This window comes from Hyaena hyaena, unplaced genomic scaffold (assembly GCF_003009895.1).
Source record: "Hyaena hyaena isolate Hyena2069 unplaced genomic scaffold, ASM300989v1 scaffold_96, whole genome shotgun sequence".
NCBI lineage: Eukaryota > Metazoa > Chordata > Mammalia > Carnivora > Hyaenidae > Hyaena > Hyaena hyaena.
In genome coordinates, this window is record NW_024080729.1 from 1,885,841 (window position 1) to 2,025,303 (window position 139,463).

Genomic DNA, 139,463 nt, shown 5'->3' on the forward strand with positions numbered 1-139,463 from the left:
CCCAAGGTCACAAGCCCACGGGACCTCAGATCTTTGTGGCACCTAACCCAGTGGGTCCCCCAACCCCCAGGGTGGCCGGGTGGGGGATGGAAGAATTGAAGCACATTCTCTCCCATGGCTATCTTTCTCCTTCTCCCTGGAGGGTTGGGGCACCCTAGCAGGCCCCAGCCCCCCTCAGATCACCTGCTGATCCCAGAGAAAGGGCAGGACAGCTTTTTCAGAGATAAGTGGAAAATTCTTCTCCCTGGAAGATAACTAAACCCACTCACCTCTGAGGAGGTTTCCGGACCACCAGCCATGCCGGTTGGAAATTTAACAGTTCCAAATCCCTGTGTAATTTTGTTATTCATTTTTTCGGTCCTAGGAGGACTGTCTCCCAGGCTGGGAGCTCCCTGAAGACCAGGGGCTCTGCCTGGTCTGGAAGCTCAATCCCTTCTTGCCAGAGCTAAGATCCTGAGGGGACGTGTACAGCAGCGTGAGTGCGCCGGGCACTGCTGGGCAGGTTGAGCCTGGAGAAGACCGGGCTGCCCTGGACAAGATGGCTGCCTTGGAATCCCGGAAGGGCTGTCCTGTGAAGCCTGTAGAATTCGCCCCTTCTATGTGCTGCCGCCAAGAAGAAGGCTAGATCTAAGGAGAGATAATACAGGGGTCTGGACTTCGGTTACAGCAAAGGATGAACTTTCTAAGAGCATGGATGGGCAAAAGGTAGTGAGCCTCCCACTCTGAAAGGTGGAGCTTCTGAGGAGGGGTCTGGAAGTACCAGGCGGTAGCTGGACTGAGTGCCTTTAAGATCCTTTCCAAACCCAAGGGTCAGTGTTGGTAGATGTTCTAGTCTCATCCACCCTCACACCTAGAACTGCTCCTTCTGATTACCCCAGGGATGGGCCAGAGGCAAACGGCAGGAAGACACAGGGCCCCAGCCCCAGCCAATGAGGCCACTGAACAAATGAGTCAGGCAAACAGCTCCAACAGAGAAGCATGAACACACTGTGGCGGCTGCAGGCCTGGAAGATGGCCCCACTCTCTGTAGCCCAACAGAACAAATAAATAGGAAAATAAATCTTCCTCGCTGACCCGGATCCTGTTCCATCCTCACCATTGCAGGAGAGCGGGCCCTCTGCTCTCCTAGCACACTGCAGGGGACCCAATCGCTCTTCGCAAGGGAACCTGGGCCAGAGCCAGGGAGTGACGTGCCCACAGTCACACTGTGGCTAGCGGCCAGCCAGGGGCAGGGCCAGGGCAGAGCCCTGGAGCTCCTCACTTGCAAGCCGGTGCTTTCTCCCCCTCTTGGCTGCCCCCACAGTGCCATCTGCTCCTGCAGCAGCTGGGATTCCTCTTTAAAAATACGTTCATCTCGGGCAAGTCCCAAAGTGGATGGAGAGATGATATATGTGTTCTTTGCTGACCCAGGAAGAGCAGGCGGAATGAGCTCCTGACATTTCTGGGATATCAAGGAGTGTGTTACGCTCAGTCTCCGTATCTCCTACCCAAGCCCTGTGCTCTCCCGAGCAACTGGGAAGCGTGGACATTTGTCATCCTTCACCTTCCCGCGCCTTTTGATTCCTTCCAGGAGCCCCTCCACACCTGGTTCCTCCAGCTGCCTGATGGGCTGAGAAACTCCTCCACTGGAAGATAGTAGACATTCAAAGTACTGCTCCTCCTAGGAGAATTTACTTACTAAGTAAGGCTCTGCTAAGAGGGGAAGGCTTAATACAGAGTCCCAGAACCTGAATTTCAGGACTTTCAGGATGATGGGGAGAGATGTGGGGGGTCAGAGATGTCTTCCCAGGCCTCCTCAGCTGCTCCCTGATGGGGAAGGAAGGCTCAGGTGGAGGTCGGGCACTATCTAGGAGGGGAGGGAGGGGCCTGGGGACACCAGGAGGGCTGCGGGCAGCCCTCTCTACCAGGCACCGATAGCAAGGCTGTCCCCAGCCAGGCGTGTCCTGCAGAGATCAATTACCTCTCTCCCCATTTGTTAGTAAATCCTGGAGAGCAACTAGCATGTTCCACACGAATTCCCATCTGAACCAACCAACCACCATGACCCACTGCAGATCATCCTCTTCACCCACCAAAACAGACAACCCAGTCTCACTGACTGGGGTGGGCCCACTCTTGGAGCTCATTTATCACATGCTGTCTGCAAGCCTGAGACTGGATGCAGTGATCTCTGGGAGTCCCCCGCTGGAGCTAGACCATCAATCCCAGGGCACTGGAAAAAAAAAAAAAAAAGAAAGAAAGGAAAAAGAGCAAATTCTATGTCCGGGGACTCCTAGGGATACTAGCCAAAGGGTGCTTGTTCACAGGCTCCAGAGCAGGGCCCAAGCAGGGCCTGTGGCTCCTGATCCCTCCCTCACCCCGCCTCCCCGACCCAGGGCAATTTCCCCAGAAGTGTGCTCATGCTGCGCCCTTCGAGCCTCAGCGCCAATTGACTGGATTTCAATCAGAAATCCATCTCCCTTAAGGACCGCTTTGGATAAAAGCAGAAGTAACCTGCAATCTAGATGCTGATGCCAAGTCATAATGGGGGAGCCGGAGAGAGGCCAGCTGCCCAGCTCCGGTCCCCAGTCCCCAGCGAGAATGGAACCAGGCTTCGGCTCTCAGCTTCCACGGACCAGCGGAGGCGGGTAGTCAGATCTCCCTCCATCCCTGCTACCCGCTGCGGGCGGAGCCACCGAGCCTGGCCGAGGGGTTAACGGGCTGCTAGCCCTCGGCCAGGGTCCGGAGGCCAGCCGTGCGCCGTAGGCGCGCCCTCCTGGCGGTCCCCAAGGCACGTGTGGCAGAGGCTCCAGGTGGCTGGCTAAAGGGGACTCGACGTGCCCTTAAGAACAAGAGGAGCCGGGATCTCAGCACGTCTCCCCAGCCACACACCCCAGCCTCATCGCAAGCTGCCACTTCTGTCACTCGTTCCTCTCCTGACTTATCCTGGAGTCAGGAAGGGGTCACTTCAAGAGAGGGTGGCTGCTCCAGTCCCCTCCCCGCCAAGACCCCCCACGCTGCGAGCGGGGCGGGGGCTGCAGGGACAGGCGGGACCCCGCGGAGCGCTGGCCGTTCTGGTGCGCGGCGCGGGCAGCCTCCCTGGTAAATAATGCACGCCTCCCAGTCCCGGCTGCAGCAGGTAGTGTATCAAAGTAATATCGCGCCGCCAATTGCAGTGTAATCGCCGTAATTTAGGGCCCCATGGGTGAGCCCGTTTCGGAAAGGCTGCGCGCCCGGGCGGGCGAGGTGACTGGAGCGTCTGCGCTGGCTTTGACCTCTGGATTTCCTCCAAGCTAAGTGAGGCCATAAAAAATTCAGAAGCCCAGCCTGTCTCCAAGCAAATGGGGTGTGGGCAGAGAAATTGTATTATCTATCTAGACCCAGCGAGACGAATGCAGGGCCGGGAATGAAGCGCTGTCGCTGTGCGCGCACAGCCAGACGCGTTGGTCGCCCGCGCGCTGCACCCATCCTCTCCCAGGTGGCGGAGAGAGGCCCGGACGCTGTGTCCAGGGCGCCCCGCCAGGAGCGAGGCGATGTTTTCGTTAGGACTCGGGCGGCCCCTGCAGCCAGCCGGCGGATCCGTTCCTCCCACGGGCTGCTCAGCAACCAGCTTCCAGACCCTCCCAGGACCGCGTACGGCCGCCGCCGCTCCTCCTCCCGGAGCCGGGAAGTCGTAGGGCATTAATATTCCTGCCCAAGTCCTCCTGAGGGGCAGGCTGCTCGCGTCCCTTCCCCCAACCCCACCAGGGAACGTCACCGCGGGGTGGAAAGACGATAATAGGAAATGTATTTGCAGGCCTCCTTCTAACTTCTTGATGGGAGCCCGCTGGAAGCGCACGGAGCCGCGCTGTCCCTCTGCGCTCCGCCTCTGGTGACCTAGAAGGTGATAATCATGAGCTTCTCTCAGGAAAGACAAAGAAATGGAAAAACTTATCAGGCCCTGCAGCCCTGTCACATTGCATTAGCAGAGCCTGTGTATTTGGCCCTGCTTTCGCTTAGGTGCCAGAGGGGCTGTTTCCTGTATCTTCAAAAGCCCTCCCACCCCCACCCCAGGCCTAATTGTCTGGACTCAGGAGTTCTTTTCCCTCCTCACCCCTCTCCAAATCATTTTCATCTCTCAGGGAAGAGAGGTGACATACACCAAGCTTTCCTGGACTGACAATCCGCTGATGTTCCCCACCCCCATTCCACCCCCTGGTTTCCTCTCTATTGCCTGGACAGTGAGCCTGGGAGCTAGTAGGGTCCTTACAAACCAGCAGTTCGGGGTAAACAGGCTGTGATGCCCCCTTACATCGGAGCTTTCTGCAGCGGGCAAGAAGCAATACACTGTACGCCTGAAACTAATCTAATGCTGTTTATTTATTACACTTCAATTAAAATTTTAAAAAAAACAAGAAAGAGATTTCTGTGTGTGTGTGTGTGTGTGTGTGTGTGTGTAAAGATGTCCAGGCTATATTGTTAAACAGAAAAAGCAAGCTGCAGAATAGCATGTAGAGAACGATCTCATTTGTGTTACATTTTAAATAAAGGCTATATATACTCACATGCTTGCATATGCATAGAAAATGTCTGAGAAGATAAAAAAGACTGTTAATAGTGGTTGTCCCACAGGATGAGGAGAAAGGGACTTTAACCTCTTACTCTTAAATTTTTGTACTGTTCAATTTTTTCAACAAACAATTGCATTGCTTTCATAATTTAAACATAAATCTTTCTCAAAAGAAAAGAAAGAAAGAGAGAAAGGAAGAAAAAGAAATCTTCCAGCCTATCCCCTTCATTTGAAACTGGGCCCAGAGAGGGAAAGGGACTCTCCCAGGTTGCACAGTACCCACAGTGTAGCCCAGTCCCTGTCCTACACTGCTCCCACACCAGGCCCCTTCCCAGGCACACAGCCCTGCCAGTCAGGCTCAATGGGCCCACAAGGGCATCATGGACCCCTTTCCCAGAGCAAGAAAGGTCTTGGAGAGGAGCGTGACCTGATTCCAGGAAACAGCCAGAGAGGGGGAGGAGGGACCAAAAACAAGAGTTAGAGCCAGATTTGGACATGTAGCCAGGGTGGCCTTTACTTGCCCATGGCCCTGCTTTCATCCAGCCCCCACAGACCCAGTCTTCTCATGGAGCTGGCTTCTCTCGGTCCAGCCTTAGCAAGGGTGGGAACTGAAAGATCATGCCTCAGGAGCCTAACCATCTTGACTTGTCCAGAACTGAGAGGGTTCTCAGAATGTAGGATTTTCCAGTGCTAAAATTGAGACTGTCCTAGGCAAACCAGGACATGGACACCCTTGTGCTAGCCATGTCTGCAGCAACCCCCTGAGCGTCTGGCAAGGACACCCCTTGACAACTCAAAGAAGATTCTAAGTTATCTCCGGGCAAGGACAGCCAGCACCTGTTCTGGCTTTCCTCAGGAGTATGAAGCTGTAAGAGTTAATTTATGTCTTGTCAGTTGTGATTTCCCCTCAGTTCAAGTACATGCACGCATGTGCACGCACACACACACACACACACACAAACACACACACACACACCACCTCCTTACCTCCCTCAGTCTGTCCAGAGGCATGTCAGCCTGGGCCCAGTAATACCACCCAGAGCCCCCATGTGTCTTTGAGCAACATAATCCTCAAGAAATTCTAGAGCCTTTAATTACACACGGGGTGCATCGCAATTTCTCATCTCTCCCTCCCCACCTCAGGAGACAAAAAGGAAATTTCACACCCTAGTGAGCCCAGCTCGTCTTTTCCTTTTTGATGCCAGCCTGGGGTTAAAAAGCAGGGACAGGCAACACAAACCTCCTCTGGGTCCTGATTCCTTTTCTGATTTTGAGATTCAAGGCACGCATCTTAAAGATCATAATCTGATTTTGCCATGCTCGCCTTCCCAGCCGATTAATGGCACCCTGGCTTCTGTATTGCGGCACCCAGAGTTCTGCAGAATGCCACCTTCCCCATACCCTCTACCTTCCTCTGGCTCTGCTTGAGACTGATAACCCAGAGGAGAAAAGGCTAAGGTTAAGCAAGGGGACCACAGAGAAGCAACGGGAGATCCCAGATCAAGTGCCAGTTCTGTTACTAGCTGACTGTGTGACACTGGACAAATTGCTTCCCCTCTCTGGTCTCCAGTTTCCTCATTCATAAAAGAAAGGGGTTTACCTAGGTGGTCTCTAAAGTCCCTATAGGCCTAATAAACCAAACTTCATCAGCTTCCATCCTGGCTTCCCCTTCTAGGAGGGTGACCTTGGGCAAGTTACTTAACCTTTCTGTGCCTCGGTATCTTCATGTAGCTCATTGGGTTGTGGTAAGGTTTAAATATGTTAATATTTGTAAAATTATTAAAACAGCACCAAACACATACTAAAGCACTAGTGATAGAGATATTGGTGCCTCTACCGTATGCCCTCTGCACTCACGAGTCCCACGTGTGGCACTTGGACTTGTCGCTGTTCCAAGGATCTGAGTTTCTCTGCCTGACAGCTTTCTTTGATTCCCCCACCTACCTCACCCCTAAGCACCTGGCAGGCTGGAAATTTAAGCAGTTCAAGTACCCACTCAAGGTAGGGAGTTTCCATATAAACACCCCAGCAACCTCGTCCCTCATTGAGGGTTGTTCCAAGCAGCTTCCCAGAAGCCCAGCAGGACTGAACCCAGGATCCAGGACGCTAAGTACTCCTCAACACACCCTTTATTGGCTTTCCTCCTTTCCCTGCCTCCCTCCCAGCCCTTCCCAAGATCACCCTCCAAATAAACCCCTTGCACACAAATCCTTCCCTCAGTTAGTACTCTATACCAAGGCACTTTACAGGCGTGACTTTCACTCGTTGCAACACCTCTGTGAAGTGTGTGTGATTGTTCTGTGTCACAGGTATGGAAACTGAGGCCCACAAAAGCTAAATGCCCTGCCCAAGATCATATAAGTAAGCAAGTGGCCCAGCTGGGATTTGAACCCAAGTGTGTCTGTCTCTGTAGACTCTGTGTTTCCATCCGCCTGCCCTGAATCTTGCTCCAGGGACAGACAGCTCGTTCCTTCAGAACTACAGCGGCAGCTCCTTTGCTCCAGGCAGGGAAAAGGGGCACAGGGCCAGGGCCATCTGTGAAATTTCCTCTCTGGCAGCCACTGAGAGGCCACCCAAGGACTCTTTTTCCAATCACACAGACACCCACAGAGCCCTTGGGTGGTGTAGTCCTGGGCAGAGCAATCAGGCTCCTGGTAAAACAGCCCCAGTTTTAATATAAACATGTGGGGTCCCTTGGGGGAAAGAGGCCTCCCAGGGTGCTGGAGATGGACCAAGAGGCAGCCTGCCCTGAGGGGGCGCCATGTTTCCCGGCCCCCAGCAGAGCCTCCCTCGTGGCCCCTGAAGTGTGTGTGGAATGCAAGAGCAATGGGCCATATGCCTGAAACCAAGCCTCACAGCCATCCCCCAGGAGAAGACCTCGCTTCAGATTTGGGCTCATTACAGTCCCTGATGTTTTAAGTCAGATTCTATACTTATCAATAGCTTTTAGATGCACATGGTTCCAAATTCACAAAAGACTTCCTCCCTTCTTTGCACTCCGCTTTCCCTCCCTGAAGACAACAGCTGCTGTTGCTGATTTACTGTGAATCCTCTCAGAGATAGTCTACGGATAGACAAGCACACAAATGTAGGCATTATAGCACATCATTCTTTTTTCTCCAGAACAATGTGTCTTGGAGATCTTTCTATATGAGTACATAAAGAACTTCCTCGTTCCCTTTTACAGCTGTTAGTATCCCAGTGTATTTATGTCCCATAATTGATTTAACCAATCCCCTATGGATGGATATGGCCATCCATTTCCCGTCCTTTGCTAATACAAGCCTTGTACATATGTTATTTTGCACACTTGGGAGTATATAGAAAAACTAGCTAGAGATGGTGTTGCTGGGACAAGGTATTCGTGCATTTGTAATTTTGAAATATGCTACCAAACTGACCTCCGAAGATGGCGAGTCATTTACGCATCCACCAGCCATGTGCCCTGCAGAGGGCTAACTGTGCCTAGCTTATATGTGCGTGCTGACTTTGATCTCACAAAGTGAGAGGGTGGCATTATTATCCTTCTTTGATGAGAAAATTGATAGAGATTCAACTTTGCCTAGGATGACCCAATAAACCTTTTTATTGAGCATTTAATGGCATGCCAGGCTCTGTGCTAAGCATTTTACATTCATTATCGTGTTTAACACTCCCAATACCACTCTGAGGCAGTTACTCTTACTATCATCGTTCATTTTACAGATGAACCAAGTGTTGGAGCTCAGAGAGGTTCAGCTTTCCCAGCATCACACAGCTGGTAGGAAGTGGAAGAACCAGACTTGGAATTTCTCAGTTTCCAGAGCCTGGTCTGCAGCCACTCCCGAGAGGTGCTCACTGACTCCCTATTTGCTGCCTTATCATGGGCCTTGAACTTGGCTAGGCACCATGGGGGTCCCCTCAAGGCATTACACATATAATTGAGGAACCAGAGATGACTAGAGGTCAGAGCTAGAAAGGACCATGAAAATGCTTTTCAATAGGGGGTGTCTGCCCTGGGGCAGGCATGGAGGGGTTGGAAATGTGGCAGTAATGAAGGGAGGTTTCTGGCTGCTTTGATGCCTGGGGCACTACTGGGACCTTAACTGTCATGCCCTACATGCGAGGGTCTCAGAGAATTGTTCCCCCCAAAATGCTCAAAGCCCACCTATTAAGAAACTCTGGGACCTTTCATTCAGCAGATGAGGAAATATAGGGAGGATTCATTTGGGGCAGGGACAGGAGTGTGGCTGGTCTACTTGGAGGCAAAGCCAAGACTAGAAATTGTTCTGCTGACATCTGGACCAGAGCTCGGTGCTCTGAATGCTGCACAGTACTGCCTCCTGCACACACTTGAGCAAAGAGAACCCGACTAAGCAGGCTAATGTGTATGGAGGCAGGCTTATTTGTTAAGCACCTGCTGCATACACATAATCATCTAAGTTCCACAATAACCGTATCATTCCCAGCTGAAGGGGAGCATGAAGAATTCAAGAGCATAGGGGTAAGTAAATGGAGGCAGATTTCGGGAGAAGCCTGAAACCCAAGCAGAAGACATGTCACCTACAACATGGACAACAGTAAGCGAACAGGGCTGATTGTAGGTTCTTGAACCAGGACTTGACTTTGTTGTTCCCCCCGCTCAGAATGCCTTTTCTCCTTTGTATAGCTTATACACATGGAGAATTATAGCTGAAGTTCTCTGTGAAGCATTCCTGGACCCCTGGGAGTTTGACTAGGTGCATCCACACCCCTTGATAGATGGGGGACCCCCAAAAGCAGTGGCTGGGTCTTACCCTTGTTTCCCCAGGCTCTTGGTCCAGTGTCAGGTACAGAGTGGGAGCTCCATAAATGGTTATGGAATGAATGAATGAATGAATGAAGGCCTGACAGAGATAGAGGCAGCAGGAAAAGAAAGGAAATAGGAAGCCAAGTTGAAGGAAGATAGATAGGGCCTCTTGACTGGTGAGGTATAATAATAACAGCTTACATGGATATAGCACTTACTGTATACCAGACCCCATAAGGGAGGTGCTATTAATATCCCCACTTGACAGATGAGGACACTAAGGGTTGGAGAAATTACCCAGCCAGTCAGTGCCTGAGGTAACACAACTAGTAAGTAGTGGAATAAGCTTTGAACCCAAGTGAGTAAAGTCAAAACTCTCTGTCCTGGGAAACTGGCACCATGATGCCCAGAGTCCCTAGGTCTTCTGACCTCTGCTCTGTTGCACTAGCCCTGCCTCCCCTGCTCCCTCTCATGTATCACCTCGAACACTTATAGGACCCAAGCTGTAGCCCCTATAAAATGTACAGCCTGCACACAAGGGGCAGAGTTCCTTCCTTTTCGAGGCCCTGTGGACAGAAACGGGGAGGGGGGGGGCATGTAGAAGTGTGGGCAGGACTCAGAGCCCCGCCCCGGTGGCTTCTGGCCTGCCCCAGTGGGCTCTGGGCGGCCAGCCAGTTGCAGGCTGCAGTGCCATCTCTCAGCTGCACCTCCTCCTTCACCCAAGTCACACTCCACACGCTCAGGTTCCTTTGCGGTGGGTGTTTTGATTAATTTTATTCTAATTAATTCAGTAATCTCAAGCTGTTTGCAAAATCTGCACCGAGCACTGCTCTGTGATGGATCTGCAGAAGGGGCTGCAGACAAACACACGATTCATTTCTCTGTTGGCGCTATATATATATATATCTTACTGCTGGGAGAGGGTGGGCTGGGGAAAGGCGCCGGAACATGGCCTGCTTGCTGGCTTCCAGAGTCACTTCCCAAATGCCCTCTGTTTGCTCGGGGCTGGGGCTTTTATGGACGGTAGTGGGAGGACAAACACCCCAAAGGCTTTCCTTTAGGCACGCTTGGTGGCACTTCTGCCTCTTCTTTTTTGTAGTTCCTTGGGCAGTCTGCTTAACCTCTCCAACTTTCGCACCCTCACCTAGAAAATATAGGTGAAACACCTGCCCTGGCTACTTCATGGGTGCTCAGAACCGTCTAGAGTTGGGGGACAGGCTTGGGAAGCTGTACAGGAACAAAGTGCTGCTGGCATCATTATTAGAGAGGCAGTGGAGCCTGATAGTTAAGACTGCCCCGACCTCTTACTATCTGGAGAGGTTACTTCACCTCTCTGTACCTCAGTTTCCACACCTGTAAAATGGGGATGAAAAGAGCACCCTCCTTATAAGGATTCTTGTAAGGATTAAATGAATATGAGTTTTTAGAACAGTGCTTGGCGTGGAATCAAGCACTAAACAAAATCACTATTATTATGGTATCTTAGTCATCTTCATCCCTTTAAAATCTTTGCAGTGCAACAAAGTGCCCAGTAAGGCAGGAAGCCTTCTCTGATTAACCATAATGAAACTTCCACCCCAGTCCCAGAGCACCCATCTGTCCCCCATTTCTCTGAATGTATTGAAGTCTTCAGCCATAATCTCTATGTCCTCCTTGAGTGGCCCATTTTTCTTCCTGCTCAATGGAACAGCCCAGATAACAGGACCCATCTTGCCCTAAGTCTGTAACTCCCACCATGCTGGGATTAAAGGGGTTCCGTCCATGGCTGTTCCAGAAGTTCCATCCAAAGGGACTTAGAGGCAGCAAGATGATGAGAAGAGAACTCAACTCGAAGCTGAATTTGCTAAGTATACACGACGATTTTACTTAAAATCCAAATAAATGTAGGACAGTTTCCTTTTAATTAAGGCAATATCAGTTGTATATATAAATAATGATTTTCCTTTGTATGGGAAGTCAGGGAAGGCCTCTTGGGGAAGGTGTCATGTGAGCCAACCCCTGAGAAATGAGAGGAAGCCGTTCGTGCTACCATATGGGCTATCATCAGTTCATGGGGCACCTGGGTGGCTCAGTCAGGTAAGAATCTGACTTTGGGGGGCGCCTGGGTGGCTCAGTCGGTTAAGCGTCCAAATTCGGCTCAGGTCATGATCTCGCGGTTCGTGGGTTTGAGCCCCGCGTCAGGCTCTGTGCTGACAGCCAGATCAGAGCCTGGAGACTGCTTCAGATTTTGTGTCTCCCTCTCTCTCTGACCCTCCCCTGCTCACACTGTCTCTCTCTCTCTCAGAAATAAATAAAACATTAAAAAAAAAAAAAGAATCTGACTTTGGCTCAGTCATGATCACTATCAGTGTGGAGCCTGCTTGGGATTCTCTCTTTCCCCGTCCCTGCGTCCCTTCCTCCCCACCCCCATCCTGTGCACATATGTGAGCACTTTAAAAAATTAAATAAAAATAACTTTCACCATCTGGGCCATGAGCACTCCAGACAGAGGGCACAGTCATGCAAAGGCCTTGAGAGAGAATGACTTGGGGTGTTTGGAAGACTGACAGCAGTGGCTGAGGAGGACGGAAGGATAAATCAGAGTCACAAGGCCACGGGCTCAGACTAAGGCCCAGATCTCATACGCCATGGTATGGAGCTAGATTTCATTCTAAATGCACTGGGAGCCCTGGGAAGGTTTTAAGTAAGACAGTGACCCAATCTCGTTTGTTTTTAAAGGTCACCTTAGCTACGTCTCTAGTATTTATCCACTCATCATTCCATCCATTCATTAACAAGATTTACTATGCACCTACTGTGTGCAAGTCTCTGCCAGGAACTGGCAGTTTAGAGTTGAGTAGGACATTACCCTCCCCTTATAAAGCTCAGCAATGATGAAGAAATGGACATAGAGATGCCTTAAAGGCAGGGTGGCAAGTGGCAAGGTAGAGCTGCGTACAGGGGTGCCAGGGGCCTGGGATTGGGAACAGAAAAAGCCATTGTAAGGGTGGTTGTTCTCCAAATTGAGTGGCTTCAGAATACCCTGGATGAATTGCTAAAAATAGATTGCTGTTGAACACACTCTCCCCCGACAGATTCTGATTCATTGAATCTGGAGTGGGGTCTGAGAACTTGAATTTCTAGCTAGTTTCCAGATGATGCTGCTGGTCCAGGGAGTACACTCTGAGAACCACTGAGTCAGTGGCTCTCAGCTTCTGTGGACCAAAAAGGTCTACTTCCTAAAATCTGTTTCAGCACTTGGGATTCTGGACAGTTCCTGACATCTCCCTTTATATTTTTCTTCCCACCCATCCCCCCCACCCCCAAAGGCCTGAGACAGGAGAGCCTGCTGAGCAGGTGAGATTGGCGATTTCCCCACCATCTCCCTCTATCAGCTTCCCCTTGAATTCCACTCAATTCCTCCTTTCCCCTCTCCCTCCCTGGGAGGCACATCTTCAAACTCTGTCCTGCAAGTGAAGGAGCAATTTCACTCTCAGTCGCTTTCATTGATTCCTTTCAGGATGCAGAAGACCTCAGTCACCACTGAACACAGTTCCCATTCAGCCAGCCGACAGCCTTCATCTCCCTCCTTCTCAAAACTGTGCCTTAGGCTGGGGGTTTCCAAGTCCCCCAGCCTTCATCTGCATGTCATAGACTTTATTCATTTCACACCCTAGTGGTCAGACATCTCCCCACCCCCTTCTTCTCTTCCTGCCCCCTGCCTTTCTGTGCACCCTGAGTGTCCCCTTCTCTCCCTGCCATTCCCCCCCCGCCCCCTCCCTCCTCACCCATTTGCCTATGCCCTTTGTGATAAATTTGGCCAGCTCTCCCATGAAAACCTAAATTACCAGGGTTCCTGGTTTCCTTGGCCCTAAGTCCCTCAAGGAGACAGGACTGAGGTTTCCAACATCAATCAGAGCCTGAATTTCAAAATTTATAATTCTCTAATTTGGGGTTTTCCCAACTATCCTCCAAGACCATAGATATCCTTGGATTTTTAGGGGGCAGTTAATTCCACTCCCCTCTCCTCTACCAGATTATGAAGTCTCTGAGAACAAGGAGCTCTGCTACTCAATTCTGAGATATGCTCAGCACACTGCCTAGCACCTAGTACATGCTCAGTAAATGGCCCCTTTACTATCACCAGTATCACGATTGCATTGTTATGGTTATCCTTCCCTCCTTTGCTTGTGCCTTACCCAATACCTAGCACATAGGGTCTCCAAGCCTTCCAGGTAAACACATAACAGAACGTAGAGTTGTTCTCACTTCGCTGGTCTCGCCTCCTACTGCCTCATTCGCCTGTTACAGCTTCTCCCTCATTTGCCTTTTTTTTTTCTTTTTTTTTTTTCCTTAACTGCTGCTATGTTCCAAGCCGGAGCATTTGAACGATTTTTGTGCAATAACTCCCCACCCCCAATGCCCAGATCTTAGAGGCCTGGGAGATTAGTGTCAGGAGATTTGGTGGGTAATGGGTTCTGGGCAGTTGCAAACGGCCCCCTTTACAGAGATACAATTATGCAGGTTACACTTCCCTGGCTTCAGACACAGCCACGGACCTCAGGGAAACTGGTGTCAACACGTATGGTGCATGGCGCCACATTATATAGAATATTCTCCACTTGCTGTAAAGCTGTTGACAAATATATAAGAAACAAGATGGTTTTCTTTTTCTTCTTTTTTTCCTTCTGTTAGCCAAATACTGCAGGCCCTCGTGAGTCACAAAAGTTTTGAGATATTACTCAGGAATGTAGGAGGAAAACTCCATATTTCCCCCTGTCAAAGATTTGGTTTTCTTATTTATTTACTAGCGTGCCACTGGGTAAATTGAACCCTGAACAACATTAAAAGGAAATAAACATATCTCTCAGCTGCTCACGGACCTGGCGCTCACCAGGGAGCTGGGTTATCAACAAGCCTCCCCAGCCAGGGATGAAGTTGCAGCCTGGAGGTGCAGTTGGGGGGAGGGGGGTCCAGAGGCCTGCAGAGCAAGCGACCGTCAGCTCCCCACTCTAGGTATATTGGAGGTCCCTTCCCATCCAGCAGCCTCCGGGACACACGACAGACAAGCACCTGCACTTGGTGTCCACAGAAGCTCCAGGCAGGCAGAGTGGCTCCCCTTTTTCCCCACCTTTGTCATTCTTGTGCTTCTTATCAACCCCTACACACACACACACACACACACACACACACACACACACACAGAGTAATGACAAACAAACCAGAACCACAGAAGAAATGTCATCTCAGAGTCATATCTGTATGTTGAAATCTAAGGGTAAGATGCATGAGAGCATCTTATGGCCTGTTTACAGTCACTGAGAATCAATACTTATTTTGGGGGAAGAAATACACACACACACACACACACACACACACACACATAGCTATGGTGGATGGATGGATGGATCCCTCTCACCCTGAAAACCATGACAGATGAGTTTTGTTCGCACCTCTATGCATTTTAAAGGTGCGTTTAAACTAAATCTGGGTCGGTGGTGGCACCCACCCAGCCCTGGCCTGGCCTCCTCTCTCCCTCAGCAGCAGGGCAGCCAACCAGGGCTTCGTCCAGAATTCAATCTCGCCTGAGTGGTGTGACTGTTTCTCTCTCTCTGCTCAGTTTCCATAATGAGAAAAGCTGGGCCCTCTTGCCCAGGGGGCAAGCCTGGACCGGGTGGGTTTATAGGGGTGAAGGCAGAGTCCCCACTCTCCTGTCATCTTCAGAGGCCTTGACGCCACCATAGCTGTGACTCAAGGCTGGCCTGGCTCAGTCCACACAGTCTCTAAGAATGCAAAACCCATTTCGACACTTCTTCTCTTGCTCAAGAACCTGCTGCAGCTCCCAGTGACCGCAGCTAAGCTTCTCCATCACAAGCCACAGGCAGGGGCTGCCTGGAACCTTGGGTAGAACAGGACTGCAAGGCCCAGCGTGGCTCAGCAGGGAGAGCGTCGTGATTGATTGGCAGGGCCTGCCATGGGTGATGGTGGGAGATTGGAAGCACCTTTGCCGAAAAGCAGTCTTCCCCGGATTCTAGAATTAAGACCGAATACCTCTGCTGTTCTTTCAAATCCCTCCACTGTCTGGCCCCTCTCCAGTATTGTCACCCGCTACTCTCCAACGAGGCCATCCCGTCACACTGTACCTGGCACAGACCACCTCAGTCCAGCCTCTCTGCCCTTACTCCAGCTGGAATCCCCACCCTCCTGCCACCTCTCAGCCCTTTGTCTATGAGTTTGATTCCTGATACTTCTCACGGTCGAGCTTAAATCCCCCTCTCCCATTAAGCTTTCTCGACTGCTTCAGTCTGGCTCTCAAGGCACCCAAGGCCCCTCCCACATATTGAAATATCTGTATGTTAGGCATGTTTCCTATTTCCAAGTGCTCATCTCCCCAATGTGATTGGAAAGCCCTCACCCCCACCATCGCCTCCAAATAAGAATCACATCTTAATTTCTTTTTGCACCCCCCACGGCACGTCACACAGTTCTTGCCAACACCCAGCCTGACCACAAGTACTTGCTGATTACCAGGCCTTCTACAGGTTTAAACAAGTGCTCTGAGATCTCTGGGGTCTAAGAAACCAAACCTGTGAGGCCAAAGATGGAGTCAGATGGGCCTGCCCTCGCTGTGCAACCTGTGGCCTGGGCACAGCTTAACTAGATTTTCTGGGCCTTGATGTGCCCATCTGCAAAATAATCAGCCACTTTTGTGCCCCCTCTTTCCCTGCCCTCCAGGCAAGGGACAGAGTTTCAATTTCTACCCTGCTACCAACAAGCCAGAAACCCAGGGCCAGGGACCAGGCCTCCTTGAGTCCTGGGGTCCACCTCTGGAACATTCTCAAAGGAGAATAGGTATTCAGAAAGGGTTTGCTGTCTTCCCTTTGGTCCTATTCCCTGACGCACAGCAGAGGATGACTGGGGAGTAGGTGAGGAAGGGGGAGGCGGGAAAGATGTGGGGCCCAGCATCTTACCTTTGGTACCACTTGCCTTACTCCAGACCTCTCTTATTCTGTCCACCTCTCCTTGGGCTAGGGAAGGGTTTGGGAAGACAACTGTGCTTTACAGAGTCCACAGGGCAGAAGAGGCCTTAGGCCTCCACGCACTGAAGGAGGAAGGCAACTCTGAGGCTGGCAAGTCAGTCATAGGACAAGTCAAGGGAGGTGGGGAAGACTGAAGGCCCAGCAGCTTCCTTGAGGAGCAGGGTCAAGTGGAGAAGGGCTGAGAAGACAGACCCCAGTTGGAGAGTCAAAGAAGGGTAGAGGGCAAAGGTCCCCCAAGCCGGCAGGGCCCTGGTCCCCCCCATCCCTGACCCCTCCCAATCAGATACACACAGATCCTTCTTGACCCTGAACAAGGACCACACACCCCTTCTTTCCCCCATTGGCATAGACCACAGCTGTTCTGCTCGGCCTTCCCCCCGGGGGGTGGGGGGGCCACAAATGGTGACTGCACGAATTATGGGGAAATGTCTGTGGCACAGTTAAGTGGAGAAAGCAGGACACAGCACAGTGTGCACAGTCAGGAGTACCACAGGGTAAGAAATGTTGAGAGGTGAGATTCAGCAGATGAGGCTCTAGAGCCAGACCACCTGGGCTTAAGTCCCAGCTGTGTCTCCTCCACGCTGTGTGACCTTGGCAGGGTACTTGACCTTTCTGTGCTTCAGTCTCCTCATCTATAAAATAGAGAGGACTAATATGGGCACCCCTCTGGAATGAGTTAATCCCCGGAAAGCACTTGGCACGGTGCATCATAGCCCCGTAGAAACCACTGGGAAGGAAGCTCAAAAGGGTCCAGACTTTTGTGTCTTTGACTGACTGCTTTATCCCTGCACCTAGAATGCCACCTAGCACATTGGAGGCATCAACAAATGTGTATAAATGAATGAATCAATCAGAGGCTGCCACATCCCGACTCTGGGGGAAGCAAACGCACACTCCATGACTATCTATACGAGTCTGTCTTTCCGCAAACACTGAGCATTCACTCTCTGCCCAGCAATGCGCTATGGGGTGGCCGCGGTACAACACGGGGTAAAGGGAAGCCAAAGACTGCTAGTTATCGCCATACCTTTCTGCTCCGCTTCCCTAGCCCTGGAACTGCTGCCAGATCATATGGCCAAACAGAATGACAACTACGTTTCCTGGCCTCCCTTGTGGCTAGACATACTCACGTGACTAAGTTCTGAGCACTAATGTTTAAAGTGTCAAGCGATAGCTTCTGGAAGTCTCCTTAATAGATAGGTGGCACTCACTCTTCCCCTGGAGGACTGGAAAGTGAATGTAATGACTGGAATTGGAGCAGTCATGTTAGTCTGTGAGGGGACATTGGTCATGAAAGCCATCTGTCACAGAGCAACAAGATGATAAGACCCTAGATCTTGGAGGACAAAATGGAGCAGAGCCACCATGTCAGCCCTGGATGCCAGACTTTCAAGAGAGAAAGAAATAAAACCTCTAAGTTGTAGAAACCAATATTTGGGGGTTTACTGTTACCTGCGGCCCATCTCCATCCTGACTGATACCTATTGCTTCCTCACTGGAAGTTCACGGTCAACTAGGGGAGGCGCAGGAAAATGGACCAATCCTGCCCAGTGACGTGGTAAGGGAAATGCCCAGGGCACTTACTGTAGGAAGAAGCACAGAGGAAGGCGGGGGGGGGGGGGGGGGGGACCACAGCCCAACTGGGAGGAGGATGTGGGGGAAGGGGACTTCAAAGGATGGGAAGGAGTTTTCAAGATGGATGGGGGAAGAGGGGAGAACTGGGGGGGGGGGCAGAATTTTGTCCCCAAAGACCAAGGAAGGTTTTCCGGAGTGAGTGGAGCCAGACTCTTGATAACTTTGTCAGGCCAAGGCTGGGAAGAAGGGCATTCCTGGATGAGGAATAGCGCGTAGGGGACTGAGGGACAGAGACAGTCTGGTGTGGTTTGAGCACAGTGTGCACAGGGGTGGGGTAGGAATCATGGAAGATGAGTCACGAGTGTTTTATTTATTTATTTATTTATTTTGTTTTATTTATTTCTGAGAGAGAGAGAGACAGCATGAGCAGGGGAGGGGCAGAGAGAGAGGGAGACACAGAATCTGAAGCAGGCTCCAGGCTCTGAGCTGTCAGCACAGAGCCCGACGTGGGGCTTGAACCCACCAACTGTGAGATCATGACCTGAGCTGAAGTTGGACACCTAACTGACTGAGCCACCCAGGCGCCCCAAGTCACGAGTGTTTTAAACCCAGTCTGGAGGAAGACTTGAAAGCTGTGTAGCAGGTGCCGAGTGTTTTAAGTGTTTTAAGGAGTATAAACTCCCTCAACTCACTACAACCAAGGAGGCAAGCACTCTCCTAATCTCCTCAGCAGATGCAGAAACCAGGCACCGGGAGATGAAACCCCCTGCTCCCGATTGCACAGCAGTGAATGATGGGGTTCAGACTGGAGTCTGGGCAGCAGGACTCCTCAGCCTGCGTGCTCCCCCTGAGACCCTATGCACTTTCTCGGAGCTGTGGACTTCACTCTCAGCTCTTTCCCTCATCTGCCCTGACAACCCCTGGCCCTGCCCACACCTGGCATCCTCTGCGGACTCACATCAGCGCCAGGCCATTGTGGCAATGCCAGGAGATTTGGGTCTTGGTACTGAAGAGAAAGGGAGAGAAGGGGCTCCAGGAGGCCCAGGAGAGTCCAGAACAGCCAAAGAGAAAGGCACATCAGAAAAGGGAGGCCTTTTGTGTGAAGGGTGAGATTTCCCAAAGGAAACATCTCATGTATATGATAGGGAGGTAATGGCCATCTACACGTTAGTGCTTTTCTTACGTGTTCTCATTTACACCCACACATCAACACTAGGCAGTTGACACTCTCACCTTCATTTTACGGACAAGATGAGGCACAGAGATGGTAAGTAACTTGCCTGAGGTTGTCCAGCTCATAAATGTTGGAGCAGATCTGTATGACCCCCAAGCCCACCCTCAGGGGCCTCGCTCTTACAAGATCTCTGTCCCAGATCTTTATATCCATAACAGAATTCTGTTCAGATGCCGCTGCCTCTTCCCTCACCACGGCCCCCTCCCCCTCCCATCCTGCTACCACAATCTGTAGTCAACATATGCCTCGAAAAGGCGACAAAGCCACAGACGTCCTCAGACGCTTAAAAAAAAAAGGTAGTATTATTATGCAAGAGCTGAGAGAATCATTGCTAGAAACACCCCTGGCCTTACACAGTCCTGGCACGTTTGGAAAACCCGTCCTAAGACAGGGATCTGAGTGCCTTCGGGCACCGAAGACCTTGGACTGGTCCTCCTCCATCCCTGCTTCAGGGAAGGAGGCTTCTTAAATACCAGCTGAGCTGGGGAAGGACCCCTCTGGAGCTGGAGACTCATGTTTCCCCGGCTCAGGCCATGGGTTTGTAATAACCTCTCCAAGGGAAAGGCCCAAAGCAGCGGTGCGAGGCCAGGGGCCGGGGGGTGGGGGTGGGGCACGGGCCCTGCAGGCTCAGAGCTCAGCGTGCCTTGGTCCCTGGAGCTGCTGCCTCGGGCCCACCCCCTCACCAACTGGCCTGAGCCCCTCAGCGCCCCACTGCCCAGCTGTCAGTTCTTCCAGGGCTTTGCACCAGCCTATCGGCCAGCCTGCTCCAGACCTTGTAGCATTTTAAGCCCCAACTTGAGGCTGACTGATGGCTGGATGCTGGGCGGCCCACACGTCTGGAGTTCTTCCCGGGAGAAGCCCCAAGTAGAGCCCAGTAAATCAATAAACAAATTAATAAGCAAATACTGCTGTCTGCCGAGCCGAACTGGGACTCCCGGGCGAACAGATTTCAAATCAACAGCAGACGGCCACAGGGCATGCCGGGAACCAGAGTATCATTTCTGGGTGGAATTTTCAAAGCCCCCTCCTGCTCCCAGGACTAGGAACAAGGTTGGGGGCAGGAGCCAGCGGGAAGCAGAGGAGGACGGAGTCTGTTAGGGAGGAAAGCGTCTTTGGGTCCCGAGTTCATCCCTCATTCTCACTTGTGCAGGTCTGCCGGTTCCGGTTCCTGCTGAGAGCGGGGCTCGGTGCACTGCTGGCAGGTGCTTTGATCTGGGTACCATGGATGATGATGTGGGTGACAAAGGAGCCCTGAATCACACACGGCACCAATTAAGGGAGTTGGCCCTTTATTGCTGACTCGCAGCTACACGCACAGGGGCTTCTGTTCACTTCCCAGAGGGGCCTGCACAGAGAGGAGGAGGAAGGCCCGGCAGCCAGGTGGGTGCAGATGCCTGTGGCAGAGGACTGACCCCGCTGGGCGCCACCGGCATCGGCCCAGTTTTTGCAAAAGGGTGCATATAGGGGGCCTGGGCCTGGGGAAGACGGTAACTCCAGCTCTGGGCAGCCCACACCAGACCCTCCAGGCTAGGAAGCCCTGGTAGAAATCTCTGTGCCTCCCCCCGCCCCCAGGCAGCAGAGCTCCCCACCCCCCTGCTCCCGCAGTGCCCAGGGGCCAGGGTCAAGATGCAAACAGAAATGTCCCAACAGCTGAAAATAGACTCAACCGGACCTCCAGAGAATCTCCAGCCAGGAGGCCTGCGGCGCCCTTTTCTGAAAGGGACTCCAGAATGCTCATGTCTTCTCTTTTGTGCTCACAAATGCCACCCAATCGCAGCGAGGCCACTGAAGCTGAATAATAAGGCAGAAAGAGTGTCTGCCTGGGGCGCTGGCCGCTGGGCCGTCTGCCAGGGCTGTCAGGCTGCCCAGACTTCAATACCAACAGAGCGAAGGGACAAGGAAACAGCTCCGGTAAAGGCTTGGAAGCTGGAGGGGAGGGGGGATGACCTGTCTTGTGAAGTGACAGAGTTCAGTCTGCTGGAGGCCTTCTGACGTGAGGCTGTCACCAGGACGCCCAGGTGGGCAGGCTCTCCCCCAGCGGGCGGGCACTAACGGTGCCCACAGTCAGCACAGTGGATCTTGTAAGCGCTGCCATGCCTACTTGCCTATGGCTCGTGCTGCTAATGAGCCTGGGCCTACCATTTCTCTTGCAGTCAATGGGGAGGGGTCTTGTCAAGCAAACAATCTTCAGAAAGGAGGAAAGGGGCCAGCCCCAAACACCCCAGGACCCTGGGACAATTCTGATCATGCAGTGCAGGTGCCAAAAGACTCCTGATGATGCTCCCCACGCTCACAGAACAACGTCTAGACTTATAGATATGTTGCCCAGCTGATTCAGTCATAGGGTACCTGCTCTACCCCAAGCACCTTTGAGGAAGGTGTCCAGGTGGTGACAGTGAGGCAGACAGACATGGTTCCTACCCTGCCTGGGCTTGCGGTAAGAAGGAAGCACAGCTTGCAGATTCAGAAGGTGAGCTGGGGTAGGCAGGACACTCTCCAGAGGGAAGGGGGTGGATTTCAACAGGGCCTAGAGGCAGACTGGGATGGACTGGGGGCAGAATGCAGCAGCAGCAGCAGCATCGCAGCCTCGCAGATGGTGGGGAGGAAGCTGGCCAAGGGCAGAGGCCAGAATCAGCCAGTCGGGGAGAAGAGGAGGCCAGCCTGCCCAGAGGGAGAGGGTGTGGGGCAAACATAAACCTCTCCCTCTTCCAGGTCAGGTGGAAGCACAGAGAGCCCAGTCCGGGGCCTGCCTGCTGCCTCCCAGGCCACTTGCCCTGAGGTGCCCAGCTAGCCCAGGCCTGGACTGATCCCATACCAATCACCGCGTGACAGGAAGAGAATGTAGGGGGAAGGGGTAGAGGAGCTGAGAAAGGAAAAAGAGATCAGGCCCAAGACCACTTCCTCGCCTGTCCCAAGGGAAGCCAACAGGAGCTACACAGACCTGGGGGCCGAATCCTAGCTCTGCCTCTTATTAGCTGTGTGGCCTTGGGTGAGTCACTTTCCTTCTCTGTGCCTTGGTTTCTTCATTTGTAAGATGAAGGCATAAATAGTGCCAATGTCCATAGGTTGTCATGGGGATTAGATGAGTTGCTGTATATGAAGTGCCCCTAGAAGAGCTTCTAGCACATTGCAAGAGCCCTGTAAGTTTGGCTCATTATGCTCAGGAACAAGGCAGCTGGGCCTCCTCCCGAAGAAGGTATGCTGGGCCCAGACACTTTGGCAGTGTGGACAAAGGGCAAAAAGAAAGAGAAGAAAGGGGGAGAAGCAGCCCTGGATGACAGGCTGTTCCACCCTTTTAGATGAGCCAAGTAGGAACCCACTGAGCTCTGACGTGTGTGTGTGTGTGTGTGTGTGTGTGTGTGAGTGATTTAGGTACAGTCGAATGCACTAATCTTAAGTGCACAGCTGGGTCAGTTTTTACACATGTGTACACTTGCATAATCATGACGCAGGTCAAGATAATATTTCCATCACCCCAGAATGTTCCTACAGGGACATTGGTCTTTACAAAGCAGTCTTCATCAAAGCAGGGAGACCACCCCCCAAGGAGACATGAAATAATCTATTGGGGTGCCACTCCTATTTTATCCTTTTCAACTTGGTTTTTTGTGTGTACTTTATAATACATATAATATATTCACAGAGTTGTGCGTGTTTAGAATTTATTAATAAACATATATTTGCTGGGGAAATGAACTAACTATCTCTTCCCTTGGCCCTCCTCCACCCTGCCCTGGGGCACCTGCCCTGAGGCTTCCTGCCCTGAGGCTCCCTGCCCTGAGGTTTCAGGTAAGATTTGGCTAAGTGAAGGGTTGGATGGAGGGCCGTCCAGGGAGGGAATTTATTCTTATTTTTTCCCCCCCCCCCCCCCCCCCCCCGCCCTGGCAGGGCTGTGTGTGTGTCCCTTACTACAAAAGCTCCTCACAGGTTGACTCTCTCCCTCCAAATTTCGATAATCGTTCCCTCCTCTTCCCTGTGAACAGAGGGGTGGTCTTTGCTCTGCTTAACACACAGTCTCTCCTGGTTCCTCTACACCCACATCTCTTTTTTTAGTTAATTTATCTAGAGAGAGAGTGGGGGAGGGAGGGAGGGACAGAGAGAGAGGGAGAGAGAATCTCAAGTAGTGTCTGTGTCAGCACAGAGCCCCACTCGGGGCTTGAACTCATGAACCGTAAGATCTTGACCTGAGTCCAAGTCGAGAGTCAGATGCTCAACCGACTGAGCCACCCAGGCGCCCCTACACGCACATCTTTATAAAGAATCCTTTGCATATAAACTCTCTTGGATTACCCTAATTTAAATATGGTCTCTATTTCCTGCTGGGACGCTGGCAGATACACAGGCACATCCTCAAAACTGTTTTGCCCACAGGAGTATGTGATCCAAACATTTGGAGAACCCTGTTCACTCCGTAGTCTGTTGGCCAGAAATTGGGACCCATCAGGGCAGCCTTCCTCTTGCAGGAGGGAGAGGTGAGGCCACCAGACTCCAGTTTGCTTTCCCCTCCAGACCTGGAAGCCGCAGGTGCTTGGTCTGCTGGAGACATGGGGTTGACTGAACTCCCCGGGTGCTCCCAGCCAGGGGGCAGCGGGGGCGGGGCAGCGGGGGCGGGGTGGCCACACCTCCTGCTCACCGGGCTGCCTTTCAGTCCCCATTTGCGGCAGGTGAGGGATGTTTAATAGTTTGCTCGCAGAGGCGCAAGCAGGGTTTAGGGAAGCCCGCAAGGGGAACCCCCAGCACCTTAGGGCTGGGGAAAGGCGGGAGCCCCTGAGAGAGTAGCAGTGTGGAGGGGGCTGCCCGGCAGTGAGTTAACTGTGGGTAGAGGGGGCACAGCCAGCCCGTGGTGACCTCGCCAGGAGGGACCTGGGTAATAGTCTCCGTCTTCACTCCCCCTCCCTTCCTCCAAACCCAGCAGGAAGCCAGAGATCAGGGGAGCTCTTGAAGGCGGCCAGGCAGCAGAGCGTGGGAAGGTGGGGTGCGCATCTGGAGGGACAAGGAGGTTTCCTGTCCAGCGTCAGAAACGACCTGTGCTCCCGAAAGCCCTTGCGGCTCCGCTGCCCCCAGGGCCCCCGGTTCCCCAGGCGCTCAGCGTGACCACAGCCCAGCTCCACGGGGCCCTCCAGGTACCAGCAGGAGGACTCTCACCCCAAGCAGAGGCTGGAGGAGTGAGGGGGAGGATCCAGGCACGCGGAAGGTTGAAGAAAAGAAGTCTGAGCCTTCAGGCAGGCAGGTGGAGGCCCGTAAGCAGGGCTCTGGCTAACTCCAGGCCCGAGCCAGCACCCAGCAAGGACGGAATCTCTGATTCCTCACCGCCTCAAAGAGAGGAGGTGAGGGAGAGGGGAGGCCATGGACAAAAACGCTCGTGCCTCCAGCAAGCCATTTAGGAACAGCTCCTGAGCCTTTGTTCACTGCAAATACACGGAACCTGTGGAACCTGTTCTCGCTTCCCCTGGAGCAGGGTTTGTGGTGTTTATTGCTGGGAAGGAGGGGGGAGAGGAGGAGGGGGAGAAGGGGAGAGGCGGCTGGCAGAGAAGGGGGAAGGGCATTCTCTCTCCTTCATCCCTGGTAAAACTCGGACCCCCTCGGACCTGGCTTGCAACTTTCTAACTGTGTAGCTCTGGGCAGGCTCCTGCATTTCTCTGGGCCGCAGTGTCCTCATCTGGAAAGTGGCAATCATAGCACCCTCTTCCTGGGGTTCTTGGAGGAGTAAATGCGACAACACGTGTGGAAGCATATGTTCCTCACCAGAAGAAACGGGGGATGGTGGGCAAGTGCCATTTTATGGAATACCCAAAAGGAATACTCGTCTCTAAATGTGTCTTGTTGAAATAACAGGACCTTTCCCCCGCCCCCTAAGGGTTTACTGAATGTCTTTGTGCTCCGCCCCCCGCCCCTCCCCTGCAGGCTGCCTTGGAGCAGAGCAGAGGATGGGGGCTGGCAGCCGGGCTGGAGGTCAAACAAACACATCAAATGTGAGAACTCTGGGGGCAGGGGACACAAGTTTGCGTGCATTTGGTAATTCTGGGAAGGGGGAAATTGGGCCAGAGGGGGTGGGCAGTGTGACTAAGCAGTGCTAGAGTCAGAATTCCCAGGGAATGGCACCCAGGTGGCTCAGTCAGTTGAGTGACAGACTCTTGATTTTGGCTCAGGTCATGATCCCAGGGTTGTGGGATGGAACTCCACTCAGTGCAGAGCCTGTTTAAGGTTCTCTCTCCTTCTCCCTCCACCCCTCCCCTGCACTCTTGCTCAATCTCCTCTCTCCTTCTCTCTCAAATAAAAATAAAAAAGAATTCCAGGTGAGGGAGCCACGCAGGAGCCTGGAGAAGGAACATCGCCCAGGAGCGAGGCAGGACAGGAGGCTCTGTGCTGGAGAGAACTCGTAGGAAGGGCCACCCACGTCAGGTCCTGGGAATGTCCATGCTCTCAAACACCGCACGATGTGTCTTGATAACCACAGAGGTAGAGACCCTAGCCCACAGAAGCCCCTCCAAACCTTTGTCCGTCTTGCTGTCGTTCTGCTACTCCCTCTGAGCAAAGCCCCATCCCTGAATCAGCCCAGCCCAGGCTTTATTCCCCAGATTGCTGAGGTCTGCAAGAGAAAATGATTCCTTCTTGGTAGTCCTGGAGCCCCTACAGATTCATTCATTCATTCGTTCCCACATTTATTCATTCAACAAATATTTCTTGAACATCTACTACTTATGTTCACTATTCTGGGCCCTGGGGGATACATCAGTGAATGAAAAGGAGCCATGTCCTCAGGTAGAGCGACAATAAACCAAATAAATAAGCAAAATATGGAGGAGGTGCTATGGAGGAAAAGGAAAGAGAATAAGGGGACTTGGGAGGAGGGTCAATTTAAACAAAGTAGCCAGAGAGTATCTCATCCAGAAGGTGGCTTCTGAGTAAAGACCTGAAGAGAGTGAGAGAGGAAACCATGTAGGCATCTGGAGGGAGAGAATGCCAAGCAGCGTGAATAGCAGGTACAAGACACTGGGAGTGTGGAGGTGGGCGTGTGCCTGGCATATCTGAGCAACAGCAAAAGGCCAGTGTGGTTGAGGTAGAGTGAGCAAGTGAGAGTAATAGGAGGTGACATCAGAGTTAGTGGGCGGGAAATCCAGTTGTGGAGGGTTGTAGAGGCTATTGTAAGAACCCCACCCCCCCAACTAGACCTTAACACTGCATTTGGTTTCCTTCTTTCAAGCCACACTCAGTTATTTCAAAAATCCAAATCCCCTGTACCAATTAGGGTATGTTTGGCAATTAGGAAGCATTTGAAAAACCAACAGTGGCTCAAATCGTAAGGATATATATTATGTACTCGACAAGTGTCTGAAGGTAGTGGGTCCCAGCACTAGGTTAGCAATTCACAGATGTCATCAGGGCCTCAGACTCTTTCTGTTTTTTTCATTCTGCCACCCTTAATGTGTCTCCTTATAGTAACAAGATGGCTGCTGTAGTTCTGAGCCTCACACCCCCTCCCAACAGCTGTTCAATTAGAAATGAAAGGGTCAGGGAGAGAAAAATGTATGTGTACAGTGAGAAGACAGGAAGACTTTCTTCTCACATATTGTCTCTCATCATGGAGGAAACAGTTTCCTAGAAAACCCAGCAGACCTTTGGTGTCATTGACCAGAATGGGGTCACATGTCTACTCCTAAGCCAATCACTGGCAGAGGGGACTTGATGGTCATAACTGATTTGTACCTATCATGATTCATCTTGGGCCTGGACACACTGACTGGTGGAGAAGATTGGGACTCTCTTAGTAAGGAAGAAGGAATCTTGTAGAGTAGGTGATGGGTGGTGTCTGCCATGCCCATCCCAGTCCCCACTGCTCCCCTTCTGGAGCACAAAGAAAACAAAGACCTTCAGGCTCCCTCAACCACCCACCTGCCCTCCCACCCCATCTATGACCCTTCCAGCTGTACCCTGGAGCCCAGCCCTCAGGGTTACCATTCCCCTGAACTCATCACTATTCTTCCTATATCAGCCACTTTGCCTGACTTTCCTGTCCCAGCAAAAGGCAATACCATCCACTGGTCCAAGACAGAATTGCCTGCTTGTAATATGTCAACCAGTGTACCGGTGACACATCAGATTGGCATTCTATGACGTATCACATTACTAGAGAATGTGATATGCAAAAAGAGGTTTGAAAAGTACTTGCATGGTTTCACTTGGCCTCTTGCAGTCTTGCCATTGGCTGTGTGAAGAGCAGATTCCCAGCAAACTGCTGTCTCCTCTGCCTGAGTCCCCAAATGAGAGATACATGGAGCAGATGTGAATAGGAGCAGAATCACCCCCAGATAACCTGAAATCCTGTGAGCAAGAAGTAAATGTTTGTCGTTATAAGTCACGGAGATGTTTTTTAGGATTATTTGTTACATAGCATTATTTGCCGTGGTAGCTGACTAATATAATGGACATTTAAGTTCTTTTCAGTTCTTTGCTATTGCAACAAGATACAGGCTTGTAATATGTCAGCTGGTGCACCAGTATATCTTCAACTTTTCTGGTTAATGCTGATTTGTTTTCCAAAATTTTATACTAATTTACATTCTACCAGCAGTGTATCAGAGTTTCCATGGCTCCACATTCTTGTCAACCCTTGGTTCCGTCAGATGTCTGCTGATCTGACGGGTGTGAAATTGCATTGGCTGTCTAACTCTTACTCACCTTTCCCTTCCTCTGAGCCTCCTTCCCTAGCTCCCCAGTCTGTTTTTTTTAATATTTATTTTTGGGGAGAGCGCAAGCAGGGGAAGGGCAGAGAGAAGGGGGATGGAGGATCTGAAGTGGGATATGTGCTGACAGGCTGACAGCAGTGAGCCTGATGTGGGGCTCGAATTCACAAACCGTGAGATCATGACCTGAGCTGAAGCTGGACACTCAACTGATTGAGCCACCCAGGTGCCCCCACCAAGTCCCCAGTCTGAACCAGGTCCACATTCTCAGCGCATCCCTAGCTCCTTATGCTTGCCTCTTTTACAGTGCTGGGAACATGGCATTGTATTTATCTTTCAACCTGTCTGCTAGCCCCAGTATAAAGGTCAGCACTTAGTAGGCACTTAGTAAATAATTATTTAAATGAATGTTTGATGAGAAACTTTAACCAAGCTGGCCAGCTCCTGAGTGTACAAGTTGAGACAACTGACTCATCGCAGGTACAATATACACATCAAGGTGTGAAAAATGTCAGAGACTGATTGCTTTTCATGTGGGTATCTGATTTGGGCTTTGAATGCCGCTGGGTTTTGTTCTGAAAATGTGATCAGACCAAGGTGGATCTCAGGAGACTAGCAGCAGCTACAGAAGTGAGTGAAAGCTAAACCCTAAAGGCCTGGGAATGTTTTGTGGGGAAATGCGATCTAAAAAGAGCAGGTAATAGTAAACAGCTAGCATTTACTATTGTTGCACACTGTTCTAAAGCGCTTTCTACATATATGGAGGCTTACAGGAACCCTGCGGGAGTAAATATCAGAGGAGGAAGCTGAGAAAAGCAACTTGCCCGAGGTACACAGCTGGTGTGGAGGACCTTGATGGGTTTGAACTCAGGCAGTCAGGCTTCGGAGCCTGAACTTTTAATCTCCATTCTCTGCTGCTGTTGGAAAACATCACACGCACCTCTGAGGCAATTGCTTTAGAGATCATGGAATTTGCCCCCCCCCGCCCAGAGATCCCTTCCCTGAAGTGCTGAGAACCCCTTTGGATGGCATGGTTTTGTTTGATATCTCTAAGGTCATATTCAAAAGCCAGAGTTCTGAGGGATCCTTGAAAATGCATCTCTGCTGCCAGTCAGTGTGATAGAAAGAACACAGATCTGGGAGCCAGGAGACTTGGGTTTAATCCACTCTTGGCCACAGGCTTCGTTTAGGGTTATTTTTGTTGCAAGAAGAAAAAAAAAATAACTTCAACGTTCCCAAAACAAAGAGGAAAGCTGTATTATAAAGGATGGGTGGGGCTGGTGGCATACCCAAGCGTTGAACCAAGAATTGGTGCATTGACGTATAGGAGGATTAGGAGGAACTTGACGGAGGAACAAGGGGGAGAAGAAGGGCGGAAATGGTGGGGGAAAGGGAGAGAGGCAAACCATGAGAGACTCTTGAATGCTGACAAAAACTGAGGACTGATGGATGAGGGGGGGGAGGGGCATGGAGGAGGGCACTTTGGGGATGAGCACTGAGTGTTATGTGGAAACTAATTTGACAATAAACTATTTGTTAAAAAAAAAAAAAAAGAATTGGTGCATTGATAGGACCATGCGTTCTTTCTGTGCCTTTCTCACTGGGCGTCGTAAGCCCATTGTCTCATTCTAAGGTCAGATCCCTAGGTGATGAAATCTGATTGGTCCAACGTCAGTCAGGTGTTCTCCTCAGGTCCAAACAGCTGTGATGAGGAAGGCACGATCCCACAAACCTCAGGAATGGGGGGATCATTGTGAGCTAGGCAGATATCTCTAGAAGGTGGCTAATAAAGTTGCAAATTCATTGTAGACCTTAGGGCAGCCATCTTCCTTTCTGGGAGTCAGTTTTCTCATCTGTGAAATGAGAGCTTGGATCTGTGTCTGTTTACCATTATGTTTGCCATGCCTGGCATATGGTAGATGTTTAACCACTGTTTGTTGAATGAATGAATAGAATCAAGCAATCTCTATATTACTTTCTGATTCTGATACTCTGTCTTCTAGAATGCTTATTTTCGATCTGTAGGGGTTATGGGAACTGACAGTGAGGAAGAAGAGGGAGAGCCAGGTAGACAGGCACCGGCTGGAGGTGCCCAGGGAAGCCAATTTAAGCAGCCCTTTCTCTGGGTGTCTTTCCAGTGTCAATCCTCTACCCTCACCAAGCACAGCCTCCTGGACAGAATTTGGCTTCTTTAATGGACTCTGCCCCTGGAGGGATAGTGCCCTTTGTAAGTTAAATTGGCTTCCTGACAATAGACAGCACAGTGTCATTTGATAAACATGGTCTAAAGGAGATGACCCTGGTTTTGTTTTGTGTTTTGTTTTGTGTTTTGTTTTGTTTTGTTTTGCCCTGAATTTGACTCTAGTGTCTAGAATCCAGACTCTTCCAGTTATTATATGACCTGGGTGGGTCACTTAACCACTCGAATGTTAAAATCTTCATCAGCCACACATTTGTAGAATATTTGTTCTGCCTCATTCATAGGTGCGCTTAAAATATTGCATGTAAATTAGCCAAAAGAATTGAACTACATTTAGGGTGTGCTAATTAGGTGCTAGGCGTAGCACTATATGCTAAAATGGATGATTTCGTATAATCCTTACAAGAATTTTATGAGGTACTACTGTTATCATCCTCATTTTTTGTTTTTATAGATGAGGAAACTGAGGCTCAGAGGTTAAGTAACTTGCCAAAGTTCACACAGTTGATGAGCAACAGAGCCAGGTTCAGAGCCATGCTGAACCACTAAGCTCTCTGGCCTTTGTCCATGGCCCAGCTATATCGACAGATGCATGACGAGGTGGTGGTAATTACTATTATTACTGCCCAGGGCCTAAGCCCCCTTGGTTAAGCTAAGCAGTGAGGTTCCTGACATGAGATTTAGGAAACCAAAATTTGGACTCCAGAGAAACAGAACTTCAGAGTATATTCCCTCAGAAAAGGGAAAAAAAAAAGTCTAAATATTATATGAATTAAGAAATCTCTAGGCCGTAAGTGAAAGAAACTCAGCTCAAAGTAGCTTACTCAAAAAAGATTTATTGGCCTCCATCCTGGGAGGGGCAAGGTGCCTGTAACCTGAGCTCCAACCATCTGCTGGGCACTCTCTCTCACTGTCTGTCATGGCTGCTTCTTTGTGCGTGCTGCCTGCTTGTCTCATACTTCCCATGAGCTGCTTCTCCTCAAGAGAGTATAGCTACCAGGCATTCCAGGATCACATCCCAGCAACTCTACAACCAGAGCTCAGATGGAATTTCATTTCCTAACTGGAGATGAAAAATCTCAGCGAAGAACTCCATTGGCCTGCTCAGGTCATGTGTCCTCTCCTCTGAACCAATCACTGTGGTCAGGGGCATGTAGTTCTATGACTGGCTGCCCAACTTGAGTCCCATGCCCAATGTGAGCACCACTGTGAGTCACCCATGTGAGCAGTGGGAATGGGTCTACTATCAGAAAGGAGGGGCAGTGGAGATGGCCACACAGATATGGACTCAGGAGGGAGGAGATCTCTGAAGCCAGTGGTCACCCCAGTTTGTGTCCTCCCCAACTGGTGACTCCAACCTTGGTTGGAGTCCTTCTCCTTCTCAATCCACATGTTCTAATAGAACAAACTAATAGAAAGCTACTTAATGAGCTGTTAGTTTCATATTCCTGTCTTTAAAGGTGTTCAGGTGGTCTAGATATATGGAGGGTGGGTCTGTCCTTTTCTGCAAGCTACGTCATTCATGGATGCACCTCAACTTCCTTGCCTGCAAAATGGGGGTGATTGAGTGTCCACCCAACTTTCCTTACAGGGGCGTGTGAAGACCTACAGAGCTAATGGATGTGAAAATTGCTTTAGAAAGAACAAAGTGCCATATTTACAAATACAGGATGTATATTTATTGATTTATTTATATTCCTTTGTGTTCCAAAAAAGGATTTGAGGTAGTTTACCAAGATGCACACAATACAGTAAGATAAAAATAGAATGATAGAGCAAAGGGAAAACAAGTGTAGAAAAATAAAATAAATCCAGAGAAAACACTAGAACATGGAAACCTATGCTCAAAATCCCTGAACAAGTTCAGATCTGAGCTTCCTCATGAACCAAAATGTGGGAAGCATGATCAGTTACAAAAGAGACAGCAGTCATTAAGGTAAAAACCTAGCAGCATGCCAGGAAAGGTCACACAGCTTATCTTGGCACTAGAATCTGATCAAGAGTGGGGCGCCTGGGTGGCTTAGTCGGTTAAGCATCCGACTTTCGCTTAGGTCATGATCTCGCGGTTCGTGGGTTCAAGCCCCGCGTCGGGCTCTGTGCTGACTGCCAGCTCAGAGCCTGGAGCCTGTTTCAGTCTGTGACTCCCTCTCTCTCTGACCCTCCCCTGCTCACGCTGTCTCTCTCTCTCTCTCTCCTAGAAATAAATAAAACATTAAAAAAATAAAAAAAAGAGTATATTATGGATATCAAGATATTAAGGATATGTATACTCAACAATATTTAGATCCCCATCCTTTTGGTTTTGCGATGTCACGTGACCTCTACTTCAGGGTCTTATGTAGAGTCATCATTTGTGATTTGATCCAATTTAGCTAAAAACCAGATGCCAATTAAACAGCAAGCAAAAACAGCCCTTTCATCTCTTTTGCTTTCTACTTATGGTGAAATGAGATTGGGTGCAAGGAGTGCAACATGGGTTCCCCAGCGAAGTACAGGACCAAAAAGTTCCAGCATCTTGGCTTAGCCAAAACGTATAACAATCACCAAGACATAAAACTGATCCAAGTAGGCCATAAAGACACTGCTGCCTTTGCCTCAGAACTTGGGCTATAATCTGCTGTCCTGGAACAAAATTCAAACATAAATCAGTCTCCACTGTATTTTTAACCACCTACGAAATTCTTCATTTCCTGCCTGAACTGCTTCTGACAGTGAACGATTCCACTCTCTTCCACTCCTGCTCTGAGAAGGTGCCCTCAAGGCAATGGGGGGCGGAGAAGGAGGTTGGGGTCCAGGTTCCGGGCCCCACGGGTCAGGCAAGCCCAGGATGGATCAAGGGATAAAAGAATCGACCCGAGGGTCTCCGTGACAAATAAGCCAGGGCTGTGGCTAGCCTACACAGTGCTTTTGTGCAGAGTTGCAAGGGTGAACTTATAGGCATAGGAAGCCCCTTGGGGTCCCACCTGTGGTATCCTCTTCCCCATCTTCACCTAACCTAATCTTGTCCATCCTGGGACCCATAGCCTAAACAAAGGCTACAGCATTCTCTTTTTTTCTGAGCTCTAATGCATCAACAGTATGTACCAGACAGCTGGCATTTAATTATATGATGTCTGGCATTCACTATTTCATGTTGTCAGTCTGTCTCTCTAACTAGATTGAAGATATCTTGAGGGTAATGATTGGTTTTTATTTTATATGTCTCCTTTACAGCCAAGGAGGCCACCTAATGTCTAGGCGCTTTGCATATAACAAGGCCACTGAAACAGAATCTTAAGGTGTCTAGGCTGCCTAGTCACCCCCCGGCCATCTCCATGCCCATTTCACAGATGAGGACATTAAAAACCAAAGAGGAGGCTTTACCTGCCCAAGGCCATGCAGTGAGAACCTGGCCTTGCCAGAAATGAACCAGTTCTCCTGTCTGCCAGTGCAGTGCTCTATTTCCCTTAAACACTTAGCTCTAAAACTCACAGACAGTTAAGAACCGCAGTCCACTGGAGAATAAAGACAGACAGACAACCGGTCCACAGTAATCCATCTGTGTGTGGGCAGAATTTCCAGCACAAAGCCTGGCCAGGCTGCAATAGACTCGCAGACAGCTCCTGTGGGAATCAAAGTCGTTCTTTATATGTACCAGGGGGACGAAAAGACGTTGGTGGGTTACCTGGGGCTTTTCAGCCTCCCCGGCACCTCGGGGATCACACCGACTATATATCTAGACACATGAAACCGATGACTGATGGTCTCAGCAGGAAGGACAAATAGAGAGATGAAGAGAGCATCACAGAGAGACCCTTGTATATGTTGGGGGCTGCCTTTTGCAGTGAACCACTCATCCTTGAGAGCAGGAAACAACCCAAGTATTTGCCCCAAACTCCTAACAACAGAGACTTTGCAATAGTGTCAAAGCTGACTGCAACCAATCCCCAAACAATAACAAAAAATACAAAGGGCAACGGTTAGTAAGCGAAACCCTATACTGGAAGGCTGGCCCCAGAGACATCAGTCCTGCTGCCTCTCCTGGACATTCACAAAGCACAGCACCGACCACTTCAGAATGCTCACAATGACCCTACAAGCCCCGCCTCCCGAACTCAGTTTTGCAGTCATGGGAAACACCGCTCAAGGGAACTTAAGTGTCTCGTCCCAAATCACACCACTGCTAAGTGGCAGAGCTGGGATTAGAGTTCATGACAGTCTCCCTCACTTCCCTTACCAACCCATGTACGCTCTGATTCCAGTCCCGTTTCAAGTGTTTGTCCCATCATCAAATCCACGGGGCAAGGAGACAGATGATAGCTTGTCCAGCATTTCACATGGGAACGGGGGAGAGAGATAAGGGACCAAGGCCCACTTAGATCTCCGTGGCTTTATCTCGGTGCCAAACGTGCATAAGGAGCCACTTCTAAAAGAACATAGTGTTTCCCCCACTCTTCTCACCTCCCCTGGGCCTGCGCCTGTGATAATTGGGAAGTACAAAGTCTGGTTTTTCTGGGATTGGAACCGATGCTGTGAAGAGTGTTCTGACAGAAAATGCTGCTGACTGACAGTTGATGGACAGTGTTCTTGAGTAAGTTTTTCCTGTGCTGGGTGTTGAGAACTGCTCCAAACAACTGCTCAATAGCCTGCTTCCTGTTCAGACAGAATTTACTGTACTTTCCCTCTGTGGGCCTCAGTCAGGCAGCCAGGCGAGATGATATCTCAGGGCCCTTCCAGCTCCATCACTCAATGACTCTATCAAGAAGAGAACACAGATCAGAAAACATTTTTCCTTTTCCCCCCAGACGTTCAGCTGGGGTTATCATTCACACACACAAACACAGGCTCCAGTGAAGAGATAACTGGTCAGAAAATAAGGAGCTTTGATTCTGGTATCATTCTCTTTGACCCAAAAATTCCACTTGTGTGAATTTGTCATAAAAAGCTATGCACACAAAGATGTTTGCTTTGGCATTATTTGGAAACAATGTCCAATAGAATAATGTCTGATACACAAATGGTATGTACTTATCTGGCAGTATATATAGCTACCACAAATGATGATTTGAAAGATATGGGAACATGTCTATGACTATTTTTCAAATTGCAGTTCAATCTCCATTAATGGGTCATGAAAGAAACTTAAAGGGTCTCCTACCACCAACTCTTTTTTATTTTGTTTGTTTATTTACTTATTTATTTTTAAGTAGACTTCATGCCCAACATGGAGCCCAATGTGGGGCTTGAACTCCCAACTCTGAGATCAAGACCTGAGCTGAGATCAAGTGTCGGAAGCTTAACCAACCGAGCCATCCAGCCACCCTTCACCAGTTCTTTTTAAAAATGAAATTATGAGGGCGCCTGGGTGGCTTAGCGGGTTAAGTGTCCAACTTCAGCTCAGGTCATGAACACACGCTTCATGGGTTCCAGCCCGGCATCAGGCTCTGCACTGAACGTTTGCTCAGAGCCTGGAGCCTGCTTCTGATTCTGTGTCTCCTCTCTTCCCCTCACGCTCTGTCTCACTCTGTCTCTCAAAAAAATAAAATAAATGTAAAAAAAAATTTTTTTTTAATGAAATTACAGGTGCCTGGGTGGTCAGTCAGTTGAGCATTCAACTCTTCTTCAGCTCAGGTCATGATCCTAGGGTCGTGGGATCAAGCCCCGTGTTCGATTCTGTGCTTGATGTGGAACTTGGTGTGGAACCTGCTCGGGATTCTCTCTCTCTCTCTCTCTCTCTCTTTCTCTCTCTCTCTCCTCCCCTCCCCCCAATACATAATAAAATAAAATGAAACAGAATAGAGAGCGGTGAAAAAAGATGCGAAATGGTTTGAACTAGGAAGGAAAGGAGCAACTCCATCTATAGAAGGTGGGCCATTGTTCCTCACGGGCCAATCCAGCCATCCTCTCCACTCCCCTAGCCTGAGACCTGAAACTAGAGGTTGCCCCTCATAAACATGGCCGCGCCAGGCTGGCCACGCCCCTCGATAAGACGGTGACCTCCAGTAGCCCCACCCCCGCCGCCGCACGGCCAATGAGGGAGAAGCACGAGTTTTGCTCATGCGTGGTGCCGCCAGTGGGTGCGTCCAATAATGACTGGGGGATCCCTGCGAGTAACATGACCAAAAAGAAGCGGGAGAATCTGGGCGTCGCTCTAGAGGTGAGGGGAGAGTTGGGGGGTGGGCCGAGTCCTTCGTTGTCTTCTCCCCGCGGCGGAGTAGTGGGTCCGCCTGGCTGCAGGTTGGAGGAGGGGCTGAGGGGAGAAAGTGAGGGCTACGCGGGTTTGGGAGAGGGACGCCCGCGGCGTGAGGGGGTCCGGTGGGGTACCCGGAAGTGAGGGGCGGGATGCGGGAAAAGGATGTTGGAGAGTCCGGCGGGGGCACCAGAGGTGAGGGGACTTCCAGAGGGGAAGAGACGTGGAGGTGAAGGGAAAGCCCCAAAGAGGGCGGGACACGGGAATAAGGAGGCCTTAGTGAAGACGTGTTACTGAAGAGAACGTAAAAGGGGCGGGCACTCGGAGGTGAGGGGGACCCCAGAAGGATGCCTGTGGATGAGAGACACCCCCCCAGAAGTGAGGGAGCCCATACCGTTTAGTACATTACTGAATGGCTTAAATATCTCCTGAGATGGGAAATTTTCCCTCTGGAGTGCTGAAGCTTGTAGCTTGAAAATTACTTTGGGAATCTGTGAGATTCTGTAGAGAATTGTGGAATGGTGAAGTTCCCAAAGTGCTTAAAAATAATTGACTGCATATGGAAGGGAAAGAAAATTGAGGCATATGGAGCAACTGCTACATGGAACTTCATTTGCGTTCTCAGCCCTTGCTCAGTGCCTGTGAGGTTTTTTACAGGTGTGGAAACTGAGGTTTCAGGTTGAAGCAGTGGTGGAGCTGAGGATCAGCACAGGTGATTTGCCCTCCAACGCGTCTTGTTTCTTCTCTGTTACAGCGCCCTAGATTTCTGTCCCAGGACAAAGAGATAGATGCAGGGTAATTGTCTTCCTGCGCTTATTCCTTACCAGTTCAGTCGTCCTCAGACCGTAAAATGTATTGAGAATAATTTGTCAAGCTTGTTAAAAATGGAGAGTTGAATTGTCTTCTTCCCCAAGTAATTCAGTAGGACTTGGGTGTGTATTTTCAACAGGAATCTGCATTTTTTTAAAAAGTAGGCCCCAAGCCCAATGGGGGCTTGAACTCATGAACCTGAGATTGAAAGCCAGATGCTTCTACCAGCTGAGCCAGCCAGGCACCCCCAGGAAGCTCCATTTTTAACCGGCTACACCATGCTGATGCAGAAGGTTTTTTTTTTTTTTTTTTTAATGTTTTGTTTTTTTCTGAGAGAGAGAGAGAGAGAGACAGCGTGAACAGGGGAGGGTCAGAGAGAGAGGGAAACACAATCAGAAGCAGGCTCCAGGCTCTGAGCTGTCAGCACAGAGCCCGACACGGGGCTCGAACCCACGAGCCGTGAGATCATGACCTGAGCCCAAGTTGGACGCTCAACCGACTGAGCCACCCAGGCGCCCCTGATGCAGAAGGTTTTATACCAGCTCTTGAGAAATATTAGCCTACATGGTACCAAAAAAAAAGGTTGATGGAAATGTGAACCTCCCTCTAGAAGAGGAGTGGAAAAATGAGGTGGCACTGTGAGGTGGGGTGAGCATAGACTTTAATAAAACCTGCATTAGGACATAGTAAGCTGCTGTGACAGAGAAACTCAAAAATTCGGTAGCTTTGACAAGTTTATTTTTTTTCTAATAGGGCAGAGCAGGGATTGGCAGATGTGGTCTAGAAGTGGCCAGATAGTACATTTCCAGGCTTTGTGGGCCATATGGTTTCTGTTGCAACTACAGTTGATCCTGATTATTCACCGATTCTGTATTTGTGAATTTGCCCTCTTGCTAAAATGTATTTGTAACCCCCACATCAGTACTTAGGATGCTTCTGCAGTAATTCACACACAAAGCAATGAAAAATTTGAGTTCCCTGAGGCCCAGCTAAGGTCGAACAAAGCAATGCTCCGCCTTGGTATTTCAGCTGATGCTGTAAACATGTGTCCTTATTGTGGCCTAGGTACTGCCATGTTTTTTGTGTCTCTGTGCTTTGTGTTGGTGATTCTGTTGTTTAAAATGGCCCTCAGGTGTAGTGCCAAAGTGCTGTCTAGTTTTCCTGAAGCGCAAGAAAGCTGTATTTGCCTTCCAGAGAAAATATACGTCAGATAAGCTTTGTTCAGAGATGAGTTATAGTGCTGTTGGCTGTGAGTTCAATGTTAATGAATCAATAATATATATTAAATAAGGTCTCTAAACAGAAACACAAAAAAGCAAGGTTTTGTATTGATCAGTTGATAAAACTGTTGTGACCAAAGGCTCACAGGAAACTAACCTGGTCCAGTATTTGCTAATTCATTGTTGGCAGCAACTTTAATAGAACATAACTACCATGAATAAGGAGCATCAACCATGCTTCGACAGGCTGTCGTAGCACAGAAGCAGCCATAGACAATATGTGACTTAATGGGCGTGGCTGTGTTCCAATAAAACTTTATTTATGAAAAAAGGCAATGGACTGTATTTGGCCCCTAGGCCGTAGTTTGCCAATCCCTGGTCTAGGGGTCCAGGGCAGGAGTGGTTCTGCCATCTTCCTCTCATCGTGTGACTCTGCCCTTTCTCAGTGCCTTAACTTCACCTCGTGAATGAAATGAAGTCACCTCCAGTTGATCTGTCCACCGGCAGGTAAAGGGAGCAGGGAAAGCAAAGCATCACTGTCTTAAGAGTCGTGAGCCCAGAGTGCCCACTTTCCGTTGGCAAAGATGCGAGCTAAGACTCGAGAGCCCACCTAACTGTAAGGGGGCGCTGGGAAATGCATTCATTGGCCAGGAGGCCACATGCCCAGCTACAGCCCCATCAGTGTGGAAGAAGGGCTTGCATGTTTCGTGGACAGCCTGCAGTCTCTACTGCAGATTTTGCAGTTTACCTCACATGTGGTTTTGAGGCTCACATGAGACCGTATGTGTGAAATGCCTGGCTCACGCCTGGCTCAGGGTGGATAATCAACAGAGTGCTCTAATTAGTAGCCTTTATAGTTTTTTGCAGCCTTCCATCATGGCTAAGTCAGCCCCCATGTTTGGACTTTAGTTTCCTTTTCTGTGACATAAAGACCTTAAACTTCACCCAGGGATTATAAGTTCAGTGACCTGATCCAGATATGGATGGATCACAGATGTTTTTGTTTGGCTGACACAGGTTTCTAAAATGTTTTGAATTTGATGGGCATATGCTCTCCTTATGTCTTTACCGGTCACATTCGCCCATTTTTTTTTGTTTTTAATCTTGGCAGTACCGATGTAGATATTTACATTTGTGGTCTTGTTCTCAAACGTTACTTTTTGCTTAGATATTCTACGATTCGAGATCTGTAACTGTGCACCTTAGGAAAAGCTTGGCATCTGGCTGTCTCCCCACCTGTTCCTCTGTTGCCCCCAGCGGATCTGAATATTGAATGTGCACTGATGTTCATTTGCAGTGGGTATTGTCCTCTTATTAAAAGTCATGTGCTCAGGAGTACCTGGGTGGCTCAGTTGGTTGGGTGTCCAACTTCGGCTCATGTCATGATCTCACTGTTTGTGAGTTCGGGCCCCACATCAGGCTCTGTGCTGATGGCCTGGAGCCTGCTTCAGATTCTGTGTCTCCCTCTTTCTGCCTGTTCCCCACTCATGCTCTTATCTCTCTCTCACTCAAGAATAAGTAAATATTTTAAATAAATAAATAGATAGAAGTCATGTGCTCAGAGCCAATGAAGTGGTGATTTAATCAAAATGTTTGTTAATCTGACGAGTGCAATAAAACCCCCACAAGTGAGTGATCTCAGCACCTGCAAACAGTCTCCACTTGTTGTAATGAAGCAATTACCACCGCCTGCTTCTTAGTCCTCACCCTGAGGGCTGGCTCGGGCCAGCTGTACTGGGCTGTACCGGGCAGTCACCTCCCAGGACAACCAAGGCACCTCCTAGCTGCCTCTGTTTGTGTCTTCTCTCAAGGTCTTTTTGTCCAATTCATTTGCCACCTTCTAAGCTAAGATCTCAGATTGGAAAAGACTGGCTATGAGTTTTAGCTTCTGAGAGTTAATTCTGAATAATGAGGGAGCATTCAGATGAGAAATTGCCAGCTTTGCTACTGATGTTAATGTGTGGAAGGAGGGAAAGGTTGCATTTCAGTCTAATGGCTGGTGTAAAACCTGCCTCTGTGTTTTTGGGGTTTTTTTTTAACCTCTGATAGTAATGAGCTGTTAGTTGATCACTGTAGTTTTCTTTTGTAGCTACACCATCCATTCAGTTTGGTGTCTTTAGATGTTTCAACAGCCAGTGGGTCTTAACAGATGTGTGGTGTCTTAGCTGACATCTTAAGGAGGCTAACTGGCTTAGACCTGGTCCCCAGTACAAAAATCTGTCAGTTTGGAAACTTTTGGCTACAGGGTACAGGAAACTGACCTATATGACCTAAGTAAATAGGAATATACTTTTTTCTCCATAACAAATTTGGAGGTAAGTGGCTGCCGGCATTTATTGGTTCAAAAGCTCAGCTAAGTCAAGGCTGCTGTTTCTGCATTCTCTTAGCTATTTCCTCTTAGTCACAAAGTAGCTGCCACACCTCCAGTCCTAATATCTAACTTTTAAGTCAGGAAGAAGGATAAGGGAACAATGACACTATCCCTTTTATCAGCAACGCATAAGCTGTCCCAGGAGTCTTCCAGCTGACTTCTGGAACATTTCATTGGCTGGAATTTGGATCATGACCACCCCAAGCTGCAGTGAGTCTAGGAAAGCACCCATTGAGTTTTTCTAACCTCTGCAGTGGAGATGGGCAGAAGAAGGGTTGGGAATCAGTGTTGGGTTGGCCAACTAATAGTATCTGCTATAGGGAATAAAAATTAATGGGAGTCATTAGAATTCACTGGAATCCTTACCAGAAGAAGAGGCCAGGATCACCGAGGAGTAAGACGAGGTGGTAAATTGAAGGGAGAAAATGGCCTGGGCAGGATGAGCACTAGGAGGAAAGAACCTTGACATTGTAATTATTTGTTCAAGGTTCACTGTTGTAAGCTCTCAGTAGGCATAGAGGGGCAGAAGCACCAAGTTGTTGGTTTGCAAAGGGCCCCCTGATCTGGAGTGCAGAGAGAGACCCAAGAAAGAGGCAGGTTGCTCCAGACTAGTAGGTGGCAGGTTTAATAAGCAAGGGAAGAGTGGCTCAGTCATTGAGTGTCCAACTTCAGCTCAGGTCATGATCTCGCGGTCCATAAGTTTGAGCCCCACATCAGGCTCTGTGCTGACAGCCTAGAGCCTGTTTCAAATTCTGTGTCCCACCCTCCCCCCCCAACACTCCTCCCCTGCTCACACTGTCTCTCTCTCTCAAAAATAAATAAAAACATTTTAAAAATTTAATAAGCAAGGGAATTTACATAAGAGGCTTGTCTTAGGGGGTGAATAGACTTCCACACCTGCCCACCAAATCTTAAAAGTTTGTATAGAGGCCTTAACTGGGTTCAGTCACGTACACTGTCCAGATGGCCTCCACAACACACTGGTCTCTCAAGGCTATGTCCTTGGAACAGCTCCCACTGTGGGAACAGTGGGCAGAATGTACATTCCAAGGTCAGGGGAGGGGTGAGGAGCCTCCAGTTGCCCTAGCCCTGTGCTCAGGTCAGCCTGCCCGCGGTCACACACCCTTTCATTACCTCCTTGGACACAGAGATGAAGACAGTCACAGTCTGGGACAGGCTGTGCACAAGGCTGAGGAGAACCCACCGGTTTTCTGAGACAAGGGCAAGGAGCAGCTTAGTGGATCATCAATAAATATTTACTGAATTGGCTTGAGCGGCTGGAGGAAGCACTTGAACCCGCGCCCCTGGCGTCTGGGCCCCATCGAGTGGTTCACTAGTCAGAGGTGAGGAGGCCACAGCGGGGCAGGCGGTTGGACGCTGCCTGTCCAGGGCCCGGGAGTGAGGCCCATGGCGTGCAGAGACTGTTCAGGGGCCGCTGACCATTAAATGAGCCTCACCTGCTGCCAGGCGCAAGCGACAGGTTGCCGTTGGGCAGGTGATTTCTCTCGGCAGCCCGTGTCTGGCTCCGTTCCACTTGACGGGGGTCAGGAGACTAAAACCTCATTACCTAACACGGCTGGATGTCAGCATGTGTGGAGTGGCTGTTTGCCAGCATCTTAATTAATGAATTCATAAGGCATGGGGTGGATGCCAGTTCTCGAGCAGTGCTTGGAGCCTTTCAGCGATGTAGAAGCTTTTGCTAATTTATCAAAAAATATATATTGGGGGAAAGAAGCAAAAACAAACCCCAAACAGTGTTCTGGCCCGGGGACAGCCGCAGGCTTCAGGCCAGGACTGACGTGGCTCTCCTCGCAGAGCTGCTCAGCAGCCTGAAGGTCTTGCCGGGTCTCAGAGCTGCCGTGCGCATCGGCAGGGCCCCTCGTGTCCCTGACCCGGGGCGGGGGGGGGGGGGGGGGGGTGAGTCTCCGGAGAAATGACAAGCCCTTTGGCTTTTTCCTGCAAGTTGTTTGTTGATTAAACACTGGGAGCGCGTACTGTCTTCATCTGCTCAGGCTGGGAGAGAAACTTCTGATGATTTGGGGAGCCTTGGGTGAGGTTTTTGTTTTCTGTCTCCACAGAGCCCTGAGCCGCCTCCACAGGAAAACACCCCTTAAGCAGTGTCAGGGTAACCAGCCCTTTGGGGTTTGAGGCTAGTCACCCAGAAAATCGAGGCCCATGACCCCCACGGGACTTGGCGCTGTAGTCTGATGGCCTCAGGTGGAAAGCCCCAGCGCTCTTGCCAGAGACCATCTGGGCAGGTGTTCTGGCCTCTTTACCCATTATAATAAATGTCCTGGGGCCTTCCTGACATGTGGAAATGAGTGGATTTCCAGAAATCCAGTTCCCAGGCCGCTGGGGCTGGAGATGAAGCAGCTGACACTGCTCTCAGGGCTGTGAGTTGGCAAGTGAAAGGCCTTGCTCCCCACTGGGGAAAGAAGGGCTTACAGGGCTAACTAGCTCACCCTTTCCTTCTCAAAACTAGGTCTGTTTTGTGTGAATTTTGGAGGGTGCTGTGGCAGTTTAGGCAATCTGGGGGTGGGAGGGAAACCGGAAGGAGGGGGTGGTAATTGCCTTCCAACACGAGGACAGGCGCTCTGCTACCGTCTTCCTGTCTCCAAGCAGACTTCAGTCAGGTTCTTCCCTCAGGGTCTTCCCTCACCGAGAGTATCTGTTCCGTGGACAGAGAGCAAGCAAAGCCCTTGTACAAGATTTTTCAGAGTAGAGAATCTGTTGAAGCCAGATCAACAAGCTTAGATTGGCTTCGACGGGGACGTGAACATTTTCATGAGGGATTCTGGAGAAAGAGCTTGCAGTATCGGGAGGAGCATAAGCTCTGAAGCAGAAAAACTCAGATTCAGAGCCCCGATTCTGCCGCTTCCCAATTACATGACCTTGCTTAAATTGTCCCCTCCGGGAGTTTGATCTCCTCTACAACAGGGACAGTCCATCCCTTCCTTGCAGAGCTGATGCGACATCAGTAGCATAGGCGAAGCCATGTCAGACTGCCTAGCCTGGGGTACAAGGGGTACACCCAGGAGCTAAGAGTGGCTTCGGGCCGGTAGCTCTCTGCTTCCTTCATGTGGGGGAGCAGCTAACAGCACAGACTCTCACTGGCCAGCTCCCCTGTGGGTGGCTCTGGACAAACGACTTCATTTCCATGGCCTTCGTTTCCTCATCTGCAAAAGGTGAATACAGGAGATCCTCCTTCCCCGTGGTTTCAGTTACCCGCCATCAGCTCGGTCTGGAAGCAGGTGATCCTCCTCCTGACACGTTGTCAAAAGGTGGATGGCAGCCCAATGCCCCATCACGAAGCCTGCGTCATTCACCTCCTGTCATTCTCATCACGTAGGCATTTTGTCATCTCACATCAGCACAAGAAAGGTGAATACGGTACGTACAGGAAGCTATTTTGAGGAAGAGACTCCATTCACATAACTTTTATTATAGCATTTTGTTATAGTTTTACTGTTATTGTTGTTAATCTTGTACTGTACCTAGTTTATAAGTTAAACTTTATCATAGGTCTGTGTGGATAGGAAAAAACATCGTATGTATATATATACACAAACACACACACACAGTTCAGTACTATCCATGGTTTCAGGCATCCCTTGGGGGGTCTTGGAGCGTGTTCCCAGCAGACGGGGGAGGGACCACTGAAGGGGGGGGGCACCTCATCAGGTGAGTGAAGTGCTCAGAACAACCTGACATATAGCGCATGCTGTAGAAGTGTTGGCTGCTACTGGAAGTGTGTCTAGTTTTGCATGGACTTTTGGCTTCCAGAAACTGCTTTGACTCGAGCTGTGCCATCTAATACCCTGATACCATGCTCTCTATTAGCGAGTACCTGGCCAGGCAGGTGTGGGATATGCCCCGTGACCACTGCCTGATTTCTCAGGTTAACCTATTCTGGCAACTTCTGTCAGTCACTGGCCAGAAGCTTTTGAGAGCAAGACTGGGAAAACCAGAAATTAACTTCCTAAACCACAAAGCAGAGTGACCTGCTTTCTGACCCAGAGCTAAGCCTTGAGGGTACTTTCTGGCCTTTCCCAGAAGAAAGCCTGGCCCTAGACAGTGGCATGGGGTGGGCAGGGAGTCCCCTCCCAGGCCATCAGGGTGTTCATGGGAGCACTGTTCCATCACCTTCCGTAGGAACACCTGCAACAGGGGAGCGGCAGCCCATGGCTCGTGCTTGTCAGCAGAATGTGAGCTGTGACGAGGCCCGGCAGCAGCCAGACCTGGGGCTGTCCCCCACCCCCGTGGGGCCTGACCCGACCAGCGTGCTGGCCAGTTACCCGTGCGTGAGCTGGCACTCGGGTTCACTGTCCCCAAAGATTCTTCATTCGGGGTTTTGATTCCAGGAGCCTCCACACTCCTGAAAAAACGCCTCAAGGGATTTCAGACGAATTTTACAGTTTCTCTTAATACAGTGGTTTTATGGCATTATAGGACCCCAGGGAGACTTCCCGAAGTCTCTGGAATAAGGTGTTATTCCCCAAGTCAGGTGGCAGAGGGGCTTTTGCTTAGCTGGCTCAGGGCTTCTGAACTGCCGGGGCGGCACACGGAGCACATGGCACTCAGTCGCCTCTGAAGGGCACTTGAGGAAGGGGCTGCAGGAGCTCTGCCCCCAGAGGACCGGAAATGGAGAAGCCCCTTGTTACTGCTGACAGGATCAGTGGTCCCACTTGGCCTCTGCTGACCTTGACTGCTGGGCTGACCAGATCTTCACATTCTTGTGCAGGAAACATCCCCTGCTCCTTGGTCCTAAACCTCTCACTGAGCCTGCTCCTCTGCCTGCTCTCGAAGCCGCCCCCCAGGCTCTGGGCTCTGATGTCCCAGTGCATGTTTGGGTCAGAAAGACAGCGGTTCTTATCCCGATGGCAATGGAATCACTTGTGAGCCTTCCTGTTCAAGTACACACTTCCTGGACCCCGGTTCCAGGGCCGCCTCTGGGACCTTCAACTCCTTCCTGTATCCTTCCGCCTCTCTGCCTTACATACTTCTTTTTCCCTCCTGCTCTGCATCTTCCTGGCTGGGCTCAGACCCATGGTCCCCATGGTCTCAGGGGCAAGAACAGACTTTCCTACCAGGACACCCTGCACGCTGCCCACCTACTTCTCCGTCCACTGAGCTGCTGCACACGGGTTTTCACACCTACCAGCTCCTCTACTCTGTGTGAAGTGCTAGAGGGCAGTTTGCTAACTCACAGCTCACCCCGCCGCCTGACTTCCGGTGTCCCTTTGCACCTGTGCTTCACCTGCTGACCATCCTCTCAAAGATTTACACACAATGTTCTTTTATCCTGTGTGAAAATGGATGGACACTTGGTCTTCTGAATAGAAACATAATGCATGGATACGTTTTTTAAATGTTTATTTTGAGAGAGAGAGAGAACGAGGACACATACGAGGAGAGGGGCAGAGAGAATTTCAAGCAGGCTCCTCGCCCAGCATGGAGCCCCATGCAGGATTCAATCTCATGAACTGTGAGGTCATAAACGATCTGAGCTGAAATTGGGAGTCAGACACGTAACCACCTGAGCCACCCAGGCGACCCTGGATATTTTTAAATGTAATTTTACATTGTCAGTATCCACTCTGTGCCCCCACACTGTGCCTAAATGGGTACCTTGTCTCAGTCCACCGTGGCTGTTAACCATTTTGCCTGTAACAGTCACAGCCAGCAGTACTGTCCCCTGTAGCTCCAGAAAAGCCCCAGTATGCGAGCTTGTCTTGGCCATGCTCTTCTTGTCAGTTGAGCCTGTACTGCCTGTTGGGCAGGAGTCCTGGGAGCCACTATGGCCTCCAGAGTATAACCTTCTCTTCCTACTGGAATCAGTCCAGTCTTTTTGACGGGGCCCCTTTCTGCCTTTAGTCCTGGGGCCTCATATTTCTGCTCTGGGCTTAACTGGGTGCCAGGCCCTGTAGAGCCATGGTGTGGGTAAACATGGTCTCCAAATGCCAGGCTCCACCTGCCATTTCATGTCTCCTCAGATGCACATCTGTGCCCGGACCACACCTGAGTCTGTCCTGCCCTTGGGCACTGCTCTGGCCTCATCCTTGGGTGCCAGCAGCCCCAGCCTCAGCAGGTCGGTGCTAGCTCCAGAGCCCCACACAAGCCTCATCCCTAGGCAGGAACGTGAGGTTCCCAGCGGGCTGTGCCCTGAGCCAGCTGGATGGGCTGTGCTGTTCTGATGGTCCACACTGCAGGGCCCCCTCCCCCACGCCACCGCCGACACCCCTCCCCCCCCCAGACTCAGAGGATGGCCGTACCAAGCTAGAGGGCCTCCCCTTCCTGCTGCCAGCCTGCGATGAGTGGAGATTCCTCTCCATCACACGCCCACCCACTTCTGTCTCCTCTTACTCTCACCTCACATTAACGTACTTTTTTGTTCCCCAGAGGTCCAATGAAAACCATTCTCTGTTAATAGTGATAGCACACACTTACTTAACTCTTACTGGGTGTGTTAGGCACGATTCTAAGCACCTTACATGTACTGCCTCTTCTGACAACAGCAGTTTTTGAAATATGAAACATTAACTTTGTTCTGCACAAGAATTAAGTCCTTTAGAGGCAAGTGAGCAGAGAGCTGAGGCCGGATCACAGCCCATACTCTGTACTGCCACACTTTTCAGGAAGCACAATTTCAGGTTTCTGAGCACTTGGGCTCCCAACTGCTTGTCCAGCTCGGACCTTGTGTTTCTAGAGTCTTCTTAACATTGATCTCTTTATTCTGATCCTAACCCTGTGTCCTCTCTCTTGTCCTGGCTGTATCGTCCTCTGTTGCCATCAGCCTGGCAGCAGAAAGCTAACCAAGGATTATAGGTTTGCACTGGGGAATCTGCAAAAGTGAAGGATCCACATGCATGTCATTGAGAGTTGACCGAAGACCCAATGAGGGACTTCCTTTAAGGCCACTTTCCGAGTCCTCTCCCCCATTTCTGGGCCCACCTTGAGTCAGCCCCACTCTGTAGCCACCACTCCTGGCCCCAGTCATAACTAAAAGCTGCATCTGGACCCTCCCTCCCTGCCTTCCTGCAGCCAGGTCACCCTGGATCTTTGCACCCACTCTTACAGCTGCTTCAGAGCTGCCTTCTGCTTCAGCAACTGCTGCAGGGTGTTTGCCAGCAGTCACCTTCTGAGGATGGTTTTGTGGCCTACTGACAAGCTTCCTGACAGTCTCGGCCTCCACTCACTCAGCCCACATCAAGCAGCTGGGTTATATAAAAAAAAAAAAAAAAAAAGAGAGAACTTGGCTATTTAGAAGGGAATCAGAGAGAGCTGTCAGCAGGACATAAATATTCATAGAGGGAGGTTAGAACTTGAGTCCCTAAAACCTTGATTTGTGTTCGTCCGTTTAAGCCTCATTAAAAAGTGGTAAATGAAAGTGGGGATATTCAGTGGAACTGCAGATAAATTGGGCTTGTTCAGATAAAGGCCTCCTACCGCCGGCTCCACACGCCCTGCCCAGAGCACGACAGCAGATTGGCTTGGCCACTTGTGGTTTGCCAACCTCAATTTAAAGATTTTGCTTAGCGTGAGTTCCCGGCCGTGTTCTGGGCCAATTACCACTTGTTTGGGCACCAGGTAGCTTTCCAGAGATGTTTAGGAGTGGAAATCTCCAGGCTGCTTCCTCCTCAGAATGACATGCAAACTAGGACTTGGCACAAGGAGTGGCAGGAAAACATTTGACCCAAGACTAAAGACTTGCGTTGGGTTATGCGCAAAATACGTAATCTACGTGCATGCATGGTTGCTTCTCCTTCCAGCTTCTTTGAGCTCCTGTGGGCTCTAGGGGAAGGTTTCAGGCTCTAGTTTCTACATGAAGTCTAGATCTGTCTGCGGCCCCTGGGCCCCATTCACGCTCAACTGTAGTCATTCCTCCATGGCTACAAGACTGCAGCAGGCCAGGCTTTGTGGAGATCACAAAGGGGAGACTGATGGCTACCGTTCTAGGATAGGAGCTACAAAGTCAGGCATCCTTAGGAGCCAGGCAGTCACATATACAAGTGGAATGGGCCGATCTGGGCTAGACTAGCTCCCTGGGCTGCAGGTTTACAACACCTGCCCTAGGGGTTCCCAGAGTCTAGGAAGGACATAGTGTGCAGTTAGCCTTAGGAGAACCAAGGGAAGGAAGTGATACTTCTCTGGTCAAGAGCAGCAGAGAAGGCCTGTGGAGGAGGTAGCACTTCAGGAATTAAGCTTTGGGACCTAGTGTGGAATTTGGTGCCTGATTGTGATTTGTACACCATGGGATGGAAACAGAGTCTCAGGGCCCCAGGAGCTGGGCTGTGTGTTGAGGGTGTTGTTGTGGAGGCGGGGCTGCATGGTGGCCTAAACCACCTGCTGTTCTCATTTAGCTCCGCTGACAATCATGCCAGCCTCTTGTTCCAAGCCTGACTGCCCAGTGCTTATTTCCCTGTAGTGCAGGTTCCACAACAGCCTTCGTTCGGCTTCCCACAGCACAGCCCCAGCTCGTGGCTAGGGCTGTTCCTCAGGACAGTCCTTCCTTTGGTGCCCATTAGCAATGAAATGACACAATTAACCAGGCAGTCGATTCAGGGCTCTTCAGTTGCTCCCTCCCACAGGGCCTTGCCTCTGGAGCTGCAGTTGGCAGAGGCTGTAGGGAAGGGAAGAGATGGTGCGTCTAGGGCTAGGCGTTGGGATGAGGCAAGGTGGTGGACTCAGAAGTGGCTGGGATGGGTGCTGGCCAGGGAGAGGGGCAGAAGGCTTTGAGTGCATCCCTCCTGACACAGGCCTCAGTACACCAGCCTGGGACTCTGGGATCCACACTTAATAATCATTGATTCCTGTCTCTGCAGGAGCCTTTCTGGAAGGGACTGGATAGAGAACTGGCTGAGACCAGTAAGGAGAGGGGTGCTCCAGTCTGACTCCTCAAAAAAAGTCCTTCCCCTCATTCTTATATAGCCTCCAATATAGAGGTTATATTTGCTCTCACTCCCTGGGGATAAGATGGAAAATTGAGCATCATGGGGACCCCAGGCACTATTCAGTCACCTGCCATTGAGGGACACCGGGCCCTCTGAGTCTTGCCCCCACTGAAATTGAGGCTCCCTCCAGCAGGGCAGAGGTACCAGAATAGACCTGGGCCCTGAGAGATGGCCGATTAGACACCTGGAGACAGATGGACAGAGATGAACTTTCAAAGCCACATATATGATGCCAGGAACCAGGCTTGAACAATCCAGTCCAATATTTTACAAAACATTTTCCCACAGCTCACATTATTTCCCCAAGAACATGGCTCTCAAACTGTATTTTTTTTAAAAATGGGAAAACTAGTACCTTTGTGAGCCAGCCTTTGAGGAGCTTAGCTACTCTGCCCCACAAGTTACAGCTACCTTGATGACAGGCAATGTTTTTTGCACAAGAACCAAGTCAGAAAGAAACAAGTTTTTGAGCTGTTTTTTTACACTCGGTGATTTTTATTGATTCTCATGGGGAAATATATATATTCTTACAACGTAAGTGTGTCAATGCAAAAAATACCTCCGCTTCTTGGCCCCTAGCTGTCTAATCCCGCATTCCTCCTGTGCGTGGAGTGCTGGGGACAGGCAGGGCCTCCCACAGCAGTGCCTGGTTCCCTCCTGGGCCAGGCCTGTCTCAGGCCGCTCCTGCTGTCAGCCTGGCCGGCACGCGTGCTGGGGAGGCAGCTGACAGAGGGACTGCTCCTGCTTGCGGGGCAGGGCGACTGTGGGAGCTGCACCACACCCACAGCTGTTGGCACTGGGGCTTGGCCTGTACCGTGTGGAGGTAGAGGAAGGCAAAACAAAGATGCTGGGGGGCCGGGGTGCTGTCCAAGAAGACTCCTAGAGGCCCCTTCTTCGCCATCCTAAGACCCCAACTGTTTTGGAAGTTGAAAGGCTCTGTCAGCCATCTCTATCTGCCCGTGTGCTGTGTGTTTCAGATAGATGGGCTGGAGGAGAAGCTGTCACAGTGTCGGAGAGACCTGGAGGCTGTAAACTCCAGGCTCTGTGGGGTGGAGCTGAGCCCAGAGGCCAGGTGAGGCATCTGCCTTTGGCCCCTCATTCTTATCCTGGGGTCCTGGCCCTGAGCTTCCATTTGCCCTACCCCTTGCCACTGGAGATTTGGGCCTCTTGTCCATCCTGCCCCAATGTGCCACCTGCCCCTCAGATGGGAAGGAAAAGGGCTTGAGCCATAAAACTTTTTCTCCCCTCACAGGAAGTCTCTGGAGAAGGAGAAAAACAGCCTGATGAATAAAGCCTCTAACTATGGTAAGAAAGTTCCCTTCCTTTACCAGCCCCATCTTCCAGGCCCAGGGTCAGAGGGGACAGACAGTCCAGGGAGCCCGCCAGGTGATGGGGATCAAGAGGGTTCTTTGGGAGGGAGCCATCCCCTCTGCTCCTCCACCAAGGCTATAGGAACCCCCTGTAGGCCCAGCGCCCTGGAAGGAGAGCAGGTTTGTTTCTTTGTTTCAGGGGAGATAGAAGGGCCTACGGGTCTCTTCTTCCTCTGTGGGAGGAAGGGGAATGGCTGTAGACAGGCCCAGAAGAGACTCTCATATCCACATCTGTTTTCGGAACCCCACCCCCCCAGGATGGACCTCCCACTTGGGCACCAGGAAGGGCTTCTATGGGTGGAGCAATGCTGCCACCTTCTGGGCGCTGGGGGCAGAACCAGGCAGGGTGCACAGTTGGAAAGTGGCTGCTACCACCCCTACCCCCACACTGCCCCAGCCAACCTCAGAGGAAGATGGTCCACAGAGGCTTATCTGACTTCTCTGTTCTGTCCTCCCCCTGAGAGACCACACCTGGCCAAGAATCAGCCCCAGAACAGTCCAGGTGACAGGGAACCTCCCAGAGGGACCAGTTTGAATCAACATTGTAAGCACACACACAGCCCCCTACCTGGGCTGCAGTCTCAGTCTGGCCTGCCCAGAGCTGATTTACAGGTACCTACTCACCCCTTCACACAAGTAGAGGTGAAATATCCATTCTGCCTCAAGCCCAGCAATTTTTTTTTAATGTTTAATTTTGAGGGGGGGAGGGGCAGAGAAAGGACAGAGAATCTGAAGCCAGCTCTGTGCTAACAGCGCAAGATGCAGAACCTGAACTCACAAACTGTGAGATCATGACTTGAGCCCAAGTCAGACACTTAACTGGGCTACCCAGGTGCCCTTTAGGCCTAGCAATTTTTACAGCTGCAGCATCAACCCCGGTTCCCTGCGAGATACCTCCGTACCACCCACCTGCATGTCACACGGGGGGATGAATGGATTCAGTGTGGCCACAGGACTGGCTTCCTCTAGAGGCGAGCTCAACCACCTTGTGGGTACAAACTGCTTTTTCTTAGTGTCCCTGGTTCCTGCTTAGCTGGGCGTCTGGCAGGGGGCAGGGCTGGAAGCACTGATGATTGGCCCCACCCTGTACCTGCTCTAATGTCGAGCCCAAAAAGTGCCAGCTGCCCTGAGTCTCTAGTAGACCAGATGAGAGCACCTGAAAGGATGAGCACTACGAAGCCCCCACCCCCAGGGACACCCCCGAGGACTCACCTGGTGATGCCATGCCAACACCTAGCTTGGCTGTCAGGTGACCCCTCACACACTCCATCCTCAACTTCCACTGCATTTGAAGAGAAATGATTGAGCAGCATTGGCTGGTGGGATTCCTTTGGACTAGGATCTGTAGCCAGAATGTTGTGAGAATCTGGGCAGATCAAGGAGGACAGTCATTTTTATGGATAAGGAAGTGGAGAAGCTGGGAGGGAACATGTCTGCCCCTCAGCAGTATGCCCCCATTTGTGAGAGAGGCAGACGGAGGAGAGTAGCAGATGGGCCCAGACTACCTGTCCACCTGTTTCCTCCCAGAAAAGGAGCTGAAGTTGCTTCGGCAGGAGAACCGGAAGAACATGGTGCTCTCTGTGGCCATCTTCATTCTCCTCACCCTCATCTACACCTACTGGACCATGTGAGCCTAAGATCCCTCCAGTCAGCACGGGGTTCCCCCTGGTCACAGCCAAGCAGGCCCTTCAAGCCTTAAGACAACCAAGGTACAGGAGCGTTTCTCCTTGACCCAGACACTGGATGGGGCTTCCTATTGGCCCAGCCCCTCTTCCCTCCTGGTCCTGCTGTGGGGCCCCGGTCTCCAGAAGGACTTTGTGCTGATTCTTCCCTCAGCCCAAGGGAAAGGCAATAAAGAACAGCCAGGCTGCTCCTGTCTGCTGAGTAAATGTCATGGTCTGACTGCAGCTGGAGGGCAGTGGGGGTGGCACTTGGGAATCCAGGAAGAAAAGATGTTCAAGGGGAAGTGCTCAGCTTAGAACTCAGAAGGGAGGGGGAAAGAAGGGCTGCGAAGGTGAGTCTCCAGCTTAAGTGGGGAATCAGGAGACAGGAGGAAGCATGTGAAAGCCAAAACCATCCTGGGAACCATTTCCAGGGCTTAGGCCTTGCACCAGCTGTCCACCATGCCCACTAAACACACTGCTTGCCTCCAGTCAGTGCCACTGTGTAATTATGGCAAGGAAAAAAAAACAAAAAACTCACCCTGTGCAGCAAATGGTGACCAGAGACTTGAAGTGGTCGTGTGGAGGTACCACAGGAACACAGAGTTAACCCATCTTCAAGAGGCAAGCAGGGCTGGTGAGGCCTGGTAGAGTAGACAGGTGGCAAGAGCCATGGTAATGACCAGACTTACAGTGACAGTGGCCACTAAATCAGGCAGGGAGAAGCAGCAGGGGCAGGGCCGGCCAGAGTGAGGGCAGGAGCAGCAAACACAGGCCACCCCTCCCCCAACTCTGCTCCCAGCACCAGGCCCAGGAGTGGGGGCCAAGCAAGGCCGAGCACAGTAGGGCAAGCAGAAGGACCAGGGGCTTGACTATACTAATTAAAGTGGAAACGAAACAGAGCTGCCCTAGGAGTTCAGGCTGTGAGACATCAAGGAAAGACCCTCGGGGCCAGGGTGAAGGAAGGAGCCAAGCACAGTATAGGCGGACTGCAGGGGGCCAGCGCCGGAGCTGTGGAGCTGGTGGAGACGCTCTAGCCCTGGGCAGAGAGGGAGGCGCCATCAGCACCTGCGCACCTCAGCCCACCCAGTGCAGGCGCAGAGTGGAGGGGAGGCTGGCCAGGGGTCAGCGAAACCGTCTCTCCCTCCCTCTGGTCTAGTGACACTAATTGGTCTGACGCCTCTGTTATTTTAGTCACACAGACTGATCCTGGATTGTCACAGAGCCACCAGAGAGTGAGCCGTGTGATTTAAGTAAGGGGGAAGGTGCCTCCCTGCCCTGCTGGGCTGTGGGTTCATTCATTCTCCAGGCCCTGCTTCCAACAGGAACTGCATAATTTCCAGACTCTTCGTAGGTGGGGCCCCTCTCTGGCAGCAAGCAGCAGGGCCCATAGGGCCCAGGAGCTTGTACAGGCTCTGATTAAACAAACCTGCTTTCTCCCCTTCTCCAGCCCAAACTGTTTCATCCAAGCCCATCTCAGACCACACAGCACCAAGGACAAACAGCAACAGCCCCAGCACAGAGCCACACAGGTATTAAAAATATGTTTATCTTTAATGATCCAAGATTCTGCAAGACACACTGATATACCCACAACTGAGCAGAAATACAGCTTTCTCAGCGGTGCTGCCACCAAGCTGGGGGAAGGGAGGGGGTGGATGCCGGCTAGGAGAGGCCGCCCCTGCCCCCACCCCCAGGTAGAGTCATTTCCAACCTCACAGGGAGCCTCAGTGCCCTATTGCCATGGAAACCAGCCTAGCACTGGGATGGGACTCTAAGGAGCCGATAAGAGCATCTCTGAGAGGTATTTCCCATTAAAAACAACCACAGGTGCCCTCCCCAACCCAAAGCTGCTTCCCTTCTTCCCCCTCTGCCAAGACAGAGGAAATGGAGTGACCACAAAAGGACAAACAAAAGTGACTGTACTTCCTACTGGGGAAGAAAAAAGGAGTAGCAAGGTGCCTGTGGCAAATGGGGAGGGTGCCATGATCGCCAGAGGGCCGGGTGTGACCTATCCCGAGGTTCCTCTGTTGCCAGGGGGCCACTACTGCTGGGGCATAGAAAAAGGCAGGTCTTTCAAGGCTGCTTCCTCTTCTAGAGCTGCCCAAGGTTCAGATCAAAAGGGGATGGGGGCCCAGGAAGGCTCTACAACCCCAGGAGGCAGTCACACCAGCTATCGAGACAGCACTATCTGTGTCCCGATGCAGTGTCAGGGAAGTATGGCCCATGTGCCTCCCTTCCCGGCCTGCGGGACTGTCAGAGGTCCGGCTGAGAAGAACTCTAGGGAAGACCAGGACAGGGGTCAGGGGTGGAGACCAAATCATCTCCAACTTGGCATCAAAACAGAGCAAGTTCAAAGAAACAAAACCTTGATTTGTACAGCAGCTTCCCCCAGCCTATACCCACTCAGGGTCGGCCCAATAAAAAGCTGGGCAGAGCACGGGCATGGCCACCCTCAGGGCAGTGCACGGAACTCGGAAAAGTGAGTCTACAAGATACAAGAGAGAATGGCAGAAACAAAGCCCTGCTGTTCTCTGACACGTCCTCCACCGGCCACACATGCCCTGAACCCTGACCTCAAACCCGCTGTAGGAGCAGCATCCTTCAGGCTGATTCCTGGCAGGGAAGACAGTTCCCAGGCAGATCTCCGGGGAGGGAAGTCCAAAAGGTGTCCCAGAAGGAACGCGAGAATCCTCTGAAGGCCCCCGACTGAGTTCTTTAGGGAGAGGAGACCACCCACCCCTTACGGTCAGGCTGCAGTGACTGCTCCCCAGTCCCTTTCCGAGAAGAGGGGAAAAAGCCAGTACTGTGAGTGCCAGGCAGAGCGCCCAGACTCAGAGAACGACAGCTCATTCAGCAGGGGTGGCCATCCCCACACCCTCAGGCGCTGTGCATCTGGATGAACGAGAGGACATCTTCCTTGGACAGCTTGTCTGGGTCCTGGGGCTTCTGGGAGTCATGCACATGGATGCCATCCCCCCACTCCCAGAAGAGCCTGCCATAGTAGCAGATGCTGGGGAGAAGGAAGAGAAAGGAGGTCAGAGGGCTGCACCCGGGTGGAACAGGACCAAGAGATCACCACCCCAACCCTGGCAACCATGACTATCCTTAAAGGGGTGGGTCATTAACTCCAGTTGAGGGTCTTCCCTGTAGCACCCAAAAGGTACCCAGTGGGCCCCAGCTCCTCCTCCTGCCTTCCCAACAAACAGAAGCTAATGCTAATTGTGTCCAACTAGATTCCTCTAATTACTGATGTTCCTAGTTTATCTGTCTGTGCTGTTCTAATACAACAGTATTAATGTAGCAACAGACACTAGTGTCAGTGGCTAATTACAGGCGCATTAGGGCTACTGCCTGCCGTCACAACCTGTGACTAACAATCCGGCAAATGGACACTGGGTCCTCATGAGAGACGCCTCGGACCTTGACTCCCAAGGGACAGGGCTGCAGGCCCTTGGTAGGTTTGCACCACCAGGCCAGTGTCAAAGTCCTGTAAGCAGTGGCTGCTCCAATGGGGCAGATGCCCTGCCTGGATGGGGGTCCTGGGTGGGAGGGGACCTCCCATCCATCACAGCAGGTCTTGGTGTCACTCACTTCTCACTGAGCTTCTACCCAGACGTGGGGGCCACACCCCAACCCTTGGGAGGAGCCCAGCCCACGCTCAGGGGAGCCCCTGCTCGGGCAGCCAGCTTTCTCGGGATCTGGGGTGTGCCAAGAGGGATGGCTGGCATCCTGGCAGGAACACCTGGGGCTGCGGAGGGGACAGGCACGGGGGAGGGCCACTTACTGAAATGGGGCGATGGAGTCTGCAGGGAGGTCAAAGGTAGAGATCTTGGTTTTCTTATTGTAGAAGAACTTCCTCTTGAAGCTTTTGCTGAATCCCATAGTCCACGGCTCTGACAGAAGAAGAGGGGAAAGCCCAGAAAGGACACAAAATATTCATGGGGGACAGGAACAGACCAACCTAGGGGTGTGTCTTTCTGCACTCCTGTTCTTCTATTCCCCTCTCTCCCAAAAAGCAGACAGGGAATAGCCTGTGACAATGTGACCTTTATCACCAGCCCAAAGGGGCTCAAGGAGGACAACTAAGATAATTACTTCTCAACAACCCCAACCCAGTCCTGCCAGCCTGCCGCCGGGGCAACAACTCTGGGCCCCTGGTGGAGGGAGGGCTCTTTAGCCAGAAGGCACTGAAGAAAAGGGACCGTACAGAGGACAGAAATGGCCAAGACTGACTTGCTGCCACCCCCTGAGAAGGCCCTTTACCTGCATAAGGACACTGTGTACACACAAACCAACTGGGCTCCTCTCCCCCAGCCCCAACCCGACCCCCAGGACCCACCAAGGAACAGGGAGGCCCGGGAAACAGTCCCCAACCCCCAACATACAAAGAAATGCCAGCCTGGCTGCCGTGCACTGTAGTAGGCAGGTCTCGCTCTGGCTCAGCCAGGGTCCGGGTGGGCCAGTCACCCTGGCTGCGGGAAAGCGGACAGGGAGCAATCCCCCAGCACCTACCATTCACCGTCCTGACGATGTAGAGGCCAGTGGGCACAAAGTGCCGGTCATCCCGCCCCGTGTAGCTGAGCTTCGGGGTGCCACTAGAGCCCTTGATGATCTTCATTTCTAACCTGATTTCCCCGAGGTAAGTAAACAGGAAGCATGGTTTTGTGCATGAGAGCAAGCGAGCCAGCCCTCACATTATTCTCTGGCTAATACTAAAATCCCACCACCCACAGCATTTTATTTCAGTTCAACATAAGAAACTGAGACTGAGGCAGAGATGTGAGTTGCTCGAGGCTACACATCAAGGGAGTCTGTGCAGAGCTGGATGTAGGACTCAGGCTATAAACTCCAAGCAATGGAGTCAGGTAAGTGGCGGATGCCCCTGCTCTGTTGCTGCCGTTTGGGGGCGGGACAGGAGGGTGTTTCAGGGTGACACAAGTAAGGTTAAGATCCGAGACCAGAAGTGCCACTGGTCTTCGATCCACCACCAAGGGCATCACTGTGGCCACTAAAGAGTTAGCACGAGACCATGGAGACCTGGCCCAGCTCCCACGGCCCAGCGGGCACAAACCCAGGATGAGACCCACAGACGAGGGCACCCTGCACACCACTAAGCGAGGAAGCGGTTATGCCCCCTCTACCCCCCCAGGCTCAATCTCTCTGTCAGCACCAGGAGCTGGGATTTATAGTGTTTCAAGCAGCTTGCTGCTCTGCCCCTCACAGGGACGATCGCAACTATTACAGCATCAATGAGCCCGTATTTCTGCCTGACACGCACCCGCCTGCTCCCCCCCTGACAGGGTGCTGAATCAGCTCTCAGCCGGGGGGCTCCTGGCCGAGACAGTGGGGTTAAGGGCAGCCTGCCAGGACCAACTCACCACCTCCCCCAAACCCATGTCTGCAAAAAGAGAACGCTGTTTCTGCATTCTGGGGTGGCGCCCCCCACCCCAGCGCCCCGCTCAGATCCTGCTCTAAGACTGAGTCACTCACCTGACAAAAATCTTTTCCATCTCCTCCAGCCTGTACACCTCTTTCACCCTGTGTGGAGAGGGACAGAGAGAGGACAAAGGTTTTCTGGGATGTGGAGGGCAGGTATTCTTATCCAGCAGCAGCAGGAGGCTGTCTGTGCCTGTCCTCATCCTCTGCTTCTGGCCCGGGACCCCAACCCACCAGAATGAGGACCCCAACCTGGTGCGTTGCTGTTCCACACAGACATGCCCTAGCTCAGAGCTACCCAACACCCCCTTGGGCCTGCTCCATGGCAACTGGGGAGCACACCTACAGTTATGGAAGTGGGGGAGAACAGACCTGGCAGACACCCCAGGTCATCTTCACTGTCACCAGGGGCCCAAACACCAAGGTCCAGGCTCTTGTGCAGGCCTGTCACCATGGATTTTAGGGCTTCCTGTAGCAAGAGTTACTTCCAAATAACCTTCCAAATAACCAAAGGCCTTGTGCAGGCCTTTTACCATAGGGGGCAGGGGGGCCTCTACCCAGGGTGCAAGGCACCTCCACCTCTGGGGGCCTCTGAACACATCTCTGGAACTGCTACTGGGTAAGGTCTCCAGGGACCCAGCAACTAGACTACAAGCAACACAGGAAGGGTCCCTGGTAGGTGTCCCTCAGGACCTAGCAGACAGGACATTTTACAAAGTGCAAATAGACACCTCAGTCTCCAGTCATACAGCCTGGGTCTCCAAGCCCCAAAGGTGGTAACCTCTGACCCAGGCGCAGCCTGGAAAGTCTGGTCTCCCTCTGTGGGCTCCCTGACTATCTTCATTCTCCTCTCCTACCTCAGGGCCTGGAACTTTCACACTGCCAACATGGCAACAAACTGTCTCTTCTTCATGTTCAAAAACTCCCATTCCGTTAGCACCCTTTTCTTACCTGAAAAGAGGCCAGGTGGTATGTTAATGAGTGTGAATGTGCAAGGTGTGTCAGTGCCCTGAGAAGCATGTGCATCTTAAATGACACCTTAACCCCGAGGAATGAAGCTCCTGTGAAGGCTGGCCCCACCATGACAGGCGGGATGGGGAGACACTCTGGGGGGAAGGAGACGCCTACCTAGCACCCACTCCAACAACTCACACTCATCAAGTGTAGTCTTATCTCTAACGACAACCTTGCCCGATCCCCTCTACTAGCCCTCCCATCCTCCACAGGATGGGGAAGCAGGCACTGGCCAGAAAGCAGCAGTGGGGAATGGCGGTTTGGGAGGGAGAGACCATACGCTCACCTGATGGGATTCATGTCAGGCCGACTGGGCTTGGAAACGGCTTTCACAAATTTCTCAGCAAGCTGAATTCTAGAGCACAAACAGAGTCTCTCAGAGGTGAGCCAAGGCACCTCCTCGAGCACCCCTGCCCCCAGGGCATTTCCAAGGCACCAGTGAGCAAACACTTCTGAACGTGGAGCCAAGCTGATCCAAGAGGCAGCATTCCTATCCCCGAGGAAGCCCACCCTGTCCTCCACTAACATCTTTATGCACGCGCTCCCTCTGTGGATGCAGACACCCAGTTTTGCTACATGTTGGTGGGCTTTTCTGGTGTGCCTGCGCTGTGCTCAGTCCCCTCCACTAAAACTTCAAATATCATCTGTATCGTATATGGCTACTCCCCCCAAACCACTGATGCTACTGCACACCTACTCAGAACCACCACCTGAGGAGGCACATCAGCACCACAGCAGAGTGAGAGGTCCCTCCTTTTTGTCCCCCAACCCCCTTCTAACAACTGATCGGGCGTCCATCCGCAAGCAAAAGGGCCGCTGTGGGATCCCTATGAACAGACTGAAATGGGACCAACCATGCTTAAGACATGTTCTTCAGAGACCCTCCCTCTCTCCTAAGGCTATCCTCTTGCTCAACCTGAACACAAATACCACTTCTGATCTGAACAGCTCTGGCAGAATGGAGTGTGCTGGTATCTGTGGCGATGGAGGCTCATGCCCCAGCAAACTCTGCAGTGCGGACACCAATTCCTCACCGGGCCCCTGGAACCAGCCCGTGGTGGGAATGGAAAACTAATGACCGCCTTCGGCAAGGAAGGCCCGGGTGAGGGACCAAGCCTCGGAGACTGCTGCCACACAGCTGGCCTGGCCTACCCTGCCCTCCCTCCCCAGGACAAACCTCTGGTTAAAGTGCTGCTCCCGCACGTCACTGCCATTCAGCACGAGGACATCAAGGATGTGGATGGCACTAATCTTCCGCTGGGCCTTCCCCTAGAAGAAGTAGTACGCTGCCTACCCTGCCAAGCATCGGCCTGGTGCCCACTCTGCCCACCGTAGCATGCTGGCCTCCGGGGAAGGGAAGGACTCCAAACAGAACTTTCTCATGCCTCCCACCCAGACCGTTCTCAGTACCACACTGGCCCAGACTTCTGAGCAGCCAGAGATCTGAGGCTTTAGGTGATGAGCCCCCTTGAACCTCAAACCCAGTGAGGCTGCTGCCATGGTGCTCCAGCCAGGGCCTAGCTTCCCAATCTTGTCAACACTTCCCACTGACTGTTCTGAAAGTCATCTGTATGGCTGTCATGGACAAAGCCCAAGGTATCCCTGGTAAAAACAAAATCAGCAGCTAAAAAATACCCAACAGGCCCACTAGGATGCCCAGAGATGACTGAGGTCCCCTCTTACACACACGCAGACTACGATCCTTCCTACCTACACACAGCATTGTTTAGAGCAACTGCCCGAGGAGGAATTCTTACACAGCCTTCCCCCAGCCATGGGCCCTGTCAAGCGCCACAAACAATGTGACCCAGTTAACTTGGGGGGAAAAGGGCCAGGCTCAGCTGTGCCCCAATTCCTAGCTGGCAGGGCCAGAACACGTGAGCAGAACCACCTCTGACCTCCCCTTTCAGCTCATGGACGATCTCCACAGACAGCAGAGTATCCCGGGGTAGCTCTGTCTTCAGGTCCAGCTTGACCCAGCGGTCTGACTGGCGGCCATCCCACGTGTAGATCTGGGACTTCTATGGGCAGAGAGAAAGGGCCCCATGACATAGGCATGGAGATTGAGGGTTGAGAGAATCAGTTCTCAAAAGAGCTTTCGGTTGGCAGTTATACGCTGAGGGGGCGGAGAAATGTCAGAAGAAAATGTCTAGGAGAGATTAGCATTATACTTCAGCGACACGGATCTGGCTCAGTCCTGGTGGTAGGGAACAGGCCCAGGGCACCATTCAAAATGCCTAAGTCCAGGGGCATCTGGGTGGCTCAGTAGGTTAAGCATCCAACTTTGGCTCAGTCATGATGTCTCAGTTCATGGGTTCGAGTCCCACCTCAGGCTGTGTGCTGACAGCTCAGAGCCTGGAACCTGCTTCAGATTCTGTGTCTCCCTCTCTGACCCTCCCATGCTCATGCTCTGTCGTTCTCTCAAAAAGAAATAAACATTTAAAAAAAAAAAAAAAAAAAAAAAAAGGCCTGAGTCCATGATTAGTGGTCCTCAAGAAAGATCAAACTTGTGGAGCACCCGTGCCTGGGTGGCTCAGCTGGCTGAGCACCTGACTTTTTTTTAAGTTTATTTATTTGTTTTTGAGGCAAAGAGCAAATCCCAAGCAGACTCCACGCTGTCAGTGCAGACCCCAATGGGGATGGCATTACAAAGAAATGGCTGCATGCTGCATGGATTCAAGCCACATTAGCCTGCTGACAATCCTGGTAGCCTAGGAAGCTTAATATCACAAGGAAAGAAGCAGTGCTCCCTTTAGCAATGCACAGAGATGAAAATGCAGATGGGAATAAATGAAAAACTGAATGGGTAAATGATGCTTGACTAACTCAGAAGAAGAGAGGAAGTAAAACTTTAAGAAATACCCTCCCTGGAGTCAAAGCCCCAGCTCCCTAGTGCCAAGAGTGTGGCGGGCAGCTGTCCACACTCCCACAGACATAGAGCAAGGGTCCACCACCCCAACAGTAGATAGGAAGCCAGCAGCTGACTTACCCCCAGGCCGATGAGGAACTTCTGCTCACTGCCGGACACCATGCAGCGGTAGTCAAGCACTGGGCGGATCTTCTCCAGGGTTTTGGAGGTGAGCAGCGTGGGCTTATAGCTGAAGATGTCAATCTCAGTGCCCTGTAGCCCCGGGTCAGAGAAAACACGGCTGGGTTGGGGGAAGGGACAGGCACTCAGTATGGGTGCCTATATGGGGGTGGGGGCAGGCTGGGAGAGGCCAGGGACAGGAAGCACTTGCTCTCTGAAACATGCTCCCCCGCCCCCAGCACCCTTTGCGCTCCTTAACCGTGCACTAACTGGGATCTAATTCCATCTGCTTGTAGTGTTCCTTTAGGACTTATTAGGAGAGGCTGGGAAGGGAAAGAACACCAAGTCCCTGAGTACAAATCAATTTACCAGAGCTATAAGGAAATGTCACCAGAATATAAAAGCCACCCCTTCAATAAAACTGAAGGCAAGGACTCATCAGTAGTTGGTCTGAGAGCAGTTAAGTGACCACTCCACCCCATTCAGAAAAATGTATGCATGCTACTCTTTTGAGGTCATCTGGAACCTCATTCTCCAGTCCTTGACTCCCACAAAACCAGCAGTGGCCCATGATCTGAGCCAGATTTAAATCCAGCCCAGCCCCTCAAGCCCAGGAGGTGCCTGTACAAGCTCTCTGGAGGCCAGTCATCTGGGGGGAGGGTGACATGGGTCTGATACCTTCCACATCTAAAGTTAGGCCTCTCTAACTTTTTATTTTCACCAGATACTAAACTCACCTGGATTAGCTCAAAGAACTTAGATTTGGGGTCTGAGGAAGAAGGAGCAACTCGAGCCTGGTCTGGGATCTGAAAGGTGACAGCAAAGAGCTTTGATTTTCAAATGCACTTTCAATGAAGGCTGTGTGGATGCACATGCAGGAGAGGGGATAGGTCCAGATAGGGAAGAGGCAACGGCCTCCAACAAACGGGGCTAGAAAGCAGGAGATGGACAGGGGTAATCCAGTCACTGCCTCACTTCAGGCCCTGTGGTTGCACACCACAAGGGCCACCTGCCTCTGTCTGGGATTCTCTGTGGGCAGTGTTGCTGTCCAGGGCCTTGGCAACAAAATCAGGCCTGGTCACCCACCACCCTTGTCCTTTCTGACCCAACTGCAGGACCACAATGGCAGTGAAAGGGCCAAAAAGGTAACTCCTGCCAATGCGGAGACGTCTAAATCTGCAACACTGTGAGGAACTCTGGAACACTGGAAATGAAATACAGATGTTTACATGTAGGGGGAAACCCTAGGCAGACAGGGTTGGTCAATCCATCCCTCTCTACAGCTTCCCTGCTCTGGAGTGACAGTGGGCTGCGGAGATGCTTACCCCCCAAAGTTGAAGGCACTCTTTCCGGATCTCTGCCTGCCGAGGCTCACTCAGGGTCCTGGGAAAATAAAACCAACAAGTGATTAAAACCTCCAAGAGGTACAAGGAGCGTGCTTCCCTTGCACCCCTCACAACCCCAGAGAGGAAGCCCACATGAATAAACGTGTGTGTGCACACACGGAGGCCATGCTGCCATTAGCCCAGGATGCTTACAGCATTCACATGGCTCTGCCCCTTAAAGAAGGGAGATCAGATGTAGACAAAATGAGATGACCTCCCCTTCCCACCACAAAGGGAAGGAAGACTACCCTCCTGATCACCCTGGATGCCAGAGTTCCCCACATACCCTCCTCCCAAGTACCCATGAATGACCATGTTCTGGCTTTTCCTCTGCTGATGCACATTAAGTCCATCCCAATGGATGTCACTAAACCCCAGAAAGCTGAATCAGCTTATGCTGACCCCCTACCAGAACAGTCTTCTTAGACCAGTCCTATCTCCCCTCTCTTGATCACTCTTTACTGTATCGCCTGAACATTATGCATTCTATTCATGCTATGCCACTCCATACCCTCTGATGCACCCTCTACACTCCTCCTGTATCCTTTTCCTGGGTTACTCTTATCTGCCTAAACACAAACAAAGTCTTTGAGGGCAAGGTTCATGCCATCTACTTTTCTGGCATGCTTCACAACCACAGCAGAAGAGAAGATTAAAAAAAAAGAGGTATTTAAATGTCTGTTGAAATGAAATGCAGAGCTCAAAGGGAGGAGCAAAATGAAAAGATCTTTCCTTGAAATAAGTGAATTCTGGGGAGTGGGCAACACTCACGTGTCTTGAACAAAGGCATGGATTTTGGCCAGAGCTTTGATCTGCAGCCTACAGTGGCTAGGGAGGGGGAAGAAAAAAAAAGATTTAATTTCAGAAGGATTACCCAAAAAGACAGGCAAAAGATATCAAAAAAGAGAAGTTTAGCCAGAGCAGTGGCCATCTACATTTGGGGGAAGGGGCTGGAGAACTGAAATAGAACCCCCTTGACCACACCCCAAAGTCCAGTAACGTGGGGCCTGCTGAAGGCTTACAATAAAGCAGAACTGAGTCAAACCCGCCAGACACCCAGCTCCCAAGTCCTTCTAAAAGGAAGGCTCTGATCCTATCCTTAAAAATTTGAAAGCAGTAGTGAATTAATTCTAAATAAAGCAGCAACAAAGCCCAGACCCAGTTCAGCTGCAGACTGAACTGACTCAACCCACCTACACTAACAGCTGCCCTTGCTCCTTTAATCCCCACCATCCTTTTATACAATGTCTGGTGTTAAAGAGTATCTGACATGTGATAAAGCAAGAAAATGTGACCACCTAACAAGAGGGGAAACAATCCAATAGCACAAGATCCAGAAATGGTCCAAATGTTCATATTATCAGACATGGCCCTTAAAATAACTGAAAAACATGTTAAAGGATCTAGTAGAAAAGATGTACAACACGCAAAGATAGAGAATTTAAGCAGAGGTACAGAAACCATATTTCTAAAAAGCAAAGATTCTAGAAAACTATGATATTAGAGATGAAGAATGATTTTGATAGGCTTATTAGCAGACTAAAAACAGTAGAGGAAAGAATCAGTGAACTTGGGGACAAAGAGATCAAGAGAAACTCAAACCAAAACATAGAGAAAGAAGTGAACACACACACACACACACACACACCAGTATTAGACTATATAGGACAATAGTAAACTGTTAAACATAAAGAAGCAGAGTCTCAGAAGAGAAAAAAGAATAGGCCAAAAATACTGACAAAATAATAGCCAAGAATTTCCCAAACTGGTAAATGAAATCAATTCACAGATCCAAGGTCAGAGAACCCCAAGCAGAATCAAGACAAAGAAAACCATATATAAACACATTGTGGTCAACATGCTGAAAACAAAGATAAAGGGAAAATCTTAAAAGCACTCAAAAGGAAAAAAGACACATGACATGCATAAAAACAGTAATAATAATAACCAACTTCTCTCATCAGAAACAAGGCAGGCAGAAAACAATGGAACATTATCTTTAAAGTGCTAAAAAGAAACATGGCCCACCCTGAATTCTACATCCAAAAAAAATATCCTTCAAAGATGAAAGGGAAATAAATACATTTTCAAAAATCAAATTACTCCAGCATACTTGCACAATAAAAATAGGCTAAAATAAATTCTTTAGGCCAAAGGGAAATGATTCCAAACAGAAACCTAGTTCTGCAAGAACTAGAAATGAAGAATACCAAAATGTGTAAACAGGCCAGTAGATATCAAGGACCTTTTAAAAAAATTTAAATATATATGTATACAGGCATACCTCGTTTTATTGCACTTCACATTACTGTACCTTACAGATAACGTTTTTTGTTTTGTTTTGTTTTTACAAATTGCAGGTTTATGGCAACTCTGTGTTGAGCAAGACTATTGGTGCCATTTATGAGAAACAATGAAATCTGGCCATGTGTAGCAACATGGATGGACCTTGAGGGTGTTATGCTGAGCCAAATAAGTCAGGCAGAGAAGGACAAATATCATATGTTTGCACGTATAGGAGGATTAGGAGGAACTTGACGGAGGAACAAGAGGGAGAAGAAGGGCGGAAATGGTGGGGGAAAGGGAGAGAGGCAAACCATGAGAGACTCTTGAATGCTGACAAAAACTGAGGACTGATGGATGTGGGGGGGAGGGGGGGATGGGCATGGAGGAGGACACTTGTGGGGATGAGCACTGGGTGTTATGTGGAAACTAATTTGACAATAAACTATTTGTAAAAAAAAAAAAAAAAAAAAAGACTATTGGTGCCATTTTCCCAACAGCATCTGCTCACTGCAAGTCTCTGTCATATTTTGGTAATTCTCATAATATTTCAAACTTTTTCATTATTGTTGTATTTATTATGGTAATCTGTGATCAGTGAACTCTGGAGCCTGAATATGTGACTGAATTGCCATAAAACTTTATCAGATGAGGAGGTCATATGGATGAGCAAAGAGAGTAAGTTTCTTGAGATGGAATCTACTCGTGGTGAAGATGCTGTGCAGACTGTTAAAATGACAACAAAAGATTTAGAGTATTACATAAACTTAGTTGCTAAAGCAGTGGTAGGGTTTGAGAGGATGGACTCCAATTTTGAAGGAAGTTCTGTCGGTAAGATGTCATCAAATGTCACATGCTACAGAGAACCCACTCATGAAAGGAAGAGTCAATCAATGTGGCAGATGTCACTATTGTCTTATTTTAAGAAACTGCCACAACCACCCCAACCTTCAGTAATCACCACCCAAGCAGCAGCCATCAGCACTGAGGCAAAACCCTGCACCAGCAAAAAGATTATAACTCCCTAATAGCCCAAACAATTGTTAGCATTTTTTAGCAATAAAGCATTTTTAAATTAAGATTTTGCACATTGTTTTTTGTATGTAATGTTACTGCACACTAACTAGAGTATAAACACAACTTTATTTGCATTGAGAAACAAAAATTAACTTGACTTGCCATATTGCAATATTGACCTTATTGGAGCGATCTATAACCAAACCTGCAATATCTCTGAGGTATGCCTGTATAGGCAGATGTACTTTAAATCTCTTTAAAAGATAATATAGACTTTATGGTTTAAAATAAAAATGGTAGCAAGCTAGAGTAGGGTTTATATAAAACAAGAACACAAAGACAGAAGTATAAATGCATATTTACTATGGTAAGGTTCTTACATTGTTCATGAAGCAGAATACTTTTTGAAGATAAACTATGATAAACTAAAGATGAATACTGTAATCTCTAAAACAGCTAAAACACAAAAGAACTAAAAAAGAAAAAAAGCCAAGGAGATATAAAGGAGTAATAAAAATACCAACCCATCCACCCCAAAAAGGAAGGAACTGAGAAACAAAAAGAATCAGGATAAACATATTAAACAACCAAGATAAGAGGATTTAAAAAAAATTTTTTTTAATGTTTATTTCTGAGAGAAACAAAGTAAGAGCAAGGAAGGGACAGAGAGAGGGGGAGACAAAGAATCCAAAGCAGGCTCCAGGCTCTCAGCTGTCAGCACACGGCCTGTAGCAGGGCTTCAAACCCACAAGCTGTGAGATCTTGACCTGAACTGAAGACAGACGCTCAACCGAGTCACCCAAGTACCCCAAGACAGAGGATTTAAAGCCAAGCATATCAATAATCACATTCCATGTGACTGTACTGAACACTCTAATTATAAGGCAGAGACTGTCACACTGCATAAGAAGGTAAGACCCAAGCATATGCTATTTATAAAGACAAAGACAGGTTGAAAATAAAAGGACTTAAAAAGATAAACCAAGCAGGGGGCCTATGGCTCAGTCAGTTAAGCATCTGACTTCGGCTCAGGTCACAATCTCATGGTTCATGAGCCCCGCATGGAGTGAGCTCGAGCCCTGCTTTGGGCTCCATGCTAAGAGCGAAGAGCCTGCATAGGATTCTCTCTCTTTTCTCTCTCCCTCCCTCTCTGCCCCTCACTCACTTGCACCCTCTCTCTCAAAAATAAATAAATGAATTAAAGAAAAAAGATACACCAATACTAAGCAAAAGAAAGTTGATGTGGATATATTAATACCAGATAAGGCAGAATTCAAGACAAAGAGTATTACTAGAGATAAAGAATGATATTTCATGACAAAAGGTCAATTCATTAAGAGTAACAGAGAATACAGATTTAGAGACTAATAACCCTCATGAACACAGACTCAATAAAATATTAGTAAATCAAATACAGAATATATGAGTGATATTCATAACCAAACCATATTAAAAAACGCAAGATTGGTTTACCACTTGAAAATCACTCAATGTAATTCACTGTATTGATGGAATAAAGAGTAATACCATAGGGGTGCCTGGGTGGCTCAGTCGGTTAAGCATCCAACTTTGGCTTAGGTCATGATTTTGTGGTTTATGGGTTCAAGCTCTGCGTCAGGCTCAGTGCTGATAGCTCAGAGCCTGGAGCCTGCTTCAGATTCTGTTTCTCCCTCTCTCTGCACCCGCCCCCCGCCCCCCGCTTGCACTCTCAAAAATAAACATTTAAAAAAATTTTTTTAAGAATACCATAATAATTTCTATAGATACAAAAAAGTATTTGACAGAACTAAACGTCCATTCAAGATAAAAACTCTAAACAATCTCAAAATAGAAGAAAACTGTCAACCTGATAAAGCTCATCTATAAAAACCTACTGCCAACACCATACTTAGGGAATGATTAAACACTTTACATTTAAAATCAAGAGGAAGGCAAGGCTCTCTGCTTTTATCACTTCAACATCAAATTGGAGGAATTAGTCAGTGCAATAAGGCAAGAAAAAAAGAGAACTACCATACGATCCAGCAATTACACTTCTGGATATTTACCCAAAAGAACTGAAATCAGGATCTTGAAAAGATATTAGCACCCCCATGTTCACTGCAGCACTATTCGCAATAACCAACATGTAGAAACAACCTAAATGTCCACTGACAGATGAACAGATAAAGAAAATGTGGTTATATATATATATAATAGAGTATCTTTTTAAATTTTTAAGTAAACGGCACACCACATGCAGGACTCAAACTCACAACTCTGAGACCAAGAGTCACACACTCTACCCACTGAGCCAGTCAGGCACCCCTTTACATACAATGGAATATTATTTAGACTTAAAAAAAAAAAAAAATTAAGCAACGTGAGACAACATGAATGAACCTTGAGGATATCATGATAAGTGAAATAAGCCAGTCACAGAAAGACAACTACTGCATGATTCCAATTATATTCGTTATCTAAAATAGTCAAATTCATAGAACAATAAGTAAATTAAGCATCCTCACGGGATACACAATCAATATACAAAAGTCAACTGTATTTTCACATACTAACAATGAACTGAAAAACAACATTTTTAAAATGCCACTTAAAGGGCATATGGGTGGCTCAGTCAGTTAAGCATCCAACTCCTAATTTTGGTTCAAGCCATGATCTCATGGTTGTGAGATCAAGCCCTGTGTTGGACTCTGAGCTGAGTGTGGGGCCTGCTTGGAATTCTCGCTCCCCCTGCCCCACCCCCAGTCTCTCTCTCAAAATAAACAAACTTAAAAAAGATAAATATAAATTAATAAAAATACCACTTATAAGACCATCCAAATATCTACAAAATTCTTAAGGATAAATTTAACAAAAGATGTGTAAGACCTCTATACTGAAAACTATAAAACACTGCTGAGAGACATTAAAGAAACTAAACAAATGGATATTTTTAAATTTATGGATAGGAAGATGCAATATTGTTAAGATGTCACTTCTTGACAAACTGACTCATAAATTCAATGGAATCTCCATCAAATCCTATAGAAACTGACAAAATGATTCTAAAATTTCCATAAAACTGCAAACAAAACAAAACACCTAGACTAGCTACAAGAGTCTTGAAAGAGATCAATGCTAGAGAACATGTACTAGCTAAAGTAAAGATGACTTGTTTCAGGGTACAGTCATTAAGACAATATGGCAGAACACAAACAGATTAATAGAACAGCATGCTCTAGATAAATTTTCAACAAGAGTGCCAAAGCAATTAATGGAAAAAAGAAAGTATTTTTAACACATGGTGTTAGAACTGGGTATCTCTAAGGGAAGAAAAAAAAAAAAAAAAAGAACTTCAACCCCTACCATGATGCCACATGCAAATGTTAATTTCAGGTGAGCTCTAGACCTAAACTAAAGATGTGAAAAGAAGAGAGTATTTTCATGACTTTAGGCCAAGACTGTTTAGAAAAAAAAAATTGCTAACAAAAAGGAAAAACTTGATAAACTGGATTTCATCATCAAAATCTAAAAGTTCTAGACATCCAAACTGGAAAAAAAAGTAGAACTATCTCAGTTCACAGATAACATAATCTTTGATGCAAAAATCCCTAAAGATTCCACCAAAAACTATCATAACTAATAATCAAATTTGGCCAACTTGCAGGATACAAAATCAACACACAAGAACCAGTCATTTCTATACAATAATAATAAACAATCTGAAAAGGATTAAGAAAATAACCATTTACAATAGCATCAGAAAGAATAAAATACTCAGAAATAAAGAAGTGTAAGACTTGTACACTAAAAGCTACAAACGCTGCTGACAAAAATGGAAAAAGACATAAATAAGTGGAAAGACATCCTGCGCTCATGGATTGGAAGACTCAATATTGTTAACAAGACAATATTATCCAAAGAATCTACAGATTCAATGTAATCCCTTTCAAAATCCCAACTGCAATTTTTGCAAAAATGGAAAAACCCATCCTAAAATTCATATGGAATCTCAAGGACCTCATAGCCAGAACAATCTTGAAAAAGAAAAATAAACTGAAGGTCTCACATTCCTAGTTTCAAACCTTACTACAAAGCTAGAATAATCAAAACTGTGGTACTGGCATAAAGAGAGACACATAGAACCAAAGGTACAGAATAGAGACTCCGAAATAAACCTCTGCATATATGATCAAATGATTTTCAACAAGGGTACCAAGACCATTTCATGAGGAAAGAACAACCTTTTCAACAAATGGTGCTGGGAAAACTGGATATCTACATGCAAAAGTAATAAGTTGGACCCTTACCTTATAACATCTACAAAAATTAACTCAAAATGGATCAAAGACTTAAACATAAAAGCTAAAACTATAATACTCTTAGGAAAAAAACAGTGAAAAGTTTCATAATGCTGGATTCAGCAATGATTTCCTGAATATTAGAGCAAAAGCATAAGCAATTAAAGAAAAACTATACTACATCAAATTAAAAACTATGCATTGAAGGAAATAATGCAGGGAAAAAAACACATAATGAGAGAAAATATTTTCAAATCATATATTTGAATAGGGATTAATATCCAGAATATATAAAGAATTCCCACCATTCGACAATGAAAAACAAACCAATTAAAAACAGGCAAAGGACTAGAACAGGCATTTCTCCAAAGAAGATACACAAATGGCCCAATATGAAAATATACTCAATACCATTAGTGGTTAGAGAAATGCAAGTCAAAACTACAATGAGACACTACCTCACACCCATTAGGATGGCTATTATCCGAATGGGGGGGGGAGGGAGAGAGGGGAGGGGGAGAGAGAGAGAGAGAGAGAGAGAGAGAGAGAGACAACAACAGGTGTTGGTGAGAATGGAGAAATTGGAACCCTTGAGCATGACTGGTGGGAATGTGAAATGAACCAAGTATTGTAAAAAATAATATGGCAGTTCCTCAGTAGCTGCACCATCTTAAGCAGAATTACCACAGGATCCAACAATTTCACTTCCAGGTGGATGCACAAAAGAACTGAAAGCAGGGGCTCAAACAGTTACTTACACACTAATATTCAGAGCGGTATTATTCACAGTCACTAAAATGTCAGGATAATCCAAATGTCCAACAACAGATGAATGGGTAAACGAAATGTGTTATGTACATATGGAATATTTAGCCTTAAAAGGAATGAAGCCTTAAAAGGAATGAAACTCTGACACATGCTATAACACGCTAAATCTTAAAAACATTATGCTAAGTGGGACACCTAGGAGGCTCAGTCGGTTAAGCCTCCAACACTTGATTTCAGCTCAGGTCATGATCCCAAGGTTAGTGAGTTCAAGCCTCACATCAGGCTCTGCACTGACAGTGAGGAGCCTACTTGGGATTCATTCTCTCTCTCTCTCTCTCTCTCTCTCTGTCCCTCCTCTGCTTGCACACTCTCTCTCTCAAAATAAATAAAAAGAACTTTAAAAAAAAAACAAAACAAGACAACATTACGCTAAGTGGAATAAGCCAGACAAAAACAAATATTTTATGATTCCACTTATATGAGGTACCTAGAACAGGCAAATTCATAGAGCTTCAGGGTGGGAGAAATAGGGAGTTACTGTTTAAAGGGTAGCGAGTTTCTGTTTTGGATGATTAAAATATTCTGGAATATACAGTTATGATGGTTACACAACAATGTGAAAACGTATTTAATGCCACTGAATTATACATTTTTACAATATTTATTCATTTTTGAGAGACACAGAGAGACAGAGCATGAGCAGGGAAGGGGCAGAGAGAAGGAGACAGAATCTGAAGCAGGCTCCAGGCTCTGAGCTGTCAGCACAGAGCCCAACACGGGGCTCGAACCCACGAACTGTGGGATCATGACCTGAGCTGAAGTCAGACACTTAACCAAGCGAGCCATCCAGGTGTCCTTGAATTATACATTTTAAAAATAGGGGCACCTGAGGGGCACCTGGGTGGCTTAGTCGGTTAAGCGTTCGACTTTCACTTAGGTCATGATCTCGCAGTTTGTGGGTTCGAGCCCCGCGTCGGGCTCTGTGCTGACTGCCAGCTCAGAGCCTGGAGCCTGTTTCAGTCTGTGTCTCCCTCTCTCTCTCTGACCCTCCCCTGCTCACACTGTCTCTCTCTCTCTCTCCCCTAGAAATAAATAAAAATAAAAAAAAAAAAAAGAATATTAATTTCGGGGCACCTGGGTGGCTTAGTCGGTTAAGCGTTCGACTTTCACTTAGGTCATGATCTCGCAGTTTGTGGGTTCGAGCCCCGCGTCGGGCTCTGTGCTGACTGCCAGCTCAGAGCCTGGAGCCTGTTTCAGTCTGTGTCTCCCTCTCTCTCTCTGACCCTCCCCTGCTCACGCCCCTCCCCTATTTCTCATCTCTCTCAAAAATAAACATTAGAAACTTTTTTAAATAAATAAATATATAAATATATATAAATAAATAAAAGGGTTAAAGTAGGGGGCACCTGGGTGAGTTCGAGCTCTGCATTGGGCTCTGTGTTGTCAGCAGACTACGTGCAGAGCCTGACTGGGATTCTCTCTCCCACTCTCTCTCTGGCCCTTCCCCACTTATAGTCTCTCTCAAAATAAACAACCTTAAAATTTGTTTTAACTTCTGCTTATCAAAAAATACCACTAAGAAAATGAACCGGCATGTCACACAACAGGACAAAATATTCACAACACACATATTTGAAGCCAGACTTATTTTCAAAATATAGAAACAGCTCCTACAATTTAATAAAAAGAGGGGCACCTGGGTGGCTCAGTCAGTTGAGCATCTGACTCTTGATTTCACCTCAGGTCATGATCCCAGGGTCATGGAATCAAGCCCCACATCAGGGTCTGTGCTGAGTGTGGAGCCTACTTGGGATTCTCTCTCCCCAGTTTGTGCCCTCTCTCAAAAAAAAAAAAAATCAACTTTTTAAAAAAAGTTTATTTACTTTAAGAAAGTAGGGAGAGGGGCAAGAGAGAGGGAGAGAGAGAAAACTAAGCGGGCTTTGCACTGAGTGTGTGATCTCACAAGCCATGAGATCATGAATCAGACGCTCAACTGACTGAGCCGCCCAGGTGCCCCAAGACAAATCAACTTTATAAATGGTCTAAAGACTTGAAGAAACACATCATAAAATACACAAACAGCCAATAAACACATGAAAAGAGGTTCAACATCATTAGCCATCACGGAAATGCAAATCTAAATCACAATGAGAGATCACCTCACAGAATGACTATTATCAAAAAGACAAGAAATACCAAGTGCTAGAGAGGATGTGGAGAAAAGGGAACCCTGTGCAGTCATGGCAGGAATGTAAATTGGTGTAGCCACTATGGAGCACAGTATAGCATTTTCTCAGAAAATTAAAAATACAGAACTACCACAGTCCAGCAATTCTACTTCTAGGGATTTATCCAAAGAAAACAAAAACACTAATTTGAAAAGACATATGTCTCCCTAGATTCATCACACCATTACTTACAATAGCCAAAATATGGAAGCAACCTGAATGTTCATCAACAAATGAATGGACAAAGAAAATGTATATATACAATGGAATATTACTCGGCCATAAAAAAGAAAGAAATCTTATTTCGAACAATATGGACAGACCTAGAGGATATTATGCTATGTGAAATAAGTCAAAATAAGTCAGAAAGAAAAAGACAAAAACCATATGACTTCACTTATATGTGGAATCTAAAACACAAAATGAATGAGCAAATAGAACAAAACAGAAACAGACTTACAGATAAATAGAGCCAACTGATGGTTGCCAGAAGGGAAAGAGTGGAGGGAGAATGGACAAAATGTGAAGGAGATTAAGTGGTACAGTTAAATAAATGAGACACAGGAATGTAATATACAGCATAGGGAATATAGTTAATAATATTGTAACAATTTTATATGGTAACAGATGGTAACTAGATTTATTATAGTGACCATTTCCTAATGTATATAAATACTGAATCATTATGTTATACACCTGAAACTAATACTTAATTTAAAATATATATTTATTATATATATTTATATATACTTTATAAACAGAATATATATATGTTTATATATATGTAAATAGAACCAAAATGGTATAACACTACACCTCCACCAGAACAGCTAAAATGAAAAAGACTAACAATACCAAATGTTAGCAAAGATATAGAACAATCAGAAATCTCACACTCTACTAGAGGGAAGATAAACTCATACAAGCACTTTAGAAAACTGTATGGCATTATTAACAAGTTAAATATACATCTAACCTATGACCTACAATTTCCACTCTTGGGTATTTATCTAAGGAGGGTGAAAACATTTGTCCACCAAAATCCCTGTACAAGAATGTTTCAACAGCTTTATTCATAACAGCCCCAAACTAGAAATAAAATGTCCATTAACAGAAAAAATAAATTTGGTATGCCCATAGAACAGAATACTATTCATCAATACAAAGGAACAAACTAACACCACATAAAAGAATCTCAAAGACATTACGGTAAGTAAAAAAACAAAAACCCCACACACAGAAGTGTGTCTGTATGATTCCATTTATACAAAGTTTCAGAACATGCAAAATCAGGTCTAAGATAAAAATTAGAAGGTTGGTTACTTCAGGGTTAACAGGGAAGGGGCACAAAGAAATTTCTTGAGGTTATAGTAATTTTTTTAGATCTTAATAGGAATGTAGTCTACATTAATATATGCATTTGTCAAAAATACACACAAGATCTGCATTTCAATTACTTAATTATGCATCAATCTTTAAAAAGAAAAAGAGCAAACGGACTCATTACAGGACTGCGTAAACACTGCACTACTGGGAGCACCAAGGAGTCTGGTTCTGCCATGCACCACACACACTCATAGCAGATGGCAGCACGGTTCAGCGAACAGAGATGTCACCAAGCCCTGGCGCTGCTGACTCTAGACCAGTTCCCGAGTAGGTTTCCTTATGTATAACAGGCTGAAGCTTAGTATCTGCTCCGCCGCAGTGCCGAGCACTACCAGCAAGATAAGCTTATGTGGCAGTACTGTGCAAGTTAAAACACTGTAGGGCGATGGAGAAATGAATAAAGACTTTCTCTCCTTCTGTGATTCTCCAGGGCCACCTAACCTTCAAACTTCTATGGGAGACAGGATTATACTTTTAGAAATGACAACACCAACACCTGTTTGGCCCTGTGAGAAAGCACTTCTACTGATTCACTACTATATAACTCTCCAACTTACCTCAAAAAACTTTTCTCTAGGTTTTCCCTTAGAAAACTGAGCCAACTGTCACAAACTTTAAATTATTACCAGTAACAAGAAGTGGGGCAGAAATCAAAATAGGTTTAAAAAACAACAAAGAAACCCGAGCATTCAGATCACCCATCTAGGGAATTCATAAAATGGCAAAAAAGCTTCATTACCAGAAATTTCCAAAGCATGTTACATATTTGCTTCCTAGCCATCTCCTGTTTTCCAAAAAGAGAGTTTCACAAGGCAACAACCATGATGGCTTTTCACAAACAGAAGCAATTAAAGAGAGTTACTCCTGTCTCTGGGGACCAGGGCAATGTTGCTCTCTATCAGGTTTCACTATCAAACTCGGGCTCCCATAGGCAGGTTCCCACTGGCTGCCCTTGGGACAGGGCATGGGAGTAGGACAAAGGTCCCCAAGGTCCCCCAAGTCCCAGAGAGCCTTGGAACAAGCAGACCAATCTTAGCCACCAATTTTTTGGATCGACAAAGTGATACTAAGAGCCATTCAGTCCTTCATTCTTTGGTCTTCCTTGATACTACAGTGGTATCAGCAAAAAACACTGGGTTTGCTTACCTCTCATTGGACCGTATAATGTAGTCAGTAAATTCATGGTCTCCTTTGATTACCTCCAAGGGCACCACAAGGTTGACATCAGAATCGGTGTTCTGCAGCTGGTTGAGTTTAATATTGACTGAGAAGAGGTAATCCCGCACGTCATCTATGCCCACCTTCAGGCCTTTGCAGACCACATACCTGGGAGAAGATACCCTGTCACGCCCCTGACCAAGGGCTTCTCCACCACATCCCTCCTCTCCAAACTCCTTGCTGAGTCATAAAGTTAAAGAATCTTAGTCTATGAACAAAGAACAGCACCAATTCTGTGCTGCAAAAGTTCAGTTCAATCCCTTCCTTTTTATGTTGGGCTATATTTCTACTCTGTGTGGCAGTGGTTCCCAACTACCCTGTGCCAGGCTGGCAGCATCACCGGCACTAGGAAGTCTATTAAATTACGGGCCTAATCAATCAGACTCTCCAGGAACAGGGCCCAGAAATCTGTGTTTTTAACAAGCCACCTACCAATTTAGACTGGCCACATCTTCTCTCACATCATGCATGAACACTGTGTCCCAAATGGGATGCCACCAGTGCCTCTGGCTGGTGGCCCCCTTGCCCTGGCCCCACCCATGTCCCTCCAGATGGCCCTTCTTCACTTTCTCTTTCCTGGACCAAGCCAAGGATCCCCCACCTCAGTGTGAGGAATAAGGCTTGTGGAGAAGGAGGCAGAGGTTGAAATGACACACCACAGAACCAGTAAGATCCAAATCTTGACTCCTCTTGGCTCTAATCACTTCCTTAAAATCAGGGCTTTAATGCAGCTTGAGTAGTTATGCCAGAGAGCTGCATTTTTCTGTTCTAACATTTAGTCAACTAGTCTGATTAAAATGGAGAGGAAGGCCTTACCTCTCAGAGTTGGCAGGACGGCTGGTAATCGGCTTAAAGAGACACACTCGTTCAAAGCAGCAGTACAGCAGGTAGATGAGCCCCACGCTGAATGGTGTGAACAGGTCAAAGGTTTTACAGATGAAGTGGCCTCCTAGATTAGGAGCGAAGACACCAACAGCCATCAGTGGGCTCTATCCCAGGAGATGGTAAGGCAGTCTCAGGGAATAAATGTGACAAAGCCAGGGACCCAGCACTTGGGCCCATTAAAAGAGGCAATTGAAGGGGTAGTCTCAGCTTTAGAGGGGACTCTGGGAGATTCTATTACACTTACTTCCCTAAATTCCTCATTTAGCTAACTGTCACCTAATTCAAGCAGGTTTTTTTCCCCTTACTCCAAAACCCTGTAAGTGCTCATGTCCAACTGGGCCTCTAGTGGGCCCCAGGCTGGGGAGACACCTGAGGAAGCATCACCTGTTCGGACAACAGACAGCGCCATGAGGAACTGACAGAGCAGCAGCTGCTTGCTGAGGATCTCTTGCAGGTTCTCCTGTCCCTCCACTGAGAAACCCTGAAATGAGAGTATAAGAATCAGGAGTAGAAAAGAGAAGTGATGAGGACTTCATTCATCCCTACTACATCTTCACTAAGATTTCCTCAAGTGTTTCCATTGACTTCCACAATCTGACCGATAAAAAATACAGCTCAGTGTTTAAATTACTTTGCACAATCATATGGCTCCTCGCGTACGGAGCCAGTACCAGGACCCAGGCCTGACTCCTAGCACAGTACCACTCTTCTGCCCCATCACTCCCAGGGGATACAACCAAGTCTACTTTTCCAAGATGGTCCAGAACACTTTAAAACCCATTTGGGAATCCAGGGGAAGAGCGAGGCAGGATAGAGGCAAAATACTGGTTGGTCACAGGCCAACTACAAGATAGGAAACAGAATGCCCTGGTCAGTCCAAGACCCCAGGAGTGGTGTGAATCCTCTGCCTGCGCTTAGCCACTGGACAGGCCCCAGGAAGGTGACAGGAGAAAAGTTAACCCAACTGACAGTCACAGTAATCTCTTTCTCTGCTAACCAAAACCCCCTTCCTGTCTCAAGACCTTGGAGCTTCTCCCTCTAGCTGGCAAGATCTCTGGCTAGGGTGTTTGTTCAAAGAATATGCCTTGCTATTCCTGGAGTGGTCTCCCTCCCTATGAGATCCCAGCAGGGAGCAGAGAACCAAGCTCACAGAGAAGTAAAGGAGGCCAGGGGTTGGAGGAGGGAGGAGAGGAGAGTTGTTTACTGGCTACAGAGTTTCAATTTTGCAAAAAGGAAAAAAGCATGGAAATCTGTTTCACAAAAATGTGAATATACCCAATACTACTGAACTGTACATTTAAAAATGTTTGAGAGGGGCTCCTGGGTGGCTTAGTCAGTTAAGCGTCCGACTTCGGCTCATGTCATGATCTCACAGTTCATGGGTTTGAGCCCCGTGTTGGGCTCTGTGCTGACGGCTAGCTCAGAGCCTGGAGCCTGTCTTTGGATTCTGTGTCTCCCTCTCTGTTTCACCCTCCCCGCTCATGCTGTCTCTCTCTCTCTCAAAAATAAATAAAACATTAAAAAAATAAAAATAAAAAAATAAAAATGTTTGAGATCGGTGGGGAGGGGGAAGCAAGCATCTGAGTGTCTCAGTCAGTTGAGAGTCCAACTATTGATTTTGGCTCAGATCATGATCCCAGGGTTGTGGGATTGAACCCTGTGTCATGTTCCATGCCATGTCTCTCCCTCTGCCCCTCTGCCCTGTTCACACTTTCTTTCAAATAAAAAAAATTAGAAATAAATTAAAAAAAATTTTTTTTAATGGCTGAGATGGTAAATTGTGTGTCTGTGAGTGTGTATGTGTGTGTTTAACAATAACTTTCTTAAAACGTAAAGGAGGCTGATGACTGTTAAGCTGGCACCAGCCAGGCCAGGTCTCCCTGACTCAGTCCTACAATGGTAATAGCTAAATGACTCAGAATCAAAAATTGTTTAACAATGTCCTCCAGATTTATAAATGTTTCTCAAAATGCATGCCTATTCATAGGGTCAATTAAAAAAATAAATAAGTAAAAATCCCAGGTCATCAGGCTCCACTGCCTAAGCAGAAAGACAATCCTTGAGTTTGTGCTCTGGCTGCCATGATGCAACAACAGCCTCGCAAGCACTATCAGGCCCCCACATCTGCACAGCTGGAGCAGCCCCTCCCTCCTCCCCCCAAGCCTGTCTGTCTGCTTCCCTGACATGCATGATGCTGTGGCAAGCCAGGCCTCTCCAGATCCTATGCTCCCATCCAGCACACTCCTTCACCTTTCCACACAGTTACTGTCTGAGAGGCCTTTTCAATTCTAGCCGTGTGACCCTCGAGCAACTGCCACATTCTCCTGTCCTCCCTCTTAGAGGAAGTAGTGGCTTCCTCCAGAAAAGACTACCTGCAGCATCAGATTTCCAGATGAGAAAGCTACAGTGGGCTCCCCTCTGTGCCTCAAGCGGCTGCTCAAAGAACAAGGCTCCTTGAATATTCCCTTCAGTCCAACCACTGACAGAGCCTCCAGTGGATTTCCCCGAGCTGCTGCCTTTGGTTATGTCATCCAGAGGCTTAGGAGTGGTCATGTAAGGACAGCCTCTACCAGGAGTCACACCCAGGTGACAAATGATGGAAATGTTCTTTACAGTCAGCTTTGCATAGTCCATCTTAGTCATGATCCTCCCCTACCATTTCTCACAGCCAACCAAGGAAGGCCCTTTAAAGAAGGTCTATTTGCTCCAAGCAAAGGTGTCCACAAAATCACAGCACTAACAAAGCTATCATTGAAAATATATGCAGAAAGAATAAAAACATACATCACACATCCCTACTATCTGAATTGTGAACTACCACTTTCTGGGGCAGTCGAAAGCACCAAATAAAACAAAACAAAAGCAACTCTCAAGCTTCTGACATGATAAATCCCTAAAGCATCACTCTATGGAGAACACATCACCTACCCCATCAGCCATCAGAAAGTGGACACCCTTGCGATCTGTGTTATCCAGGACAAAATTCCGAAAAGCAGTGATGTTCTCTGGGCGGGTAATATCTCCATCTCCATCGATCCCACCCTCACCTGGCAGGACACAAGATTCACATTTAGCTCACCTGCCCTGTGCATCCCAGGAGCTAGGACACAAGCTCTCTGGGACTGTGAACACAGGTTCTCCTCGAGGACCAGGAGCAAAGGTCCTATGAGGAGCAACTCACCACAGGATCCATCCTGCAAGGCTGCCTTGCAGTGACGGACCAAAGGCAAAAACAGGGCCTGCTGTAATAAAGCAGAATTCAGAAAGAGTTGTTCAGGCAAGAGTCATCAACTGAAGTAGAGGGCCTTCCTCTTCAGGACTGAAGTTGTGTTTACAGCATCTATATTTAGGAACCAACAACAATTTTTAAATAAGAACTGTTAAGAAAGAACTTGGGATTTGCTGCCAAATCACAACAATCAAGAAAGAGTGGAGGGACTGCTGTGGGGCTGCTGAGCTGTCTGTTATCCAGTGAATTCCACACCCCGTGCACACGCTGGAGATGGGCATGGAGTCTGTATTTGTTAATAACCCTGCCATTTCTCAGCTGGAGATCAGGCAGTTTCATTATCTCCTGTCACCACAAGAGAAGAAAAGAGGAATTAATACGATTTTGATGAGAGTTTGCCTAGTGGAGTGTTTAACCTGTATCCTACAGGCCTGGGGTAAAAAGAGAAGGTCTAGAGGGAACCAAGATCTTCAGGACAGGACTGGAAACCCCAGGCTGAGAGACCTAGGAAAGAAAACATGCCAAGTGGATAATAACTGCTTCAGAACTGAAGTCCCCACAGAGGACTCTCTCAAAGCCCCTATTGCCCTCCTCCATGCTCCTACCATAGTAGGGTTCGAAGAGCTCACTGGAGGCCGAGTAGAAGTCCTCCAGCTTGAAGTCATTTGGGCCCTTCAGAGTCATTCCAAAGCCCTTCGCGTGCCACCTCTTCTTCCACAGCACATATTCAGAGAAACCGCCTGGGCCTGCGCAGACGTCAGCAAAGTACAGAAGCTCAGCTTCCCGGTCCTTTACCAGTGGTTTCTGCAACGGCAAGTGGTGGACAGGGGAGGAAGGGAAATAGTCTGGCTCAATGGGCAACAGGAAGGAGAATGCAGGGGCATAAAATGAGCCTTTTAACAAGTGGAGTGCAGAGCTCCCGCCAAGGCTGCGACACCCAGGGTATGTATCCTCTGTGATCATCACCCCGGGAGTTGCCCATCCGTGCCTCAAAATAACCCTAATGCCCTTCAACCACATGGCCTGGCTCAGACTCCTAATAAAAAAACATCTTAAAGGGAATCTGAGGATTCATTTATATTTGAGAGTCCTTCCCTTACCATATACTGCCTTGTAAGAGTCCCACTGAGCAGGATACTGTATCCCCCACTTACAGACAAGGAAAAAAAGACACCAAGACACAAAGCAACCTGTTCACAGCCTGTGTGCAACAAAGCTAAATCAGAATCCAGTCAGCCCGACTGCTGGACTCAGGTCTTCCTATCCAAAGTCTGATGGACTCTAACGTGTCTCCCTCCCAGTCATGGGGCCTACCTACCTTTCCAAACCACAGCCTTTGCTTCCCTTCTCCCCTTCCATCTTGGATCTCCCTATTTATTTTTCAATAATTCAATATTTTTCAACTTTTTATTTTGGAATAATTTTAGATTTACAGAAAAATTGCAAAGACAGAGTTCTCATACTTTTCATTCAGATTCCAATTTTGTTACCATCTTACAAAATCTGTCAAAACTAAGAAACCAACACTGGTACACCCCTATCAACTAAATTCAACTTGATTTCATATTTCATTAGAGTCTCTGTTTTGTTCCAGGATCCAATCCAAGATATCACAGTGCATTGAGTCCCCTCCTTTTATGCACTCCCTTCCTCTCCTGCCTTTGCCCCTCTGCTAGCCCAGAGTATGGGGCAGTGCACAGCTGGAGGCTGACACAGCAGAGGGGGGAGGAGACACTGGGGTGAAGCTTCCAGGCAGCCCCTAGGGTACTGCCCACCTCAGGAATAACTAAGTTACAACAATCATTTGAATTTTTACTGGATTATAGTTTTTAACCCTCCAGTAGCTCTTAATCCTTAATCTGGAATTTATGCTGAACCCGGCACTGGCCCATATTGTGTTTATCTTTTATACACCTGGCCCTAGAGAGTGAATTCTACTTGTCTGACCTGGCTCCAAGGCAGAAGGGATATGCCATCTGCACAGTGGTGACAAGAGGTTGAGCTCTAGAGCAGGTGACTAGAGGACCCTAAGCTAGAAGGAGCTCAGACAGCTCAGCTTTCCCTCTCCATAGGTTTGTTATGGCCGAGTACTTATCCAGAGTTTTGTAACTGCTAGCTAAAGATGAGAAAGCTTTAGGGGGAACAGTTGTAAGAAGGAAATGGAAAATACTAATATTCACAATCTAGTCACTTTCTGGGTGAAAAGGGCCTATCTTCTGATGATAGCTATCCAGCTTTACCAAAACAGTGAAGAAGTCTCTGGAGAAAGTGGCTTTAGCTAAAAATAAACATCATCATCCTATGACAAGCCCACCCAGGCATGCTGAGATGTATCAGTTCTTTCTCTTCTTCCCTACCAATCTGCCTCAGTATTCTTTGTTCCCAAGCCATCAATTATTCATATTTCTGGATTATATTCATTTGCGCGCACACACACACACACACACACACAAAAGACCTAATGGCATTTGCAGAGAACATTATGTAGCATTTTCTAGGCAGCCCAGTGGTAAGGAGGCAAGGGTCACAAGTTTAAGGCCTGCACACACTGAAAAGAGGAAAAACAATGTTTCTCACCACTGGCTATGCCCCAGCCCCGGGCTCTGGGCTCTCTAGGTGAGCCATTGGCTCAAAGGAAGACCAGGCAAAGGAATGAATCCATGAGAGAATCTCACCTCCAAAAAGAGGGCATAAGTATGATCTCCATTTGTGATTTCAAGACATGTCACCCTCATGGGTCATGGCCAGAAGGTCTTTTCATAGAAAGGACAGCTGGAGTTCTCACCTCTGCTACTTACCGGCTGTGCAGTTAAGAGCAAGCATACGATTTAGGTCTCTAAACTTGCACTCCCTCAACTGTAAATTGGGATTAATGTAAGTTATTTCTTAAGGTTGTTGTAGGATTAAAGTACCATATGTGAAAGATCTTTATAAACTGTCAATATTAAATGTAAGATGACACAACATTCAACTGGATCAAATTCCTTAGAGTCAGAACTTGTCTTTTCCCACCTTTTTCCTTTCCCAATGTCCAGTGCAGTACTCCACGCTCAGTAAGCACTTCATAAGTGCCTCTATAATTTCTTTATAATCACTTTATAATTTCCTCTAAGATAGTACTGAAACTTAAAGATCTACATTCAATTTTTGTCTCCTTAGGCTACACAGACAAGGTTTACTTACCTCAGCAATACCCCCAGACACACAGAGCCTGCACTACTGTGCTAGCATATACCTAAAGAATCTTAAACTCCCTTCTTTCCCTGATCTCTTCCAATTCAGATTTACAATTTCTTTGTTTCCCTAGTGAGTCTCTTTTCTCCTTTTACCACAACCCATGGAACCAGAAACCCAGTGAAAAACTTCATAGTCCCCTCTGTTTGCCACCTCCAACTTCCTCAAACCTGTCCAAGCTTCAAATTCTCCATGCTCTTATTCTAAAATCTGTGTGAGTTTAGAGCCACTGAGACTCTAGTAAACCCGAGTGTGTGTCCGGACCTTTAGCCACTCCCATCTCCACTGGGGACTGCTCTACTAGCCTCTGCGTTGCCTGAAAAACACACCAAGCCTGCTGGGCTTGGCTATCATCTGGTCCTCAGGGGAAAACAGAGATGAAAAGAGAAGAAAACACTAGGGGCTGGAGAGAAATCACTTTTTATAGTGGAGTGAAGAGAAACATCTCAGAAAGGGCAATTCTCCATGGCCCCTAACAATCAATTCAGGTCAAGAAGCTGCCTGAAGCGTTACAAACATGGTTGCCTTTTCCTATGTAACTAACATCTCCACCCTTGACCTGAATGGTACAACCCTGGTGCCTACTTCATTTTCCTGACAGCAAAAGACAATAAACAGATACCAGCTGCTGGAGGCGTTTACATTCAAAAGCCCAAAATGATGCTATGACTTCCCATCAGCTTGACAGAGCTCCTCTGCCAGGCAGGGGTTTAAAGGAAATCATTTGGAACTCAGAAAATTAAACCAACATTATATCAACCTAATTTTCTCAAGTTGCTAATTCCAAGAGCCCTTTTGTGCTGCCTGCTGGTCCTGGTAAACAGGGAGGGAGACCTGGGAGAAAGAAATGACTACAGGCTGGAGGGATCTGCTCGCCAGTTTTGCCGGCACAGAGAGAAGCAGTTAGGGAGGTGGAGCTGAAACACTAAAGAAATTACAAAATAAGTTCCTTCAGCGAGTGGATAATCAGGGGGTCTAGTGGAAGGACAGAGTGTGAAGCAGAAACAGGTTTGGGAAGCTGGCTCTTGGCCCTTCATTGTCAAAGAGAACTAACTTTCTAGGACTGGGGAAAAATGCTTTGAAACCCTAAGAGGAATGCCAGGATGAAATTTCCTTTATTCTTTATCTATAATTATGGTGTGTCTGTGTTCAGATAAATGAAATGCAGCAGAGTAGAAAATCATTTTGCTCTACCACTTCTTGAGAAGGGCCAAAATCTAGTAATTATGATCCCATGCAAAGCTGGTTCAGAAAGGCAGAAAGGGAAGGTGGCCACATCTGAAATCACAAATCTTAGAACTGGAACAAATCTTAAGGGCCTCTGGTCCTACCCCAACCCTCTGGCAGGTTAGTAGGACTAATTCCACAGATGAGGTAGCTGAGGCCCAAAGGGATGAACTTGAGTGACACTACTTGTGATGAAAGTTCTTCCTGCCCCCGCAACCCCTCACTGAATAACACAGCTAGATTTTCAGACATGATACTGATTTTAAATAGACCAGTGGAAGGACCCAGATGCCCACATTTCATCCAACACTCACATTTCCCAGAGTACCCCCTTCTCATACCAGAAACAGCACCCAAGTCAGATGATATCACAAGTTTGAACTTGGAAAATAAGCTCACTGTAAGGACTGCATACTCACTCTTAACACTCCAAATCACCCATGGTAGGAAGGCAGCAGCTAAAGCTCCCTGGCAGCAGCTGGCCTCCACACACCGATGAGCACAGAAAGGTTTTACAAGCATCTCAACCCTGCACCCTTTTCAGTTCTCAAATCCACCAGAACATCCGGAACTTAAGTGCCACAGGGGAAGTGATCACATCTATCTCATTTAAAATTATACTTCTGGGGCACCTGGGTGTCTCAGTCAGTTAAACTTCTGACTCTGGCTCAGGTCATGATCTCACAGTTCGTGGGTTCGAGCCCCGTGTCGGGCTCTGTGCTGAAAGCTCAGAGCCTGTAGCCCGCTTTGGATTCTGTGTCTCCCTCTCCCTCTGCCCGTACCTGCTCATGCTCTGTCTCGGTCTCTCTCTCTTAAAAAAAAGTAAACATTTGAAAAATAAAATATATAAATCAAATTATATTCCTGGTGCCTGAGACATAGTAGGATAAATACATGTTTAACAGATGCAGGAGGAGGGCCCACACTCTATCTCATGGCCTCACCTCCCTGCTCCCTTGGCCTACAGATATCACAAGTGCCGACTTTGCCCAGAAATATCCCTTTGCCACTGCTGCAAACCCTGCCCTCCTCCACTCAGGGTGGGCAGGAGGATCTACAGAGTTGGGGGCTGGAACTCAGGGCCTGAAGCCCTACAGACAAATACCTTGTGGAGCATCCCTGACACCAGAGGATGCACTGAGCAACCTTATTGGAGAGTTCCAAGCAAACTCTTATCTCTACCACATAGCAGGAATACTCTCCTAACATTGCATGAATGGCATTTCCAGGCCCCTGAAGCTTAAGCCCATTTAGCACTATAAACTAATACACAGAATCTTGTTCTTACCCCACAAGAATCCCGCGGATTTGTAAACATGCGATCAAACACAAAATCCATGTTAGCCATCTTCATTGCCGCCCTGCAACAAAGACAGAAAAGTGCAACTCAGTACACCAGATGTGTGGAAAGCTGAGGCTCAGATGAAAGGTGCAGCAGTACATGTCAGGGGAGGGGATGGGAATGTCCGCAAACCTGTTTAGGAAGAAGACTCCTCGGATCATCTCGTAGGGATTAGCCCGGGTCCGAGCTCGTCGCATCTCCTCCCCATCCAGGATATCAAACACGCTCTGCCGGGAGAGAATCAGAACCCTGAGGTGAGCATCACCCTCCAGGATGGGACAGGGGACTTAAGTGCTAGAGGAGCCCAACTCAGTCCTCTAAAGAGGTACAATACTGCTGCATCTCAGCTCTAAAATGACCAGCTGTGACCCCAGACAAATTGCTCAATCACTCTGACCCTCAACTATCCCAGCTATAAAGTGGAAAATATAAAACACGAGCATGTGCCTGCATGGTAAGTGGCTAATAAATGGCACCCGTGGTTATGCAGAAAGCCACCTGTTGGCATAACAAATCCTCAGAGCAAACCTGTTTCTCCACTCCAGCAGCAACTTTCCAAGGAACCAGAATTCTGTGGTTAAGGCTTCCTGAGAGAGGGCAGACCAACCAAGCCCGTGTTTTCTGATGGCGCCTAACACACAACAGAGACCCTTTCTCCCTTCTCCAATTGTTCCCCTGAGGGAAAAAAAAAAACCTCCTTCACCTGAGTTTCAGTCACCTTAAGGATATTCCTAACCCTCTGCCTGCAAAAAAAAAAACAATAGTTCAGTGAGGCTGGTTTAAGGTCTTCTTCTCCAACCGATTTCTTCCTCAGAGTTCCCTTGGCTCATTCTGCCCCAGGCAATGTACTTTCTGACACAGAATCACGCCAAAAGTATCAAGGAGAGACTAATATTCACCCAGGGTGTCAGGAGCTTCGCGTGGATTCCTTCATTTAATTCTCATAACAATCCTGGGAAGTATTTTCTCCTCATTTTATAGATGAGGAAACTCAAACTAAGAGCAGCTTAAAGCAACTGGCCCAAGGTCACACAACCAAAAAACCTGCAAAACAAGGATTTGAATTCTGGCCTATCTGATGCTAAAGAATGATTCCAAACTTTTCACTAAGCCAGGCCCACTCAGAACTGCAATGAACCGACCCACTGAGGTTAACTGGATCATTTCCTGGCTACCGACCACAGGGACAGTACAATACTACAAGGAACCAGGAAAAAGGAAACTACCTTGGAGAAATTTAGCAAGCCACACATCTGATCTCCAGGAAAAACTTCAGCTAAACTTCAGCCCCATACAACCAATTCAAAAGAACTGGTAGAGCCCACAACATCCCCTCACACAAGGTTTTCAACCCAGCTCTAGCCACAGGTCTTACCTTACACTCCAACACACTGTGAAGCAGCTCTTCACCACAAAACTCTGTCTCATCTTCAATAACCATCTTTTTCTACAGAAAGAAGAAAACAATCAATAATGACCACATGTGACTGCATTTGGGAGAATGAATGAAGAAACGAGGGTTCCAAGTGAGTAGAGCAAGAAGGGGCTTGAGTCTATGCCAAGGAACATCAATCCCTGAGGGGCGGGAAGGAGGAAATCTGAAATCCCTCTGGCTACCCTCCAGATGGCTAAGAGATGAAGCAGCCCCCTGGGTGCTCTGACTAGAGCACCATATGGACAGAAGACTCATGAATGCTGAGGCTGAGAAAAGCAAACAGGAAGGAAACATTCAAGCTGTCTGCCCTCAGAGTATAGAGGCAGAAGGATGGGGACCACCTTAAATGACAGAAGCCTGTCCTTCGACTAGGAAGCCTCCTAATCTATGATGAGTACAAAGGTAGGACACCAGGCACCAGGTAGGACCTGGTAACATCAGAGAAAACAAGGATTCAAGAGACCCTCACAGGGGTGTCAAATCCAACCTCATGTTTAAATGAGACTACCTCTAAACCAAAGATGCTCAAACTTGGTGTTCTCGGGTTTTACACACTTCAAAATCACTGAGGACCCCAAAGAGCTTTTGTTTATATGGGGAATATATACATACCAACATTATTAGGAATTAAAACTGAGAAAATGTTAAAATATTTATTCAGTGTAAAAGAGCAATACACTACGTTAACATTTTTATGAAAAGTAACTATTTCCCAAAAAAACTTTTAATGAGGTGAGTGGCACTATTTTCCATTTTTACAAATCTCTTAATATCTGGCTTAATATAAGATGGCTAGATTCTCCTCTCTGCATTTACATTCAGTTGGTTGTGGTACAGCCTCTGGAAGACTCCACTGGACACTTATGAGAGAATGAGTGAAAAAACAAGTAACTTTCCAGTATCATTATGAAAATAACTTTGACCCTGCAGACCCCCTGAAAGGGTCCTGGATATCCCCAGGGTGCCCTACACTATGAGAACTACTCTCCAGACCATACTGATTTGGTGGCTATCTACTTTATTCTTACAGTTTTCCAGAAGGAGATTAAACAAATTCCCTCTGTAACAACTCCCTCATTATTTTCTGAAGACAGGGATGGTGTCTTTTCATCTACCTGGAACAGTGCCCAGCAGTGACCAGAATATACACAAATGTATAATCAGCTACTCTAAAAAGCATCCATGAGGAAGACAGAAGTTATGCATTTTGTGCTGCCTTGCAAGTTAAATGACTAGGAGAAAAAAAACCCTGTCACATCTCCCAAGGGAATATCTGTAAAGCCTCTGACACACCATCTTGACACAGCCTTACTCCTGCCAGAATGGTAGATTCACATTTTTCTTAAATGTGGGTGTCCAGTATACATACTGGACTCAAGGAGAAAAGTCAGGAGGTAAGTGCCAAGAATTCAGGGTATATTTTCCTGAAATCCTACCTTTCCCACAACCATCCAATCGCTCATTTCCTGAGTGTCAGGAATTTCGGTGGTACATTCTGGAAACCATGACACCTGCTCACAGGCACTGGGCTACAAACAAAAAAGAAGCAAGTAAGTCAAGTAAAACAGCCCCTCAGGGCTATTCCCCAACTCATCAGGGTTTCCCCAAAACAATCAAAAGGGACTCATACAGACTGGGAAGGGTTCCTACAGGAAGTCAGACATGAGAACTGAGAGCCATGATGCTAAAGTTTAACTTCTGAAGGCCAGCTACAATTCTAGTTTGAATCTCTAGAAACTTCCCAAACCTTCAAAGCTTCTTCCATTTGTTCCAATATTATTTCATAAATACATACTATGGGTTAAGTACTCAGAACGCAGTTAAAAAGACATGGTCCTTGACCCAAGGGGTCTACAATCAGAGCAGTGGGGACACAGGGAAGTACACACAGGCTATAAGTCTATGAAAAGGTAATTATACCGGGAAGACCCAATGGCAACACGTCTCACCTCCTGATGCCTTTCAAAGTGTTATTAACAGATAGGATCCCTCGCCTATTTGGTCCCAAAGCTGAAACTGGCACCTCAATGGTGCATTCTCTTAATTTTTCAATTACATTAAGCATTAGAAACATCTGCAGTCCCATTTTTTTAAGATTTTATTTTTAAGTAATCTCTACACCCCACGTGGGGCTCGAACTCACAACCCAAGATCAAGAGTCGTGTGCTCCACCGACAGAGCCAGCCAGGCACCCCTCTGTAGTCCTTTTAAAGAGAACTGATAGCTAGGCCCCACCCTCAGAGTACATGATTCTATCAGTCTAAGGCAGAAACTGGTTCTAAGTACATTTTTTAAAAGTCCCCAGATGATTCTAACATGCAACCAGGACTACATTCACTGGATTATTAAAACCTAAACAGGTGGCTAACCTGCACAGCAGCTCTACACACTGCCTCCCAAGCAAGCGTGGAGAAGAGACTCACCACTGCAAATTGAAGCAATATGATTAAAGGTAATATTACATGTGCTGAAAAGCATAAAATGGTAACACAATGCAAGGTCATGAGGCAAGCCAACCATCAACTAGAGAGAAAAGTTTAAAAGAAAAATTACTGAAGCCTTCATCAACGAATCTGGCAGTGAATCATGGCTTTCCCCCCGGTCAAATCCATCACCTTGAACCATTTATAAATGGTTATACATTACAAACTCTGGGGGGAAGAAAGCTCATATACACTTGGGATGCCCCTTTGGAGAGAATAAGCAGACTCAATCTCCCCCCAGAAGTATGAATATTAAGAGCAAAAACGGATTGCAAAAGGACTTTGTCCAAAGAGTCAAGCCTTGCATTCCATGTTCCTGGGCTGCCGCAGGCACCAAGCACTTTCTCTGCAGTGACTACAGGACTGGACAGTCACCTGAGGCAACCCAGACTCACCTGCCTTAAAGAGGTGGACACCAACTAATAGGCCAAACTCTTAACCAAACAACAGGGCATCTCTTTAAAGAGGAAAAACCTAATCACAGTATGTGATAATTAGGACAGCCTTGCCCCAGAAAGGAATTTCAATAGCCTACATTCATTAAAAACAGAGATTTTATAGACAAATTTGAGATTCTGAGTTAAGTTAGTTCTAATTCTTCCCCACTAAGAGAATCGAGACTCTTTACTGGTTTTCATACAAATGAGGACGTGGAAAGCACCAAGTATTTGAGGTAAAAACCTGTATCTAGCACCCAATTACAAATATTTACCCTATTCTGCACTGTCTCATCTGCTATTCTGCTGGTCTTGTCTCCTCGCAACTATAAGGCAACAGAGCAGGACCACCTCCAGAAGCCATTAGCTCCTGACTTGTCAGCATCTTACTCTGAAGCCTTATTAGGCTTTTATCACGTGCAATTCTCAGGAGTTCTTTCCTGAACTGGAACATCACGGAGACAAATAAAATATCAATTCTCCAGAGTTCAGAGCCACATATGAAGCTCAACTACAGCCAACTATGTAGAAGACTAGACATTTGTGTTCTATTTTCTCTAGTTTCAACTCTGTAATGGAAATATTTCATCATTATTTTTAGTCACTTTTATCATATCTACTTCAAATCCTCTGTGAAATAAGATAGGACATAAATAAATGAATAAAAATAAAATCTCAACATCGTCTGTCCCATAAAAAAGGACAGGAATCTCTTTTGGTAGTTGGGGTTAAAACAACTGGTACCCAAGCAGATCAGCAGACCAACTAGTAACTATGGAGCATAAAACACCTACACTGACAGAGATGGGGTGTCATAGACCCATAATGGTGCAAGACCTTAGAGGGCACCTAATCCAATCACTCATAGAATGGGAAAGTGGGTCCTCCTTCAGCACCTTTGAATCCTTTCAGCAGAGAGAGGGAGCTCACTACCTCATGAGGTACCTTAACCACTCGTGGAAAGGTATATCTGTTTTATTAAAGTTCTTTGTGGGAGCGCCTGGGTGGCTCAGTCAGTTAAGCGTCTGACTTCAGCTCAGGTGATGATCTTGCAGCTTGTGAGTTCAAGCCCCATGTCGAGCTCTGTGCGGACAGCTCAGAGCCTGGAGCCTGCTTGGGATTCTGTGTCTCTCTCTCTGCTCCTCCACCACTCAGTCTCTGTCTCTGTGTTTCTCTTTCTCTCTCAAAAATTAAATAAACATTAAAAAATTTTTTTCTAAGTTCTTTGTGGAGTCAAACTCTGTCTTCCAGCATCTTCTACCCACTGGTCCTTAATAGAAAACAAATCCACATCCTACAGTATCTCCCTCAGTATATTTCTTCTGTTTCCATTTTGGACATCCTCAGTCCATTCCATGTAAAAAACTAGTTCCAATCCCCACTGCCTCTGGAGACTTCTAGTTTGTTAATATGGCTACTTAAAGCCACACACACACACACACACACACACACAAGTTGGTTTTCCTGTCTCCTCCTCCCCTCAGCAGTTACCTCTGGCTCATCTCGCCAGTCCACATTCAGCTCTTGATCAAAGCCTTGTAGTGTCAGACCCAAGCCTCTTCGACCTTTCTGATTAGAGGCCTCAACAATGTCCTTCCGACCCTGGCTGTATTTACCCAATCCTTCACCTTCCCTGAAGCCCATCTTGGCCTGAAAAAGAAATAAAATAGAGCATTTATATAAATAGATAATAAAGGAGCACTTAAATAAACAGACAGACATTTATTTAGCCCCTATCACATTCAGACATTGTGCTAACCTCTGAGAAAACATAGATGAGTAAGGCCTAAAGTTTTCCTTTAGGAAAGGCCTACTGAAGAAAATAAGCATAAAAAAGTAACTACAGTTTAACTGTGGGTCCTGTGGCCATCTATTCTGGAAGTAAAAGTCTCGGGCAACCAGAAGTTGGATAAATGAGATGGGACCTCATAGCTGTAATTAAAAGCACCAAGAGCACTTAATGAATCTCATTGGACATTTGCACAACTCCCCTTCCAGCTAATTTGTCTGATTAAGTGAAACGTAGCTCTACAGTAGAGTTGATAAAGAGAACGTAATTTAAAATGGAAATGCTTCAAGCAGCAACTCTACCTCACCCTCAGCCACTCAAACAGCCTTACTAGGTAAAGACAATGAGGGCTTGCAGGAGCCCACTTAATCAAGGTATTAACTGAAAAATCACTTCATGTAAAACTGAGGTATGGAAGGTACCATAAGATACTGGACAGGAACTTTTTTAAATGTTACAATTGTCCATAAGCTCACACTAAACCCCTGAGTCAATAGGCCCAGTTATATACCCCAAAAATCAGAGACCCAAATCCCAAACACCAAGCGCCCTTATCTAATAAAAGAGCTCCAATCCTAAGAAAACCTAATTCCTCCTTGAGGGTCTATATTCCCTTTGGAAGGAGCATTACTGACTCAAGAACTGGACAGAATTCCTACCGTAGCCATAAGTCTCTCCCCAGGTCAAAAAGGCTGACTGAGCCACAAAACTCCCCACTGTCCACTTCCCCAAAGTTTGTGCCCCCCCCCCCACTAGAATCCTGACTATGACTTCAGAAATGGCAGTTCTTATTCTTAAATGAATCCAAAAGAAAATGGAGGAGACACATCTATGTGTAGGGAAGTATGTTCACAAGGACTTACGATAAGCTTGCATTTCTAAGGAGACCAAAGAGTGATCCAGTTCTGGACAGGACAGAAGCAGCAGGCTTGTGCAGCCACTTACCATGGATGATTCAAATGTGACAGATACTTCTATTAAGAAGGGGGCCACATTCTCTCTACTAAATTTCAGTAGCTGGAAAGCAGAGGAAAAACTCATGCCCTAGCTTTTCTTCTTTTCATACCAATACAATTTCCCTTCTCTTACTCTGCTGGTGGAGTTTTAGAAACCCTACCCAAGCACTGACATACCATAAGCTTCTGGGAGACACTATTATACATGGAATAGCGAGAAGAAGTTCCCTCCACAAGGGAGTCTGCTTTGAATGCATCATCAAAAGAGTCAGAGCTATGTTGCTTCCCCTCAGTCTCACTGTCGGACCCACTTAGGCTCGTGGTAGATGCTGGAAAAGAAAAACAGAAACTGTTTAGGTGAGTTTATGGCACAAAGTATCCTCTAGAAGTCCAGATTTCATTTATTCAACTAGTGTTCAGTTTACCCATTGCACACATAAAGTTCACTAAATGACCCAGGGTCAAATGTATTCTCTACCTCTTACTATGTTAACTTGAGCAAGTCACTCAAAGCTCCTAAAAGTACTTGACACACGATGGGAACTCAAAAATATCAGATGTCCTTTCCTATCCTTTCAATTGTTTCCCCTACGAAACTGAGATGGTAATACCTACCTCATGGGGTCGTATGAAGGCTAAACGAAACCAGTGTTTGAAAGAATGCTGTCAAATATAAAACGTATTTATTGAAATTTTATTTGTTTATTATTTGAACATCAACTTCCAAACACTGATACCTAGCTCCATTTTCAACAATTCTATCATGGGACTAACAGTTTCTGATGGTTTAATCTCCTAGTTTCCTTTGTTTTCACACTCCTTCAAACACACAGACAGGTAAGAGGGTGGATCTATAGAATCACCACAGAGAAGAGCTGGCTCACAGGGGAGAGGCAGAAGAAGAGCAAGGGAAAAGAGAAGGGTGGGAAGGAAGGAACGAGAACAGGAAGAGGGAAAAGGAAGGAAGGACAGGGAAGAGGACAGGTGCTTGTGCAGCAGCATCAACTGAAGCAAACAGTAGAGGAGGGACACCTAAACGCTCCAGGAGGAAGCTGGTGACCGAAGTAAGCCAAACCATTACCTTCATGGTCACCCACCTCGTTACCAATGGACTCCAAATAAGACCCACCTTAGCAGCTGCCAGATGTGGTCAGTTACCTGTGTCCTGGCTCAAAGAGGGATGACTCACTCTCTATATATCACCATGTCTGTCTGGTTTTTTCCCCTCTCTTTTATAGATACGTGAATTTCTTAAGTTGAAAGTGATGTCAAACTGATGTGATTTTATTCAGGTAGTTTCTCAGACAAACCCAACCAAATTTAGAAATAGAATGTATCTCAAAAATTTAACAATTTCTGTATATTCCTACTGAAAATGGTATAAATCACAAGCCAGGAGGAATGCCAGACAGTAAATGAGGGCGGCGGTGTCTAATCTCATCCCAAGGCTGGAAATGTTGTACAGTGCTCAACAGTATACACATTTCATTAATAAGCAACTGTACTTATTTAAGAATAAAAATTTTTTTCCAGTTTACATGTATTATTCTTTCAAACATGTACTAGTTGTTAGGCTAGAAATGCTTGTTATTTAGACCTAAATATTAAATAATATGAACTTTTAGGTATTTCTTTTGGCCTAGGAGCATGGTGAAAAAAACTTAAGGTTAATACTGAGGGTGCCAAGAATCAAAAAAAGCTTGGGAGTCTCTGCTCTATGTACTGAAATGGGTAGATCACCAAGACATACTGTCAAATGAGTAACAGAAGAGCTAGACCATATGCATGAAACATGGCATCCTAAGTCTATACTAAAGAGAGAAAATAAGAGTATATATTTATATTACTTGTAACTGCAAAAAGACTTTTGGAAGGAAAGATATACAAAAAGACCAATAAAAGTGTTTATCCACATATGTGGGGTTGAGGCATGGAGACAGAATGCCAAAATGATTACTTGGAACAAATCAAAGATGTGACATTTGATTTACATTTTATATGACTGGAGTTTATACTTACTATCTTTTTATATTTTTTATTTATGAACCATGTGAATATATTACCTATTAAAATTTAAAATAAATATGAAAAAGAAAGCAACCGGCACAATTCTCTTAAGGAAGAAAGAAGTCCCTGAGAAGAGACATGGAGTCAAAGCCTGGCTGCTTGTTGGAGGTGTTAAAGAAAGGCACCTGGGTAAAACCCAAGATGGTCACTATTCAGGTATTCATAACTTGCAATGACATTGTAATTCTAAAGCCTACCTGCACTGATCTGCCCACTTCCCCTGAGAACACAGAGTCGCTAAGGGTGAACGTCTGAGAAGAGCCCAAGCTCCCTCCAGCACCCGAGCCTGATTCTCCCTCCCACTGCGCCCCAGCAGCAGCAGCACTATCAGCCCAGCACTCATCACAAATTCCAGGACAGGGCCACTCCCCAAGAGCAAGAACTGTGTCACACTCCACAACCCACCTCCAACATCTGGACCGAATCTTTCCATTTAACAACAGTACTCACTACAGTGAATTTAAAAAAAAATTTAAGTCTTGATTTATGTATTAATTACCAATACATTTGTTTATAGAATGAGACATGCACAAAGTAATCTAGAAGTTGCAAAACACATTTTCCCTCCAAAAGTTTCATATAGAGGAGAAAACTTGAAAATGGTAATACCTACAGGACAAAATCTGTACTATTACCAAGAATAGCCTCATGTCTCACTTAGGTACATTTAACTTTGTTCCAGTGTTAAAACTCTGACAAAGATGGTTTTAAAGAAAGCTGCTTTATGACCTACTGTCATAAAAAATTTAAAAATGATGTCTTTAAACATTTTTTAAAAAGGTTAAGAACAAAAAGCTTAAGGGGCGCCTGGGTGGCTTAGTCGGTTAAGCGTCCGACTTTCGCTTGGGTCATGATCTCGCGGTTCGTGGGTTCGAGCCCCGCGTCGGGCTCTGTGCTGACTGCCGGCTCGGAGCCTGGAGCCTGTTTCAGAGTCTGTCATTCCCTCTCTCTCTGACCCTCCCCTGCTCACGATGTCTCTCTCTCTCCTAGAAATAAATAAAACATTAAAAAAAAAAAAAAAAAAAGAACAAAAAGCTTAAGCATGAGTGTGAAATGTCTACACCTTACCAGAGAATTGAACCTTCCCTGGACTATTATTTAACAACGCCCATTTCCCCACCCCTCTCGCCAGTAGGCTGAAATAGGACATCTGTCATATCTGCCAGAAAACAAAACACTGGTACTGTTTAACTGATCAGACAACAACTCTGGTTCAAGAGCTGTTCTATAAACGGTCCATGGTATATACAATGGGGCACTGCCCTAAAGTAATAACTCTACTCTCAGAGTTTAAAAATCAGATAAGCTAAGGTCCTGGTCAAAAATGGTGGCAGCACCTGGGTATGGGTTTCTAGGCTGCTAGGTTGGTCCAGGGCACAACTGGGGTGGTCCGTGTCAGATGGCACACATGGCAAGGAGGGCTCAGCCCGCATGTGGAAGGCCCTCACCTGCTCTGTAGAGCTTCCCCAGTGTGGAAGCAAGCATGATAAGCATCTTCCTGAAGTAACATCATGGAAAGCACGAGAGATTGGAGTTCATCACCTACTCCCATTTCCACATTAGGGCCAAGCCCTTTCCCTGGGGAGATGGTAGTCATACTCTATTTCATAACTCTCAAATGAATTCACTTCCCACTAGCTATGAAAATGAATAAAGAGAACCTGGACCACTTCCCAGTGGGGACCACAGCACTGGTTTGGACCATGACTCGGCACAATGACCAGAAAAGTATCTGGGACTTTAAGCCCACGTTCCTTACTTGTATCAAATGACAACCGGTATATTGATTTTGAATCCCTTTGCTTATGGCAGGAGATGGCTTAAATAAGTAACTTAGATTGGTCCATGAAAAAAAATTTTTAATAAAAATAAAAATAAATCTGATAACTAAGATAAACATGCTTTTTTTTCTTTTAAGAATACAGCATTTTGCAAAAGAAAGAAAAGGCCTATGAACATGTTTGAAAAAAAATAGAATAAACTTAAAACCCAACATTCAGTTAGCAAGGAGAAATTCTGATTGAGAACATCCTACATGAGAAGTATCAAATCTACCCCCTTCCTTTTAAGGTTCCAACAGTTCTCTCAATAAAGAGCTTGCTTGCTCACACAGACCAATGCACCACATGTCACAGAGTGCCAGAGAATGCCACTCAGAAGGAAAGACCCAGAACATTAACAATGAGTAACCATGGAAACTGTGAGGTGAGGTTATATTTATTTTCTGTTTTGTACTTTTCTGCATTTCTGTGTGAGAAATAAGAATATATTCATTAGAAGGCACCTGGGTGGCTCAGTTGTTAAGCATCTGACTTCGGCTCAGGTCACGATCTCATGGTTCTTGAGTTCAAGTCCCACACTAGGTGAACTTGAGCCCTGCTTAAGGAGAACAGAGCCCCACTTCGGGTAAAAAAAAAAAAAAAATCTCACACACACACACACACACACACACACACACACACACGCCCTGCTTGTCTCTCTCCCTCTTCCCCCCTCTCTGCCCTTCATGGGATTCTCTTTCTCTCTCTCTCTCTGCCCCTCCCTCACTTGCACACACTCTCTCTCTCAAAAAAAAAAAAAAAAAATTCATTAGAAAATTAGAGTTAAAAAACAATAAAGCTATAAAGAAATAAAGTACCATTCCATGGCTTGAGAAAAATCTGGTTCCTTTTTAGACCAATCTTCAGAGGACAGCAGATCTAAGGGGAAAGACCTCTCGAGTGGCTCAAAACTAACCCTGAGTCTCTCATCCATTCTCCGTCACACAGAGGAAACAGATACACCCAAAGCACAGGACCCACATACTAAAGAACTGTGCTTCCAAAGGTGCAGATTCTCTTCACTCAATTGTTTCCATGCCTTCAACCGGTACTGAATGATTCAGAAAGAGGTGGTACCAGGAATGGGGGCAGCTCCTTAAGCACAGTCCTGAAGTTTCTTTCTGTGTAGCCCAGGGATCCAGAGTCCTGACTAACCAGAAGCTACAATGTTACATCAGTTACTATTCCTTTTCACCAGCTATCAGGGGATTCATACGCCTACCTACAGTAAGTTAGGAAAACCTGGTATCCTTACCAAAGGAGAGTGTGCCCTTGGTCTAGCTCTCAGGTGTGCTTGAGGACCCATCTGTGGTCACTCATCAATGGGGTGAATATCATTCCTGGGCATGCAGGCCACACACCACACTTAATCTCGAAGACAAATCTTCTGTCTTTTTTGTCTTCATAACATCCTTGCACCAAAATGACAGGGAGAACCAAATCTGGGTGGAAGGCTTATTAGGCAAATCAGTGGTGACTCTGTTGCAAAAACCAGCACCAGATTCTGGCACAAATATCTTTCCACTCCATTCCTCTTCCCTAGGCATTACCGAGTATGCAGCTGTCTACATGCTTCTGAGAATGAGGTTAATGGGAACTAAAATATCATCCTACTAAGCATTTGTGAGATCAAGAAGAGTGCTGGATAAGCCTTATTTCTCTCCTTTATTTCATGCAGTATTTGAGGCCAATTCTTAGCCTGCCATGATTTAACAAAAAGTTGCCTAGATTAATCCTGATGTCCACAGACTGACACAGTCACTACCCATTTTACCCCTGGGCCTTTGGGGCCACTTTTTTCAGATGAAAAGGAGACAACTGTCATTGCTGCAACAGTAACTAAAAAGGAGACTTAGCCTCCCAAGACTGATAAGAATTTAGCAAACACTGAGCAGACAATTTTGTAATGAAGATATAAATTAGCAGGAGTAATAAGGTCAGTCTATTAAAATGATTAGTTTCATTAAGAAACTGCCAAAGCTGGGTGGCAGTCCCATTTACCTCCCCAGGAGCTCCCCTTCTAAAACTTACCAGAGAGCCCAAAACATTATTTAGAGTTCTCATTCAAGAATTCTTCTCTACCTGATAGAAATCATTACTCTCAGGTCATTTTAAAGAAGAAAAGTGCAAAATTTTTCACATAGCATTACAACAGGAGGGCAAAAATTTTTCCATGGCAATAGAACAGTAGGGCAAACAAGCCAAGATTAAAAATGACAGTGACAACACACAGAGACAGGCAGCTCCAACCACTAATAGCCAAGGTGAGCAGCACACAGAGAAGAATAAATTATGGATTTTAATAAATATCGCATCCTGCCTAACAATTGCTTTGGAATACACTCACTCCTGTTTAAAGACTCAATTTCTCCTTCATGCCAGACAAATGGTAACTCGTTAGAGCAATTTAAGCAGATACCGATAAAGGAAGTTTTTGATTAAGGTCATGAATCTGGGCTGACAGGAAAGCAATGGTGTTTCAGGGAAAATAGCCTATTTAGGGAAGAATTAAACCTGGTGGAAGGGAAGCCGCTACAAGTGTGGTGCCAGCAAAAGGGCCTATCAACATCCAAAGCAACACACTGTGGGAAGCCCAGGAGCCCCCACTGGATGCACAGCTAAAGAGAAAAGGAAACTGTCTTGGAGCCCAGACCACATTTTCCCTGAGAGAAACAACTAAAAAGAACAAAATGACCTCCATCTGCCTCTTCTTACTTCAAAACGTTGTTACTTAATAGCAAATTTTGGATTAAAAATCCTCCAAAGTCCTCTTAAAATACTCAAAAGAACACGTGATGCCACACTGGCCATTACAACAACGTCCCTTTTCTCCTTTACTTTGGTCAGATGTCAATCTCTGACCTGGCAATGCAGTTACCTTGTCGATAAAGTAAAATAAACAAGCCGATTAAACTAAACAGATCTATTAATAAGTCATCACACTGATCTAGCAGAGAAAGCACAAATAAGGCCCAGAAAGACAGAAATAGTAACTACTATTTTTTTTTTTCCTATTCGTACTCCCTAAAGAGCATTTTTCAATCATCTGTTCAACAGTATGTTCAGGTAGAAGTGGCTAGAGCAAAAGGAAACACATTTGCTTTAATGCAATGACAACATGAGGAAAGCTGCATATAAATCTCAGCAGATGTAGTTTCTGGCCAGACAGTAAACTACCAGAGCACACCGTCCAGGGGACACCTAAGAAAAGCCAATACAGAACAGAGATGATATAAATGCTAAGTACTAAATGAAATGATCTTCTACAGAATGGTGGAGGGATAAGCAAAATGAAAGAGGTGAAGCATTTTAAGCTTCTTGGAAAAGATACTACTATTACTTCTATCAATTCTACTCAGTAAATATTTATTAAGCATTTATTCCATCCACTGAGGGGCTGGGGGAGTAGCAGAGAGAGCAGTCTGGCTGATGAAGACACCAGACTCCAGCCCTCCGTTTTGGCTTCTTAAGCTAAAACGAAAAAAATTAAAAAATTAAAAAAAATAAGCTAAAATGGGGAAATTTCACAATGGTTCTTCGCCCCTGCCTCCTACCTCATTTTCTGAAAAATAAAAAGGACCAAATGGCCTACTGCCAGACACATACAAGGTACTGGCCACACCTAGACTTCCATTCTGTACACACAACAGCAACAGTCAATCCTAACTGAATCATATGGTGCTACTTCAAGAAAAGGTTAAAGCTATTTGGTGCAATTAAGGGGAATGGAGGGGGAGTTGGATAATCTCAACTCAGTCCATTTTAAAAGCTTGAAATTTAAATCAGACTGGTTCCCTTAAAAGACCCTTAATCATGTACCTTACTCTATCTGGGAGTTGCCCTCTCCTTACTTTAAAGAGATCTCTCCCGAGAGCCACTTAGAACTAAATCCTCCCAGCACCTGAGCACATTTATTCTCCCAGACATGCTTTCCCTTCTTCCCTTGTAGGCCATCTCTCCCAATAAGCCAGAGTTCTACCTAAGGAGACTCTACTTTCACGAAGCTGCTCAAATCCCAGGTGAAAAGCAGAACTCCCTTTCTTCAACAGTCCCTAGAACCAATGCACCCAAAATGTTTTTACCTTCTCACTTAGTAACCTCAGCTACAGACAGCCTTTCTCAGCTACCTGGAAGCTACTACGACAACTTGAAAGGCACACATATCTCCACACACAAGGTTGTAAGAATCTCTTATCAGCCGGGACCACAGTCTCTTATCAACCGGGAGCACAGCTGCACCAAATGCTTCTGCTCCACTGCCTGTCAAGCTTCTCCTCTCTGTATATCCTACCACTCTCAAAGGATTCTTCGCACCCTTTCAGTCACCAATCTGTTACCAAATTTCATTCTAATTTATCAGTGATCCAGCAAAGGATCCAAAATCCAAGACTGCCAGTGTACTGGACTGACCAGTGTCATTCCAAAAAGCTATGTCCACTTAGCACTTGGGAACGTGAGATTTGGAAATATGGTCTTCGCAGATGTAATCAAATTAAAGTGAGGTCATACTAGATTAGAGTGGGCCTTATAAGAAAACGAAAATCTGCACACAGACACACACAGAGGGAAGACAAAGGGAGACTGGAGTTATGCTGCAATAAGTCAAGAACACCAAGGACTGCCAGCAACCACCAGAAGCTAGATGAGGCAAGGAAGGATTCTTCCCAAGAAACTCAGGAGGGAGCATAGCCCTGCAGACACCCTGATTTCAGACATGTAACCTCCAGAACTACAGAGAATAAATTTCTCTTGTTTTAAGCCACCCAGTTTGTGGTAATTTGTTACCTAGTAGCCCTAGGAAAGTAATATATCTGGCAAGTCAAGGTAAAAACAAATGGAGCTACTACTAACTGCTTGGTATTTGAGGCAAGCTTCTAAGCACCTTACAATTTCTCAGAGAAAGGTATCTGTGAATGTCCATAACCCTAAAACACGGGCAAAGCAAGATGTCAGTTTCAACCAGATCAGCTAAATCTTTTGAGCTGAACGTCAATAGGGAGTACAAGATGCTCCAATTCATTCAGGTGTTTCTGACCACACATGCTGAGGGAATGGAGAATACAGAATACAAAAACCTGAGGGGAATTAGGCCAGATCACTGCAGCAAAGAGCCCATCCCCTGTGAAAGAGCCCCAGGATCATTAGCAGCAATTAAGAGCACAGGGCGCTCAATGCTCACCACTACTTCCAACTGGTTTAAGGCAGCAAAAGAGTGCCACCTACTGAAAGGCCAGCAGCAGAACTGAGGCACTACTGTAAAAAATCCAAGTTTTTATTTAAAACAAGTTGCCCATTCCTAGAATGACAAAGAGAAGAGATGCTATAGCCAACAACTCTCCGTAGAACTTGCTCAATTTCCCTCAAGGGGCAATAGACTGTGTTCTGCCCAATTCAGGCACCAAGGATTCAAATAACCAGATGGCCTGTGGCCTCACATCACATGGGCAAGCATACCTTTCGCTGCATGATTGACAGAAGAGGGAGGTTCGTCATCAGATGTAGAGCTGAGGTTCAGGGCAAGCTCTGCAACTCTTTTCTTCTGTTTCTTGATAGGGGCAGTGCATTCTGGATCATTTCTCCTCCTCATTGTTACTGCAACCATAAATCCAGATGGTCAGCTGCCCTTGTCAGAGCCACCAGGATCAGAGCAGGGATTCCAAAGTATAAATCATCAATGGAATGGGATTTGGCAATTCCAAATAGCTTCCAGTGCCAGCACTTGAACAGCCTCTTCCTCAAACTGAGGTACAGGAAGGATGCTAGCCAAGCTCTAGTTTTCAATAATACCAGTTATTTTACTGGAAAATGTGTGGTGCTTACAGACGTAGGCCTCAGGGCCAATGGTGTCTGATACCAAAAAGTCAGGGATCAATTCCACAGGCCACAAGGAGGGGGGGAAAAAAAGCCTTGGGAACTTATCATTCCATACTTTGCATGCAACACTGGCCATGCATGACAACAATGTAAACTGGACATTAATTATGAAACCTAATGAGTATGAACCAGTATTTCCAAGGTGAAGGGACCATCCCAGAATGACTGCTCCATCACCATTATTAATATTTTAGCAAGACAATTAACAGGTCACATAATATGATACAAATACTGGTTTTGGTTTATTTCAGGATATTTGAAACAGGAAAGAATTGGGACAGTTTTTAACGAGTAAGTAACGGAAGCAGTGGTTGACTCAGGCCTGAGGAAATAGAAGACTGGGAAAATTACTGAAACCAGAGGTAGCCACGTCATAGAACTCAGGTACAAAAATAATTTTAAGAACACGAACACACCTCCATAAAAAGAGAATGGAGACAATCAGGTACCATGTCACCATCACCTGTGCCCACGTGTAGGTACAGGAGGTAAGCACAAGGGGGAAATGCAATGGAATGAAGTGATTATTACATCCAGAAACTTTAAGGAATGATCAAGCCAAAGAGCAAGCAAGAGTAGTAGTGAATACAGTGTGGAGTGCACACAACTGACTGGCTGTTAAGGCTCAGAAAAGAGAAAGAACTCAAAACATAGGAGCAAACAGGTGGGTGACCAGCTGGGCTGCAATTCCTTGAGGAAGGGGAGGTGCAGAGGCACAAAACGGTCTTTTAACACGAATCACTCGGCAGGAAGAAAGCAATGAAATGCACAGATCCCCTTCAATCTCACAAAACCCTAAATCACATGTTTCACTTCTCTCTAGCTTAAGGATGAGCCCATCAACCCAGCATAATCTTATCCTCTTTAAGGAGGCAGCCTGTCACTAGGCACAGGCAGGGGTCATCCTGGGGAAGTAAGAAAAACGGGAGGCCCTGAACAAAAAGAAAGCAAGGCCACGTTTCACTTTAACACCGTCTTAAATGTCCCCCAAAGGCTCATAACAAAAGCAAAAGGGCTATCTGATTCTTAGCGACTCTGAGCGATAAGCAAGGAAAACTCAACGTGGACTGGGTCGGGGTGGGTGCAAAAAAAAGAACATATAGTTGTGTGAAAGGCGTGAGATACTGACGCTCCTCCGCAAACCACCTTAGATTTGGGCCTTCCAAAGCATCTGCTCCAACTCTCTCGTTTTCCACTGGAAAAAAACCTGAGGCCTGAGAGGGGAAGGCCGCACACCTTAACCAGCGCCGTGCTCAAGTGACCGGCACAGGCCAGAAGAATGTGCCCAGGCAGGGAACTTCCTGCGTGCAAGGCAGGAGGCCTGGTTCTACCTGCTGCTCCCCCCAGGGAGGGGTTCAAAGCCCCGCTCCGGTCTTCTCTCCCAGGGTGTCCGTTTCGCACTGCCACCCCTATTCACTGAGGAGAGGAGCTCCCACCTCTCCGGGCCAGTCTTTTCGTTTGAAAACAACGTGTGCGACTGTGTGCGCAGAGACGTTTGTCAGCGGCAGCTCGGGCTGCGGGGAGCTGGAGGAGCGGGTGCGGGGCGGGGGAGGGTCGAAGGAAGGAGGGGAAAGAGAAGGGGCGGCGAGGGTCACCGCGGCCGGTGCGGGGCCGAGGCGGCAGTGGAGGGGAGAGGGATGCTGAGCCCGCGAGCCCGCGCGCCCGCCCGCTCGCTCCCCCCGGGCCGCGCGTCGGCACTCACGCTGAGGGGAGAGGGTGAGCTGCCTGGGAGCGGAGAGCGGGGGGGGTCAGGCCGCCGTTGCCGCCGCCGCCTCCTCCACCAGGCCTGGCCCTGCCGCTGCCAGAGCCGCCGCCTCCTCCCTCAGTTTCGTTTCCCCCACCAGCTAGCCTGCGCCGCCTGCCGCGCTGTCGCGCTCGGGTCCCGCCCTGCGGGCCGCGCAGTTTGATGACGTCACGGGCAGCTGGCTCCTACTCGCGGCCGGGTCCTGGCCTTGGGGGAAGAAGACTCCGGTTAGGGCCCGCCCCACCCCCACCCTGGGCCTTCCGAGGCGCCTGCGCGGAAGAGCCTGGGGGGGTAGGATACGAAAGCAAAAGTAACCGAAGCGTCTTCGCTTCCCGCTCTCGGGACGAGAAACAAATAGGCAAATGGGAAGAGCAGGTGTCGTCACTGTCACCTCATTTCACTCAGTCTCATTGTCTTCAGTTTACAGATTAAGAACAAGTTGAGAAAGGTAAATGGTGAACTGGTTGACGGCGGAAACCCTGCCTTCTTCACCGCTGTAATCCCCAACTTCCAGCGTATAGTATATCCTCAACAGATGTTGAACGAAGGTCGGGAGGAAAGAAGGAATGCCGCCTATGGCATCTTACCGTATGAACGCAGATGGCTTCCCATCCCAAACCCTTTCCAATTTTCTAGCCAATATGGCCCAAAGTCTGCTGAACATCCCCACTCAGTCACTTCACACGCATAAATTCTAATCTGACTTAATGTTCTGTAAACCTGCTCTTTTCCAGTGAGTGTGGCACCGCCATTCATCCTGATGGCCCAACCAGAAATCTGAGACGGCCCATTTTTCTCAGCCCCCAGAGCCTCCAATACACATTTCATTGAATTTACCTCCTAATTATCTCTCATTATCTATCCATTCTTCTCCATCCCCATTGCCACAACCCATGCACTCACCTTCTCTCACCAAAATTAGTCCAATAATCTCAAATATCCCTGTCTTCGTTGGTGATGACTCTGGCGTAGATTTTTAAAAATTTATTCTGATCCTGTCACAACCTATCAGTGGTTAAAACCCATCAATGACTTCCTATTTCTCTTAGGTTGAAGCTAATGTCCTTCAGATGGTTACAAAACTTTCCAATCTGACCCCTTCTACCGTCGTGCTTTGGGTTACTGATTCTTTCTCTCCATTGCCATGTCTCTCTCCATTGCCATCCCCCTGTCTGGATAGCTCTTCTCTCCCTTTGCTTGGCTAATGTCCACTACTTATCCCTGAGATGTGTTTAGCATCCTTATCTGGAAATCTTTCCTGACTCCTCAAGTCTGGGTTGGGAGTCCCACCCCTGTGTTCCCATAGCTTTGTCCTTCTGCTATCAAAGCATTTATCACAGGGTTGTGTAATGACCCCTTGACCCATTTGCCTCCCCCACTCAGTTGTAAACTTTGTACAAGAAAGGTTATCTCCATCTGTCTGTATTAAATCCTTAAGATCCATAAGATTTAATACAGTGGCTGGTAGTAGGTGCTGAATAGACATTTATTGAAACTATAGAAGTATGGAAGATGAATGAAGATTAAGTGATGTGCCCAAGGTCACAGAGCTAGGAAGCAGTAGATGAACATTTAAACCTAGGTCTCTTTGATTGTAAAGCTAAGTGTTTTTCCAACACACCAGGGGTTCTTAATATATGTGTGCCTTGGACACCTTTGGTAATCTTGTAAAGCTTATAGGACAGACCCATTCTCAAAAATAATAATTTGATGGGGCGCCTGGGTGGCTTAGTCGGTTGAGCGTCCGACTTTCGCTTAGGTCATGATCTCGCTGTTCGTGGGTTCGAGCCCCGCGTCGGGCTCTGTGCTGACTGCCAGCTCAGAGCCTGGAGCCTGTTTCAGTCTGTGACTCCCTCTCTCTCTGACCCTCCCCTGCTCACGCTCTCTCTCTCTCCTAGAAATAAATAAAAATATTTAAATAATAATAATAATAATAATTTGAAGGGCATAAAATACAATTTTAGGATTACAAAGGAAATCAATTATATTGAAATACAATTATTTAATGAACTTTGTGATTTGTAATTTTAATGTAAAATGGGAAAATTAAAGATAACACTAGTTTTTAATATATATGAGTAAAAACCAATGAATAGAGCTGGAACAACCAGATAAGCATATAGGGGAATGATGAACCTTGGTTTGTACCTCACACTATGTGCAGAGTTAAACCAAAATGGATCAGACCTAAACATAAGAGCAAAAATGATAAAAAGCTTATAAAAGAAAGCATTAGGCAACTATGGAGAACAGTAATATATATTTGAAAGTTACTAACAGAGTAGATCTTAAAAGTTCTCATCACAGGAAAAACAACTATAACTGTGTGAGGTGATGGATATTTACTTGTGGTAATCATTTCACAATATATACACATTGTCATTATGTTACAAACCTTAAACTGATACTATATTATATGTTAATTATACCTCCATAAACAGGGGGAAGGGAAGTTAAAAAAAAAAAACATAGGAGACTATCCTTGCAGACTTGGAGTAGACAAAGGGTGTTTTTCACAAAAGACCCAAATAGCATTAATCAGAAGAAAAAATTGATAAAATAGACCTCATCAAAATAAAGGGCTTCTTCCTCCTGAAACCAATATTGTACTTTATGTTAACTAACTAGAATGTAAATTAAAATTTGGGGGATAAAAATAAAAGGCTTTTGCTCATCAAAAGACACCATGAAGAGTGGCACCTGGGTGGCTCAGTCGGTTAGGCCTCAGGTTCTTGATTTCAGCTCACGTCATGATCTCATGGTCTGTGAGTTCGAGCCCTGTGTCAGGCTCTGCATTGATGGCATGGAGCCTGCTTGGGATTCTCTGTCTCCCTCTCTCTCTGCCCCTAGCTCGTTCTCTCATTCGCGCTCTCTCTCAAAAACAAATAAACATTTAAATAGACATTTCTGCAAAGAGGAAATACAAATGGCCAACAAGAGTATGAAAATATGCTCAATATCAGAAATCATTAGAAAAATGCAAATCAAACTGCAGTGAGACATCACCTCATGCCCATTAGGATGATCACTATAAAAAAAAAAAAAAAATAACAGGAGTGCCTGGATAGCTCAGTCTGTTAAGTGTCTGACTTCAGCTCAGGTCATGATCTCACTGTTGGTTGGTTCAAACCCCATGTCAGGCTCTGAGCTATCAGCTCAGAGCCTGGAGCCTGCTTCAGATTCTGTGTCTCCCTCTCTCTGCCCCTCCCCCTGCTCTCTTGCACTCTCTCAAAAATAAATAAAAACATTAACAAATTTTTTGAACATACATTATAACAGAAAATAACAAGTATTGATGAAGTGTGCAGAAATCGAAACCCTAGTGCACTGTTGGTGGGAATGTCAAAGGCAGCCACTATGGAAAACAGTATGGAGGTTCCTCAAAAACTTAAAAATAGAACTACGATATGGTTCAGCAGTGCCACTTATGGGTATATATCCAAAAGAATCAAAAGCAGGATCTCAAAGAGATATTTGCACACCCCTGGTCATTGAAGCATTATTCACAGTAGTCAAGAAGTAGAAGCAACCCAAGTGTCTAATGATTGTTGCACAACAACATGAATATAGTTAACACTACTGAACTATACATTTTAAAATGGTTAAGATGAGGGGCACCTGGCTGTCTCATTTGGCAAAGCACATAACTCTTGATCTTGGGATTGTTAGTTCAGGCCCCCATGATGGGTGTAGAGATTACTTAAAAATAAAAATAAAAAAATCTTAAAAAAATAATGGTTAAGATGAAAATAAATAGTTACAATGGTAAATTTTATTTTATGTGTTTTTCCCACAAAACTATTTAAAGACTATTAAAATTAATAGAAAGATAGTAAGTTTCCACAGAGAACAAAAAAATATAAAAGAGAACCAAGTAGGGATTTTAGAATTGAAAAATACAGTAAGAGAAACAAAAATTTCACTAGATGAACTCAATATCCAAACGGCAAAGGCAGAGGAAGTGTCACTGAACTTGAAGATAGATCAATGGAAACTCTCCAATCTGAACAACAAAGAAAAAAAATGAACAGAATGTCAGGGACCTGTGGAAAAACACCAAAAGCTCTGACACCAGTCCCAGAAGGAAGAGAGAAAGACAAAATATTTGATGCAGAAAAAAAATATTTGAAGAAATAATGGCTGAAAACTTCCAAAAGGTGGGGGGATAACCCATAAATTTATAGATCCCAGAAGCTCAGAACTCTCCAAACAAGAAAAACTCAAAGAAAGAAATCTATTCCCAAAAGCATCATAATCAAACTGCTGAAAACTAATAACAAAGAAAATATCTTGAAAGCGGCAAAAGGGGTGCCTGGGTGGCTCAGTTAAGCATCCAACTCTTGATTTTAGCTCAGGTCATGCTCTCAAGGGCTCATGCGTTTGAGCCCCGCATCGGACTCCTTGTACTGACAATGCAGAACCTGCTTGAAATTCTCTCTCTCTCTGCCCCTCCTGAGCATATTCTCTCTCTCTCTCTCAAAATGAATAATAAACATTTTAAGAAGAAAGAAAGAAAACAGCCAGAGAAAAACTGAATATCACATATAGAAAAATAACAATTAGAGCAAGTATGGATTTCAAATCAGAAATGTCAGGAATAAAGGAAGAATGATAAAAATGGCAAGTATTTAGGTAAATATCTCCTTTTAAGTTCTTTAAAATTCACATGAGAGTTGAAAGCAAAAAAATATAACATTGTCTGATGGGGCTTTCAATGGATGTAGACCTTTGTAGATATCTCGATGTATGACAACTGTAACATAAATAGGGGAGGGCCAAATGGCCTATAAGGTGGCAAGGTTTCCATATTCTACTGAAAGTTGTAATATATTATTTCTAAATAGACTGAAAAGTTAGGTATGTATATTGTAATCCCTAGAGCAACCCCTTAAAACAAGATTTAAGAATTCCGACTTCTGGAATGACATCGTTAAGGACCTCTAAAACCACAGTCTTCCATAAAAGCAAGGAAAACACAGGCAAATTTGTCAAAATCAATTTTTTTAGAACTCTAGAAATTAACCAAAGACTTGCAACAATTCAAGGAGGGTTTCCTCAGGAAAAATGGTTTCAGTAAGAACAATGAGCTTTGTGGCATTTTAACTTGCCCCAATCCTATCCCCTTATCACCAGCTTCATGGTAGACTTGAAAACCAACCGCATTACAAGTATGGTAGCTATGAAAACCATCAACCTAGAAGCAACTAGCAGGACAAAACAGGTTTGGAGTTGCTCCAAAGCCCCACCCCCAGAGAATTTTCTCTATTTTAACTGTCTGGCAGCTTGCTGAAAAACTCCATTCTCAGAACGTGTCTTTATTTTATCTGACCCAGAGGTTACTCTGTGCAAACAGTTCTATTTGCAAAACATTATAAAAAATAATCACTGGCAAGCATTACTTGAGGCAACGTTACCAGTTGGACCTAACAAAAAACTTAAATATCTGGGAATGAGCTGCCCAAAGGGGTCTCTAAAGAGCCCCAGAATATTCCTCAGTATCTAGAAGGCTACAGGAATATGCATGGCTGTGCACATGCTTAGGAAAGACCTGAGAGGGCCCTAACCTCTCACCTCTCACTGACTGTGTGGCTTTGCACAAGCAGGAAGTGAAGACAAAGGCAGAGTTAGGTGCAAACTGCATGTCAGAGCATTCAACCCATATCCCAAGATCCCCGCACAGACTTTGACAAAAACTAGGAGATTTAATTGGAATTTCAGGAAAAAAAAAAAACAACTAGGAGATTTATCGGTTCCAGGCAGTCAAGGACATCTGTCCAGTCATTACCTGACCATTAAATTAACCAAGCAGAGACTTCAGTGGCCATCCACGACAAAGAATGCAAACTTTACAGAATTAATTCAGGAAAATTACTAAAAAAATAGCAATGCAACCAAACTAGTTGGGGGGGGGGGTTGGCGGGTATTGCGATGTTATTTTAAACATTCACTTTTCAACACAGAAAGAAATGGTAGGGTATGACTCATACAAGGAGGGAAAGCAGCCAATAGAAACAATACCAGAGAACACCCAGAATCTGAACCTACTAGACAATGACTTTAAATCAACTGTTATAGGGGCGCCTGGGTGGCTCAGTCGGTTGAGCGTCCGACTTCGGCTCAGGTCATGATCTCGCGGTTCGTGGGTTTGAGCCCCGCATCGGGCTCTGTACTGACAGCTGGCTCAGAGCCTGGAGCCTGTCTTCAAATACTGTGACTCCCTCTCTCTCTCTCTGACACTCCCCTGATCATGCTGTCTCTCTCTCTCTCACTCTCAAAAATAAATAAAACATTAAAAATAAATAAGTAAATAAATCAACTGTTATAATATGTCCAAAGAATTAAAGGAAACTATGTCCAAAGAATTAAAAGAAAGTATGAGGGCAGTGTCTCACCAAATAGAAAACATAAATAATGAGATAGAAATTGTTTTTGATAAAGAACAAAGTAGAAATTCTAGAGTTGAAACATACAAAAACTGACATGAAAATTTCAGTGTTGGGGCTTATAATGAACTGAATTGTCCTCCATAAAATTCATATGTTGAAGCCCTAACTTCCAATGTGACTACATCTGGAGATAGGGCTTTTAGGAGGTAACTAAGGTTAAACGAGGTCTTAAGGGATCCTTAATAACATTAACAGCTGACTGCATCAGAAATCATGGAGGCCAGAAGGCAGTAGGGTGACATATTCAGAATGTTGAAAGAGATGTGCCTGGGTGGCTCAGTCAGTTAAGTGTCTGACTCTTGATTTCCGCTCAGGTCATAATCTCACGGTTTGTGAGACCGAGCCCATGTGGGGCTCTACACTGACAACATGGAACCTGCTTTCAATTCTCTTTCTCTCTCCCTTTCTCACTGCCCCTCCCCTGCTCACATGCACACTCTCTCTCTTTCTCAAAATAAATAAACTTAAAAAAAAGTGTTGAAAGAAAAAAAACCAGTCAACTAAGAATTCTATATCCAGAAAACTTAAAAAAAATAGCAACAAAAACAAACTGGGGGTAAGGGTTATAAAGAGATTAAGACATTGTCAGATTAAAAAAAAAACAAAAACAAATTTGTCATTATCAGACCTGCCTTACAAGAAATACCGAAATGAATCTTTCAAGCTGAAAGAAAATATACTAGACAGTAAATTGAATCCACACAAAGCAATATATAGCAGCAGTAGAGGCTGCCTCAAATCCATTTTGGGAGCAGGCAAATGAAAAACCATAAATAAATTATATTCAAAGTTCTCTGTCTTCTGTTCTCTGCCACATTCATCCTTATCACCTAATCAGAAAACCAAGCCAGAAGTAACTTGAGAAGACATATTTTTATTTCTTACTTTAAAAATAAATAATATGAATTCTTAAAAGTATATACAGAGATATAGTAAAAAACTCACTATATCAATTAAAATGGAATCTTAATCCAAAAAAATCAGAATGGAGAGAGAGGTATGAAAAACAGAGCAAACAATATAAATAATAAAACGGCAGACCTATAGCCACACATATCAATAATTGTATTTAGTGTCAATAGTCTAAACACATCAATTTGAAGACCAAGATTGTCACAAAGGATAAAAGAATCAAGAACCAGTTTATATGCTATCTATAAAAATTCAGTAAATATAAGAGTCAGTTTAAAGAATCAAGAAATGATATACCAAGCAAACACTGGCCAAAAGAAAGCTGAAAGATCTAGAATAGTATCAGTCAAAGTAAACTCCAGAGAGAGGAAACTTATCAGGAATAAAGAGAGACATTGCATAATGACCAAAAGGGTAAATTCATCAAGAAGACATAACAGTCTTAAATATGTACATGCATAACAGCAGGACTTCCAAATAAAAGACTGATGGAAATTGAAGGAAAAATGGACAACTTCACAATTATGGTTGGTGAGTTCATCTCTCAGTAATCAGTGGGACAAGAGACAGAAGTCAGCAAGGATATAAAAAATCTGAACAACTTCATTAACCAATTGGATCTAATGGACACTGACAGAACACTTCACCCAACAACAGTGGAATACACATTCGAGTACACAAGTGCACCAAGATAGGCCACATGCTGGATCATTAAACAAATCTTGACACATTTAAAATAATTGAAATCATACAAAGTAAGTTCTCTAACTATTTAGCATTAAAGTAGAAATTGATAACAGAAAGATAACTGAAAAATCTCCAAATACTTGGTAGTTATTTTAATTACTTCAAATGATCTATGGGTCAAAAAGAAATCTCAAGGAAAATTAGAAAGTATTTTGAACAAAATAAAAATAAAAATACAACATACAAAAATTTCCAGGACGCAGCTAAATCATGCATAGAGTCAATTTTATTGCATTAAATGCACGTACCAGAAAAGAAGAAAAGTCACAATCAACAATCAAAGCTTCATTTCAAGAAAATAGAAAAGGAAGAGCAAATAAACCCAAAGTAAGCAGAAGAAGGAAATCATAAAAATTAAAGTGAAAATCAGTGGAGTTCAAAATAGAAACATAAGGAAACCAAAAGCTGGTCCTTTGAAAAAGTCAGTAAAATTAATAAACTTTTTGTCAGACGGACTAAGAGAAAAAGGAGGTATAAGTTTCTGATATTAGATATGAGAAAGGGAGTATCTTTACAGACCTTGCAAACATTAAAAAGATAATAAGGGAATATTAAGAACATATCTACACATATAAATGAGCCAACTGATATTGACCAAATCCTTAAAAATGACAAACTACCAAAACTTACCCAAGAAGAAATTAATATTTGAATAGTTCTATATCTGTTAAAGAAAATGACTTCATAGTTTTAATTTTAAAAAACTTCAAAATAAAATTGAGGTCCAGATGGCTTCACTGTTGAATTCTCCCAAACATATAAAGAAGAAATCACACCAACTCCACAAAATCTCTTCCAGAAAATAAAAGAAGAAAGAATACTTTCCAATTATATGAAGACAGCATTATCCTGATACCAAAAATGAGATAAAGACAATAGAAGAAAAGAAAATTGTAGATTGGAACACCTTATGAAAATCAGAAACAAAATTCCTAACCAAAATACTGGCAAATCAAATCCAACAACGTAAAAAAAAAATTCTAGGGGCTCTTGGGTGGCTCAGTTGGTTAAGCGTCTGACTTCAGCTCAGGTCATGATATCGTGGTTCCTGATAGTTCAGTCTGGAGCCTGCTTATGATTCTGTGTCTCCCTCTCTCTCTGCCCCTACCCCACTCACACTCTGTTTCTCTGTCTCTCTGTCTCTCTCTCTCTGTCTCTTTCTTTCTCTCTCAAAAATAAATAAAATATTTTTAAAAATTATACTGGAATGATATTATATAGATAATCCCAAAGACTCTACAAAAAAGTTCCTAGAATTAATAAGTTTTTTAAGTTTGCAGAATTCAAGTTCAACATATACAAATTAATATTTCTATATACTAGCAATTAAGAATTGGACATCAAAATTTTTAAAATGCCATTTATAAAAGCTTCAAGAAAATGAACTATTCTAACAAAACTTATTCAAGGAATGTCTACTAAAAAAAAACTACAAAATTTTGATGTAATAAATCCAAGAAGAACTATATAGATAGGAATACCACATTCAGGGACTGGAAGACTCGGTGTAATTAGGGTGTTAATGATCCTTAAAAGTTCTATTGATTTAGTCCAATTCCAATAAAAATTCCAGCATGAATATTTATAGATATAGACACACTGACTTTTTTAACAAAATTTTTAATGTTTTATTTATTTCTGAGAGAGAGAGAGAGAGGCAGTGAGAGCAGAGGAAGGTCAGAGAGAGAGGGAGATACAGAATCTGAAGCAGGCTCCAGGCTCTGAGCTAGCTGTCAGCACAGAGCCCAATGCAGGGCTTGAACCCACGAACTATGAGATTATGACCTGAGCCAAAGTTGGACGCTCAACCAACTGAGCCACCCAGGAGCCCCATAGACACACTGATTTTTAAATTTATATGGAAAAGCAAAGAAACTTGGGTAGCCAAAAACAATCTCAAAAAAAAGAGAAGAAAGGTAGAGAGTTCATACTACATGATTTTAAGACTTACTATAAAAACAGTTTACAGGGTCCCTGTAATTTACAGGGCTCAGTCAGTCGAGCAGCAGACTCTTGATTTCAGATCAGGTCATGATCCCAGAGTCATGGATGGAGGCCTGCCTCAGGCTCCATGCTGAGTATGGAGCCTGCTTTAAGATTCTCTCTCTCTCTCTCCCTTTGCCCCTCTACCTCGCTCACACACACTCTCTCTCTCTCTCTCTAAAATGACAACAAAAAAATTACTATAAAGCTTCAGTGATCAAGGCAGTGTAGTAATGGCAAAGAAATAGATACATAACCAATGGAAAAGAATATAAAAGTAATAAATGGACTTGTACAAACATGGCCAATTGCTTTTTGACAAAAGTATGAAGGCAATTCATTGGAGAAATGATTGTCTTTTCAACAGATGGTGTCAGAACACCAATTAAATATCCATATGCAAAATCACCATCATCATCATCATGTTGAACTAAACTGCAGCTTTGTACAAAAATTAAAACCAAATGGATCATTGATATAAACATAAACACTGACGCTATAAAACTTTTAGAAAAAAACGTAAGAAAAAATCTTCATAACATTGGTTTAGGCAAAGGGTTCATAGAAATGACACCAAATCATGATCCATAAAAAATATTGACAAAACTGAAAATTATTGCTTTGTAAAAGACATTGTTAAGAAAATGAAAAGAGAAGCTATAGTTTTGGAAAAAAGATTTGCTAATCATATATCCCACTATGGACTTTTATCTAGAATATATGAACAACTCTTGGGGTACCTGGCTGGCTCAGTTGTTAAGCCACTGACTCTTGGTCTCAGAGTGGTGAGTTCGAGCCCTGCTTTGGGCTCCATGGTGGGTGTGGAGCCTACTTAAAAAAAAAAACAACTGTCAGTATTAAAGAGTAAGAAAACAAACAACCCAATTTTTTAAATGATTTAAGCAGATAGTATACAAAAAAAAATGTGGATGATGAATAAGCATCTGAAAAGATATTCAACATCATTAGCCATTAGGGAAATGCAGTTGAAAACCACAGTTAGATATGTGCCTAGTTTTTTAAAAATCTGATAATGTTAAGTACTCATGAAGATGCAAAGCAATTGAAACTCTTCTATGTTGCTGGTGGGTATAAAAAATGGCATAAACACTCAAGATAAACTTTATTTGGCAGGGTCTTAGAAACTTAATATATATGCATACACCTTATTACCCAACAGCCACACTTATCTACTTACCCTATATAAATGAATCCATTTTTATGATTTTATTTTTTATTTTATTTTTAAATTTATTTATTTATTTTGAGAGAGAGGGAGAGGGAGAAAGAGATAGAGCATGCGCGCATGCAAGCAGGGAAGGGGCAGAGAGAGAGGGGGGAGAGAGAGAATCCCTAGCAGGCTCCACACTGTCAGCACAGAGCCCAATGGAGAAGGCGGGGGGGCTCAAACTCACAAACTGTGAGATCATAACCTGAGCCAAAATCAAGAATCTAACTCTTCACCGACTGAGCCACCCAGGGAACCCCATAAAGATTTTATTTTTAAGTAATCTCTACACCAATCATGGGGCTCAACTCACCACTCCAAGATTAAGAGTCGCATGCTCTTTGGACTGAGCCAGTCAGGCACCTCTGTATAAATGAATCTTATGTTCACACAAAAACCAAATAGAGTCAGTTGAGCGTCCAACTTCACCTCGGGTCATGATCTCATGGTTTGTGAGTTCGAGCCCCTGTGCTGTGCTGTGTTCTGTGCTGACAGCCCAGAGCCTGGAGCCTGCTTCAGATTCTGTCTCCCTCTCTCTCTGTCCTCCCCTGCTTGCGTGTTGTCTCTCTCTCTCTCAGAAATAAATAAACACGAAAAAAAAATTTTTAAATACAAATGTTAGTATAGCAAGTAGCTCTATCTATCCATAATTGCCCAAATCTAGAAAGTACTGGAATGATCTTCAATAAGAGAATGGATAAATGAACTGTAGTACACTATATAATAAAACACCACACAAGCAAGAAAAAAGAACTACAGACATAGGTGACAACATGAAAGAACTTCAAATGCTGAGTAAAAGAAGCCAGGTTGCAAAGGTTACATACTGTATGATTCCATCTACATGACCTTCTGGAAAATCCAAAGCTATAGAGACATAGAATAGATTAATGATTGTTAGGAGTTAGGAATGCAGGTTGGGGGGTTCACCATAAAATAAGATGGGATCCATGAGGAACAATTTAGGGTGATCCTGATTGTGGTGGAGACTTCACAAGTCTACATGTGTTAAAACTTATAGCACTATTTACCAAAAAGCCAATATGACTATATGTTGTTAGTTATCAAGTATGTACAAATTAAAACCATTATGAAATACCGCTTTACCCCCACAAGAATGACTAAAATTAAATATACAGTACAGACAAAACCAAATGTTGACAAGGGTAGGGAGAAACTAGGGCTTTCATACACTGCGTGGAAATCACTGTGAAAAATTTCTCATGAAGTTAAACATAACCTATGACCCAGCAATTTCACCTCCAGGTATTTATAAGAGAAATGAAAACATATGCACATAAAAAGACTTATACATCAATGTTCATAGCATCTTTATTAATAATCACCTCAAACATAAAATACTGTGCAAAAGGAGCCAGGAAGAGAAGAGTATTTACTCTATTATTCCATTTATATGAAGTTCAAGAGCAGTTGAGACTAATCTATGGTAATATCAGAACAATGGTTAGCTCTGGAACAGAACTGAAGAAGAGAAGAAATGATTAAAAAGGGGTATAAAGGAATTTCCTGAGGTCTGGGAAATGTGGTCATGCAGGTACATACATTGTCAAAATTCATAGAACTGTTCACATTTAACATCTGTGATTTAACTGGATATAAAATTTACCTCAATAAAAAATTGATCATATATATGACGTATATCATATCAGTGATATATATGTATATATATCAGTGAGAAAGCTGTTATTTACTTAAATAAGAAACCTGAATTGTGAGATGGTCTTTACACTCATGTTTTGCTGAACATTCAATCAATTTTTAATTTTTGTTTTGATGATCAGAAGTGTTGAAAATCCCCACTTATAGATTCATAAAGATCTATTGTTACAAATGGAATTAAAGCTTCTAGAGTGTTTTTTAAAATCAAGGCAAGGATAATACTATCTCAAGGAATACCAGAATTCTTCAAGTATGTTTGAGTTAAACTTCAATCGTAATGTTTTGTTCTAAGATCAATGAATTCATCTTCAGTTAGGTCAACATCTTACATCTTTGATTCAGTTTATATAAGAAAGAAATTGATTGCATATCTATAGTTCAATTTAGGAGCCATCAAGATAGAAATAACTTTTGAAGGACTTCTGAAGTGTTCCAGAACTTTGCAGATTTCTCTTTTCAAAGAAATTGACAGAACTTTGTATTACAACTCCATCTAAGACAAGCATATCTTCCAGTTTCTTCTTTATCGATCACTTAACCAGGAATGTTCTAAATTTTTTAGGAAGCATCTATAATGTTGACTTCATAACATCAAATTGAAAGGTTTAACTCATTCAACATGGTTAAAAGTATATGCCAGATAAGCCAATACATAGATAGAATTCTTTTTCTCATGGCCCAAAGGTGGATTTCTTTCTCTCTTTTTAAAATTTCAATTAAAGTAAAACTTCTGCCCTTCATCTGAAAGCACTCGAAGGCATATCCCCACGAAGGCCAGTGAATTTCTATGTGGTAGAGAAAGAATTCATATTTTGCTTCATATCTTTACAGCAAATTTTAAAACGCATTTGACTCAAAAATCTGCCTCTGATGAAGTTGACAACATTCATGGCTACTGACAAAACTTCTTTTTCAGGGTTGTTAGAAAAATCTTGTTGTCAGTGTATGTCTGTGTAAAAAGACAACGAGTGATGTGAAAAGTTTCCTTTCTTGTGACGGTAGCAAAACTCGGTGCATTACCCAGCGTCTGAGGGCCTCCATCCATACAGGATCTGAAGGTTTTCTTTCCAAAGTTTGATTTGGCAAAAAATATTTTTACTGTTCTCGAAATGTCCATAGCCTTTTTAGTTTCCAAAAGGACTCACAAAATAAGAATTGTTCCTTGATGGCATCAGCATGTATACAGGAAACACAAAAAGGAAGCGGGCTACGTTGAGACGTATCTGTGTAGAGACATTATCTTATTTAGATGCCTTTCAGGCTGGACAGATGTGAGAGGCTCTTTCAATTTTGCTGACATTATACTTCAATTCACATTAATTCTTATACATATACATGCCCCTCTCTGGCCTTTGTGTTCCGTCACATTCAGTAATGCACGTATAATAATATAACACATGGTCTTCATCATCAGTCCTTTTCTTTGACATTTCATTTTAAATTGGGTTTGTAAAAAATATACAAAATAAAGCTAAAATAAAACATTTGATCCAATTTACTTAGTTTCTTTTATTTTGAAATCATTTAAGACTTCTAGAAAATTTCAAGAATAATACAAAGAATTCCCACATACCCTGGACTATATTCCCCAATTGTTAACTTCTTACTGCATTTATTTTATCATTTTCTCTCTCTATATATATACACCTATACCTCTCTCTATATATATATGTATATATATATAATTAATTATATATGTATAGATAATATAATTATATATAATTATATATTTTATCATTTCATACAAACATAACACATTCATCTCTATGTAAATACATGTTGCTTTCATGAATCATTTGAAAGTAAATTGCAGACAACTCTTTATCCCTAAATACTAAAGTTTTTGTTTCATAAGAACAAGGATATTCTTTTACTTAACCATAGTATAAGGATCAAAATCAGAAAGTTAACACTGATATGCTACTGTAATCTACAGACCTTATTTATATTTTTCCAACTGTCTCACAATATCCTTTATAGTAAATAATAATTTTTGGATGAATAAATTGTTTTAAATGTGCTATTCACACACACACATGCGCGCGCGCGCGCGCGCACACACACACACACACACACACACACACACACACACACTGGAATAAGGAAATCCTACCGTTTACAATGACAAGGTGAACGTGGAGGGCATTATGCTAAATGAAATAAGCCAGGCAGAGAAAGGCAAATACTGCATGGTTATAACTTATATGTGGAATCTGAAAAAAAAAAAGAGCTCATAAAAACAGAGAATAGAAAAGTGATTGCCAAGGGCAGGGAGATAGGGGAGTTAGGGAGAGGCTGGTAAAAGGGTAGAAATTGTCAGTTATAAGATGAATAAAATCTGATAATCTAGTGTATAACATGGTGACTATATAGCCTAATACTGTCTTGCACAATTACAATTTGCTAAAAGAGTAGAGTTTAAATGTTCTCACAAATTAAAAGATAAAATATATGAGGTGATGGATGTGTTAATTAAGTTGATGGGGGGAATCCATTCACAATGTATACATATATCAAATCATCACATTGTATGCTTAAATATCTTATAATGTTATTTGTTAATTATACCTCAATAAATAAATAATTTTCTAGTCCGTTCCAGGATCATCTGTCAAATTATGTCATGTCAGTTTAGTCCTCTTTAATCTGGAACAGTTCCTAAATCTTTGTCATTCATAACCTTGAGGTTTCTTTTCTTTTTTTTTTTTTTTTCTGGTTCCTGAATCAGCTTTATTTCTCTGCGTAGGGAAATCTGCACAGGCAATTCAAATTAAGACAAAATAAATATATGAATATCCATGTAAAACTGTCCTTTCTAATGAACAATGATACACAATGTACAATTTCATGTTCACTGGGTGGATTTACAAAAATGTACCATTCCCAATTGATAATCTGGACATTTTTTAAAAGGCATTTTGTGGAGTGCTCCTCAATTGGAATTTGTCTAATATTTTGTGATCAAACTGGGGTTATGTACTTTTTGACAAGGATACCATAGATATGATACTGTGCTAACACCCAAAACACAAATAATCCAGTGAAGAAATGGGCAAAAGATATGAATAGACAGTTTTCCAAAGAAGACATCCAGATGGCCAATCGACACATGAAAAAATGCTCAACATCACTCATCATTAGGGAAATACAAATCAAAACCACAATCAGATACCACCTCACACCAGTCAGAATGGTTAAAATGTTAAAGACAGATGTTGCTGGAGAAAGAGGAATGCTTTTGCATTGCTGGTGGGAATGCACTCAGCCACTCATTTGGAGTGCACCAGTGCAGCCACTCAGAAAACAGTATGGAGGTTCCTCAAAAAATTAAAAATAGAACTACCCTATGACCCAGCAATTGCCCTATTAGGTAATTATTCAAAGGCTACAGGTGTGCTGTTTCAAAAGGGCACCCCCCCAATGTTAACTATTCTTTTTTTATCTTAGTAATTTTATTTTTTTCTTTTATAAATTATTGTTAAGTTGGTTTCCATATAACACCCAGTGCTCATCCCAACAAGTGCTCTCCTCCATGCCCATCACCCCCTTCCCCTCTTCCCCACCCCTATCAGCCCTCAGTTTGTTCTTAGTATTCAAGAGTCTCTCATGGTTTGCCTCCCTCCCTCTCCCTAACTATTTTTTCCCCTTCTCCTCTCCCATGGTCCTCTGTTAAGTTTCTCCTGTTCCTCTTATAAGTGAAAACATATGGTATCTGTCCTTCTCTGCCTGACTTATTTCACTCAGCATAACACCCTCGAGTTCCATCCACTTTGCTACACATGGCTAGATTTCATTCTTTCTCATTGCCATTTAGTATTCCATTGTATAGATAAACCACATCTTCTTGATCTGTTCATCCGTTGATGGACATTTAAGTTCTTTCCATGATTTGGCTATTGTTGAAAATGCTGCTATGAACATTGCACCCCAATGTTTATAGCAGCACTATCGACAATAACCAAAGTATGAAAAGAGCCCAAATGTCCACTGATGGATGAATGGATAAAGAAGATGTAGTATATATATGCAGTGGAGTATTACTCAGCAATCAAAAAGAATTAAATCTTGCCATTTGCTACAATGTGGATGGAACTGGAGTGTATTATGCTAAGTGAAATTTGTCAGAGAAAGACAAATATATGACTTCACTTATATGTGGAATTTAAGATACAAAACAGATGAACATAAGGGAAGGGAAGCAAAAATAATATAAAAACAGGGAGGGTAACAAAACTAAGAGACTCTTAAATACAGAGAACTAACTGAGGGTTGCTGGAGGGGCTGTGGGTGGGGGAATGGGCTAAATGGGCAAGGGGCATTAAGGAAGACACTTGTTGGGATGAGCACTGACTGGGTGTTATATGCAGGGGATGAATCACTGGATTCTACTCCTGAAATCATTATTGCACTATATGCTAACTAACTTAGATGTAGATAGATAGATAGAAAGATAGATAGATAGATAGATAGATAAATAGATAAATAGATAAACTTTAAAAAAGGAAAAAGAAAACTGAAGTAAGGAAAAAGAAAAAGAAACGATACTGTGCTCCTCTTATTGGGGGTAACATGATGTCAGTTTGTACCATTACTAGCGATGGTAACTTTGATCACCTGTTTAAGGGAGTATCTCAAGTTTCTCCACAGTAAATATACTTTCCCTTTGCAATTAACAAGTATTTGGAGGTGTCCTATTTCTCCTCAAAATTTACTAACTAGTTTTTAGCATCTGATGATGACTCTCGGCTAATCAGTTTTTACTGTGAGATCTCTCAAACGGTGACTTTCTAATTATGTCATTCCTTGTGGCTTTAATGGCTGGCATTCTATTGTAAGAGGTTTTCCTTCTCTGTAATGTATGTATGTGTGTATGTACATATGTATGTGGTTGTAATAGCATTCAGTTATTATATATTACTGTTATTTATTTTAAGGCCCCAAGTGACATTTGTGAAACTCAATTTTTGTATGATTTTTAAGTGAATTGTTTTTCCTGAACCTAGAAATAATTTGTATGTTAAGTAAAATGATACTCAAAAGATATGTGTAAGCTATAAAACAAGGCAAATTTTATACTTTATCTAGTTTTATCACTTTTATTGACTTTTAATCCTTATAATGGATTATAGCAGCAGTAGCTCAAGAATTATAAGCTTCCAAAAATCTTGTTATTGTTGCACATGATGTTGAATGGCTTTCTGTGCCTTACTAGAAATAACGGTTCTTGTTTTTTATGTCATTCAGTTTTGCACAGTTTTTATTATCATATATATATCACACAGTAATACAGTGTTATAATAATTGTCTTATATAATCTGTGTTTTTAAGATAGTTAAGAAAAAAATGAGGAGGGGTGCCTGGGTGGTTCGGTCAGTTAAGTGTCTGACTCTCAATATCATGATCTCATGGTCTGTGGTATTGAACCCCGCATCAGGCTCTGTGCTGACAGTGCAGAGCTTGCTTGGGATTCTCTCTCTCCCTCTCCCTCTCTGTCCCTCCCCTTTTCTGTCTCTCCTTCTCTGCCCCCCCCCACCAAAATAAACATTTTAAAAAAAGAAAAGAAAAGAGGGATGGTGCCTGGGTGGTTCAGTCGGCTAAGTGTCTGACTGACTTCGACTTCAGCTCTCAGGTCAGGATCTTGGATTTCATGAGTTGGAGCCCCACAATGGGCTCTGAACTGGTGGTGCAGAGCCTGCTTGGGACTCTCTCTTTCTCTCTCTGCCTCTCCCCCACTTGCATGTTCTCTCTCTCTTTCAAAAATAAATAAGTAAAACTTATAAGGAATTAAATTAAAAATTAAAAGAAATGAGGAAAACTAAGAAAAGAAATGAGAAAAATTATGTTTCTAGAGTCTTTCATATCAATCCACGTATTTACCATTTGTGGTGCTCCTAAATTCTTCCTGTGGACTTGAGTCTTTTTTTGGTGTCATTTCCTTTCAGTCTAAATGAATTCCTTTAGTATATCTTAAAGGCAGCTCTGCCAGTAACACATTTTCTGTCTTTATCTAGAAATGTCATTATGTTACTTTCCTTTTGAAAGGGTAGATTTGCTGGAGAGAGAATATTTCATTCAGCCCACTGAATATGTCATTCCATATTCTTCTGGCCCCCATTGTTTCAGATGAGAAGTCAGCCAACAGTTGTATTGATGCTCCCTATATACATGATGAGTCATTTTTTTCTTGCTGCTTTCAGCTTTTTCTCTTGTCTTTCAACAGTTAGATTATGATGTGTCTATGTATGGATCTCTTTGTGTTAATTTTACTTGAGGGTTGCTACATTCTTGCATGTATAAATTCATGTTTTCATCAGATATGGGAAGCTTTTGACCATTATTTCTTTTAAAAAGTCTTCCCTTTTCTCTCTCTCCTCTCCATTTCTTCTTTGGATACAACCATTAGACATACATTGGTATTCTTGATGTTGTCCCACAGATCTTTGAGCACTGTTTATTTTTCTTCAAATTTTTTTTCAATCTTCAGATTGGGTAATTTATATTTATTTTATTCAAGCTCATGGGTTCTTTCTTCTGCTATCTAGAATCTGCCTCTAAATCCTTCTGCTGACAATGTGGAGCCCAACAGTGCAGAGCCTGCTTGGGATTCTCTCTTCCTCTCTCTTCGCCCCTCCACTACTCATTCCTCATTCTCTCTCTCTCTCAAAATGAATAAAACAAACATTTTAAAAAATAAGTGGAATCATACCAAATTTATCCTTCTGTGACTGGCTCTCTTTGTTTTAGCATAATATCTTCAAGGTTCATCCATGTTTGCAGCCTGTGTCAGAATCTTCTTTCTTTATAAGGTTGAATAATACTCCATTGTATGTGGATACCACATTTTGTTTAACCATTAATTCATCAATGGGCATTCAGATTGCTTCTACCTTTGGGTTATTATGAATATATTTCTTTGAAAATGTGTGTACACATATCTGTTCATGTTCTTGCTTTCAATTCTTTTGGGTATATACCCAGAAATGAAAATACTGAATCATATAGTATTTCAATGTTTAATATTTTTAGGAGCTGCCATACTGTTTTCCACAGCAGCTGCTCCATCTGACATCCCCATCAGCAATGCATAATGTTTCTAATTTCTCCACATCCTCACTATTAGTTATTTTCTAGAGAATATTTTGTGTGTTTTTCTTCTATACTAGCTATCTTAATGGTATAAAGTGATATCCCAATCTCATTGTGCTTTTTATTTGCATTTCCTTAATGATTAGTGATGGTGAGCATCTTTTCATGTACTTATTAGCCATTAGTATATCTTTTCTGAAGATATGTCTATTCAAGTCCTTTGCTCATTTTTAAACTAGGTTGTTGGGGCTTTTTGTTGTTGTTGTTGAATTGTAGGAGTTCTTTATATATTCTGGATATTAATTATCAGATACATGATTTGCAGATCTTTTCTCCCATTCCATAAGTTGCCTTTTCATTCTGTTGGTAGTGTCCTTTGATGTACTAAGGTTTTTAATTTTGATGAAGTCCAAAATACCTATTTTCTCTTGTGTTGCCTGTGTTTCAGTGTCATATTCAAGAAATCATTGCTAGGGGCGCCTGGGTGGCTTAGTTGGTTAAGCGGCCGACTTTCGCTTAGGTCATGATCTCGCAGTTCGTGGGTTCGAGCCCCGCGTCGGGCTCTGTGCTGACTGCCAGCTCAGAGCCTGGAGCCTGTTTCAGCCTGTGACTCCCTCTCTCTCTGACCCTCCCCTGCTCACGCTGTCTCTCTCTCTCTCTCCTAANTTAAAAAAAAAAAAAAAAAAAAAAAGAAATCATTGCTAAATCTAGTGTAATGAAGGTTCTCCTTTATATTTTATCTAAATAATTTTATAGTTTTCACCCTTACATTTAGGTCTTGAATCCATTTTGAGTTATTTTTTGTAGATTATGTAAGGTAAGGATCCAACTTCATTCTTTAGCATGTGGATATCCAGTTTTTCCAACACAACTTGTTGAAAAGATGGTCCATTCCCCATTGAATAATCTTTGAATCCTTGTCAAAAATCATTTGATCATCTATGCAAGGGTTGATTTCTGGGCTCTCCATTCTGTTCCATTGATCTATATGTCTGTCTTTATGCCAGCACCACACTGCTTTTGTTTGTTTGTTTGTTTTTGTATTGATTTTTAGATTTTCAAATGTTTTAATTTAAATTCCAGTTAGTTAACATACAGTGTAATATTATGAGACCTTCAATTTGTTTTTTTCCTTGAGAATGTTTTAGTTATGGGATCCCCTGAGATTTTATGTGAATTTTAAGATGAATTATCTCTTTCCACAAAAAAAATGTTTTTGGGATTTGGATAAGAGATTGATCATACAGATTGCTTTGAGTAGTTACTTTATTCAACTACAAAATATCCTTTCATCCTTTTTTATTTTATTTTTTAACAATTTCTATCTATTAAGAATCTCTAGGGGGGCTCCTGGGTGGCTCAGTTTGTTGAGCATCCAACTTCAGCTCAGGTCATGACCTTGCAGTTCATGAGTTTGAACCCCACATCGGGCTGTCTTCTGTCAGCACAGAGCCTCCTGCAATCCTCTGTCTCCCTCTCTGTTTCTCTCTCTCCCTCTCTCTCTCGCTCAAAAAAAAAAAATTAATAAGTAAATAAACATTTGGAAAAAAAAAAAAAAAGAATCCCTAGGAGTGTCTGGGCACCCAGACACTCAGTCTGTTGAGCATCCAACTCTTGGTTTTGGCCCAGCTCATGATCTCACAGTTGTGAGACTGAGCCCCATGTTGGGCACTGCATGGAGTGTGGAGCCTGCTTGGGATTCTCTCCCTCTCTCTGTCTCTCTCCCACTCATGTGCAGTCTCTCTCCCTCAAAATAAATAAATAAACATTTAAAAAAAGGAATCTCTATTTAATGATTCACTAGTGTTATGCTTTAATTCTTTAAATATAATTTCCTTTATTTCTTTGAACATAATTATAATAGCCTCCTTGAAGTCTTTGTCTGCTAAATTCTTTATCTGTGGTCACTGAGAGTTAATTTATATTGACTGCTTTTTGTCTCTTGAGTATGGGTCACACATTCCCATTTCTTTGTGTCTTGTAGTTTGTTGTTTTTGTTGTTGAAATTGGGCATTAAAATTTTTTTCTAATGTTTACTTTTGAGAGAGACAGAATGCAAGCAGGATCCAGGGCTCCGAGCTGTCAGCACAGAGTCTGACGAGGGGCTCAAACTCACGGACCACTAGATCATGACCTGAGCCGAAGTCGGATGCTTAACCAACTAGCCACCCAGGCACCCCCAAAACTGGGGCATTTTAGATAATATCTTGTGTCATCTCTGGATTCTAATCCCCCCACACACAGGTTACTGTTATTGATATTTTTTGTTTCCTTGCTTAATAATTTGTCTGGGCTAAACCCATTAAATCTGTCTCTCCTCTAGTATATAGCACGGATGTTTCTGTCTGTTCTGTTATTTTTTATTCTTATTTTTATTTCTGGCTTCCTAAGCATTGCCCCATGTCTGTATAATTTACTGGTTAGCCACTGATCAGACAAAGGTTGTGCTCAACCACTTTAAGCCAGTAGTCTTCTGTCCCCTACTGATAGATCTGTGTACAGGTATGGGAGTGAATTCAAATTTTAGGCCATTTTCAAGTCTTATCCAGCTTTTACTTTCTGTTGGGCCCTTTTGTATCTCCTCTGCACATACACATAACCTCAGAGTTGGTCAACAGTTTGTTGTTAACTTGGGTGCTCTCTGATCTTCTCTGCATGTTTGCAGCCTCAGTCTAGAACATGTTTGCCCCAACCAAGACTACAACCTCAAGCTAGCAGAGCCAGTGGCCCCCCTCACTTGCCTGCCTCTGATTGTCACTTTCACCAACAACACCGCTAGGTGTGGTAATTGTCCACTGCTCCAAATTGAGTGAGGCCCCAGTGACCACAGCAGAGATGTTTCTGGTCCTGATTGCCCCCACATTTTGAAATTCTGTGCTAAATAAACAGAGGAGGAGAGTGATGGAGAAGCCTCAGGCTAGAACAACACAGATACCTACTATTCTTGCTGAAGTTCAGCAATTTTTCAAGCATAAATGCTTCTCAGATTGTTGTATGATTTTGCTTGGTTTCTGGGGAACTGAAATGGTTGTTTCTCTCAGTTTTTCTTTTTGCCAACTATTGATTTTGTCACTAGGGTTTTTTTGTTTTAGGTTTTGTTTTTTATTTGGAGGAAATGATATGTTGATCTTTCCACTTGGCATACCTGGAAGTCCTGCTTCTAGTTTTCTTAGTTTAAGTGCTCAGTATTTTAGGGAGAAACAATATGCAAATACCACCTGTACAACATACAGTGTGTTCATGCCTTTACTTCAAAACATAGGCCATATACAAAAAGGGAGTTTAAGGGGAAAAGTAAAAGAAAGAGCCTTTGCTACTCACAGAACTTATAACTGTATACACCTATGTCATGTGTTAGCAATAGAAAATTATCTCAAATAATATCCTGTAACAGTTACTATTAGACATGCTTTAAACTGCCTAGTCAACACTTGTAGACTGCATTCTTGTTCAAGTTACAAAAGGTCAAGGTGCCTCATGGAGAGTTAAGAATTTGAGCTGTCCGGTTTGCAGAAGTTGAGCCAAATAATGGAAACAACTGACCTCCTTTGTTTGTTTGATCAACAAAACAATTTTTGATAGAAACTCCTAAAAAACCAACAAAGATATCTGGGTTATCAATGTGAGAAACACACTGATCACTAGGTGCAGAGTTGCCCAATGGCTGGCCAGCTATACCCAACTAATGTACATAGATGGCAGACTGTAATCATGCATTATCCAGTGGTAGATCTAAAATTACTGTACTTCTGAAGTAAAGATGAGTAGAAATAATATTATGAAATGTCCACAGCCACTTTGATGTGATATGAAAATAGCTATGGTTTCAAGAAACAGACTTAACTACAGAGAACAAATGATGGTTACCAGAAGGAAGGGAGGTGAGGGGATGGGTTAACTAGGTGAAGGGGATTAAGGAGTGCACATGTTGAGATGAGCCTTGGGTGATGTATGGAATCATTGAATCACTATATTGTACACCTGAAACTGATATTACACTGTATGTTAGCTAACTGGAATTTAAATAAAAACTTTAAAAAAATAAAATAAAAACAAAAGAAAATAGCTATAGTTTCTATTGGTGATAAAGTCCTAGATAATTACTATTACTGGGGTTTGTTGCCTACTATGTTAGTTTACCTACTGCTGCATAACAAATTTTCCCCAAATTTAGAAGCTTAAAACAACACTGATTATTTTAAACTGTTTCTAGGGGTCAGGAATCGGAATTTAACCTGAAAAAAACATTAAACATAATCTTAGGAGTGTTATAAAGAAAAAGGGGGCATCTCAGAGCAGCTTAGCTCAGGGGAATGGCTTTGAGTCTCTCATGAAGTTGAAGTCAAGCAGTTGGCCAGGACTACAGTCATCTAAAGGTTTGGGTTGCATGGGTGACTCAGTCAGTTAAGCATCTAACTTCAGCTTAGGTCATGATCTCATACTCTGCAAGTTCAAGCCCTGCGTGGGGCTCTGTGCTGACAGCTTGGAGCCGGGAGCCTGCTTCAGATTCTGTCTCCCTCTCTCTCTGCCCCTCCTCTGCTTGCACTCTGTGTCTCTCTCTCATTCTCAAAAATAAATAACACTAAAAAAATGTTTTTAAAGGCTTGACTGGGCTGGAAGATCCACCTCCAAGCTCGCTCGTGTAGCTATTGGCAGAAGCCTCACTTCCCTGCTGAACCCTATTTCATTCTGGGTAGCAATTTTTCCAGTTGAAAAAAAAATTTTAAAGCTAGCCTCCCTTGCACCTATGTATGACTATATACTATGTTTTAGCCAATGATGTATAAGTAGAAGTTGTTGGGTGGAACTTTTAGGAAGGCTTAAAACTTCCTAGATGGCTGCTGTCTTGGACTATCAGGCAACCACTAAGGAGTGTGAAGAAAAAAGAAAGAGCCTTACTCTTTAATAACAATAGAGCCTTGGGGCAACTGGGTGGCTTAGTCAGTTAAGCATCCGACTCTTGGTTTCAGCTCAGGTCATGATCTCCTGGTTTGTGAGTTCGAGCCCCACATCAGGCTCCATGCTGGTGGCGTGGGACCTGCTTGGGATTCTCTCTTTCCCTCTCTCTCTTTCTCAAAATAAATATATAAACTTAAAAATAAAAAGAAGATATCTTCTTAAAAAACAAACAATAGAGCTTTCCTTTAGCTTCTTTTATGTGGGTGGAAAATGCTTGTTTGGGGCCCTGTATTGGCCTAACCTAATTCTGATATACATATGTAATCTCATTTCACCCTCACAAAAACCCTGAAAGGAAATATTCTATTATCCTCATTTTATGGAAAGGACATCAGAAGACAAATTAGTTGACTTGTCCAAGCTCGTATGCATAGTAAAGGTTATAGGGCTGGAATTCAAACCTAGGTGTGTCTGACTCCTTAGCTAGTGCTCATGACCTCCAGGCCACATGGCTGTTTTGCAACACAGGCAATCTAAGTCCTCTGCAATAGCAATATTGGCAATAATAGCAATACTTCACCCCTGAGATCTTGGCATGTACCAGGCATTATGCTACTGGCTGCATACTTATAATGTCATTTAATCTTCACAACAACCTTTATGAGGTAGATAATATTTTCCCATTTTACAGATGAGGAAATTGAGACTTGGATGTTTATTTGTTTGTGTGAAAGACAGTCAGAGAATGAGTAGGAGAAGGGCAGAGAAAGAGGGAGACAAAGAATCCAACGCAGGCTCCAGGCTCCAAGCTGTCCGCATAGAGCCCGACGTGGGGCTCGAACTCACGAGCCCTGAGATAATGACCTGAGCTGAAGTCAGACACCTCATTGACTGAGCCCCTTGCTCTTCTTTTTCAAGATTGCTATGGCTATTTGGGGTCTTTTGTGGTCCTATGCACATTTTAGGATTGTTTGTTCTTAAGTGAATTTCTATGTCATAAATTATAAATTTGTTGGGGCGCCTGGATGGCTCAGTTGGCAAAGCATCCGACTTAGCCTCGGGTCATGATCTCACGGTTTGTGGGTTCGAGCCCTGCATCGGGCTCTGTGCTGACAGCTAGCTCAGAGCCTGGAGCCTGCTTCAGATTCTGTATCTCCTTCTCTCTCTGACCCTTCCCTGCTCACGCTGTCTCTCTCTCTCAGAAATAAATTTAAAAACATGTAAAAAATTATAAATTTGTTAAATTATTTAAAAAATTTATTGTACATATAAAATAGTATTAAATAATAATTTATTATATAAATAAAAATATATATTTAAGAAGAGCATCCAAGGTTATTTCCATAAAGGAAAGTGCTCATGGGGCAAAGCCCATCATTTTATTTTGGGATGAGGACAACCATGTTTGGTTGTAGAACTGTTCCCACCTTTAAATATTAAATCCACACATCAGTTCTCCCACTTCCAGCTCTTTCCTTCAGATCTAATTCCTTGACAAAGCAGATACCTACTCCAGGCTCTGAACTCATTTACTTTCTACATACCACCTCCCTGCTTTCTTCATTTTCTATTCTAATCAGTCTTGAATCTAAGGTCATCCCCTCCTCAGCCCCATGGCACTCTCTCATCAAAATCCCAACCCTGAATCCATGCATTTTCTCCAGACAGAGGGAGCTGAGCCATGCCAGGCTAAAACCACACAAAAGTACCCACTCGTGTCACAAAACATCCATGCACACACCTTGTCCACAACACAGCCCAGCGGCTATTTCAAACCTTCTCCATCTTCTTCCGATGTCCAATCCCAATACTTCTCCCTTCCTTCACTCTAGTTAGGGACGATCCTTTTCAACTTCATAGAATAAATCAAAACCATCATTAGAAAAAGCCCTCAACTTAAATCTACCATATTTTCAGACTTTTCTCTCCAACTGCATCCTTATTTTTTTCTTCTCTCCTTGAAATATTTCTCATTCACTTCCTAATGCAGAGCAAATGGTTGTTTTGCCCCCACCATGTCACTAAAACTGCTCTTCCAATGACCTCCTACTTGCTAAACCCATTGATATTTTCAGTTCTTATCTTACTTGACCAAACAGCAACCTCTAGCCCTTTTAACTACTCCTTAATTCCTGAAATGTTGCCTTGCTGTACTAGTCAGTGTTCCCCAGAGTAACAGAACCAACAATAAGATATTGATAGGTAGGGAGGCAGATAGATAAATAGACTGATTGATTGATTGACTGATTGAGTATAAGGAAATAGCTTATGTGATTATGGAAGCTGATGAATCCCAAGATCTGCTGTCAGCAAGCTGGAGACTGAGGAGAGCTGACGGTGTGAAGGCCTATAGGCTAGAGACCCAGGAAGGGCTGATGTTTCAGTCTGAGTCCAAAGGCAGGAAAAAAAAACCCATGTCCCAGCTCAAGGAAGTGCAGCAGAGGAAAGTCCTCACTTACCAGAAGGTCAGCCTTTTGTTCTATTCAGGCCTCTGATTTGATAGGGACTCGCACATTGGACAGGGCAATCTGCTTTACTCGGTGCACTGATTCAAATGTTAACTTCATCCAGAAGCACTCTCACAGACACCTGGAATAGTGTTTGACTGAATGTCTGGTACCTAGTGGCCCAATCAGGTTGACGAATAGAATTAACCCTCATATTTGCCCTCTGAGATATACCACCATTTACTTCTCCTACTTTTTGCCTACTACCCTTTCTCAGCCTCTATAAGTAACTCCCCTTGTATGTCAGTGGTCCTCAGTGTTCTGTTTGGGGTAAGTTTCCCTTCAGCCTACTCTCCCTGGGGGATTTTTTTTTCCCCTTATGATCCCAGTGGCCATCTGTACACATTTGTATTGCTAGCCCAGGTCTCACCTCTGAGCTCTCAGCTCTATGCTGAGAAGCCTCCAAGTCCTTCTGAGTCACATCAGGCTGTCCGTCCCAGAGCAATAGCTGCCTCATGTCCTGATGTGGGTAGCAATTTCATAAGATCACTTGATAGGGCATTTCTATTTGTCACAAGTGTCAACCACAGTGCTTACTTGAGTGCACTTCACACATGGATTTTTCCACAACTGTGTGTGAAAGGTCTTGCATCAACAGCTCTTTTGCTCCAGCACTTACGGCCTTCTGGTTTGCGAATATTTATCTTGACAGCCAATTTAGTGGATGTTGGAATGGATGTAGGTCTGATACCATGTGGTATGCTTATCGCCTTCGGGTATCATGATAAATTCTCAAAACCACCCGATAATAGTTGAATTCCTAAAAGCAGCTATCTAGGACTACTTTAATTACTTCCAGCCATTGCTCTGGTAGATAATGTCCAGAAGACTATGTGGTGGAAAAATTAAAATGTGTGTGGTCCATGGAGGGGAGTATATAATTAGTATGTGTAGAGACTTTGTAGTCACTCCATGCAATTTTCTTCTTGGCATTTTCAAACTCAACAGTTCCAAAACAGAAAATTATGCTTGACTAATATCTTCTCCTAAATATTTTCCTCTTCCTGAGTTATTTCAGTGAATACTCTCCCTGACATCATTGTCCAAGGCAGAAATCCAGTGGTCACCCTTAACTCCAGGATCCCCCTCATCCCCACACCCAATCAATCAGAAGTCTTGCTCAATTCTCTGCTAAATATCTGTGAAATCTCCCACGTCTCCCCACCCACACTGCCAGTGCCTTACTTAATTCAGGCCATCTAACTTCTTGCATGGGTTATTGGAATTGCTTAAATGGCCTCTCTGGATACCCTGTCTTCCCCACTCTACCCTACCCTCCACATAGCAACCAGACCGATCTTCCCAAAGCAGTGGAAAATGTCACTCCCCCCAATTATAACCTCCAATGATTGCTCACTGTTCTTAGGATAAGGCCCTAACTCCATAATAGGGGCTGATCACTTCAGCCATATTTTCTCCACTTCCACTAATTTGTGTGCCCCTGAACAAGTAAGTTAACCTCTCATTGCCCCATTTTCTCATCTATAAAATGGAATCATAACAGGTTTGTTACAAGAGTTAATTCCTCTAAAATGCTAGTAACAATGTTCAACAAATGTTATTGAGATTTAGCAAACACTATTACTTCTCTTTAGGAATTCTACAATCCAGCCACACAGAATGCCTTTCACTTCTTCAAGGAGGCCATGCTCTCTCTCGCTCTCCTGGCTTCCCACTCTTCTCCACTCAGAATACCTCCTTCTTCATCCCAACTCCCAGCCCTATCTTCTCCTCATCCTTAACCTGATGATCCCTACAGGTCTTAGCTTAGATATCTAAAGCTCCAGGAAGCCTTCTATGTCCCTTAGTCCAAGATGGGCGCCCCCTTTCTGTGCTGTCTTGATTTCCAGTACTATTTCTACTTAAACCTTAACCACCTGTTACTCTGTTCTCTAGGACAAGTTCCATAAGGTCAGAGATTGTGCCTTTCTTTTTTAGTGGTAATGCTAGAATCTAGAACAGTGCCTGGCATATAGTAGGTATTCAGTAAATATTTGTGGAACAAATGAATGCTGAGAACTATCCTGGGGGGTTCAGAAACCAACTTCTTATAAGGAGTTGGATAAGTACAGAAGGGCAGGGTGAGATGAACAATCTGGCTCCCTTATACTTAGGCAACTGAAGGGGAGGGAATACTCTGTTTTCTATTCCACAAATTTCAGGACCTGTTGCAGAAGGGTAAGGAGTTTCCTCAAACGGAAGTAGGAAGGTAGCCATGGTTGCTCTGTGAGGGTTGCACACTTGGAGACAAATCTCATGACTTGAGACATTTATTGGGAAATCAGCCTGTTCACAAGGTCAATGAGTCATTCCTTGTGGCCTTGGAGTCAAGGGCATTGCCTTCTCCAAAGCAACCATGCCTGGGAAGGATTCTTCCAAAAATCATTAGGATGCTACCTAGGACAACCTGTGCCCATGCTGGAAGAATCCAGAGCTGGCTTATAATCCCAAGAGGGAGGACTAATACCCAGATTCATGTAGCTCGGATGAGATGTCGTTCACACCACCCAGCACTAAGGCTCCAGCCTTGGAGAGAGGGCTCGGTGCCTGTTCCCACTCACTGTTAAAGCACTCCTGTAGGAAGACGGCTTGAGTAGGCATGACGGGGCACACTGACTGATGGCCCTGCTGAGGACCAAGGCTCTGCTGCTGTTGATTGTATCCCTGTCCTCCACCCAGTAACCGCCTGCATTCATGGCTATGAGAACATAAGTCATTGAAGAAGTGGGGATGCGGCGGGCGGCGCAGCCTGTCTTCTCCCTGGGGCTCCGGGATTAGGCCTGGGACTGATGGTCAGCAGCTATTTTGTTGAGAAACTGGAGATTATTAAAGTGTCCGTGATTACAAAGATGATCAGTGTGGCCTAGGGTCGTGGGGAGGGCCATTCTGCCTCTGTGCGCATACCGCCACCACCCTGGAGCAATCCCAGAGCACCGGGAAAGAGATAGCACCCTTTGCCTGGCCAGTGGCTTTTCCACCAAAAACTGGCAAGACCTGGAGTGAGAAGGCCTTCTGAGTCAACCATGTTGGGGTATGCCAGTGATGTTCTGGTAAACGTTTTAACTGGCTACCCCGGCGGGGGCAGAGGACTCTGATTTGTGGTATTTTGCCAATTTCCATGGTCTAAATAATCCCACTGTGACTGATTTCAAACTATCAAACATGACTTTGCTGAATGTAGAATTAGGAAGAGATACACACAGTCAGCTCCTGAGAGCCAGGGCAGCACAGGGAGAGGCCTTGGTAAGGAGGTGAGGACCGGAGAAGAGCCACAAGGTCAGGAGCGTCCTCACAGTTAGGCATAAACTCACAAAGGCATGGGTCTTGAAAATCTGCCCCTTACCTTCCAACAACCAGGTTAAGTTTGGTGTCGATGCTCACTTCAGAAACATTTGGCTGTGCCTACGCAGGCTGAAGTAGTGTCACTGAAGGTCCCTCAGTAGTCACCCAGGGGACTGCCACTGTGGTGGTCATATGCAGTTCAGAGGGTATTCTTCACGGCCTGCCTTCCATGCTGTGAGGGCCCAAACTTGCCTAGAGATGCCCTCGAAGGCTCCTCCAAAGAGCTGGGCCCTGCCTCCTAAGAGGAGGAAAATGGATGAAGGACACTGGTGACCCAGGTCTTGAAGGTGTGAAATTCCAGCTTCATATCTTGGAGTAGATCCAGTCCCGGCCTACAGACTCTCTGTTTGAGGAATGTGAAGACACATCCAACATACTAGCTCCGCAGGCAGCGTTGCTAAACCCTTCCCACATGAACCTGATAAAACTTTGGTGGGAAGTTTTTGACATTTTGACCCCTCCTAGAACAGAATATAGGCTCACAGCAGCATTTTTGCTTTTTCAGTGCCATATCCCAAATTCCTAGAGCTGTGCCTAGTAAAAAATGGGCATTCAATAACTATTGCTGAGTTTACTGAAAACATCCAGAATTCAAGTGGCCACTCCATGACAAAAAAGTTACACCGGATTAAAGTATTCACGGAGCCCAAAGGGAAGGGGTAGCAGACAGTGGGGCTTGAAGTTGGATCTGAGGTGGGGATCTGGGTTAGACGTGGGTAAAACAACCGCAAACAGAAAATAATGCATGGAGATTACATTAGTGAGCTCTGGCAACCCATGGTGGGCATGTTGCTTGGGGAGCTGCAGACAAAAGAATTATAGCATGTATTTACTGAGCACCTACTACAGACTCAGCTCTTTCCTGGAATTCATATGCTCTTCTAAATGGACAAAATCATGTGCGGGGGGGGGGGGGGGGGGGGGAGGGAGTGCCCCTGCGTAGCTCAGTCAGTTGAGCATCTGACTCTAGATTTCAGCTCAGGTCATGCTTCCAGGGTCATGGGATCAAGCCCCATGTTGGTCTCTACACTGAGCATGGATTCTTTCTCTCCCTCTGCCCCTCCCCACCACTCACACACACACATTCACTCTCTTTCTCTAGAAAAAAAATTTTTTTAAACATGATAAAATCAGTTGAACAAGACAGTTCATTATTTTTCATCAATACAAGGCTTATCTTCTCCCCAGAAGCCCCTATTCCTACTGCCCCAACTCCCATTTATCGAAAAAGCTAAAAGAATTGACCAAGTGGGGAGTTCAGAGCAAGCCGTTGGCCTACTGTTACCAGTGGCAACAATTTGCTCAAATCAGGCCCTGCACCTGTTAACAAGACTGCATCTCTTGGGTTAGGGACAGTGATTACGTGATTCTCTTAACTTTCTTAGGTTCTTAGGTTAGGACCACACTGCAAGTGAGATGTTCCTTCTCTTAATTTCTGAGTCAAAGAGTTAATCGTAGGGTTCTTTAGAAGCTTAGAACTTGTTGTTGCGAAGAACATACTTAGGGCATTCCTGAGTTTCTAGGCTATCCTCAGACATGAAGTGGGGAGATTCTATCCAGAGTCAGGATGTTGAAAGCTAATGGGCAGCTGGAGAGAACTGTCCATCCCAGGCACTCTTGCAGCCATGGTGACTGCCTGCATAGTTGTTCAGAGGGAAAAAGTGATCAAAGAGAAGGGCTGGAGATAATGAGAGGATTTAGGGCTTTCTGTAAAAACAGCAGCTTCCAATCAGAGAAACAGATGATAAGTATCCAGCTACCTAACCCACAAAGGGCAAACTGCCCCGCCCGGGCAGTCGGATTGCCGAGATGAAGCATGCCTAGAGGTAGAGTAAACCCTTTCTAGGTTAACGTAATCAGATGTATACGGGACACCTGCCGCTCACTGCAAAGTGCTTCGCAGAGCTAGCTGGCTGCGTTCATCTGTGTAATAAAGCCAGAATCTGAAACAAACCCTTTACCCAGTTTCTCAGAGCCCTGTTGTCCAGAACATGCCTTTAATTAGAGCCAGACTACACAGTAGTGGGGCTCAGCTATACTGTGGTTTGGTGCTGCAGGCAGAGAAGTTACCATGTGTTTTTCTAGGCAAGCAAAATGTAGATGATGTTTAATATCAGATCTCTCTCCAGGGGAAGAGCATACTGTAGCTCAGAGAAACAATGCGAAAAGTTTGGGTTAGTTTTTGGTTTGTGTCTTTTAAAAATAGAACATTCAGGTTTTTGTTTCTGAGCAGCGCAATTACTGAGATAATTATTTAGGCCTCACAAGAGCACATTGGGGTATTTAAGGGAGAAAGAAACGGAAGCTCAGAGATTGAGTAACTTGCTCAAGGTCTCACACAGTTACAAATGGCAGGTCTGGGATTCAAACCCAGCTGGTCTGACTTTCAAATGTTAAGTTTTCTTTTTCTTAGGTCTGTATTTAAGAGCTCACTTCCTTAACCTGTGTGGTACACTTGAGAAGAACGTGGTGCTCTGAAGAGAGAGACTCTAAGTCACTGTGTGTGCAGGCAGAGAAGGGAACGGTCAGTCTGTAAGATTAGTCTTTGGCAGGTGGCCTTCAGGCTCTTCCAGTCAAGATGTTCCTTCTTCGAGGATCTTTGCTCTAATGAGAACAGTGTTCACTGCAGTATTGTTGTTTTTAACTTTTTTTGCATTGTGTTTTTAAGAGTAACAAGTGGGACACACTGATCCCTAACACGCCCAACAGCTCCTGGGAGTCCTGGGGCTCCTTTTGGTTACCATGGAAACTTGGAAGGTTGCCACCACCACCACTGGGGGCAGGGAGATACAGAAGTGTGAGAACCTCAAAATGAGACAATGTACTTGTAAATACCTAAACCAACCAACCAACCAACAATACTATGGCGAGAACCAGATAACTGTAGAAACTACACAATTCATGCTCTGTTTTCCAGAGCCCAAGACAACTGATAAGGATTTCTCTGGCAATGAAATATTTTACTGGAAATGAAATTGATTTTCTCAAGCTCCCAAATGTAAATGTAAGTGGCTAGTCATTCAAAGTAATAGTTGCACTGTCTTTTTCTTGAATGGTTGGGAGACCAATTTTATCTTGAATATTCTGCCTTAGGTTTACTTTGTGCTGTAGTGTTTTGCGGAATTGAGAGCCTACTTGATTTCATTCTTATTCCAGTGAAGACTGTAGGAACTTCAGATGGAAGTAGTTATGTTATAGATTCTTATGGAACCAGACTCAAAAGACTGTTACTAATAAAATATTTAGGAAAATAGTTACAACCAAAAAAGTATTTTTTTATTTACTTAACCATACATTTTTTAAAAAGAAACACTGACCCTCCTTGATTTAAAAAAAAAATTTTTAATTATAAAAAAAAGTTTCTTTTTGACAGAGAGAGCGAGCATAAGCAGCAGAGGGTCAGAGAAAGAGGGAGACAGAGGGTCTGAAGCGGGCCCTGCACTGAAAGTGGAGAGCCTGATGTGGGGCTTGAACTCACTAACTGGGAGATCATGACCTGAGCCAA

The 139,463-nt window shown here is 45.5% G+C and overlaps 2 protein-coding genes and 1 pseudogene across 5 annotated transcripts; 2 read left to right on the plus strand and 1 right to left on the minus strand.

Annotated features, from left to right (window-relative positions):
- Positions 1–36,043: 36,043 nt before the first annotated feature.
- CCDC167 (coiled-coil domain containing 167) lies at positions 36,044–62,825 on the plus strand. Of its 3 annotated transcripts, XR_005528920.1 has the most exons (6): positions 36,044–36,144; positions 50,507–50,601; positions 50,782–50,834; positions 52,427–52,608; positions 54,011–54,092; positions 62,766–62,817. XR_005528920.1 is itself a non-coding variant. In XM_039235277.1 (4 exons), exons 1-4 carry the CDS (start codon positions 36,103–36,105, stop codon positions 52,528–52,530), a joined length of 294 nt encoding a protein of 97 aa, XP_039091208.1. In that variant the 5' UTR covers positions 36,044–36,102; the 3' UTR covers positions 52,531–52,788. The 3 variants fall into 3 exon arrangements, 1 of the variants encoding a protein (XP_039091208.1); XR_005528921.1 differs by lacking the exon at positions 54,011–54,092 and having other exon boundaries at positions 62,766–62,825; XM_039235277.1 differs by lacking the exons at positions 54,011–54,092; positions 62,766–62,817 and having other exon boundaries at positions 52,427–52,788.
- CMTR1 (cap methyltransferase 1) lies at positions 54,094–105,218 on the minus strand. Of its 2 annotated transcripts, XM_039235276.1 has the most exons (24): positions 105,087–105,218; positions 102,965–103,102; positions 93,801–93,952; positions 92,370–92,528; positions 89,395–89,487; positions 87,899–87,970; positions 86,656–86,750; positions 86,470–86,542; positions 81,326–81,524; positions 80,420–80,538; positions 77,876–77,972; positions 77,423–77,555; positions 76,535–76,714; positions 64,198–64,254; positions 63,367–63,424; positions 62,779–62,847; positions 62,003–62,134; positions 60,912–61,034; positions 60,191–60,282; positions 59,300–59,368; positions 58,054–58,101; positions 57,076–57,188; positions 56,348–56,456; positions 54,094–55,573 (listed from the first exon to the last, which is right to left on the minus strand). In XM_039235276.1, the coding sequence occupies exons 2-24, from the start codon at positions 103,095–103,097 to the stop codon at positions 55,441–55,443; spliced, it is 2,508 nt and encodes an 835-aa protein (XP_039091207.1). In that variant the 5' UTR covers positions 103,098–103,102; positions 105,087–105,218; the 3' UTR covers positions 54,094–55,440. The 2 variants fall into 2 exon arrangements, with proteins under 2 accessions (XP_039091207.1, XP_039091206.1); XM_039235275.1 differs by lacking the exon at positions 105,087–105,218 and having other exon boundaries at positions 102,965–103,112.
- Positions 95,832–97,344, plus strand: LOC120233814 (annotated as a pseudogene).
- Positions 105,219–139,463: the final 34,245 nt, after the last annotated feature.

Excerpts from the sequence above, each read along its gene's own strand:
- CCDC167 (XM_039235277.1), top strand. The coding sequence starts at position 36,103 with ATGACCAAAAAGAAGCGGGAGAATCTGGGCGTCGCTCTAGAG. Across the intron at positions 36,145-50,506 it reads ATCTGGGCGTCGCTCTAGAG|ATAGATGGGCTGGAGGAGAA; the intron begins GTGAGGGGAGAG and ends TGTGTGTTTCAG. Across the intron at positions 50,602-50,781 it reads GAGCTGAGCCCAGAGGCCAG|GAAGTCTCTGGAGAAGGAGA; the intron begins GTGAGGCATCTG and ends CTCCCCTCACAG.
- CMTR1 (XM_039235275.1), bottom strand. The coding sequence starts at position 103,112 with ATGGTTGCAGTAACAATGAGGAGGAGAAATGATCCAGAATGCACTGCC. Across the intron at positions 76,715-77,422 it reads CGTCCTGCCAACTCTGAGAG|GTATGTGGTCTGCAAAGGCC; the intron begins GTAAGGCCTTCC and ends ATCTTCTCCCAG. Across the intron at positions 58,102-59,299 it reads CCTGACATGAATCCCATCAG|GGTGAAAGAGGTGTACAGGC; the intron begins GTGAGCGTATGG and ends CTCTCCACACAG.